The 121,169-nt window shown below is 50.5% G+C and overlaps 7 protein-coding genes, 1 long non-coding RNA gene and 1 other non-coding gene across 16 annotated transcripts; 4 read left to right on the forward strand and 5 right to left on the reverse strand.

The window, feature by feature from the left end:
- Positions 1-3,193: 3,193 nt before the first annotated feature.
- LOC122370794 (protein yellow-like) lies at positions 3,194-42,109 on the reverse strand. Of its 2 annotated transcripts, none has more exons than XM_043346697.1 (2): positions 41,979-42,109; positions 3,194-6,034 (listed from the first exon to the last, which is right to left on the reverse strand). In XM_043346697.1, exon 2 carries the CDS (start codon positions 5,846-5,848, stop codon positions 4,532-4,534), a length of 1,317 nt encoding a protein of 438 aa, XP_043202632.1. In that variant the 5' UTR covers positions 5,849-6,034; positions 41,979-42,109; the 3' UTR covers positions 3,194-4,531. The 2 variants fall into 2 exon arrangements, with proteins under 2 accessions (XP_043202632.1, XP_043202631.1); XM_043346696.1 differs by lacking the exon at positions 41,979-42,109 and adding an exon at positions 37,580-37,682.
- Positions 33,306-36,626, forward strand: LOC122370793. Its single transcript, XM_043346695.1, has 2 exons — positions 33,306-33,425; positions 33,905-36,626. The coding sequence occupies exon 2, from the start codon at positions 33,953-33,955 to the stop codon at positions 36,212-36,214; it is 2,262 nt and encodes a 753-aa protein (XP_043202630.1). The 5' UTR covers positions 33,306-33,425; positions 33,905-33,952; the 3' UTR covers positions 36,215-36,626.
- On the reverse strand, positions 37,659-50,441 carry LOC122370791. Its single transcript, XM_043346692.1, has 6 exons — positions 50,338-50,441; positions 44,992-49,767; positions 44,227-44,443; positions 43,662-43,815; positions 42,984-43,152; positions 37,659-37,740 (listed from the first exon to the last, which is right to left on the reverse strand). Exons 2-6 carry the CDS (start codon positions 49,749-49,751, stop codon positions 37,659-37,661), a joined length of 5,382 nt encoding a protein of 1,793 aa, XP_043202627.1. The 5' UTR covers positions 49,752-49,767; positions 50,338-50,441.
- An 8,420-nt stretch (positions 50,442-58,861) lies between these two features.
- Positions 58,862-69,645, reverse strand: LOC122370784 (replication factor C subunit 4-like). Of its 6 annotated transcripts, none has more exons than XM_043346684.1 (10): positions 69,488-69,645; positions 65,121-65,246; positions 64,783-64,861; positions 64,409-64,506; positions 63,964-64,087; positions 63,115-63,286; positions 61,785-61,978; positions 61,175-61,288; positions 60,593-60,676; positions 58,862-60,075 (listed from the first exon to the last, which is right to left on the reverse strand). In XM_043346684.1, the coding sequence occupies exons 2-10, from the start codon at positions 65,234-65,236 to the stop codon at positions 59,980-59,982; spliced, it is 1,077 nt and encodes a 358-aa protein (XP_043202619.1). In that variant the 5' UTR covers positions 65,237-65,246; positions 69,488-69,645; the 3' UTR covers positions 58,862-59,979. The 6 variants fall into 6 exon arrangements, with proteins under 6 accessions (XP_043202619.1, XP_043202621.1, XP_043202620.1 ...); XM_043346686.1 differs by having other exon boundaries at positions 69,441-69,494; XM_043346685.1 differs by lacking the exon at positions 69,488-69,645 and adding an exon at positions 69,432-69,457.
- A 181-nt stretch (positions 69,646-69,826) lies between these two features.
- On the forward strand, positions 69,827-82,212 carry LOC122370785 (eukaryotic translation initiation factor 5B-like). The gene is made up of 5 exons (XM_043346687.1): positions 69,827-69,959; positions 75,662-79,721; positions 80,289-80,390; positions 81,047-81,101; positions 81,742-82,212. The coding sequence occupies exon 2, from the start codon at positions 75,771-75,773 to the stop codon at positions 79,287-79,289; it is 3,519 nt and encodes a 1,172-aa protein (XP_043202622.1). The 5' UTR covers positions 69,827-69,959; positions 75,662-75,770; the 3' UTR covers positions 79,290-79,721; positions 80,289-80,390; positions 81,047-81,101; positions 81,742-82,212.
- A 585-nt stretch (positions 82,213-82,797) lies between these two features.
- On the forward strand, positions 82,798-85,456 carry LOC122370786. The gene is made up of 3 exons (XR_006254610.1): positions 82,798-82,845; positions 83,894-84,237; positions 85,311-85,456. It is a non-coding gene; the product is annotated as an uncharacterized LOC122370786 (long non-coding RNA).
- A 9,208-nt stretch (positions 85,457-94,664) lies between these two features.
- On the forward strand, positions 94,665-107,243 carry LOC122370790 (nucleolar protein dao-5-like). Of its 2 annotated transcripts, XM_043346690.1 has the most exons (8): positions 94,665-95,022; positions 98,054-98,181; positions 101,284-102,460; positions 102,989-103,141; positions 103,737-104,499; positions 104,936-105,142; positions 105,972-106,115; positions 106,619-107,243. In XM_043346690.1, exons 2-8 carry the CDS (start codon positions 98,070-98,072, stop codon positions 106,625-106,627), a joined length of 2,565 nt encoding a protein of 854 aa, XP_043202625.1. In that variant the 5' UTR covers positions 94,665-95,022; positions 98,054-98,069; the 3' UTR covers positions 106,628-107,243. The 2 variants fall into 2 exon arrangements, with proteins under 2 accessions (XP_043202625.1, XP_043202626.1); XM_043346691.1 differs by lacking the exons at positions 94,665-95,022; positions 98,054-98,181 and adding an exon at positions 98,796-98,925.
- On the reverse strand, positions 98,256-98,329 carry Trnai-aau. The gene has a single exon. It is a non-coding gene; the product is annotated as a tRNA-Ile (tRNA).
- Positions 107,244-108,422: 1,179 nt separating the features above from the next.
- Positions 108,423-111,504, reverse strand: LOC122370787. The gene is made up of 5 exons (XM_043346688.1): positions 111,260-111,504; positions 110,764-110,877; positions 110,222-110,262; positions 109,378-109,567; positions 108,423-108,701 (listed from the first exon to the last, which is right to left on the reverse strand). Exons 1-5 carry the CDS (start codon positions 111,336-111,338, stop codon positions 108,523-108,525), a joined length of 603 nt encoding a protein of 200 aa, XP_043202623.1. The 5' UTR covers positions 111,339-111,504; the 3' UTR covers positions 108,423-108,522.
- Positions 111,505-121,169: the final 9,665 nt, after the last annotated feature.

Below are 121,169 nucleotides of genomic sequence, written 5' to 3' on the forward strand. Positions count from 1 at the left end.
CCCCCCCCCTTCCCTGGCAGACCAATGGACCACCTGCTGCACCTTGCCGCTGTCATTAGCAGAATGTCCGGGTGGGCGTGGTCTGTCACCGCCCCGCCCCCTGCCAGGGACCGCCCACCGCGCTACCGCCCACATCTAGTCAGGAAGGATTTGGCGGTGGAAGTGATGACCCCATGGTCACTGGGCTGAGCGGGTAACGCAAATAGGGCGATGTTCTAAATAACAGATAATTGGGGTAACGATGCACAAGATTAATCAGTGACATGGAATGCTTGCGAAAGGATTTCATACGAAAACACTAGTACCTGCCTAAGTAAAACACATCATTTAATCAAAATTAAACGTTTAAAATTTCCTTAATTAGTCGAGCTTGTTATTTGGAACCTTGTAACCACAAAATTTAATGCATAAGCTACACACACTAAAATATCAAAAATTCCTACGAATCAAATCTTCCGTTCACAATTCCACTGGCATTTTCGCTGCCTCTGGTGGATTCCGCTTGCCCTATCATTGTCACCTGCAAACAATGGATCTGGCTGGGAGCTGTGGCAGCTAACGCCAGCCGGCCTGGAGCCAGCGCTGGAAGCGAGAGAGAGAGCGAGAGAGCTTCGGGATCAATACAGCCGCCGGCCGCGACCTTGAGGGAGAGGAGATGTGACATTGGGAGAGAGGACATGTTACCTTAGGGGGAGACGAGATATTGCACTGAGTGGGACTTGACCTAAAGGTGGGGAGAGAGAGAGAGAGAGAGAGAGAGAGAGAGAGAGAGAGAGATAGAGAGAGAGAGAGAGGCGAGAGGCGAGAGGCGAGAGGCGAGAGACGAGAGACGAGAGACGAGAGACGAGAGACGAGAGACGAGAGACGAGAGACGAGAGAGAGAGAGAGAGAGAGAGAGAGAGAGAGAGAGAGAGAGAGAGAGAGAGAGAGAGAGAGAGAGAGAGAGAGAGAGAGAGAGAGAGAGAGAGCAAATTGTGCCCCCAGGAGGAAGCAAGTGACGTTGGGGGAGAGGGACTTCAGATTGGAGACGGAAGGAGTTGATTTAAGCCGAGGTTGATGACCACAAACGTATATTTATCAAGCAAACAAATTTCTGCATCCAAAACAGGCATTCGTTGCCCTCTGCGTTTTAGAATACGAAAGCATGTCTGGCATGAAATTCATGAATGTCACTGAACACTTTGGAGGCCTTTGCAGTGACCTTTGTCCATGGTTGTAAGGGTCGCAAAGCTAGCCTTCATACAATATTCACCGTTCGAACCCGTTTACAAGCCTGGAGGAAAAGTACAAAGGTCAGCAATGCCATTAACTTAAAACCCTCGGGACTTGTTTTGGATGCCGATACCAAACAGTAACGCCAGCACGACATACCATAACAGGCATGAGTCATGCAAATACAGTCCCAGCAGTATCATAATAACGCTCATCAGATATGCAGCATGTCCGTGCTAATACAGTACATTAGTAGGGGCATAATGCAGCGTTACACGCTCGCCAAGACGACATCGTAAAAGAGTGACAGTATCTCCGTAGCTACAGACCAAGTAGAGTGAATAAGATTATATCCCTGTTGGCAGATGCTCAGTAGAATTGTACATAAGCTACGCTACAGCCACAGCTGAACGAAGCCCCATGGATACACAACATTCAAGGACAGGACGGACCGAAATAAAACGTGACATCCAATTCCGCGAAACGTTCGTTCCTCATTCATTATTCAGAGTTCTGAATCTAGTGACAAATGATAATAGAGGCCACAGCTGGAGAGAAGTTCGTTCCATGTGAACTCATCTTTCCACACATGACAAAAAAGGTCGTCTCCAGCGGGGGCTCGTGAAAAATCAGTCCAAGCTTTCATGAATAGATGGACCATTTCCACATGGGAAATGTCTGTGTCTAAGTAAGGAAGCTCATCAAATGGAGCGACATACATCTTATCCTTAACATGCGGTGGTAGAATATTATCAAAAGATAGTACCCAACCGCCAACATCGCACGAGCACATCATTCCTGCTTTTCCAGAATAATGGAAGGAACGAATAACAGAAAAAAATGATTCGGAGGATCGCTATTCATTTCAACAAATAAACGACATTGGCAACAGTCTCCCAACAGTTTATCAAAAACATAAAGCATTGTTAGTTGAAAAGTGACCACACCTAGCCACGGACCCAGTAACCTGGCGTGGGATTAGGAACCTCGCGCGATCCGTCACACAGTCATACCACCAGACCCGTCACGCATGACCTGTCATCTGTCACGGGTCATGGCGAGCTCGGAAGGACTGTGACGCTCCTGACAGCTGTCACATTCCCCGCCTGGGTGACGCGTCTGACAGGTGAGCTGTCAACTCTGGTGACAGTGGCTGCCACCGCTGTCATAGGTGACATTCAGCAGGAGACAGAAGAGTAGTGGTTCGGGTCGACCGCGATTAATTCTCAGAAAACTCGGTACGGGTTCGGAAATAGCCAGGCTAAACTTCCATGGAATTGACAAGTCGTATTCTTAAGCACAGAAATAGTTCGTCCGTGGTTTTACGAAAACCAGACAGCGATGTTCTAACTTAAAAGCTGAAGCGATTGTTACAAAATGTACAATCCTACATGGCTTAAAGTTCGGCATTAGCTGAATCTTTTTAATAGAAACCGATCCATGAATTCTGCAAGATACTGTCACATTTGCCAGTTGCCACTGAGGAGAACGCGATTGAAACTGAAAGCCGACAGCTCATTTTTCACAGCCGACAAGCTCACATGTCATAGCGAGCAAACTTTCCGAAGCAGGAATGTTTAAGATGAATTTAATACGCATTTTAGCCAGATTGACCATGTCCTGCTGGGCGATACATGTACCGAGATAAATGCTTCACATTTTCCTTAAGCTAACACAAAACTTCTTTAAGATCAAGAGGCATTCAAGTAACTCCTCACATTTAGTCCCGAAGAACTCCAACAACGAACTTTTCCGAAAGTTCGACACACGCTTCAACTAATTTCAACCGCGCCAACCCCTCACAACTGATTCCGACGCACAACTGCAACAGCCTTCAGTTACCATCCAGAACCGGAGCCCCAAGAGCCCTCATCAGCTAAGTGGCAACCCACCACCATACGCATACACTCCTCCCCCGCACAGGTTACCCTTTCACGGACCACAAAGCGGCCGTCCGGCGCGGCGACTTAGTGCAGTTCCGCACGTCACACCGGCACGCGCCAGTCGTCGGCTCCGACGAACTGGTCTCAGTCGATACCGACGGCGCCAGACTGTCGCGGCTCGCTCCGACGCGCCGGGCGCCGGGACGGAGGCGACAGGGACGGCCCCGGAGGTCGACCGGAGTCGACCGTCTGGCGTTCAACAGTCGAGGGACCCTGCCAGACTTTCCAAAGTTGGGCGATGAGCCAGAGCTGTTTACCTGATGCCAGTACGGCTTCAGTTTATTGAGAAATATACAGTTGGTTATTGGACAACCAACAGGAAGCCGAAACCAAGAGCGGTCATCGGAACTGGCAAGTCAGAAAGACTGCTAAAACTGCTGTCTATGCTTCCTAGTTAGAGCTGTCAGCAGTAGTAAAATAACAGCTGTAAGCACTAAGCAGCTGCTCATCGAATATCGACGCCGTGAACTGATCAATGGTCATATCAGCAGCCTCGCTCCCAGTCACAATAGGTTGTTCGTTTACTATCTGCTTACGTTTCTGGAAACGGACAAATAGCGACGGATACGCGATCGACTTTCAACAACCATCGATCTCACCCCACTTCATCAACCTATTTTTTTTCTCGACATTTCGTGTTACCCTACAGCTGTTGGGGAGAATTCCACCTAAAAAACGCAACAAACATGCAACAGATACCACAACACGCAAACTCGACAACAAGCACCTCCTGTTCCCTCGGCGGCCGCCAAAGTGGATCGAGCGGGCCCCTGGGTTGGCCGGTACATGTCGATGAGGTAGCAGCACACAACAATTCGTTTGCACGGTCGTACAGAGTTGAATGCGATGTTTTAGCACGTCTGGTGGCTCGTGAGCGAAGGCGTATGGATGGTCATGCTTGGAGGTCAGACAACAGGCTGGTGCATTTCGAGGCCTGACTCGAGAAGGTGAGTCAGAGTCAGTGACTGATTCGGGAAGATGAGTCAATGAGTCAGACCTCGTTCAGCGAGTCAGTAGAGTTTATACAGGGATAAGCCAGGTGTCGCGGGCACGATTCGTATACATTTAAATACAGACACGCGGTTACTTGCAAGCACTATCTTACAGCATGCACATTGCACGTGCAATACATTAGTGGGCGCTCGCGCAGTGCAACACGTTCCACGTGCAGGTTACGGCAGCACACGTGTAAGATATTAAGGGGCACGTGAGTGTTGAGTTATCGTAGCTACAGCGAGCGATGTTAGTTGTGGTTAGTTATCAGCCAAGCGGCAGAAGGTTAGACATCAAAGAAGCGAGCTCTCAAGACGAGATCGTCTCCTTTTTCATACCTGTACTGTCTTCACTGTGGCGCACTGTCGGCACATCTGACGCGGCTACACGGCGACTGCGGCGAGCACGGCGCAGAGCAGCGCCACAGCGGCGGTTGTGGCGCGGGGCGGCGCGGAGCCAGCCACGCCCACCCGCTGCCCCCTGCGGTAGGGTCCCATGTAGCTGTCCATGTCGACCCGGGCACGCAGCACGCGGTACATCAGCTCGTCGGACGAGCTGAACGCCAGCAAGCCGGCCTTGTGCCAGCGGTTGCTGGCCACGTAGAGGTAGCCGCCGTCCCAGCCGAAGGCGCTCGTCCATTGAAGGCGTGTGTCGTCGCGGTAGACCTGATCCTTCGCCGAAAAGGGCGCACTCGTGTTCCACTGGTCGATGGCATTGTTGTTGAGAACGCTGTAGAACATGATTCCCGAGTCTGACACGGTCATCCCTTCAGACTGAGAGCTGCGGGTGCCCACTTTGACCACATGTTCATTGATCTCAGCGGCTGAAGCCATCGCTACGTGAGTGCGATTCTGCAGGAACGATGTGGCGATCGAGAAGAAATGGAAGCTGGAGAGCGGGGCAAAGAACAGGCGTTGATCAGGAGCACTCCGAGGAGATATCGCCAGGCTGTCAATGGCCGTAGGGAAAGAGACGACCTCACTACCAATCTCCACCGCAATCGCTGAGGCGTCGTACTTCATGGAGGGATGCGTCACGTTCCAGGCGGAGTCTTCCCTCCACGAGTACACAAGCACTTGCTCACCCATCATGTCTGCCACATAAGCGAACCAGTCCTCAGAGTTCCCTGCAGCCGTGTCAAGCACCAAAGCACGCAGCATGGCTCCCTGCCGGTAAGGCACCAGCTCTTCGGGGAAGCTGAACCTCCTTACTTCCTTCCCAGCCACCATATCCCAGACGACCAGCTTGGCGGGACATTCGTGAGTCGAGCGACTGAACATACCGTGACTTCCCGAATCGATGATCCACATCCTACGCTGTGGATCGATCTCAATCGCCAGGGCGTTCTGGATCCCCTTGCAATCCGACCCGTGAGTGTTCAGCTCCCAGCTGGGGTAAGGACTCAGCACCGTGTCGTTACTTCTCGCCAGTACTCGATTCACCGTGGCGGGTACGCCGTGCCTCAGACGAGGAACCGTCACAAATACCTCTCCATCCACGGCCTTGACATCATACAGAGCGCAGTAGTCGGGCACGTAGCGACCAGTCTCGATGGCGGTCTCACGGGCCTCCGCAGACGCCCAGTCAAAGTCCAGCCGGGCCCACTCATGGAGTGTCTCCAGCTCTCCGTACTTTCCAGAATTCCCTGCCGCAGAGACTGTCACAACCAGCAGCAGCAGAAGCAGCGGCGGCGACTTCATCGTGGTTACCACGCCTCAGACACCACGGAAGATTCCACACCACTCTGACAGGCCGGGCGCACCCAGCCGACTGTCTTCAACAGCACCACCTTCGCCGACGGCGTCGGACGAGCGACTGAGCCGGCGACTGGTGGCGACGGTCCCCGCTACCGACGAGACCAGCTCGCGCCGGGCTCCCACCTTCCACTGAAACACACAGACGGGCGAGCGCGCGGTGGTCAGATAGCGTATCGATAAACGCACGTGCGTCAGTCCCCCCCCCCCCCGAGACAACAAGACTTGTAACGCACGTGGGTCATCCCTCCCTCCCACGAGACTTGTAACGCATGGTGGAGGTAGGAAGGGAGTGGTCACAGGGGCTGGGATAATCAGGCGGGAATAATTATGGGGTGAACATAACGGACAGCGTTATTATTTATTGGATATTAGGGGATTGGGGTGCGCTAAGTGGCACGTACCACATGGTGGCCGCGGTAATTGCTTTACAATTCACACAAAAAAGACTCGGACAGACAAAAATGGTTGCCAGAGCACTGAGGTGGATTAGTGAATGGCCAGAATATCGGATATTGATCAAACGCTCCGTGAAAATGTGCAAAGTGCGACGAGAAAATGTTCAGTAGTGCGTCGTGCGAGTTGGTGTCAAATAACGTAAGGTTGGCGTCCAATGCGAGACAGTGTAGATCTGCTTCACGCATCAAAATCCAAACGGAGACATCTAAATTCCGACCACTCGCAATGGGGTTGGGAACTCGATTTTTTAAGAATGCATGAAAATGATCAAACTATTTTCACAGAATTTATGGTGCATACCATTGCCTCATAAAATCAATAAGCTGAGAGAAATGGGGGAAGAAAGATAGGAAACTTGTTTTGAAAAGTTCTTGAAAAAAGATGCTCTTGATGCTGTTACGTCACATGTCACCTTCTGCGGTTGACAAATAATGGCGCATCTGGCGCACCACAGATTACATGTTATATCAATGGGTGAAAGATGTTGTTTGCTTCACTCTGCCATTCGCGCTGTTTTTAACTTTAAATTATGCTAAAACATTTACGGATGAAATGTTCAGTGTCAAAAATTGATGTGTCTGCCGTGTACTATATTCCCACTTAACATGAGCGCGTGATAAACATTTTATGTACCTCGAATTTTCAAATGATAAAGATGATGAATCGGAGGATGCTGAAAAGCAAAAGCTCATTCCAATATTTGGACTACTTTACGATTAAAATGTTTACATTCCTGTCATCTTATTGATCATTTATTTGTTCTTTTTTATGAAAATAACTTAAGGCGTTGAGAACCGAGGTAATTTCTATCTACCGTGCCTTAACTTACCAGCAACAGCAATCTATCTACGCCCTACGGTGGCAAGGAAGACTGTGAAAGAAGCGTAGGATGGATTCTAAACAATTCTTTTGTGATATACTGAAGGGCAAAGTGCAGAGAAGAGCGTACAAGTCCTGTTTTGTGCCAGGCTGTTTCAGTAGCACTTATGAAACTCCGAAAACGATCTTCGTTCATGTCCCGAACAACATTACCCTGAGGAGATGATCGTCTGCAATAGCAGGAAGAGCTGATGCAAGCCTACTTTGAAATCCACTATCAAGTCGGTGCTATTGTTGTAATGATCACTGTGAGGTGAGATATTTTGTGCAAGGGCTGAGTGTAATGCCCAGGAAATGACCTCCATTCGCCCCCTGACCGGTCAGGGTTATAAAATTTGAGTGGATGGCGGTCCGTTTGGGGTTCAGATGTCAATTGTATTTTGTTACTGTCAAACAATACATGTTATGCTGGCAGCGAATGTGTGTAACGTCGTTTTTCGAAACAGAAGTTAGAACTGTAACGGCAGAGTGCTTGCTGGTCTCATCGTAAGTATTGTAAGTGTTGTAAGCAAAAGCATTGTCAATATTGTAAGTATTGTGAGCATTGATGTATGGTAGATATCACCTCACATGATCTCGGCTCAGATAACCCTCTCCGGTGTCCCTGTCAGTAAATGGCACCTGGATCATTACAGATAAGATAATTTGTCATAATTCTTAAAGAATTGGGTGGTTTTGACTCGTTTACTCGAGGTGCAGGTCGCATTTCAATACTTTTCCATAGGCTTGCAATGTAAAGGTCACGACTCTGACCTAACCTCAGGTCACAGATTAAAAATTCTGAGATATACAAACGACACATACTGCAGGTACTGTTTTGAAGACTTGATGAGAGGAAATAACTTCGTGAAAAACTCAAGCTCTGACGTGTTTGCAAACTTTTCTGATGTGGGGTCAACAAACCCGCTCTGGTTACCTGACCTGACCTGACCCGGCATTTTTTTTTTTTTTTGCTGAGATGTGCGCAATGAGCATTTAGGAAAAGTCACCAAATATGAGTTGAATGTCTCGCGGCGTTTGGCAATTGTACAAGAAAATCCTGAAAGGTCTCCCCGTCCGAAATAGGGTTAATGTGTATATGGAGCGTTGCAGATGCCAAACATACCCAGATCTAAGACTGCAGTTCCCAGCGCCGCTGCAACGTTTTTAAAACAAACATACATAGGACATACAAACATGTTTATTTGCATCTGTTTTGGATAATAGCAACTCATGGCGCCATCACCCGCGATAACTGTTAGGATTTGAGATATATTTTTATTTAGGCCATTAGTTTGGCTGTAATGTTTATTAATATCAGTTGGGCGGAGTTTGGTAGTTTTTTATTTAACTTGTGGTATGTTGTGCTGATTGCGGGTTGTTCAAACCTTTCAAATGTAAGGACCTTATTGAACTCAACCCTACCCCTACACTACCCTACATACGACTGGACGCTTTCCAAGACCACAAGCATCACGACGCCGAGATGGAATGTAGCCGAGAAATCACCCTCGCCATCTGCTCTAGAGCTAATCGTGTGGGGCGGCGTGTGGGGCGCCGCTTAGCCTATGGGGGTGCACTTCTAGTGGATGGGGGACGGGAGTGCACCTGCACCCCTTTCATATGGAAAGTTACTTCCCTGATTACAGCTCCCCGTATTGCACCTAATCAGGGAACGGCCAGCAAACGAAGGAACTATTTCTGGATGACAGGCGAATAACCGCTCACGCAAGGAGCGGAGCTCCGCCCCGTCCAAAGTGGCCAACAAAGCAGAGACAGAGGCAGCGTCACATCTTCCATCAAAGAACTGGTTTCTGACTTGGAAGATGAGCTCCATCTTTGCATCCGAGTCGGTGCTGTCAGGAATCAGCTGGTCTAATGGAGTGAGAGTAGTGAGACGACTAGCTATTGTATCAGAGCTGCCTGGTCTTCGTAGCATTTGCACCGATTCTTCTCGATCGGACTCTGAACTCTGTCCCTCCTGCGTATTACTTGAGGCATTGCTATGTAGCTAAGTCTTTGGCAGAGTTTCATTATCCATGCTTTGCAAACAGTGCCATAACAACACAGTTAATTAATCACCAAGCTTCTTTGCAAGTTCCAATACAGTTGAATCGCACGCGATTTGAGTGCAAAAATCAAGAAAAGTGCCAACTTGTTCCCGTAAAATATTTTGAATATTGACCTAAAAAAATGAGTAATTTCCAGATAAAGTAACAGCGAAATCAGTTTTCGCTTGCCAATAAAACTCACAGATATTGAAGCTCCATTATTAAAGGAACATTTTAGTATATGCCATTCTTGATAAAACTTCTTAGCCACGCAATACCACCGCAAAATAAAGAGACACTGAAAACACGACCAATCACTCCGATTTACCATAGGAAAATACATAGAAAATGTATGTCTCAACTGCGCCAAATATACAGACAGTTATATACCTACATGTGACGTCATGATTAGCCCGACCAATCAGAAGCAAGTTGTTTTCAGCCACAAATAATTAATTTCTGAACTAACTAGGCATTTTTATAACAAAGTGATTTTAAATTAAATCATTAAAAATTCTGAGCTTTTTTATTTTACCAAAACATACAGAGCATGCAGATAGGTCCCAACCCTATTTGACCATTGGAAGCCAGCCATGCATGTGACAGACTGGCAGGCCAGGCCGAAAGAAAATTCACACAAAACTGTTCTGCGGGAAGAACGAAATAAATAGGAAGCACCCAGCTTCCCGGTTGATATAAAAATATGCAAATGAAGGAGTTTTATAAGATGTCTCACTAAAATTAGCCACTCCTTCAAACCAGCATTCCTAGCTACATCTAAATCCATCCTTCCTCGAGCCCCTGGACCGCCACCGATGCGTCTGAGGCCATCATACATCACCCTACCCATGCTGACGCCCGGCAGGAGAGGGACACATTGGCAGGGGGTCTAGACGGTTCCTCAGACGCACCCTGTCACCGCCCCCGCGGCCACTGCAGCACCCCTGAGCGACCCTGTCACGCCTTTGGGGCACTAATCCAGTCCCGATTGGCTTGGAGCCGCTCCAGAGTCGAGAGGACGCGGATAGCGAGGGAGACGGAGGAGACAATAGGGGAGACTGAAAGACAGGAGGGAGGGAGGGACAAAAGGAGAGCACTGAGGAGACGGGAGAGAAGAGACAGGAAAGAAGGGAGGGGTGGGGAGAATAGGAGGGAGGCGACAAAAAGAGACTGCGGAGAACTGGAGGGACGGGATGCAAGAGAAGATGCAAACAGGGAAGCAGGCTCAGTGGCTTGGGGAGTGACATAACTGCGGCAAAACCGTGGTTACATTCAGCGGCAGCTTTCAGTTTGGAGCATGTCTGACAGCCACTCAGGGATGAACTGAACAAACTGCTCATGTAGAAACCGCTGTCGGTAGCAGACAGACGGCGATGGATGGCTGTAATGGATGTGGTGAACAGCCATGAACTTGTTTCTGTTGAAATAGCTTCATTCTTTCTGAGGAATGAGATTTAAACGAATGTTGTAGCACGAGTGGTACAGCATGTTATTTAGAGAAAGGTGAATACAAAGGACTAATGAAGCACCCGATACTGAATCGTCCACCAAATTGAGAAAACAAAGTCAAATGAAGACACAGCCGAACCGTTGAAACCAGAAACAATAACCTGACGGGTTGGATCGGAGCCTCTAATTGGATAAACCTGAGCGTTTATAGCTTCACGCCCCAAACAATGGACAGACTGAGGCCATTGTCTGATGAAGCTGTCAGATATCTACCTACATAGCTGGGCGACCGGAGGTCAATTGGATGCTTGGATCGACCACCCGGAGATAGGGGACACGGCCGCGAGCTGCTCGGGATGTAGAAACGACGCCCGGAACGGACCACCGGCTCATCAAATGCGATTTCGTAATCGGACAGAAGCATGGGCATTTTTCGGTAGTCGACTGCTTCCGCGACTTGTCAGGAATGTTGTAGCCGATCTGATAGTGTTCCATCGGAAGCTAATTTACATAGTAACTTTGGCGAGCATCAAAGATGGGAATTTTAATTAAAATTTAAATATGAATGACGGTGACACTTAATAATTGGTGAATTGCGATCACATCTGGCTGACAGAAGGCCCGAGAAAATGGGTTTCATTGCATCTCTCAGAGAACTCAATAGCCAATAACAGACCAATGTGGACGAATTTTATAACGTGTTAACGTAGGCTGTTTTATATTTTCCGCCCAAAATATGTGCCATGAATGCCGCCGGTGGTGGCGGAAGTTCGGATGCCAGTCGGGCGCGGTTCCAAAGCAAGTGGCCAGGGTTGGTCGGTTGCCAGATCGGGCACCGGATTATATCACGGACGTCTTCATCCCTTAGCCAATCTGGCAACCGATACACTGAGATCACTGGAGCTACTTTGTTCACCAGATCAGTGCAGATTCGCTCACCAGATTCCAACGCATTAGTGTGATCCATATCGCCTTGGTGATCAGAATGCACAGAAATAAACACGTTTGTTCATAATCATGCGATCGAAACAAGCCCAATTCAGGATCGTCTGAGCTTTGCACGGTACATCAAAAGATGTTTGCGTCCCAGATTTGTCGGCCGGAATAAAGCATCAGAAATAATGGTGATGCAACTTCATGTGATCATAACATGGAAGCAGCAAAGCAATGTTGCAAACCGTGGGAACATGGAAGAACTGCGGTTGCAGCTGCGATTCCGAAGAAGGATTTCAGCGAATTCTGATGTTTCCTTTACTAATATGGCTGAATTCTACTCATCTCCTCACATCCTTTATCCAATAAATACCAGATTATCTGCACTCCGCAGGCATCTGTAAGCGCATCCATCATTGATGCCATACAAGTAACCGTGCTTTCGACATTCCCCTGCTAAATTCCTTGTCTGGTGCTGTGCCTATTTACCATTCATTTGGACCGTGGCTGCATAGCCATCTCACCGTCAGTCTACTAAGAGTCACAAGTCTGTTGATGTTCTGCTTATTTATATGTTTACGGAGACACCAGTGACCCGATACTTCAATTACCGGCCAGCTCATTAGCTAAAACCGTCTTGCCAAAACGACCTAGCCAAAGCGAGGAAATCGGAAGGGCGGAGAGCCAACACATCAAACGGTCCTCGAATCAGACCCGTAATTAACAAGATCAAACAATCAACACCGTCGACAACCCTTTGCTGAGCTCATCCTTTTGAAACCATCAGTTTCGTGTTAGTGTTGGAGGAATGGAAACATCCGATCGTACCATTTCGATTGCGCCCTTCGTGCATGTAGGCTGCGTTGCAGCACATTCAATCCACATTCATGATTCATTGCTCAGACTTCGGAGCAGGGTGGTCTAGACACTAGACAGCGATCTAGTGTTGGGACTAAATTCGACTTATTTTCGTACTTGTTGGCCAGACCAAATCAAAGTAGCAGATGGCACTGCGGGATTTAATTTCGGTGAACACAAAGCCGACCGTGGGTTCAATCAGGATCGGCGTGTGATACGTGGCAAAAGTGGAAATGCATGGGGTTGGATTATAGATTGGAGGCTGATAGAAGAAGGATGGAGAACCGAGGATAGGAGAGAGGAGAGTGATGAGAGGGAGAGGGATAGTAGGTAAGGATAGATGAGGGAAGGGAGGCGAAGACAATGGAGTAGAAAAGAAAGACAGAGACGAAGAAGATATGCCGTACCAATGAACAAACCCTAAATATGACATTTTCGAAACTATGCGTGAAAACTGTAGGGTCAGCGAACTGTATGAACAAACCCTAAATATGACATTTTCGAAACTATGCGTGAAAACTGTACGGTCAGCGAAGTATGCACCTTGCGCCGATTATGGGTAGGTATGCCTACCAATTCGCGACCTCAAGTTTGATTATTTATGCATACCAGGTTTGTGGCAGCAAAAATGCTTTGGTAAGCCAGCGTTTTGATGGCAGATCTTCACCCTTGTGGCGCCCTTCTCACTCTGTTAGCCCGCGCGGGGCTGGGGTCTCCAGCCGAACGCGCGGGGCTGGGGGGGGTAAATTTTACCCCCCTGTTATCTCCCGAACTAATGGTCCGATTTGGAAAATTCAAACGCCAATCGAAAGCTCTCATCATGAACTACTAAAAACATGTACTTAATTTAAAGTTTGAGGTCAAGGTCAAGGTCAGGTCAAGGGTACAAATTGCAAGTTTCTACAGTATCGGCCTTGCACCGTAGTTGCCGAAGAATGGAGTCATGGACTGAGACTGATAGCCCAAAACGTGTTCTTAGGCTACCAAGACAATATTCGTTGCATACAATATCATTCAGAGGTCAAGGTCAAGGTCAGGTCAGGTCAGGTCAGGTCACCAAAAAGCAAAATATAGAAAAGGGCATGTGCGACACATGTTTTATGGGTCATTTCACTCATAGAATTCAATAGGCACACTCAATAAGTGATATGGACCACCTCTGGATGAATTTCAGGTCGAGGTCAGGTCAAGGTCAGGTCAAGTGAGGTCAAATTTTGAAGTTGGTTGTTAAAAGGCCTAAAAAGGTGTCTATCTGATGCAGTTTTTCACGGCGAATCGAATGGTGCTATTTTTGTTTCCGTACGAGGTCTAGAACTTCCAAAAAAGTCATTTTTCAAAAAAATTGTGTGTCGTGACGTCATAAAATTTTGAATAACTCCCACATTTTTGAACCGATTCTTCTAAAATTTGGTATGTAGGTGCACATAGACCACTTCTCTGACATATATTCCGGTTTTTTCGATAGACTCAAAATTTTGGATTTTATAATGATTTTCCCAAAAAAGTCAGTTTTTTGAAAAAATTTAGGCCAAAATCCAAAATTTTCAAAAAACCGAGATAGCCATTTGATAGACAAAGTAAAATTACGTATAACCTTTTTTGTTACGTCTTGATTCCTTTAAAAATGAAGATGTTAGCGGCGTTTGAACTTTTGCCGTTTTTGAGGCGAAAATGGCGAACATGACGTCACTAAAACGTCAATTTCTCAAAAATTTTCCGACGGATTTCGCTCAAATTTTCAGGGAACGTGTCAAATTGATGTAAGAAAAGGTACTGAAAGTTTGGCGGCTTTGAGATATCGCAAAAATTCGCGAGGGGGGGTAAAATTTACCCCCCCCCCAGCCCCGCGCGGGTTAGGTCTCGCCGGCGTTCCTCCAGTTATCCCAACCCCCGACTGTCAGATGGGCGCCATGGCTACACTTGCTGCAAACATTCCTTTCTCAGACCATACACTGCATTGTTTACAGACATGCCACAGCTCCCCGAAAAGTTGAGCAAGCTGCAAGCTCTTCATGACCCTCAGTCGCCGCTTGAGGTGATCTTTTAACCAGCTACACCCACACAACAGCACGTGACCTGACCCCTTCGCAATTGCATGCTCCACAGACTCATCACGTGATCCTTCACAGAGGCGGCGCCTTAATCACGTGACTTAACAGGGTCACATGACGTCCAGCGCACCGATCGCGTGTTAAAAAGCCCGGGTCACATGGTCCACACAGGAAATACCGGCACGTGACCGGACTCCGAACGGCACCTCTGCAAATATGCAATGTTTGTCGGTGCTGAAGGTTAAAACGTGACCAAAGCTGCGGCAGCCCTTCGGCAAACGGATGTCCAAAACAGTAACCGCAATGGGTTCACTGAAAAGCCAGCCACCCGTTTGTTGTTTGTGTTCGGGTCAGGATTGCTATCCATGTGACGTAGAACAGACCACAACACGAAATGGCGTGAGCATCAACCCCCGGATGCCTTCATCAACAAGTGGTGTTGTTTCCGGTCCACCTGGCCAGTCTGAGCTAGTCTGTCGCCAGTCTGGGTCAGTCTGGGCGGTCTGGTGAGTCTGTCGATAGTCTGCGCGGACTGTAGTCTGTCAGAAGTCTGGTTAGGTGCATACTGTTCCAAATAGGTTGTATGAAGTTCAATACTTCTCCAATACATTCAGCTGTTCATTACTTTGAAAAAATAGTCGATATTTTTTATAAGTAACGTTTCTTTTTTATGAATGCGTTCACAAAAGACCGCCGGTTGCCGATATCAAATGTGGAAAGTCGAGCATTCCAAAGGCACGTCTAACTCATGAATACCACAGTCATCGCGTGTCACCGTTATATAAGCCACCGATGACCGAGCCCACGAAATCCCAGTCGTAGAGTGCCACCCTACTGGCTCGGGCTCATGGCTCCAATCGCCAAGGTCATGCAACAATGCACCATCACGACCCGGCGCTGCATCTCATGCATCCGGCGCCGCCGATGGGGCCGCCCGCCCGACTCAGGTGCCGCCCCCGCCCCGGGCTGATGTCAGCGGACAGACTCGTGCCACCGCCGCCGCAGCCGCCGCCGGCCAGGTCAGGACAGGGAGCTGTGATGAACGATATGGCCTGAGTGCCAGGCACGTAATTACAAACAGGCGCGATTCATTACAATTGAATGGATGGGTTTACTGCCTGGTGAGATCTAGCGTGGCACGTGCTGAATAATTGCATGCACTGGAAATCGATTTGCGAAGGAGTTTTAAGAGCTTATTCTCAACTGCCAGCGCATGGACCAGCCTGGGATTTTACAATCAGAGTCCACCAAATTCGACCTGAAATAGGTACACCCTTAGCTGTAGCGTTGCTAACGGTCATGCGATGGTGCATGGTGGCGGTGGCGGCAGCGGTAAAAAGGCACATTGGACGGCACCAGAGGGGTTGGGCTGCCCGGCGCCATGATATCATAGCTCGTTAAAACGGCGTGTCGGCAGCCACAACCCACAAAACTCCCACCCATCCCAACTTCCACCACAACCGACCACATCCGCCCTCCCCCCCCCTGCGTGACATCCCCACAACCCCCACTCCACCCCACGCCCCATCAGGGACCCAGATCGGTCCCTTCCAACCGACGCCAGCCCTTTGGCCTGAGAGCGCTCTCCTATGATGGCCTTGTCAGGTCATGATGCTTCCCTTTTGGCATGACTGAGTGACAGCCGGAAATCCGCGCAGAAGGGGAACAAAAGGCTGGTAAGAGAATGCACCTGACTGGCGCAAGTTTCATAGTTTGCAGGTTGTTCAAAAATATGAATTTGAAACAAAATGACGAGAGAAATCAGGGACTTGGAAGTTAAAACCAAGCAGACAAGTAAGAGCACTTCAGGTATGCGTTGAGAGCCGAGAGGACATCTACATGATCAAAAAAACATTTCACAATGATATGAAAATTCAAGGACACTGCTATTTTCAGCTTCAATATTCTTCAAGCGAAATCTACGCTCATTTAGAGTCCATCAGAAATACTCTCACGAATAATTCCATTAAAACCACTGAAAACACGGAAGCCACCTCCACGCCGTCCCAAACATCAATCACCCACCCATCCACTCCGTGACATCACCTGTGACGTCATCAGTCTGACGTCATCGGCGCGGGGGCGGCGGTGCACAAAACCTCGTCACTGTCCTGTCACCATACCCCTCACCCATCAATCACTCACAGAGGAGAGCTCAACGGCTCAGCAGAGGGTGCCCCGGGCCTCGTCCCCCGACTGTTGATGGCCATGGACGAAACTTTGCAGCTGGATTGACAGGACCTACAAAGAGGGACAGGATATAGTGGGTTGTGAGAATAGTGGAGCTAGTGGGTTATTTTTATGCAAACGTGCAAGGATTGAAGGACACCAGCGGCAATATAAGGCTGCAAGGACATACATAAGAACAAGGATGAGCCGTTGAATGGCCGCTGAGTTTGGGCATAAAACCCGACAGGTACTCCAACATCCACCCATTCAACTGCTCACAATCTGATGGATAACACTTCCAGTGTGCCCCTGTGGGACCAGTTTTGCACCGCACAGACCTTGGACCTACCCGCAGAGATTGTTTACCGCGCAGCCGCCTGTCCCTGGATGATGCCATGGCCGTCTCACCAGACAAAACCCACACGTCATGGGCAAGCCGAATATGGGTATGACCCAGCTACTGAGCCACTATGATCCTCCCTTTAGGTACACCACCGTTGACAGATTAGCTGTCAGTGGTGGTGACGGATTGACAGAGCTACCCGCTGAGATCACCAGTGCCTGACTGCAAACATTGCCAAACTCTGACTTCCCTGGAAAGCTGGTCTATACGTGACAGAGACTCGTCAAAAGTCACAAGTATATGCCATGACAAGACGAATCGCGGTGGCGATCAGAAATAAATAATGTAAAGGCTACAGAGCTTTTAGGCTGGCTAGAGTACCGCTATTTTATGGAGATACCAAGCAACATATTTGCATTTAGTTATTCACGCTAATTAGCCCCTTGTGACTCTGAAAATATCAGACGACTTTGGCTTCCGTCGGCACTTGAAGCCCGAAAATGGTTTACAAACTCACTCAGCAACTGTCACCTTGGCCTAGCGTCCATCACCGGTCTGTCACGACACGCCAGAGCTTAGTAACGGGCGCGTCACGATCAGAGTCGTCACAGCACACCGTCACGGTGTCACAGAAGGGCTGGGCAGCGAAACGACAGCCGAGTCGACCAGTGACGAGGTCCAAACATCACCTTGTCGAAGACCGGCTCAGACCAGATCAATGCCCAGCGTGATCGCTCTAGTGCAGCACTGGATACTGGCCAGTGACCCGAGGGGTGAAATGTCTGACCTTTCCGGACCGACAGCGGGTCTGGACAGCAGCCAGTGGTGTCATGTCTGGTGCCACGGCTCAGTTCCGCTGGGTAAATGTTGGGGGTTTCAGCACCCGGGATAGTCATGGGCAGCTTTGGTGCCTGACATTTAGTGATTTATGGCTTGACATTAAAGCTAGCCGGGTAATCGATATCAGATAATGAGCTGAAAGAAATGGCGGGCTTTAAGGTGCCTAAGCTTTTCGTTTCTTATCTACATGACTTTGAAAATAGCAAACTTGCATTTCTAAGAATATAACTCCTAAGTCCGACAAATCAAAATCGTACTCTCCTTAGTCTAAAAATAAAATAATAAAAACATAATCAACATAATCCCATCATCGCTCTAAAAAAGGCGCCATGTTTACGAAACTCCCCCGATAACTCCAGAATCACTCTCCCTAACTGAGTCAGCCCCGCCCGTATCTCTCCCATCACGGTCCTAATCCGGCCGGCCATGGCCATTACATGAGATCACCGTACCAATTCGAGCGAGCGGTGGTCCCAGTATCGGTCCCATTAGGACACCACCGCCGCAGGTCCACGCCTGTTATCGATCGGTGGTGGTCGGGAGCAGGGCAGGAGCAGCCTCCTGGGACGGCGGGATTGGCACTGTGGGTGCCGGAATGAGACAGGAGACAGGTATCAAGGCTCCTGCGGCCTTAGGGGCTTCGCAGAGACTTTGAGGAGATAAAAGAATCACGAATCTTTCAAGATGACCCGCACAGTTTGATATATGTACTGTAGACTGATGTGTTTTTTTGTGACAAAATGGCATATACCTATTTCAGAGAAATAAGTAACTGCATCATCTAAACATGCTACACCGTCTTCATTCCACATCAAGCACACCTTCGTAGCCAAGCCATGTAACCAGTGACTCAGAATTTATCTCGAAAGGAGCATAGTCGGCCAGCGCGGCGTGGGCGGCCGGGTATCCTGTTAGGCCGTGAGAATTTGGCCACCTGACGGAACAGCAAAGTAGCCCGAGCAAGGAACGCTGATATACCGCACTGTGATCCTGCAACGTCATACGGTGGTAACATGACGTCGCATCGTAGTACTTAGTCTTCACATCGAAGCGACGTTGGAGCACGGATAGGTACGTGTGATAATCACGTCACGCTAGTGACGCCTAGCGTGACGGTGCAGAAGCCCCAGACTCTCTGGTCAAACACTGCTTAGCCCCTCTTCCCGATTATCCTAGTCAGCAGATGAAACGGTTGTGTGCTGCAGAGCGTTTCCCTTCTTCAGTAGCTGAGCGTCACTGGGTGTGAACGGTTACCAAAAAAGGACTGCACGGAAGCGCAAAGCACAACTCATGTTCATTCAACAAACATGCTTGCGGATTTTCCATTCAACGTTTCAATTGGTTGAAGAGGTGAGTAGAGAGGCAGTCAAGTGTCACGACTTCACTAGACCAATACGTTCGCCACTCCCCAACCCATGGGGACTCGGGAAACTGCACAATCCCGCAGGAAGCTGCACCTATTTTCGCTTGTCTCAATGGTCACAAACTGGCCACAAGTGAAATCAGTGAGTGGTAGAGTAAACGGTGTTTGTGTGGGCATGACAAGCCGACCACAGGTCAGACGGCCTAGCCAGGAGGGAAGGCCAAAGGAGTAGGTACCGTGGAGGGGCGGCACAGAGGCAGGCGGTGAGGTTCGGTGAGGCAGGCGAGCGGTGCCGGTCAACTATTTGACTGGACAGCTGGGGGACTGGGGGGAGAGAGTTTGAGCCGGCGGTGGTCATGACCACAGTTTAGTATCCGACCTTCTTCATCCCCCTACGCCAAGCAAGATGGACTTTTACCATTTCTCTCTTTCTCGCCTTTTTCTGGCCTCAAAGCAGATCAGGAAAAGCGAGGTGGAAGCATTTATGGTATAACTGATCCGCCTCAGCCACCGTCAGGAGGGAGCTGGATGACAGATGACGGATGACGTTCATATGACAGCCGCTGCCGGCCAGCGACCAACAGACACCTCCCATCATATCCCAGGGGACTGCTGTGGGGCGTGGCTATTGGATGAGAGGTGTGGGCGTGGCACGTTTCGACCCCGCACAGACCGTCACACCGGTCGTCGATTACTAACGACGGGCGTCACGGCATGGTGCGAACATTACAAATGGTGGTGTCCATTTGCATCGGCAAACACTGTGAGCCAATTCTCTCATAATGTGCCCGGTGAAAATAGTTTTGATCCGCGGATCTGTTCAATATAAATGCAAAATTCATAAACATTTTGAAAACTACGGAAAATTCACAAATTACAGTTGCAAATTAAACTGAAAAATAGCGGTTGGAGCTCAGACCACCCACCGACTCACAGACCCCGCCACATTCGATGACATCACTGCCACCACTGGGCACGGCGCCATGGGCCACCTCTCGCCCCTACTCAGGGGAGAGGGGAGAGAGGGAGAGAGGGGGAAGATCAAGGCAGCTTCTGGTCATCGGTCACCCACCGCGCCAGACACGCCGCGCGCGCGCCGAAATAGTCGACAATTAGTCGCCAGCTATAAACACACCCTGGGGGCGACCCGTGAGCGCCCTGTCAGACGGAAGAAGGAGGATAGGAGCCGGCTGCCAGGGCGGTAAATAAATAGTTTGTGAAGGTGTTGATTGTTTGGCGAAAAGATCGAGTTACATACACTGAGTCAGGTGAGCGTTGTCTGGAATTCAGCAATTGCTGGAGGCGCTGCTCTGATTTAATACGATTCAGCTCAGTAATCCGACTTGTCAGACTTTCAGTGCTATCAGGCACAATACGAATGTTCTGCGTTTTTTTATTCTATGCAATATGTCTATGAAGGTGATTCAAACGGCTACAACTGTGAAGTCGTCAAAACAAAATCATACGAGGTCATCGCTACAAAGATACATTCGAGTGTCGGTTCCCAAAACATCAAGATAACGGCCACAATTGTCGCAGTTCCTTCAAGGGCGCATCCTCCACTGATCAACTCCAATAAGCTGCATCATTGTGCGATGACCGGGACTTCAGCCAGCACTACAATCCAGGCTCTGAGCAGCAGCAGCAGGCAGCAGCGTCAGCCTTGCCCTCCCTCCGGCCACGTAACTCGAGAGCAGGCGACAATTGACCATCAAGGTCACCGAGCTGTCTCGAGCAACGACCAACATCCTACCGTACTCCGTACTCCTGCGACAAACCTTCCCCGTGCCTTCCACTCAACATGGCTAAAGCCCAGAGAAACCCAGAGCCAAGAGTCTCTGAGGCCTCCTGAAAGGGTGACTATTCCGGCCAGTTGTTTGCTTAAATATGGCTGGGAAGCCAATACCTTTGGGACCGGACCGTTAAGTTCGGGCAAGACTGTTTTCTATCGAGGGCAAAGACGTTTCGCGTGACTCCATAACTGACCAGAGGTCAAGCAGAAGCGACATTTTTTTGTGCAACCACCCCTCCGCTGGGACAGAATTCGGAGATATCTCTCTCCTAATGACCCCAGAAATCAGAATGAAGCCAACCGGCACAGTGGCGAAATATTCTTGGAGAAGTCGGTTTACATTGCAGATACAGGTAAAGCGTCAGCTGCAACAGACGACCAAAAATATAGAAACTCCAAAACTTCGGCGAATTCCGGCGATTTGGTGGGTTTAGCTCATTGGAGGACTCTGAGGGTACAACAGCGGATGCTGGTATGGGCGGCTTGGCGGATAGGCAGCGTGTAGACGTCTGCTGGGGGATCATGTGGCGACAGATGGCAGACGGTTGCAGACGGTCGTCTTGCAATTTGCATTTGCCTTTCCCAGCCCTAGAGGCACTCCCCGAGACCCAAGCTACTCCCAAGGGGAACGGAAACGATCTACATTCCACTACCAGCAATCACGCCGCCCCACAACTCCCACCGCGTGGCCCATCAGGGCAGATTACACCGGTCAGGGGGTGGAACCGGGGTGTAATTTACTCAGCAGATCCACGCCAGCCATCTCTGACCGGTCCTGATTATCGCACCGCCCGCAGCAGACTATCAACCCTTGTGGTCCGGTCAGAGGCCCAGCCTGAGCTGCAGGATGATCGTTACAGACCGTTACGACCCAACAGTCGGAGTTTGAAGGGCGTAGAATCTACATAACAGAGCGAGAGTTCGGTGGGATAGCGGCAGTTTGGCCGTGAATAGCGCCAGATCGGCGGTACTCATGATATCAGTAGCGTTGGGAGCGAGTCGTTGCGGCGTCTGGCGCCTGGCGGCGAGCGTGAGGATACAACCGACTGAGGGGGTGTGGCTCTATTCGAGAGTAGATCCTGCGATGGATAAGGGCGGAGTAAGGACGTAGGTGACGGGAGTGAATGAGATAGGGTGGAATGAGGCGGGATATAGTTAGATGTGGTGGGGTGAAACGGAATCGGATGCGATCATATGAGATGCAATAAGATGAGATGAGATGGAATCAAACACAATAAAACAGATGAGAACCAGTTGGGGTGGAACGGGACGGGTATGGTTAGCAAAATGATGAGTGAAACAAAGCCGCGCGAGACTGGACACACAAGGAGGGCTCTCAAAAACATGGCCCAAGGAAGGCACTCATTTAACGAGCATTGAATCGCTGCGTGTCATGGCTGGACAGCAGAATGTAGATCGCCGACCACACACGACTTCCAACAGGTAGTAACTTCCCACGAAAATGGAAGGGGAGCCCCACTCAGTGAACTGTGTGGTCAGAGAGCGCTACGGGGAATTCAGCAATCGCAGACGCAATAACTAAAGCGCAGGTGTTGCATGAGCGACCACAAAACTTTCGGACAACTGCAGCCATAACCTTCCCGTCGAGATTAACACACACCATCCAGCCCAAATCACCAGAGCTGAGAGCAAATAACGCTCCACTTAATTCCACTTCAACCTGAGCCACCATCAACTTTAGCACTCTTCAGCAAAACGATTTCCTCCTATCTCCGCCACCTCAACACATTGTCTACCACTCAGATGTCATTCTATTTTAACGACACTTCTGTCGTTACGGTTTAACGACACGACACTTAGCGTCTGCCAGTACGACTCCCGGGCCCAGGTGTGGCCGGAACAACTAACGACGGGGCGATGGTCGTTGTCACTCTGTTCTCACTGCGTTCGCTGTGGTGCTCGGTAAGACGAGGCCCCAACGTTCGATCAGAGTGACGTGCAACAACAATGGCAGAGGCTAGGCAAACAGACGGAGGGAGGGGAGGAAGGACAGGGAAAGAAAGGGAAAGTGGCGGGGAGGGAGTGAGGAAGAGAGAGAGAGAGAGAGAGAGAGAGAGAGAGAGAGAGAGAGAGAGAGAGAGAGAGAGAGAGAGAGAGAGAGAGAGAGAGAGAGGAGAAAGAAAAATATTATCAGCCAGCATGCATTGACACCACAAGCGTTCCACATATGGCGTGACATATACAGCTTGTTGCAGTGCGAGGGCCACACACGTGCCTGTCTCAACTACAGCCCCACCCATCCCCCACAACTCTCCTATCTCTCCAGCCCGTCCCCTCCATCCCCGTCACCGTCTATCCATCACGGCACGGTCACGGCTCGTCTGAGCTGCTCCCGTCGTCTGCAGGCTGCAGACAGACCGCCCACTCTCACGACTCGACTGGTCTGGGGTGTAACCGGAGCATGGGGATCGTCGGGACGCTCCCAGACAGCGGGCGGGACAGTAACGATGGCCGCCGGCCGGCCACGCCCGATCGACAGTATGTTCCACAGCGGCAAGGCAAGTATATGGGTAAAGAAAGCATTGAGAAGTGAGGGTCTGCGGCAGAGTGGAAGGCGGATCGAACGGCGGGGTTGGCGGTAGCGGCGGAGCCTGAGTTCCAGCCCTGGCGCCGGCTATACGATCGGACACCGCCCCGAAGTCTGACCAGACGCCCCCGATCAGACCAGACGGCCCCGTCCCTATTGATCCCTTTGGACCAAGGCTACTCTGGACCAGACCAGACGGCGCTGCCATCTGACCGCAGCTGATACTGCCAGTCACTGGGGAGAAGAGTCGCGATCGGACATTTACAGCGAGGAATTCTTGAAGGCGATTAGCTCATTACCATTGGTCTTTCAAACAACATATTTTCATGAAAATCCAAGTAGAAAATCTCGAAAATATTCAGCGATATCAAAAGACATCTGACACGACACGACCTAAGAGCTGATGTCATGACAGTGAAAATCTATCGAGAGAAAAAAAACGATTGTGAGGTTGCGAACATCTCCAGCCACCGCGTCGACGAGATGAAAACAGACATTCGGCCGTCGCGGTGGCGGAACTCATCACTCAAATTACTCATCAACGTCTGACCTTGTGAGTCCCACGCCGAGTGAGATTCCTCCTACCAGAAACATTTACACACCCTCCTCCGCCCATAATGTCTTCGCCCACAAGTCACGAATCTGGAGCTCGATCATCTTTAGACGGAGTGCGGTGTGGCTACTGGCTACACAATACACATGTCTTGTCTCGGATGGTGGTGAATGGCGGTGGTGAACGGGGGACAGCGATGCGTAGAAGGTGGAAGAAATGCCAAAGATTTACCTTGGATGCAGTAGCGACGGAACACCTTCAATTAGGGGGAGGGGGCACTGCCGACTTTTGGTCCTATTCTTTCCATGCAACGCCCAGTAGGGCTGATGTTAAAATGGCAAAACCAAAGGGGGGCACGGTGCCCCGGTGCCCTCCCCGTTCCGCCGCCTATGCTTGGATGGTAGCCAGTGGATGACAATAAACGAGCAGTGTTTGGCAGCGAAAGTTAGGAGGTGGAACGACTAGGAAAAACGGCAAACGCTGGACGGACGGCAGAAGACATATTTTGAAGGACTAATGGAACTCATGGCAGGCGTAGAAGGGTGGAGAGCAGTCCAGTCACCGGTCAGCAGTCAGGGGGCAATGACTCTATACCGCCAGACAGCAGTGACGCTGCACTTGCTGCACTTCCATCTCCGCTCGCGCGCCCCGCCCACACGGTCTGAATACCTCTGAGTGCAGGTCCGCGGCCGCCCTTCACACTCACTGCCATTACCATCCAGCAGCCGTCACACTGACTACCATTGCAGCCCAGTGCAGTCGAGCGGCGCCGGTCTGCACTGCACGCGATGCACGCACCCAGTGCAGAGAGATCTGAGCAACGAGCGAGCAGGGCATTCATGGTTGTGGGACGTCCAACGGGCGTTGGAGTCCAGGGATGTCCATCGTCCGATGACAAGATGTTAGAGTGCCGAAACGTTCCCGAACTGGACGTTTGAATGCTGGGACGTTCGAGGGTCTCCGGCGAGGCTTTAAAAATCCAGCTCGGATGAGACAGAGACTCGGGAAGTCTGACAATCGAGCATTGTAGTCCGGAACGCTCCCAAAAGAGACGCTACAGACCCAGAACAACCGCTGTCGGGTCATTTAAAACCTGGGACTTAACCCTACGAAACATTGGACCGTCTGGACAGCAGCGGAGAGTCTAGCGCACGGGGGACATCCCAGCAGAGCAGTGCAGCGTGGGTGACAAGGAGCACCCCATTACAGAGCAGATGGGGGAGGGGGGGGGGCTGCACGACGGTCCGGAGCGGCGTCTCGGCACGGTGCACTGTCGTGCAGCGTGCATGGTATATATGAAGCGGCGTGCACATACTGGCGTCACGTTGGAACGGTTGGACGCCGCAGCTCGCCATCAGGTCAGCGGGAAGGGAGAAGAGGAGAGGGGAGGGGAGGAGAACTGAGAGAGAGAGGGGGTAAAGAAGGTGAAGGAAGGGGAATCAAGGGTCACTGAAGAGTTTCACATGCAGGAGATAAGCTGCAGGAAGAAATTATTTTCAACATGGTACCAAATAAATACGTCCTGGCGAATTTGACTCGTCCACTTCAATCTGTACCAGCATAAATCAGTCAACAGGTTATATTGATCTCAGTACTAATGGCACCGCCTGCAAGACATCAACTGACAGCGATATCCTCCTTACTGCTGGGGTCACCGGAGCTTCACATCCGGCTGAGTTTGATGAGGTCGGGTTCTTTGGACGTGACATGGCCCTGCCGGTTGATGGGCTGACGCTCTTACAATGCGTAGGTCCGTAAATGAGATAGGCCAGCTAAAATATGTCCAGTGTCTCTGGTATGCAATTCATAGCCCCATATTACAAACATCCCTTGCGTTACCATCCCGCTATCTACTAAACTATCATTACACTACCAAACTATGACGTGGTCGTCAGCTGATAAATCTCTCAGATGACGTCACAGAGCCGCTACTGTGCGTGGTCTACGATGCGAGACATCCACCCTCGTCCTTTATCCGTCACCAGCGCCGTCAGCTGTCGCCACCGCTGTCGGGCTCTCCGTTGTATAGTTACGGGTAAGGATTGGGGTAGCGTTCACAGAGATGGGGGAGGGGTTGGGGGTGCTGACAACGCCGACCTGACGGGGATCTCTGGGGGATCGGACAAGGCCGTAGCAGGGGGAAGCACTCGCCTTGGCCGTATATGGGCCAGAATGTCTAACGATTTCGGCCATGTTGTGTATACCAAAGTCTTGAAAAGTTGATCGCTGCAATCAAACTGCAAGCATGAAGCAGCAGCACTTTTGAGAAGTGTACCTCTCACTAAACTGCACCTCTGCTACCGTAATGCAATTTATATTTCTGGTATACACAACATGGCGGAAATCGATAGACAAAAACAAGCCACCAATGGTCCTTCCAGTATATATTAGAGTTCAGTGGGCCGTAGGAGAGGCGGTAGTGAAGCTCGGTTGGTCCACGCTGCATTGGGACAGTGGTGTAGGCCGCAGGGTAGAGAGATTAGGCCATTATGCGAAAGCTTTTCATACAATTTCAGAAGCTCAGCCAGACCACTAAACGATGAGGCAGCGAGCCAGGTAGTCTAGCCCACTGCATTGCTCTCTGTGACAGAGGGAACTGGCAGCCCAAACCACCTGCGGCGGAGCAGCAAAGCAGGCTGCTAAGCCTCCTGCGCTTCGAAGCAGAACAGTAGGAAGTTCGCTCCACCGTGCGCTGTCTGTCTCCCCTCCTCCCTCTGTTTCACACGCACACAGTGTGCGTCTGTGTGCCCGCGCTGACACCAACCGGTGTGTCAAATAAACAGAACCGGGACCGACTCAAACAGCAAAACTCAGCCGTGTGCGATGGTAGACTGTGAGTGAGCACAGCCGCGCATTAAATGTGGACCTCGCATCTCATTTCATCTTATTAGAGGTCTGACGCTGCCTCAAGTTCTCAACGTCACTGTCATCAGTTCACAAGGCTCACTGACAACATATTTTTTTCTATGGCGACACAGCAGAGCTGCGGTCATCCACCCTAGTTATTTCAGCTTGGATCCCACTTATGAACTGGTTCAGAGTTCTGAACCAGTTCATAAGTCGGTCCCGTGGTGGTTCAGTTAGCGATGGCCACTCCCATCCCAGCTTCGACAGAGGACACCAAAGATCGACATAAACCATCAGCGATATTCAGATCCAAGCTCGGACCTGCAGAGACCAGCAAGGACCAGCGCAAAGCAGGTAGAGACCATAATAAAATTACGAAGTGAGGCGCGGACTACCAGACAATCGAGAGCCGCCAGGGACCATCAGAGATCAGCGTGGTCTCGAGGAGACCATTATAAACCAGCACAACCCACTATCATGCATTTATTGGCCAGCGAATGCGAAGACGGGAAAATTTCCCATGAAGTCTATCGCGGTCCAGCAGGTGCAAGTGGCATAGGCCAGCAGACCTACGAACTGCGCGAATATGCGAAGTCCAGCGCGGACCAGCGCGGACCAGGGCGGTCGCCAACCGACAATAACCGCTGACCGATAACACTATCTCCTCCCCAAATCTGTGCGCGCTAATCTACGCCCTCTAGGTCCGCCCCCGTCACTCGTAAATAACTCATATAACGACGACACTGAGCTGGCGCGCAGTAATGGACGAATCGCCCACACCCGTGTGTCGCTTCAGCCAGGACCGGTCTCACATCAGTCGGGAAATCAAAACACGAGGGAGTGCTGAAGGTAGGCAGATTGGCTCTGAAGTCGGGAAGATCGTGAATCAGCGCCGACACGATCTGTGACTCACAGGAGACGGAGGCGGCATCTGGAACCAGTTGACTGGTGTCTGCTGGCAGTGGAGGAATCAAACGGACAAATAAACACACCTGATCGGGATCTAATAAGTGTCAAACTAGCTCAGAAGAACGAGGGCCGGCTGGGTGAAAATGATGAGGATTGGACGCCAGCAGCGGATTGGCGACGAAGCAATGTCGAACGACTAGACAGCCAGGGTTGAATGTTTCGCAGAATCACTACCACCAGTTCGATCCAATATCAACGTCGCGGATCTGACAGATGCTTTTCAAAGCAGGCAAACTGTCTATCGTTCACCGTCCTCTGGTTATCTGCTGGCGTGACTGGCCGTCAACGGAAGTCTGCCTCTCAACGAATCCGCCCGGCACGCCCGAGACCAGACAGCCATTAGCCAGTTTGAAATATGGGCGTCAGGCTGTCAGCGGAGGTAGATTAATGTTCAGCAGGAATCAAGAAGGTAGCCATTTGTATAATGTCGTCCCTGGTGGCTATTTGTCAGACTGGTAAACAGCTCGGCTGAACACTCAGTCTCTGCAGAATAATGATTTCTTCATGTTCTTTTATGCTCCTCTTATCGTCATGCAAAGGCATGATAAGTTATGAAAGCTCATGCCGATCTTTTGGTAATCTACAGCGAAGCCAAATACGTTTGCATTCATGACGGTTCATGACAGTCATGCTACGGGATTTTGAGACCAGTCTGAACCTTTTTTATATGCCATCATCAGGCCACGCAAATATGCGAGTAGATGAAAAGCTTCCGGAACAAGTAAAAATACCACACCGGTGAAAACTCCCCGAGCACCCTGAGAACGAACGACCGTCTCCGGGCTGCCAAATGTGTCACAGATGCTGCCAAATCATCCGCCGGCTGCCAACTCATGGCCGTCTGTCTGCTTCCGTCTTCTTGAGTCGGCCATGTCGGTATTTCGGGTCAGCTGGAAGCACCGTCTGGTCCTGGTCAGCCAGTGCCAACTGGGTCTAGTATCCTGATTTTCCTCTCTGGGTACGTCAAAACTCTCTGGAAGTAGATATGTCTAAGGTCACTATGATTGTAGGCATCGATGTCTGGCGTCACTGGGTAGCGTGGCGTCACTGGGTTTGTATGAAATCACTGGGAGAGTCTGGTCTGAGTGTGTCGGGCCAATGGACGCTTCCGGTAGCCTGAGTGGACCTGAAGATCAGATGAGACCGAAATTTCATCTTCAACCAGCTCGGTTCTCAACAAGCTGGCTCACATTGTTGATTTATCTTCCGAATGGGTGCAGGACGGCATTGCTATCGATGCAACTAACCAACACTACAACACGTTAACACCACATCAAATCCGGCCTATATCTTTAGTTAACACCACATCAAATCCGACCTATCTTTAAGCGAAAGTGACCAATCAGTCTCTAACCAGACACCTGCAGAGGCCTAGAGGACCATTCTAATGGCAAAGTTAAACTAATTCACTATGGCCAGTGCAGCCCAGTCAATGCAGTCCATGCCAATACACATTCAAAATATGCAGTCTGACCGACCATGGATAGTCTGTGCGGTATCCCCCCCCCCCCCTCCACTCTCCACTCTCCAAGTGATGCGGGCGCTGCAAAGTCCAAACAGACAACAGCAGCAGCTGTGCTGTCCTGAACGAACCACTGACATACCGGGCAGATGCATCGGACTTACATAATATCCCAGCTTTGCAGTCTCTCATGAACCAAAAATAAATAAACACCCACGGGAGAGCCATTGCGGTTTGTACGGCAGAGGTAGCCGTATAAAATCTAGAGGAAGTATCGATCTGTCCGGTCAGAAATAATCCGACATTCTTTGAGGGCTTAGGTGGTCAGACAGAAGTCAAAGATCACTTGTCAGCAGCTGAAAAAAGACTGACATGAGCTGAAACAATAGAAATACCAGAGGAAGAAACGTGACAGCTGCATTACTTGAGAATGAAGCTGGATTCCACTCGTACAGCTGTGCAATCTATCCGTAAAGCTAAGCCCTTGGCAGAGGACAAATAGGTTGCAAGAATTCATCGCGTATCCTTCTTAGTTCCTCTAACCATTTCTGCGATAGCTTAAATTCCGTAAAAGTTTGACCCATTACTTCTAGGAACAGTTATTGCTGGCATCGCATGAAGCAAAGGTAAGTCTTGGCCTGTAGCTGTCGGTAGATACCGGAGAGCCGAACGCTGTTCATGGAATCCCCGAAGCTACAACGCATACAAGAGCTATTCTTAGGAATCAACAGCCATGTAGGCATTGCCGTCTTAGAGCAAAGGTGTTGTCATAGATCATGTCACGGTGTTAGGGACACAGTCCGACGAAGCAGAACGCTGACTGATGAGCTGTCAAATACACACAGTACACAGTACACACGGACAGTAGAACGGCAGCGGACATTGTAACATCGCCAGCGAGCAGCGGCTCACAAATGTTTGCGTTTGGCTGTAGTTTTGTAACTCGGGGAACACCAGGGACGGTGCCCGACGACAGGTCATCCGTGACCAAAAACATCCATCTAACACAGATCCTGATCTGGCGCGGAGCATGATTACACTCATTGAGGTGGGAAGTGGCCTCGCACAATCCCCAGTTACATTTCACAGAAATATGTGAAAGGCTAACGATAAGGACAATATTTTTTAGGGACACGTTCATTAACTTGTTTGACATTTAATAAAAAATGAATAATTTTAAACTGCATATAAGTATACATTGCATTACTTTACCTTGAACAAGGGTCATCATTCATCTGTATGTAGACGTGCTCAGTCCAAAGAATTTGGCATATTCCCAAAACACTACCATGGCCAATGGCCAAGATAAACAAAGATAGACCAACAGGTGGTCGGACACCTTTGGCATAAACTGGCAGATGCAGACAGAGTTGGTATGTGGGCCGGTTGTTGCATGTCTGTGACTGTATCGAATTCCCAAGCTCATTGACGTAAGCGTTTCAAATTCTATCATAATGCATCGTGATCGAGAGCCGATGACAACTCTGTATTTTTGTTGGAGGCCTTGTTGTCTTTCATGTCTGCATATAGCTGCAGCATGCAAACCAACTATATCCTCCAAGGAAATTTGATCACGTTTGAAAGAGAAGAATGTATTGCCGTCAATAATCGAAGGTATCTGCACACCAGGAACGCAAACATTTCTTCAGATGTTGCAGACGTAAAACAGCAAAGAGACCGGCATTGTTGCATATTGTAGAACTTAATGACCGATGTTATGTCATGTTAGGCCAGCTCCCCAAAAGCGCAGCCCTATAAAAGCACTCGCACAATCAAATCAATGCGTCCCCTAAACGCAGCCCCATACGGGACTGCTCGAGCCCCCATACCATTCACGACCCAGATCCCCTCAAATAAAACCACCCATCGCGTCGGCCATCCAGACCTGAATCAGACCACCCGGAGTTAAATCGATCCTGCCTCGATCTGCGTCTTTTGTTCCCAATCTGATTAACCCGCGCCCGACTGGGGGTCCTGGATTTCCACGCCCTGCTGGGGGGGGGGGGGGTGTTTGAACACCCCCCCCCCCCTTCTAACTCGGCTCCTGGGCCACGTAGCGATACACGGAAGGCGGCGTTCGAAAGAGCGTCAAAAATAATGAGGAAATCACTTCGGTCAATTTTTTGGTCAGGTCAAAGGTCAGGTCACCAGAGGTCATTGAAGGCAAAATTTCGCCGATTTCCAGGTCGAATGTCGACAATTTCCAAGAAGCCAACGCATAACTCGGGAACCAATAGAGCTACAGCGCCGCGGAAAAGCGCATTCGATAGCCCTATTAACGCCCTTTCTGAGTGATTCTCTCAGATTTGACCTAACGTCAACGGTTTTGCCTTCAGGGGGCAAAAACTGCAAAAATAGCCGATTTTTTCGGAAACAGTTTTTCTGCAATAACGTTTGACCCAAGCCTTGTACGAGCTTACTTTTACCGGCATCATGTTCCTCTCGTCAAGACGCATCGAATGAACTATAAGTTGACCTTGAAAGGTCAACTTGAAAATTTGACCTCAGGTCAAGGTCATGACCTGACCGGAAAGGGTCATGTTGCATATCAGTCGATCCGTATCGTCGAGCTGAACACATCTAAGGCGTTTTCATCGCTCTAGCATGCCTCTATCAAAAGTTATTTGCGAAAAACTGTTAGATACCATTCATGACCTAAGATGACCTCAGGGCATAAACTGTAGTGAAATGTAGTGGTGCAGCGGAGCGAGCGCTGGCTGGCCGGACCTGGCCGCTGGACGCTGCCCTGGGTACGGGCGGCCGTCACGCGCCCGCCGACGGTGAACCTGACACCGCAGGGGAATGGGGTCGGTGAACTGACGCCGCAGGGGAGGGGGCGGAGGGCACGCCCGGCCATTGTTCGGGATTAAGAGGCTGAGTCAGTCGGGAGTCAGGGCTGAGACTGGAAGGTGTTGTTGAGCGTTCTGTGGTGTGGCCGAGGTGGTGCAGAAGACCGTGCTTTGTCTGACTTTGTAAGTTTGGAATACTCACTTTTTTCTTGAGACTTTTGGATTTGCCGGGCGGACGAACTGTGGTGGTCAGAGACAACTCCTACAAGCTATTTCGGCACCTAATATCATGGCCAGTTTTGATGTCAAATTAATTCCGGAATTCGACGGCTCCGGTGACGTGCTCGACTGGCTGGAGAAGGTCGAGCTAGTGTGCGGGCTGCAGGAGCCGCCAGTGAGGCAGACGCTGGTGATACCCCTGCGGCTGAAAGGAGGAGCATCTGCTGTGTATCGGCAGCTGGTGGAGGCTGACAGGAAGGACGTGGTGAAGCTCAAGGATGCGCTGAAGCGTGCGTTTGCGGTGGATAAATACGCTGCGTATGAGCAGTTCAGCACCCGCCGTCTCCGCCCCGGGGAAACAGTTGATGTTTTCTTGGCGGAGCTGCAGCAGCTTGCGACTCTGTTCGGAGGAATGTCGGACGAGGGCCTGGGGTGTGCCTTTGTGGCAGGTCTGCCGGACTCTACCAGGCAGATACTGCGAGCTGGAGCGCGCATGGAGTCGTTAAAGCTCTCGGAGGTGGTGGACAGGGCTCGCGCCATCTTGCGAGAGGAGAACGGCGCATCGGAGGTGGCAGCCGCGCTGGTCAAAGAGTCACCAGGCGGTCGGGATCGCGGCCGAACCGTTAGTAGCGGCAGGAGAGAGCGCGGACCTTGCTTTACGTGCGGCCGCCTGGGGCATCTCGCCCGTGAATGTTCGGCCCGCACTGGCCCCCGCGAAATCCGGTGTTTCCGGTGCGACAAGACTGGTCACATCGCAGCTCGGTGTCCGGAAAACGCGGAGAGAGAGGAGGATCGTGTGCCGGCCTCCTCTCGGGATTAAGATGGAGCGGCGCACTACCAACGAGACACCTGAATGTGAACGGGGTGTTGTGTGAGGTGTTGATCGACACGGGATGTACCAGAACGGTGGTTCATTCGTCGCTCTGCGCCGAGTGGAAGAGGCGTTCTGTGTCCATGGTGACAGTTAGTGGTCAGAGAGTGGACTGTGCGGGCACGGCTGAAACCGATGTTGGGGTACCTGGGGGTGATGCTGTGGTGCTTGATGCGTTGGTTGTAGCGGTGAAGCCGCTGGGTTTCGGTGCAATTTTAGGAATGGATGGTGTGAAAGCTCTTGGGGGCGTGACCGTGCGTTCTTCTACTGATGTGCGATTTGCAGGCGAGGGAGACGTGTGCGCCGGAGCAGGAGGCTCCGTGGACCTAGCGGTGGAAAAGGAGGACTTTCGAGTCGTGTTCGATGCGAGGGAAAGGCGCTGGACTGTCGAGTGGAAGTGGTCGGGAAAGAAACCGCCAGATCAACTGAAAAACGGAGTGAGCGAGTACCATGTGACGGATGAAGCGAGAGAGGACTATGAGAGAGAGCTGGAGACGTGGATCGAGAACGGGTGGCTGCTGGAGTACGACGAAGAAAAGCATGGCGCTCCCAAAGGGCTGATACCGTTAATGGCGGTGGTTCAAGAGAACAAGGCGAAAGTGCGGCCGGTCCTTGACTTCCGGGAAATGAACACTCACGTCGACACGTTCACGGCGGACGTTGACGTGTGCAGTGAGAAACTTCGTGAATGGCGCCGGACGGGTGAGAAAGTGGCACTCCTGGATCTGAAGAAGGCGTACCTTCAGATACATGTGGAGGAGTCACTGTGGCCCTATCAGACAATCGAGTTCAAAAACAAAAGGTACTGTCTGACGAGACTTGGGTATGGTCTTAATGTGGCACCCCGAGTCATGAAGACGGTTCTGGAGACAGTGGCGAAGCAGGACAAGAACGTGGAGAAGGCAGTATCGTCGTATGTCGATGACGTTCTGGTCAACGAGGAGGTAATGTCGGCCGAGAAGGTGGCCGAGCACCTTCAAGCCTTCGGTCTCGAGTGTAAGGACCCCGCTCGCGCACAGGAAGGCGCTCGGATTCTCGGCCTCCGAGTCTGGGGGGAGCAAGGCGCACTCATGTGGAAGAGAGACAACGATGTCCGAGAAGTTGCCGGACCGGTGACAAAGCGGAAAGTGTTCTCCCTCTGCGGGCAGCTGACGGGGCACCTTCCGGTGTGCGGCTGGCTGCGGCCGGCGACCTCGCTCCTCAAACGACGTGCGAACAGAGCAGCAAGTGGCTGGGACGACGAGATTGACGACCCGGACGTGGAGCGTCTAATGGACGAAATTGTGAAGCGGGTCAGGGCAGAGGATCCTGCCAGGGGACGGTGGGATGTGAAGGGCGACAGAATCACAGTGTGGACGGATGCCAGTGCTCTGGCCATGGGAGTAGTTGTTGAAGTGGGTGACGAAGTAGTGGAAGACGGGAGCTGGCTTCGCCCCGACAATGGAGTACAACACATCAACATGGCAGAGCTAGACGCGGCCCTGAAAGGCGTGAACATGGCCATCCTGTGGGGCGCGGAAAGAGTCCGGTTGATGACTGACTCACGGACGGTGTACCACTGGATGACCGACCTCCTCAGTGGCAGGGCCCGACTGAAGACGAAAGCTGCCTCTGAAATGTTGATAAGAAGAAGGCTAAGCACCCTCAGGATGCTCGTGGACGAGTACGAGCTGGACGTGAATGTTCAGTGTGTCTCGTCGGCTGAGAACAAAGCGGACGCACTGACGAGAGTGCCGGACGCCTGGCAACGGGTGCTTATGTGCAAAGAGGAGGCTGCAGCATGCGCTGTGGGAGACGGAGACGACCCCGACAGGCTGGTGAAAGAGGTGACCCAAATTCACCACGCTTCTGGTCATCCTGGTGTCCGGAGGACGCTATACTTCGCTAGGAGGGCGAACAAGCTCGCTACGAGACGACTTGCGCAGGCCGTGGTGTCGGCCTGTCAGACGTGCAGGTCTGTTGATCCCGCTCCTGAAAAGTGGCGCGAAGGCCGCCTGGAGGTCGACACCACGTGGGACAGAGTCGCCGTCGACGTGACTCACCATCATGGGTGTCTGTACCTAACGGTGGTGGATTGCGGCCCATCCAGGTTTGCGATCTGGCGTCTCCTGCGGTACGAGACCGCCGCATGCGTCATTGCGGAGCTGGCGGCGATATTCTGCGAGCGGGGACCGCCGGCAGAAATGTTGCTGGACAATGCCACCACCTTCCACAGCAGGGCGTTTAGAGCTTTCGCCAACGACTGGAACGTCGCAGTACGATACAGGGCGGCGCATGTGCCGTCAGGGAACGGAGTCGTCGAAAGGAACCATCGCTCCATAAAGGTGATTGCGACGAGAGCGAAATGTGGGGTGGCAGAGGCAGTATACAGGTACAATACAACGCCGAAGGACGATGTCACTGAAGCTACGACACCCGCTGGTATGGTGTATCGGTACGACGTCCGAGTGAAAGACGTCGACCCCGTTCCGACAGTGAGGGACGATGGACAGCAGGAGAGCCGCTACCACGTCGGAGATGCTGTCTGGGTGAAATCACCGAGAGCACGCTGTGACGAGCAGTATGGCAGGGGAGTGGTGACTGGTGTGGTGTCACCGCAAACTGTCGAAGTTGACGGTGTACCAAGGCATGTCCGTCATCTGCGTCCGCGTGCAGACGAGGCAGAGCAACCAGTTTCCGCAGAGGCAGAGCAACCAGTTTCTGGGGATGAGGAGCCCTGCTTTGTACGGTGTCCCATCGACCGGCATGACCGAGACGACCAGCAAGACCAACAGGAGGAAGCTGCGAGTGACACAGAGGCTGGGCCGAGGCGAAGTACGCGGGCTCGGCCTGTCACGCAGTTGTACGGAGACCCCGTGCCGAGCGATGTCTTAGATACCTACGTATGAGCGTTGTTAGCGTGTGATGTGAGCACTAGCGTCTGTTGGTTGCGATCAGGATCGGGGGGGAGTGTAGTGAAATGTAGTGGTGCAGCGGAGCGAGCGCTGGCTGGCCGGACCTGGCCGCTGGACGCTGCCCTGGGTACGGGCGGCCGTCACGCGCCCGCCGACGGTGAACCTGACACCGCAGGGGAATGGGGTCGGTGAACTGACGCCGCAGGGGAGGGGGCGGAGGGCACGCCCGGCCATTGTTCGGGATTAAGAGGCTGAGTCAGTCGGGAGTCAGGGCTGAGACTGGAAGGTGTTGTTGAGCGTTCTGTGGTGTGGCCGAGGTGGTGCAGAAGACCGTGCTTTGTCTGACTTTGTAAGTTTGGAATACTCACTTTTTTCTTGAGACTTTTGGATTTGCCGGGCGGACGAACTGTGGTGGTCAGAGACAACTCCTACATAAACAGGGGTCACGGACACCATTTTCATGTTCAGTGTGTCTAAACCACTTGTAATTCAGTGTTTGGGAGTGTTTATAATGTCTTTCGTCCAAAAGAGGCGCATTTCAATTTTCTCCCATTGACTTATAATGGGGAGGTCGCAAAATTGACCTGACCTTAGGTCATCGATATCAAAATTCTGAGATATACATTTTGTACATGCTATTGCTCTTAGCAATCGCTGAAAGTTTCAAAGCGATCGGTCACTCGGTGTAGCTATGACAGACATTGAAACTTTTTATGAGGTGAGGTCACTTCAAGTGACCTGGTGACCTGACCTTGAATGACCTTGGTCTGAAATTTTCACAAAATGTGTAGAATTGATGTATGATAAGGTGCACCAAAAACGGCGGCGCTCCGCGCCGCCGTTTTTGAGATATTCGCGAAAAACCACAAGGGGGGGTGTTCAAACACCCCCCCCCCCCAGCAGGGCGCGGGTTAATGGATCGAGTTTCAGAAATGATGGCGTGGAACACAGCTGGGAACTTCCGCACGATATTGGTGGGTTTATCATCCCTGGGCTGGGACCGAATCCACGCATACCGGTGAGCGCACATCTGACGGCGCAGTGTCTACGGGCGGACGAAGTGCTCGGCTGGAATGAATGAGAATAGGAAGACGATCCAGTTCACAATAAATGCATAATTAAGATGTCATTCGAAGGTATTGGAGAAAAGTGTACCACAAACCTCTACATACTTATTAATAGCTTTATGGAGCGTAGGCAACAATGGGCAAGGACATAGGCAGGAAATCACCCTGAACTTTCAAACTAAAGGAAGTTAAAATCGCGGATCACAGTGCATACATTCATCCAAGTAACCCAACAACGTCGTCCCGCAAAACCGTAAAAGAAGTGAATAGTAACCCTTCCATGAACACTCACAGAAATGTCCTTAGGTCGTACAGCGGGCCAGATGTAGTCACACACAGTAGCCAGACCGCCTTCTCGCGTCCACCCCCGCTCACGGCTGCCAAACAACTGACGCGTCGCGGGCGACCCGGCGCGACGCGAGCGAGCCGCCGGGAGGGGCGTGTCCGCGCGGGCTGCAGCGGACAGCCAGCGGCTAGTGCGGGTGGGCGGGGACACCACCCACGCCTCTTATGTCAGCCCTGGCCCCGCCGCCGCCGCCGCCCATGTCAGACCCGTCTAGACATTGGCAGCAGTAGTGACGACGTTATGGACTGGCGTTCGCTATTTCAGCGATTAACTGAACGTACTGCAAACATCTAATGTGAAGTCCGCAAACCCACCGTGCGGTTCCCTCCCGTTTTCACAGGGTTGTGTCGCACAGACATCCTGTCCAATGGTCTGTTTAGATATCGTAGCTGAAGTCTAATGACCTGTGGCAGTCGGCAGTGTTTAATTAGCGCCGAACCTCGGTAAATAGAGGTGAAACAGACGGAAAACGGACGGAGACGGAGGACGACTGTGGTGGAGGGCCATGGAGGGGCGGCCATGTTCCATGACACAGCCTACACTGCAGGCTGTGACAACTGACAAGCCTTTCTACACGCCTAGACTATGGTATAGAGCATAGTTAGTATTCAGGAGCGGCCACGATCGTCTATATCCGCATACGGGTATCCGGTATATCATCACTGAATGAATGGAGACATGTGGCACAACAACATAATTACGCCCCATAGTACTCGTATATAATACTGTGATTCATCAGCTTCGAAGAGACGGGGAAAGTCCTCTCACGGCAGCGACGCTCCCGTGTGTATTTCACACCACACAGCGTGAGGAGTCTCCGTGTACCCGACACCCATCGGGTCTCACCCAATCTCGGCAACTCGCCGCAGCCATTAACTCCAGTCGGGATCATTAGATGTCACCGGGGAATCATCAACGCAATGGTGACAAATGAGTCCTAAACGATACCGACCCGAGAGCGGAGACTGAGGAAGCGAAGAGAGTGTAGGGCGTAGGTGGGTGTGGATGAGAGAAAGGAAGAATGTGGTGATGACCGTGATGATGTCACAAACGCATTGCGGGAGGGGAAGAGGAAGATAATAACATTGAAGGAAAGGAATGACTGGTTTATTAGTGGGATGAGTAACGTTCTAAATAGTCTCGCGTTCGTTTCGCGTTTTCGGTTACCACACCACGGCAAACAAATAACGTAACTGGTGTGTTACGGCAGTGCAAATGACTTTGGTGGTTGTGAAGAAGTCATTGAACTGTCACCCCCCAATGTGTTCGTCCTGTATACCGGGCGAGTGGGGCGCTGGAAGACTGAGTTTGTCCAGTGAACATATCAAGCACGACAGTGGAAGCGACACGTGTCCACAAAACTGGCCATGGGGCACAGGATTGACCTTTGACTTGGTCAAACTTTCCCACCATGGTCAGACAGAACAGTGCCGATAAGTTCCATCACGAATCGGACGCGTGGCCATGCGATATGACGTTTGTAGAACATCCAATTCACAAACATTCTTGTGAATGTCATGGCTGTTTTTATATCTTCAGAGTATTTCAGGAGATAAGAACGTGTGAATATCTGGACAAGGTATCATTCCGTTTGCACACACACTTGATAACTCTGTTAAACAATCTCGGTGTATACTTTTTTAATCAAGAAATAAACTTCGACCCAAATACACGGCGCTCCATTGACCATCGGTCCACAATGATGTCGGAGCTCAAGTGACGTCATCACGCGATGGTAAGGCGAGCAAGACCTTTGGAGCTGGCCTGAATCGGCGCCTCCCTGGCCCACGCACACACACTTCCTAACAAGCAGCGAGGTCAAACTCATCGTGTGAAGTGTCGGCACTTTTGAAAGGTCAGGCGGCTCTGGAGGGTAGCGAAGACTGAGACACATGAACTGATGGTATGGAGGAAATGAAGCCAAGCAGTACGTACTGGAAGTGGACAACGAGCTTCTTGTGAAATATAAAGCTCGTGAAGCTATGAAGCCAAGAGTCTCGAAGCCCATCCAATGTGCTCAGGAAGATATACCGAGCGTACGGCCACAATCCAGTGCATATTCGAGCTGACGTCTCTATTGATCACAGTACTCCGACTCGGAGTCTCCGAGTCGGCTCTTTTGTCTCCATTTCGTAGCCCGCGACTGTAACTCAAAGAAGCAATCCACAAAGCTCTGTGCCAGTTAGCAGCGCTAACAACTAAGAACAGCCCGAGTTCTGTCCAATGACTCCGTTCGCAGCTGCTCCATGAGCACTGAACAGTCCATGCTGCTCTCTCGACCTCCTCCTCGCTAAGCCAGACCACGACAGGCGGCGTTGTCCGTATGCAACTCACGACACCATTCGCGTCTGACGTGCCCGTCCATTACACAATCAGCGCGGACAAACACGGTCCGAGACGCGCCATCAGTGTCTCAGGTGCGCCGGAAATGGACGCCATCACTCCTGCACCCACTCACACTCGACTGAGCCTGGTACTGAACATGAGCCTTCAGACCCCAGGAGGCTTTGAGACAAACAAATACTGGGACTGGTTGAGGTCTGGAAAGTGTTCATTCAGGGACTGGCGAGACGGATTATCGATAAAATCGTCTCACGAGTAAATATTAATAGATGTTTTCTGAAACATATCGCGTCAAAGGTGGCCAGGTTTGTCTCAAAGGTCACCGGTAGCAGATTCAATTATTTCAACACATAATTCTCTACACACAAAACTAGCCAGATTACTTCAAATGGGAGTACCTATATCTGAGGTCGGAACATAATTAAGTAACCAATCAGCACCGCGAACCTGCTGATCATCCAAACTTTGGTTTTGTCACCCACCAGCCGTCATCCGCCAAATTTTCCTCAATAGTCGCGTCGCAGCCTGGTCCACCCTCACCGCTCCAGCTTACCCTGCCTCCCCCCCCCCCCCCCCCGACGCAGCCTGGAATGTCCGCCCCGCGACCACCGCCTACGCCCCCGCCCGACAGCGACCTTGTGGTTGCATCTCTGTGCGGTCCAGAGAGCCACCGAATATGGTCATACGCTCGGTACCGGTGTCCACGTGTTATGGAGAGCCGGTCGGCCGCAGCCACCGCCTCCACAGCTGCCGATCGAGAGAGTCACGATGGGGCAGCGTGGCACAGGAATCACGCCTTATGGGGTCTGTGGGATGGTTCGATTGAAGGATCTAAGAAGCGACGGTTCAGCTCGCTTATGTAAAAGGTGGAATCAATAAGTTTGGCCTTGACTGATGCAGAGGCAATAGTGATGCAGTGCGTCGCGGATGTTCGGACAATCGTGATGGATGCGAGAAGTGATTTTCCGGTGATGATAATGGTGATGTGGCGCCAACTGTCACGGTATCTGCCGTCATGAGCATGTCACTGATGTTCGGAGAATGGTAACAAGAGCCTGGACAAGAGCAGTCATCCGAGGCGAGGGAGTGACAATTTCTTTTTTTATCTTAGAGCGTATTTGCTGATCCACGTCTTCGTTCCGTTCTGCAGAGCATTGCCGAATGAGCGTCGGATAAACTATCGTATCAGTCTCTTGCCTTCAGGTGATTTGAGGGCATTAGAATGACATCAAACACAGTGACTAGAGTTTCAGCCAACAAAAATAGAACCAACTTCCGCCAGCTGAACCGCCTTCTAAACTTTAAAGAAATGGACCCGTCAGGCTTAAGTCCAGATCCAGCTACGAAGAATTGGGACCCGACTTCCGAAACCATCAAAAGAAGAAAAGTTTCTCGAGTTCAGACAAAATCGGAACACCAACGTTTAACGCCATGAGTTGACTTGGAAACTCGCTCCCTGTAGTCTGTCCGAGTCACTGCACTGTGTTGGCTTGGCTGACCTTTTGACCTGCAATCCGACCATGTTCCACCCTTCCCCGCCCCTCGGGTACACTCAACCCGTTCCCATTAGCATACTCCCACTCCGGCGGGCAGGCAGTGTCCGATATCGCCCCCAGCAAAAACTGACCACGGGCCGATCAAACACCGCGGCACCGCCCCCACACATAGTAGAGCTGCGGGATTAGGTGAGGATACGAGACCGGCACCAAGGCAGAATGGCTGGATTGGTGAGGGACCGAAACCCGACACCGGTGTCCAAAGGTCGACACAGCGGAACAGGAAATTGCCGTCCGTGAAATAACTAGGACAACCGTGGGGCAAACTGTTACTAAATTTGTCACTAGTGGCAAACATGGTTGCGGAAAAAATGTCTTCACAGATAACAATGGAAAAGAAATACGGGACTAACGAGCACATTAAAAAACAAAAAATGCACCTACCGTCATCGAAAGCAGAATTACAGCCAGACTGGCTAAATCACATCGACTTCAACAGAACTCACCTTTCGATTCATCGGTGTTCCAGCTTCATCGTCTATCGGATGAGCAGAACAGGATGATCGGCGATGCAGAGACGACTGCAGATAGACGACCAAAGAGTGACGACTGACGATATCCCTCGTCTTCCATCCTCAGTGTGTCGTGACGAGGCAATCGGAGATCACCAATTCCAGCCGAGTCTCGAAGGGACGCTCCGTGACACAGCGGCTCCGTGACGCGTCACGCACGTGTGTACCCGCGCCATGGTTTAGTGTAGCGTGACATGGTTTCTACCAGCTGGGTCTAGTCATGGCCGACTTACGGCGGCCTATCCCTTAACCCCATGCAACATCCTTTTTCCACATCCACATTGATCCACCCCCACCCCCCACACACACACCAATACACACCTCCCATTAACAGTTAAACTAGGAGCTTATGAGTGTGACTCATCTCAGCTCATCTGATGGATGATCTCAGCTACCGGCCCCACCCACGCTACCCACACCGGTAGCGGGGGGTCGGGTTTCCGATCCACGTAGTCAATGAACGCTAACTGAGCTGTTTTCCAGCTGACCTCACCCCGTCGCGTGACAAATCAAATGCCCATGATGAATGACATTTGACTTTGTGACACATATGTCCTTACAATACACTGACCTCCCAGTAAGCTGCCACTGAATGAGCTGTTCTTCTGACCTAATCCCGATTTATGACCATTTCCCATAATTCTACCCTGACCTTTTGACATTCTTTGTAACTACGCACTGACCTGTTATCTCAGCATGACCTGTCACCCGTCTTTAGCCTCTCCATGGCCTTTCACTGACCTGGTATGACCCCTCCACGACCCTTATTGACCTCAGCTCATCACCTCTCTGCATCCCTCACTGAACTGTCATGACCTCTCAGGCCCCCTAACTGACTTTCCTGACTCTTCCGCGCCGCTCACTGACCTTTCATACCCCCCCCCCCCCCCCCACGGCCCCAACTGGCCTTTTAACGACCTCCCATCACCCCTCACTCACCTGGCGGCCACATAGTACCCCAGGGCGGCGGCTGAGGCCACGGTGGCCAGCGCTGCGAACGTAGCCGTCCCTCCAACAGTCGAGAAGGCAGCTCCGGCGAGTAGCACCCCACAGCAGCGACCAATGGCGTACAGCGCCTCCAGAACGCCGAGCGTGCTCTGGTGGTAGTCTGGGCGGGGAGGGGGAAGGGTCAGGGAATATAGTGGTGGAATAACAACTGGATAGTATAACGATGAACAGACATGAATGGATGGCAAATGCAGCCTGCGACAGATGGACAGTGTTTACTTTGAGTGTTCATGATGCTGAGATGAGAATGTATGGAACACGGCTGGACCAACACAGTGAGAATAGCGCAAAGGGAAATCATCTCAGGGGATATGTTTTTTTACCTCCTACCTTCAATGATTGATCGAGGCGCTTTATCGCTGAGCTGAAGAGGAAGCGATGTCAAGCTTCTGGTCTATTTATTCGGTTATACCGATTTTTAAACAGAGCACCAGTATTCTACTCGGGAGTGCAGCAAATCGAAGTGAACCTACAAAAATAAATTATACGAGCACTGCGATGCACATAATCTAACAAATAAGACCACTTTGCGGCCCCTAAGAAGCAGGCATTCCCTGACACTCTCCCCGTATTCTCCTCCCCAAACGCTTTATCATCATGCTCTCTCACCATCGTGCGTCGTTTTGTCGACAAACACATGCGCGGCCCGCCAGAACAGCGTCTCAGTGAGGCCCGACAGGAGCTGAGCGGTCACCAGCGCCCAGCCGGTCGGTATGCACACGTAACAGAGGCATCTGGTGGAGAGCGCCGTGAACGACAGCACCTGCCGCCACAGACAGAAACAGGGGTGGGGTTATAATTCAGGGGTTATAATATTCAGGGGTTATAATTCTAGGGGGAAATGCAGAAATATTGAGAACAGTGTGAAGCATCGCTACTCTGTTACAAAGTTATTTAGCTTAAGACGCTAATAAGAGCAAGATTGAACATCTATTACCAAGCAGAGTCTGGAAGAGGGGCCATGAGCCCACTTAACCTAGATTGTCTCGTACACCAGCAAAACAGGAGAATGGTACTCTTGCACAACAATGCAAAAAGTGCGAGAGTGGCGACCTGCCGAGTTCAAACCCCTCCTTAAACTACCAACGAAGCTCGGCCAGTCCATTGATGAAGTTAAAATCAACGTCGAGTGAAGATACCTGACCACCTATACTAAAGACGTCACGCCACTCACCACGGAGCCGACAAATCCACAGCGGACCATCAGCGGTCGGTACAGCGCTCGGACCGGCAGACGCGACGCCAGCGCCGCGGCGGCTGCCAGCAGAAGTAGAGCTCTCGGCGCCGGCCGCCAGGTGGCAGTCAGCGGGAAGAGGAAGTGGAACTCGGCCGATGTGAGGAGGCCGGTGGTGAATACAGCTATGGTGAATAGCAGAGAGCTGCGGCTCGACCTGAGAGAGATGGGTGTGAAAAGGAGTCAGCTGGGGTTCAAACAGTTATCTGGGGGTCAGTAAAATCAGCTAGGGGTCATAAAGGTCAAATATGGGTTACAGAGGCTTGGTTGAGGTCACAGAGGTCTAGTAGAGTCAACATAGGTCTAATAGGACTCACAAAGGTACAGCACGAGCCATAAAGGTCAAGCATGGACCACGCAAGTCGGACAGGGTTCACACATGTCGAATAAAAGTCACAACTCGCATGGGCTCGAATGAGAGTTGAGAGATCAAGCGAGAGCTCACGCTGGTCACCTATGAGCCGCAAGGGCAGATTAAGACGAAGACGAAGATTAAGACGAAGGTAAGAGCTTACAAGGACAGATCAGAAACAGTCAGCACTCGGTTAGGAAAAATAGATGTTCGAAGACACGGTAATGTTAAAAATTTGTCAGCTCTGTAAAGAGTATCTTTGAAGAAAGTTAGATCTAAAGCTATGAGCAGTGAATTCAAAGATCAGTCGCAAGCATGTTTGGCGAGCGATTTAGCCGGCCAGCGATACTCACACCAGAGTCCTGAGGACTGCTCCTGTCCGCTGCGGCGGCTCCTTTCCAGCCACCATCGGCAGCCAGGGCACCATCAGTCCACCCAGCAGTGTCAGCGCAGCTCCCAGCGCCATCAGCGCGGCCAGCGGCTGCCGGCCAGCGGGCAGACAGCTGGGCAGCAGCGGCCACAGGCCAGCGGCTGTGGCCAGCAGCGCGGCCGCCGCCGCCTCGGCAGCCGGCCGGGGGCGCTCGACACGCTCCAGGTGTTCGGCCTCGTCCAGAGCGTGCCGCCAGCAGTGGAGGACGAGACGGCGGTGGGGAGCACCGGCCGTCCCCCAGAGACTGAGGAGGGCGAGAGTGATGAGGAAGAGGAGGTATGGGTCGAGAGGAGGCGGGTGGGGTGAGGTAGGTGCAGAGGGGACGGAGACGGAGCGTAGATCTCGGTTTGAGCGGATCTGAAAAAGCTGTGGCTGCCTCTCTAGCGACTTTGAGAAGTTGTAGCTCCAGTCTTTAGCCTCGCCGCTCTGAGCATGAAGGTATCGTGAAGAAGGCCTAGCTCTCAGCTGGAACTGGCTTCTCGCAGGCATTCTAGCATCTTCTCTGTTATCCCCAGTCCTCTCTAGGTTCATTTGTTCTGGCACACATCTAACCACCTCCCAACGGTTGTTCAGTTCTTCCCGTCGTGTGTCTTTCTCGGTGTCATCTTCTCGTAAATCTCTCCAGCCTGTCAATCCACTAAGCAAACTCCTCTTGTAACGTCTCCTCCGGCGCCTGCGGTCTCCCTCCCGCCACCGTCTCCTGTTTGTCTCCCGTCTCCGCTGTCGTGTCTCCCGTCTCCTTTTGCCACCAGAGAGGAGACGATTCAGTGTCGGAGACAAGTCTTCCAACCGATGCAGAGCGCTTGTCAAGCTCCAGCCGGCTGTGGGTTCTGTGGTTGGGCTGTTATCTGTTGGTCGCGATTGCAATTTGTAGTGCCTCGGGTCGCCGTTTGGATGCCGTCGAGAAGGAAGACGACCATCATGGTGCTGCGTTTTTCTATCGATAGGCCGACGTTGGTAATGATGGAAAGCTCCACCTGGCGGAATATGCCTGTCTGAATCGTTGTCTTGGAGGTCTTTAACTCCAGTGCTCGGAATATTTCTGTCTTCGATGTCTGATTTCAGTCTCTTTTGACTGTCTGAAGATCCTCTATCTTCAGTCTCATGACGTGTCGTATGCATCTCAAGGCCCTGCTCGGACGAGTCTCCCTCCATTCTGCCAGGCAACTGCCGCCGAGACCAGCCACTCGGGTCAACCGTACGCGGAAAGTCACGTGAGCCAAGCTCAGCAGACGGCCTCACATCAAAGGTTTGATCACGTGGTCCAGCATCAACAGGCGGCCTCACGCCAGAACTCTGACCACGAGACCGGTCAACCTCATCTGCTTCAGTAGGGAGAACAGCTTCACGGCTTTCGGTCTTGCTAGCACTCTGTGGTTCGTAACGACCACCAGAGTTCAGGGACTCGTCAGCCGTCACCAATTTCTCTCCGATCACTGTCAAAGGACCACTCACAGACGGGTTCACTGGGCTAGAGATTTCAGCATTTGGGTCTCTGGACTCATAGTGCTGTTTATCGAATCGGTGAGGTCTGATAGCCAGCACACGCTGTCGGGCCAGATCAGCACCACGGTATCTATCTTCAGGTCCCACTCCGCTCTCACTCCCAGCTCCATCTTCAAACTCACGTCTACTGTCACTCGCAAATCCAGTCTTGGCACGGTTGTGATTCTGCTGTAACTTTTCTGCAGGAACTGATAGCAAAGGCAGCGTGTCTTGAGGTCTCAAAATCACACTACTCAGATCAACAGCATCTTTTGACAAATCAAGTGTGTTGTAATTCTTCCTTTCACCGCTAGAGTCTGAGTCGGTTCCCCTCAGGACCAGCACAATTGGCGGAGGCTGTGTCGGGGGTTCTGGACCCGATACCACCGAGTGAGGATGATCGGGCGTTTGGTCATCTCCAGACCACATGGGTACACGACGCCAGCCGGCCGCCCGGTGTCTACTGCGGCCTGGATCATGACCTGAGGGTGACCCGGGCTGACCTCTGGTGGAGGGGAGGTCAGAGAGGTTGTGGTTGGCTTTAGGAAGGTCAGGAAGGTCATGAATGGCAGGGAGGGGTTTAGATGGGTCGCGGTTGGTTGAGGCGAGGTTAGAGAGGTCACGATTGGTCGGAGAGAGGTCAGAGAGGTCACGATTGCCCGACGGAGGCGGCGGGGGAGCAGGAGGAGCACGATGACGCTGTACCGAGTGTGTCCTCTGATGACTTGACCCATGTTCCTGGCGACGATCTGCCTGCTGTCTTGTCTCCACTCCTGGCAGCATTCCTCTATCAATCCCTGGCGGCCGCCCTGAGCCCTCACCTCTTCTCTGACCTGTCTCAGGCTTAGACGGGTCACAAATAGTCAGTCCGCCCGGATGTTTGCGAGGGTCCCACGGAATCTCGATCTGCGAGAGTTCCACGCATGGCTGTGTTTTGCTGTTATCGTCTTCAGACAGCGGTGGAACGGGAGGACGCTGGACAGATGGGTGAGACTCCAGATCATCAGAGGAGCCAGAGTCGCTGCTGGATGAAGAGCCAGATGTAGGACGCTGATGAGAGGCCGTATGGCGGTGCTCGCTATCATCACGGTGAGGGGCGTTCATGTTCACCGTTGGAGACGTTACGCCATCAGCTGAGGACTGTAGTCCATCGTCTTTGCTTTTGTCGTTTGCTTCATCATCAGTAACGTGATTGCGGTGATGCTGGTTATGATGCTGTCTCTCTAGGTGATGATCATCACGCCCATCTCCTGAGTGCGGTGGTGCAACAGGCAACAACTGATCAGGTTTGTTGGGTCGTCCTTGTTCCTTGCTGAGGTTCTGAGAGGCATCAGTAATGGGTTCACTGCTCTCACGACCTGAGCCTGAACTGGGAGGTAAATGGCTATCAGACTGATGAAACTCGTCAGACTTATGATGTTTATTATCATCACTGCTCACAGACTCTGGTTCTTCGCCAAACACACCAGTCTCTGACTCTGCTTGACCTGACTCGGATTCTTCACGACTGCCGTCTTCCTCAGATTCCAGAGGGGGCGGCGAGCGAGTTGTCCGTCGAACTTCCGTCTCATCTTCTTCGAGAGATAAAGCATCAACTACAGATGAAGTCTGGTGACTGCTGAGATGAGCAGGTGGGCGGCTCTTCCCTGGAGTTTGAGAGCCAGTGGGCGGTGGTTTCTGTGCGGACAGTGTAACGGCTGGGGGAACGTTAGAAGTTTGATGATCTGTCCCTGGGACCGTCTCCATACCACTGGCATCCTCGATTTGTGGGCCATTGAGCTCGACATTACCTTGGGAAACATCGGCACCCTGAGCATGAAAAGATACGGTTTGGGAGCCACTAGGTTTCTTCTGAGCATTATCATGCTTCGGATGATGACGCTGCGGTTTCACTTTAGGTCTATTTACCACTGTCGGTGACTGAGGGTGGTTACTCTCACTCGATTTATCCCCGCCTCCCTTTCCTGTTTCTCCGTCTCCCGCCTCCTTCGGTGAACCCTCCACCCGATTGGGCTGCAGGCTATCGTCAGTTTCTCCCTCCACCGATGAAGAACTGACTCCGGACTGCGCCGAAGGAAGAGGGGGCCCCACCACAGCAGTAGAGGGAGATGGTGGCAGTTGGTCACTAATCTCGGAGGTTGTTCGATGAGGTTTGTGAGAGTCTGTCGCCTGCCTACCTTCGGTCGTTTGAACTAGCGTCGATGAATCACTTTGTTCGTTAGTTTCGCTTTGTTCTGGTCGACTATGTGAGCTCGTTTCGCTGAGCGATGGTCGATTGTCTACACTGGTTTGGACATCAACGGGTCGATGCTCCTCGGTAACACCTTTGTCCGTTGGTCGATTTACACTCGTAGTTTCGATAGTTTCGGGTTCACGGCCCCAGTTAGTGGCACTGGTTTCGGGTTGATAATGTCCGCTAGTTTCACTGATTTCGGGTCGATATTGTCCGCTCGTTTCGCTGGTTTCGGGTCGGTAATGTCCGCTCGTTTCGCTGGTTTCGGGTCGCAGATGCTCGCTGGTTTCGCTGGTTTCCAACCAATGATGGTCACTGGTTTCGCTGGTTTCTGGTCGTTGGAAGCCGCTGTTTTCGCTGGTTTCTGGCCGCTGGTGATCACTGCTTTGACTGCCGACAGACTGATGCTGAGGCATGCCACTGCTCTCTGACCAGGAGCCGTCACTTCCTTGGCTGACGGGCGGCGGATGAAATCCTCCTTCACCACTGCCACTTGGAGGTCGTGAGCCGTCTGGTGACGAGGGAAGACCACTCCAACTTGACCCACCACTCCCGGCTGCTTCGTCTGTTCCCTGACTGAGTCCTGCCGCTGGGACGATGTCCGCTGGTGGTCTCAGTCCCGGCAGGGAGGACGCGTGTTCTACCACTACACCTCCATCGTCTCCACATCCTACAGACGGTGGCAGCGCTGCCAGGGCACAGAGGACTGCTGCTGAGCAGAGCGCACCGACAGCGGCAGCCAGTCGGCGCCGACCCGTCCGTCGTCCTCCGCGCAGTGAGCGCCACCACAGCGCACCACCGAGACCTCTCAGAAGAAGCAGAGCAGCCACTGCCAGGCCGGTCTGCAGTGGCGGTACGCCCAGCTGGCTGAGATGGAGGCAGAGAAAGGGCAGCACGCAGCTCTCGGCAGCGCCACTGATGCAGAGGAACGCAGTCACCAGGTGCTCGGAACGGTGGAAACTCATGGTGTCACAGCTGGGCCTGTGAAAGGGGATGGTAATATTGTCAGAAGAGACATACATTGTCAGCTAATGGTGTGAAAAGATGGGGTTTACTACTGAGATGAGCTAAATTGCAGCATTCCAAAATCAAAATGAAAAATATTATGTTCACCTGTCATGTAACATAGTTCTTGCTTTGCCAAAAATATTTAAATAAATTATCAACGTTTTTACCCAAAACTCGAATCCTCTCAATCTGCAAAAGGCACTAGCATATGTTTAATTCTAAAGCCAGCATCACTCCTTATCACAAGATAAAATCACTCGACAAGCAGATGCAAGTGAATGTACCAGTCAAGCTCCTGCTGAATTGGCAGAATTTGAAGATGATATGTTTTTTGTCAGAGTAAGTACATATGAAACAAAGCATGGAATAAATCACGAAGTGGGCATGGAATTCGTTTCTGTTCGTCATGTATTCGTGGAGCCCAGCAATATCGGAGCGTGAGAAATTTATGCGCAATTTATACAACACTGTATACACATAAAGATTACCAATCACTGCAGCACTAGGTGCTGGCTAGGTCCATTAAAATACCAGTTTTCCTGCCTTTATGAGTATCCACCAATTCAACTTCCAAACATCCCGCGGGTTCCAGCAGAACGCGACGTGCGCTGGGCTCGCGCTTCCAGTCGGCGCATGGAAACGTGACCGATTCTTGCGCACTTGTGCGCCAGATGCTTTGTTTACATTCGGATTGTGGTAACCACGTGTGTCGCCGGCCGGCACGGGAGTTCCCGGCGCAGACCGATTCGCGCGCCGACTTGTGACGTCGCTACCCCGCCCCGGCGCTGGGGAGGCGGCCCAGGACGTGTCTGTTCGTGAACTTTGTCCCATCACGATGCGACCGCGTGTCTGCGGCCTGCGCTGCCGCAGTGCGTCGGCCAGTGACCAATCCGCGCTCCGATCGGCAGCCACGTGGTGTCCGAGTGCTTCTGCGCATGTCTGGACCCGGCCCGCTGCGTCGGGCCGCGCGCTACCCCGGGACTTCTGGCCGAGCTCTTGGCCCGAGCAGACGCGTCACGTCTGGCTCCATTAGGCCCGTTCTGTCCGGGATTTATAACTTAGATTAGGCAGGGCATATTTGGCAAACTTGGATTTCATTCTCGTCTCTTCGTCGCTCCATTGTCTGATTCGCTGTTTCGGTTTTTGCCTTCGTTTTGGAACTTAAAATATAACAACCCGCTCTTTTAATTAATTCTTTTACTTGGGGCCGTTTGGATCGAACTGATTGAATTTTTGGAACACGCACCAGGTTGATATTTTCCATTTCTGATTAACGTAAAATCCAGTCACTGATATGTGGTGAACCGCCCCACAGCACCACATATTGGTGACCGCCGACGTGATTCTTGTTCGATTTTTCCATACTTCCGGGTTGTCGCCTCCGCTCATTCCCGAATCAATTATTTTATTTTATTCCCCCACATGGATTGCTATTCCGTCGCTCCACAGTGGCTTCTGCGCCACTTTTCCATGATGGTTTCTGTGCCATCTCTCCGCCGTGTGATTAGTTAGGTATTTATCTTCTCGGTGATTTTATTTCGGCGTTCCATTGGCACTTTCGGATTTTGCACTCGGTGTTTTAAATTTTAATTGTTCAGTGCATTGCAAACACCGGCTATACTTTAACGATCATGACGAACGAGGGCACGATGGAACCCGCTCATGCTGAGCCGGTCCATCATGTGTCGATCAAGCCGCCGGTTTTTATGGAGACCGCGGTTGACGGCTGGTTTGCTATTATGGACGCCCAATTTAACATTGCCAAAATCACCAACTCGCAGACCAAATTCTACCACGTTCTCTCTGCCCTGCCTCCGGAAACTATCTCGCACATTCCGCGTGCTGTCTTGAGCAACAAAAATTTCTCTGAGCTACAGACAGCCGTCACTGACATGTACGAAAAGACAAAGCCAGAGATGTTTGAGAAACTGATCAGCAAAACGCGTCTGACGGGCCGCCCCTCACTCTTTCTACAGGGTGTATCAGAATTATCCGGACACTTTGTTTTCACCTCTGATTTGGAAAAAAGAGAAGATTGCATTTTCAGTTTATTTTCCGATGTAGCCGCCCTTCATAGCGATACAGTCACGCATACGCTGGGGCATCCCTGCCACCAGGGTCTCCAGCACATCGGGCTTGATCCGGCCCCACGCCTTTTTGAGCTGCTCTGCTAGCTCGCCGGCGCTGGTAGCCGGTGTCATCTTGTCGACCTCTTGCTGAACGATGGCCCAGAGGTTTTCGATCGGGTTGAGATCGGGGCTGTTACCGGGCCATACACCACGCTCCCAGAAGTCGGACAGGTGCTGGCGACACCACTGCTGTGTTTTCTGGGCCGTGTGCGGTGGAGCGCCGTCCTGCATGAAGATGGCCCGGCTTGTGTCCGTCATCAGAGAGGCTTCAGAACGCCGCCTGTCTCAGCCGTTCGGTGGATGGCGTCCAGACAATCCTTGGCGAGGATGTTCTCTCGGTAATGCTCTCCGTTGGTGACCACTTTTGGGGGCACCACGTGCAGCTGGGAGAGCGCACGGTGGGACATCATTCCCCAGACATGCACCTTCGCAGAGTGCTTGACGGTGGGGACGGTCCGCAAGTCTGAGCTGCTGGCCACCCACACGCGGTCGTTTTGTCGGTTTGGCGGGTGGTACAGCTCGTACGGCGACTCGTCCGACCACAGGACCCGCTGCCAGTCTTCTACTGACCAGTTTTTTCGCTCCCGTGCGAACTTCAGACGGTCAGCACGCTGTTTTCAGTCAGTTTTGGCGATTTTTTCAGCTTCAGCGGCCTCTTCCCTAGATTTTCGGGGAGATAGCGGTGAACTGTTGCAGGGGATACCTTGTAGGCTGCATTGGTGAGGCGTCTCGAGAGTTTTCGGGTCGATTGATGCCGTTTACCAGTTGCCATCTTGATCACTCTCTTCACCACCGGATGGAGCGTGCTCTTGCGACCACGACCGGGCTGACTGGCGAGCCCCTGGCCCAGTTTCTCTCTCTTTAATCAGAGGTAAAGCTGGCTTCGGCTGATGCTGAGTTGCCTGCAGCCCATCTTGGGCCTCATCCCTTCATGCACCATCCCCACAGCTTTGCCACGAAACGAGGTGCTGAAGTTTTTCGCCATACCCCTCTGACGCTCAGATACACCAACGAACTGTTCTGTGACCCGACCTCTACTGACCGGCCGGGTCAAGATCAGCGGCGAATGGCAGACGGGTGGGGCGCACGATGGTCTCAGGTTGGTATTTACCCAACCTTTAAATTCATACAGCTCCATGACGGACAGAGAGAGCAGAAATACGAGAAAACAAAGTGTCCGGATATTTCTGAGACACCCTGTAAGCGAACTCAGAGAGGTGGCCGACAAGGTTGGCGTCGGAGACGATCTCGTTCGGCACAAATTTATCCAGTCGCTACCCACAGGCATTGCTACGGCCCTGACTTCTCAGCGCGAGCTCTCACTGTCGCAGTTGGGCAAACTCGCGGACGAACTGATGCCTCTTGTGCAAAACTCAGCTGCTAACATGGTTCACTGTCAGGATCAGGACCCACAGTCTGACTCACAGGCGTTCCTTGTGGCTCAGCAGCACCCAAGGTACCACAGGGCCACTCAGCCGCAGAGCCGAGCCGCCACACACTCCCCTGCTCGTGATGCTCGTGATTCAAGGGCGTCTCTCGGTCTCACGCCGTTCCACCCTGACCAGAAGCCGAAAGTATGCCGTGCTCACCTGTTTTTCGGCAGCAGAGCACGCACTTGCAAGCCATGGTGTCACTGGCCCGACAAAGCTGCTGATCTGACCATGCAGCCGTCCTCACGAGCTGCATCTCCCTCCCGTGCAGCCTCAGAGTCGGGAAACGAGAGGAGCAGGCCGTAAACGCAGCCCTCGGCCTGCCGCTCCTTAGGGTAACAGCCAAGGTGAATGATCAGCCCCTGAAATTCATCGTGGATACTGGCGCTGGTGTATCCCTGGTTCCGCCCTCCTATGTGAACGGAACTATAATCCACCCGTCCGCTGTTTCGATCACGACTGCCAGCGGGCAGCCACTGCGCGTGCATGGCGAGGCCACTCTCGATATTGTCCTCCCCACACTCAGACGCAGTTACACATGGACATTTGTAGTGGCTGAAGTGACAGAGCCACTACTCGGTAACGATTTTCTCGCTCACAACTCGTTGGTTGTCGATTGTGGTTCCCAAGTTCTCCGCGACTCCACCACTCTGCTCTCTGCTCCCGGTGTACCGACGACCGGGGAGTCTGTTCATTTGGTGATAAACGATCTCGCTCAGGTGCCTGAGGCAGTGCGGCCCATCCTAGAGGATCACCCCGCTGTTCTCAGCCCTAACCAGCCGGAGTACACAGACTCGCCAATCAAAACCACTCACTTCATCGACACCGGCAGCGCTCCACCCACATTCGCCAGCCCACGCAAGCTGCCGCCCGACAAACTAACCGCAGCAAAGCAAGCACTCGATGTGCTGCTCAAAACAGGAGTGATTCGTCCGTCTAGGTCCCCGTGGGCCTCACCCATCCACATGGTTCCGAAGAGTACCCCTGGTGAGTGGCGTGTCACCGGTGATTACCGCGCGCTCAACGCCGTAACCAAACCGGACCGCTACCCACTGCCGCACATTCAGAGCCTCTCAACCAAGCTCCACAACGCTCAGTGGTTCAGTAAAATCGATCTGCTCCGTGCATATCACCAGGTGCCTATGAACCCCGCTGACTCAGAGAAGACGGCCGTCACCACGCCCTTCGGCTTGTACGAATACGCCTTCATTCCAATGGGGCTTCGCAACGCAGGTGCCACATTTCAGAGGGTCATGGACGGCATCTTCCGAGACGTGCCGTGCGTATTCGTCTATCTCGACGATATTCTGGTATTTTCCGAGAACCAGGAGCAGCATGAGAAAGATCTGCGCCTCGTGTTCAGCAAGCTGGCTGAGCACAAGCTTCGCATCTCACTGGAGAAATGCGAGTTCATGAAGAAGTCACTCATTTTCCTCGGTCATGACGTCACCAGCACAGGTGTCACACCTCCCAAGGCCAGAGTGAAGGAGATTCTGGACCTCCCTCTACCGCATGACTCAGAGTCACTGCGTCGCTATCTGGGACTCATCGGCTTCTACCGGCGTATGATTCCGCGATTCGCCGATGTCACGTTCCACCTGACCGAACTGATTCGACTCAATCCAAAAAGCAAAGAACTGACGTGGACAGAGGAACAGACTCAGGCGTTCAGTGACAGTAAAGCAGCGCTGGCTGGCGCCTGCACTCTGCCACATCCAGTGCCACACTGCGAGCAGTACGAGCTCGTTACTGACGCATCACAAGTCGCGGTGGGTGCCGCGCTCCATCAGATTGTGGACGGAGTACCCGTTCCCATTGGCTTCTTTTCACGGAAGCTCAGTCAGGCCCAACAGAAGTACGCCGCGTATGACAGAGAGCTACTCGCGGCTTACCTGGCCACACTCCACTTTCGTGACATGATCGAAGGCCGCCACGTTACCCTGCGAACGGACCACAAGCCACTCGTGCGCGCTTTTCACAGCCCGCACACGGCTAAGTCTGACCGCCAACAGCGCCACTGGTGTGTCGTCACGGAATACATCACGGAGGTCTCGTACATCCGTGGCAGTGACAGCGTGGTGGCGGACTGTCTCAGTCGCCCGGTAAATGCAGTGTCCCTCGATGCATGTGACCTCCATTTTATCGCGGCGGCTCAGAAGCAGGAAAAGGAGAGAGACACCGACAGTGCCGATTCAGAGCACCAGGATTCCGAGTCAGGTCCAGGATCGCGCTCAAATCCGCAGGACACCTCCCGATTGGAGCCAGTAACACTGTCTGGCGACATCACAGTCCTGTGTGAAAACTCTGGACCACATCCACGCCCGTACGTACCAGAGGCATGCAGGCGCGCCGTGTTTGATCGTTTCCACGGCCTGTCACACCCGGGTAGGAAAGGCACCACCCGTCTCATCAGCTCTCGCTATTTCTGGCATGATATGCGCCGTGACATTGCACGATGGGTGAAGGAGTGTGAAGCATGCCAGGAAGCCAAGGTGCACAGGCACACTCGTTCGCCGCCCGGTCGGTTTGACGTGCCCTCACAGCGGTTCGAAACTGTACATATAGACATAGTCGGGCCGCTGCCCCCGTCAGTACCCCACGGACACCCCTTCACCGCGCCATTTCGTTATTTGTTGACATGCATCGATCGCGCCACGCGTTGGGTCGAGGCCGTGCCGTTGGTCTCGATCACCGCGGAAAGTGTAGCCTCTGCTTTCCTCGACACTTGGGTGTTCCGATTCGGAGTTCCGCTGCATGTTGTCACGGACCGCGGTTCCAAATTCGAATCAGAACTGTTTTCGCACTTGTCTTCAATGATAGGTTTCCATCGCCTCCGAACCACTGCTTATCATCCGACATGTAATGGGATGGTGGAAAGAGTCCACCGAACGCTCAAAGCCGCCATCCGGGCGCGCAGGCAAGAGTGGCTGCGCGCGCTACCCGTCGTTTTGCTAGGTTTGAGAGCCATGCCAGCAGAGTCGGGTTTTTCGGCATTCACTGCCGTCACAGGCGCGCAGGTGCTGTTTCCCCGCTGCGCCGTCGAGAAGGTCCCCGTCGGGACAAAGTACGTCCAAGAACTGGCAAAGCGTATGTCAGAAATCGATTTTGTCACACTCTCACAGGGCTCGAACCATGCCCGCACACCACCGACACATGTGCCACCCGATCTCATGACATGCACACACGTGTGGGTACGCGTTGACCGCGTGCGGCACTCTCTGGAGTCCCCGTACCGCGGCCCCATGCGAGTCATCAGACGCAGCCCTAAAGTGTTCACGTTGGAGCTGCCGACTGGCGCCCACGACACTGTAAGCGTCGACAGACTCAAACCGGCACACATGCCGCCACCTGCGGACACGCTTGGTCCGAGCAGTACCGAGCCTACGGCTCCGGAGCAGCAGCCGTCACCGTCGACCTTGCTCGGGCCCCTCGCCACTGGGGCGCCCGACGAGCCGACACAGACGCCGACGACTACAAGACCGTCCAGCAAGAGGACTTCAAGATCTGGAGTGACGTCTTCCACATCGCCGGACGAGGACGACAAGCCGTCCGCGGCTGCGCCGGTGCACACCCGCAGCGGCCGCCGCGTGCACTTCCGGCCGCAACCGGACTTCCGATACTTTTGAGTGCGCCCGCGTACGTGCGTTCGAGGACGATCCTGATCGCGTGGCGCCGACAGTGAAGTGATAACTGCGTCGCGCGGTGTAGTGATTCTTGCGTCGCGCAGGACTGTGCAGTGACAATTGCGTTGCGCCGTACCGTGTAGTGATTATTGCGTCGCGCAGTGAAGTGTCGATCGCATCGCGCACCGCGTGATGTGAAAAGTGATTGTTCTGGCTTATCGTGTATGCGCTCCGCGCTGAGGCGGTGAGTACTGTGGTAACCACGTGTGTCGCCGGCCGGCACGGGAGTTCCCGGCGCAGACCGATTCGCGCGCCGACTTGTGACGTCGCTACCCCGCCCCGGCGCTGGGGAGGCGGCCCAGGACGTGTCTGTTCGTGAACTTTGTCCCATCACGATGCGACCGCGTGTCTGCGGCCTGCGCTGCCGCAGTGCGTCGGCCAGTGACCAATCCGCGCTCCGATCGGCAGCCACGTGGTGTCCGAGTGCTTCTGCGCATGTCTGGACCCGGCCCGCTGCGTCGGGCCGCGCGCTACCCCGGCACTTCTGGCCGAGCTCTTGGCCCGAGCAGACGCGTCACGTCTGGCTCCATTAGGCCCGTTCTGTCCGGGATTTATAACTTAGATTAGGCAGGGCATATTTGGCAAACTTGGATTTCATTCTCGTCTCTTCGTCGCTCCATTGTCTGATTCGCTGTTTCGGTTTTTGCCTTCGTTTTGGAACTTAAAATATAACAACCCGCTCTTTTAATTAATTCTTTTACTTGGGGCCGTTTGGATCGAACTGATTGAATTTTTGGAACACGCACCAGGTTGATATTTTCCATTTCTGATTAACGTAAAATCCAGTCACTGATATGTGGTGAACCGCCCCACAGCACCACAGGATCAGCTGATACCGCCAGTGGTTCTCAAATCAAATCGGTGACAAGGCGTAATTCTTTTTTCCACCCAAAGGAAGGCGCTATACGGAGAATATCCCATTGCGTCATTGAAAAGTGACTTACACCTCTCACCGGCCAGCTGGCTGCGTGTTGTAGTGGTGAGCACACTCGCCTCGTGATCTAATAACTAGGGTTCGATCCCCGCCGCCGGTTGAACTTTTTGGCGCGTTGTAGGTTAAGTTGTAGGTTTGTAGGTTGTAGGTTTGTAGGTTGTAGGTCTGTAGGTTAGGTTGTAGGTTGTAGGTTTGTAGGTTGTAGGTTAGGTCAGGTGAGGTTAGGTTATGTTTGTTTTTGTTTGGTTTGTTTACCAAGAAGCATCTTCGGGTATAGCGCCTTCCTTTGGTTGGAAAAAAGAAACACGCGGTGACAAGTGCAGCAATACCCTGGCAGCCAATAGCCATTACCTATCTATAGAGCATATGACGTATCTTCATTTTCACGACACAAGATAAAGGTTACGCAGTGCAGGCGCAGCAATTGCACAAATAACTATTATCGGAAGCTCCTATTGCGCCCTGAAATACAGGAGGCATTCAAAAATATAAAATAGGGGCATTTATCACCAGCCGCGCATGAGAGCAGAAAGGGAAAGGGATCCGCCACCAATCTGCAAGTCCGCGTAGTCTTGGACCGGACCGACAGAACGTCTTGACTACATATTTTCCCGTATCAGCCTCCGATGTCGATGTCTTGTAGATTTAAGTCAATTAGCGCTCTCGTTTTCCCCAAGTTGAGGACCACTGTTAACCCGTACCTCCATACATGCTAGCGAGCTGTCACGGTTCCCATCCGTTCTCAAACCACGATCGGGGCGCAATCGATAAACGGTACACGTCACACATGTCAGTATGTGTGTGTGCGGGGGGACACAAGTTGGTGGACTGACGACGATTTCGTTGCACTTGGGCCGCCCGCACGAAGGCCTCGCACATGAAAACGGCAGATAGCAAAACTGATGCCTTTATTTGGCTAGGCGGTACAAACCGGTAACCTAACTCAGCCAAAATGGTTTCTCAACACTTGACAGGCAACTGGTGGCCCTCATTCGACTAACGTTTCACGTGGAATGACGGAAGCACATTTTACCAACCACAAGTCACGCATGGTGATGATCGGGTATCCAAAATACAGATGAGGGGTGGATGAACATGACACAGCTTTATGCTTTCCCAGCTCAGGGACAAGCCTATTTCCACACAAGAGTCGCAAGCAATAATTCGCAAGAACAGTTGTCAGGATAACAGTCAGCAAAGACACCGGTTCATTTACCGACATTTCAACGGCATAGATTCGAACTCCGCTTAATGAGAGGCTGGTTACAGGATGGATTGGTACGGTAGAGCGTAAAGATGCAATGGCAACGTTATCCGTCAGGTACTCGGGATCACAATTTCAACAGCAACTAGGCTGAGTGGAATGAAGCTAACACAGAAGGTGCATTTCAGTCGAAGCAGCCGGCTCAACAAGGTGCGATTTTCATGGACTCGATGCTAAAACGGCCAGCCGCGTGATATTAGCAGTTAGCATTGCTGGAAAGAAATCTAGCAATAAGATCACTTTCCCACTTCCTCAGCAGAGAAGTTTGATGGTCTCACATTGGGTGACATTCTAACCTAGCGTAGTAGTGGAAGACATACGGTAGGCAACGTCAAACGACGGTACTCCCAGTATACAGGCTGTACAAACGAATGACGGTTCAGATCGGTCGCTACTCCGACCTCAAGCTTCGCGCGCTCACGACCTCCCCACCATTCTCAGGCAGCAAAGAACATTATGTAGACACGCTAAACGCACCAGACGATGAACATCAGCCGATACCCCAACGTCGGTCTTTTTACGACATCGCTAACCTCTCGACAGCATCTAAATGGCAGGCGTCAGACGCTACCCCAGCATCAGTCGCTACTCGACATCATCCCACCATTTTCAGAATGTAAAGAAATGACATTGGGCATTGCTTCAAAACCTTCGTTCTATTTACAATGACATGAGCCAGGGATGTGACAAAAGACGTACCCTGACATCACTCCACCTCAAGAAAGTTGACCTCGGGCGTCGTGCTCTACCCCGAGGCCTTCATCTGTGCCATGATGACGCAGCCGAGGTCCATGATCTGCAGGTACTCGTCGGCACCGTCCTGAAGTCGCGCGTCACACAGCTGGGTAGAGGAAGAGCAAGAAAAGAGAAAAAGGATAGATTAGAGACGAAGGGAGGGCCGGGCCACGATCAGACCAAAACGTTTCATAGTTTACTGTTCCTTTGACCTCTCACCGATGAATAAGTTTCCAACCATTGAGCATTGCCTGAAGTAAACCAGTAACAAGCGTACCCAGATACTAAGTAACGAGCATACTGTTCCTTCAAGACCGGAACACCCCAAATATCACTTAAAATCCTGCAGGGGTTCTAGATCCTGTGTCCTGCGATCCACAATGCGAAATACGAGCCACTCGTATTTCGCTTGCAACTATGAAGTACCCAACAGTGCATTGTGCAACACCTTTGACCTAAAAATGGCGTCTTCCTAAACCACTGGCTTCTCAGAGCAGCCACGGCATTATCTCGCAGGTACGTTACCCGGAGCTGGGCTGTGTTACAGACACCCACTAGACTAGTCATGCAGGTGGTCAGACTGACGGCGACAGCGGAGGGGGGGGGGGGGGAGGGCTACTCACCGCCAGCCGTTCCAGGATGTGCGCCTTGGGCAGATCATCCAGACCGTCCAGGGCAATCAGTTTCTCCAATAGCTGGGAGAGAACCTGGAAACAGCATACGGGATCAGAACTCAGCGAGGGACTGGATAATTGAATAAACCGACCAGACAATGTACAAGGTATGATGAAGTCCCTGTTGACTTGGCTTGCGGTCACGAGAGTTTTGATGGCTCAGCAAATCTACCGTGCAAATAGAAAAACAATTACGTTCAGGGTCAAGGGTCATTATGTCAGGCCAGCAGAGGTCACCCGAACGTAATCGTGTTTGCCTTCGCATGGCAGAAATGTGTGTCGGAGGCGCTCAGAGTAGCATAGCATCGATTTTCCCGGACATCTCCGAAATCGTGCGAAATGAGGAGCGCCATTCCATTTGGAAACGGCCAACGTTGCCAGAACCGAGTGGCTCGCTAGAAGATGTAATTGTACAGACCCAGACGCATCACAATAACTGATACACACAATAGGAAGATTTCTAGACAGAGTTCCAAATTTAAACAATGACTTATGCAAGGGTAAGAGGTCAACCCAGCCCCTGCGACTGACCTGCGCGGCGGCGTAGCCCTCCAGGATGAGTTCGTTCACGGCCGTCTCTAGTTTCTCATACCGTCCCGAGCGACACGCGTCCAGCAGGCGGTCCAGCATGGCGTCAGGAACCACCTGACGGAGAGCGGGTCAGTGGATCATCTGAGATAGACAGCCGGATCGACTTGAACTCGAGCTGCCACAATCGGGAATCAGTTCTGCCAAGTAAGCTACGGATGAAGATGAGAATGATGGCGACGATGAGATGACTTTTTTTAGAAAGCGTGGACTGAAGAGGTCATTTCCTCCCCATCAATGATAGGATTGAAATGCGTAAAGCTGCAACCTTAACCCCATGACTCCTAATCGACTTGCATCGGCGCAGAAACATGACTAAAGTTGATATCAACTCACCAACATGACCTTTATTGAACTCAAACTCATCCCGTCAAAACTTCTATACTTCTATATTTTCCCGTTACCCGGAATTGCGCAATCGGCCGGTAGGGCTCAGGGTCCACGCAGCAAGCTCTGCTTAGCATGGGCCCCGGCGGCTCTGTCAATCCGTCCATTCAAACATTCCGAGTTTTTTTTTAATCCCATGACACCCACCATTCTACCCCCAACTCACCAGCATGACCTCTTTGACGTCCTCCGCAGTGAGCCCGCCGGCCGGCCGGAGTCGAGCCGCCGACTGCAGCGTCGTGATGGCCTTACGGAGGTCACCGTCAGATGTCTCCACCAGCGCCGCCAGCGTCGGCTCGTCACAGTCCACGCCCTCGGCGGTGCAGATGTCACGCAGACGGCGGACCAGGATGTCGGTCGCTGGGGTATCAGGGGAGGGATGTCAGAAATTCTAAAAACAGATTGAGCTCACTTTACCATTGGAAAAAGGTAGGGTGGATTTCAGACACTGCATTGCAGGCAAATGCATATCACAGACACAAACGGATAAGACCTTACGCTGAACTGTTTCACCGGTGAAAGGTCAGGGGACTCAGCGCTGAAGAATAAATAACAACCCATCGGGTACGTTCACAACACCCGCCGTCCGTCGTTTCCATACTCAGGACAACCAAGTCCTTCTCCACGCCGCAACCCTCCGTCTGGGCTGGACAGGCAACTTTATCTCATGCGGGCTGCTCCCTTGGTTTATCTCATGCACCGCTGCTCCCTAGGGAGCGCACCCCGTAGCCGGGTGCAGTGAGTACTTGCGGGGCTGGTCAGCCTGTCCTTCGGGACGGGCTCAGCCCCGGCGACTCTCTAGGGTGCCTGCCCAGACCAATGTCGGCCCCTAATTCCTACCATCCTTCCGGCTCTGAAATGGTCTTGTCAGACCGAAAGGGTCTAACTCACCAAAAAAGTACGTTCATGTCCTGTCTCAGACTTAAAGGGACCCTCCCACCTTCAAAAAAGTTAATGAATTGGCATGAAAGTGATGTCGCTCGGTTCAGGAAGAGCAAAAACGAATATCTACCAAATTTCATCGAAAAATATTCACCGGTTTTCAAGATATTAGACTTTTACTTTTGTTTACTTTTTGGGATCTCCGCTGTTCCTAGCGACTTTATTTGAAAGTGCGGCATTTGTTGCGCGCAAAGCAGCATATACCACCGCGTGCTACAAAACGTTTTAGTCAAACATTTAACGGACGTTCGAAAGCCTGATGACGTCATCAGATTCCCGTAATGGTTAAGAGATAGGGACCACGCTGGTCCCACCCTGCAAGCAAAGGGAAGAAATTTCTTGAACACCATAAAGCTGCGGGGGTTGCGACCAGGATAAATGGTGGTTTCTGAGCCTGGCCGCAAACTTGGCTATCTCAACTCAAAACTAATGTTAAGGTGGGAGGGTCCCTTTAAATGTCCGTCACGTCAGCAAAAAAAAAAAAAAACTATCAAGCACGCATCCCATAAAACTACACTACCTTGCCCCTTCCACACCGCCCTCATCCCACTCACAGAGCGGCTTGAAGCGGAACTTTGCGCAGCGCGAGGTGAGAGGGTCGATGATGCGGGACACGTAGTTACAGATGAGGCAGAACCGCGTGGTGCGCGTCTCTCGCTCCATGGTACGTCGCAGCGCCGCCTGAGCGGCCGAGGTCATCGAGTCGGCCTCGTCCAGAATCACCACCTGCGGGGGAGGAGATGGTGATGGCATATGTAGAGAACGTGATGACAGATAAATAGATGGTGACGTTATACTATGCATGACAATGTAGTAGCCACATACCCACACAATACGCAATACGTTGACGTCAGACGGATTAGATGACATAAAAGAAGTTGAGAGATGTCGCGACATCACACATAGCCAGCTGGTCGAAGCACCTCATATGCGGAGCTGACGACACATCTATAGCAGTGGGGTTACGTTGATAGCCGGCGAGGTGACAAATAATTCCTACTGCACATTTTATCGTGACCAGAGGCCTCTTGCACCAAACTACAGCTAGGTAAAATCGAAAAACTGGTTTCAGAATAAGCTAATCTAAAGTGGTAAATTTGTTCCCAATAGCCCAATACATAATCCTACATGTGCTTGCTAAATTTTGCACGCAAATTGTTACATTTGAGACTTGGACTGGGTATACGATGCAAAATAATCCAAGCATTGGCGCAAGAGGATTTTGGTGCAAGAGGCCTCAGCTTCTGCAGCCAAGAGTGCATTTGTTATCGGCGTGAAATCAAACAAAGCTCTAGACGCCAACGGGAGCACGTTATTATCATTTAATGTGTGCTAGTAACGGTCTGTTCATATATTCATACACCCTCCACGGTCTGTATTCCTTCTATGACATCATGACTCACCTTATATGCCGGGCAGGCCTTGCCGTCTGAGCGGCAGGAGGGGACCGCCTGCTGCGAGAAGCCCTTCACCTTGTCCCTCACCACGGCGATACCACGCTCGTCAGAGGCGTTCAGCTCCAGTACCCTGTCGTGGAGATGGATAGAATGTCAAATAGTAGTATCAGATGGTAAATAGGGGTAAGCGCATTGCAAGCAAAGACGGTATGATAGGCCGATAAATCGCAACAGAAGTGCTCGGACCAAAGCCCAAACTGCGATTTTAGCTGACAATATAGAATCATTGAGAGAGAAGACGAATCTCCTCCTCTTTTACAAATGCAAAGAAGCTGCTTTGCAATGTCGTCATAACTCGCAAGTATCGCAAAAACGTTTTTCAAAATCATCCAGCACACCCAGAACAGAGAAGTGACACCTAGGCACTAGGCAGTCTACCGCGAGCACTGACCTCTGTTTCATGTCCGATCCGAAGAGTTCCCTGCAAGCGGCCAGGATGGTGGACGTTTTACCGGTGCCCGGAGGACCGTAAAACAGCAGATTCGGCAGCTGAAAACGATAAACGGATTTCTTTAGCAGGGCGATGGCGATACTCATGGAAGGGGAAGAAGACACGATGGCTACAAAAATAGATGTGCGAGTCTGTTACAGGACTCTAACTGTTCGGTAGCCACCTCCAGCTCCTAGCGCTCAACCACAGACCTCTCTATAGCGAAGTCAGAGGTCTACGATCTATCCAGAGTCTCAAGACTTAGCGACCCCGACGAATAATTAAGGCGATAACAGGAATTGATCGATAACAGACGGTGAGCGTCATCCACTTACATCTGAGCCCTTCATGCAGTTTTTCAGCATGGCTATCACCTCATCCTGGTACGCGACGTCATCGACCGTCTTGGGGCGACTGAAAAACGAAAACGGTCGGTCGGTTGACGACCAGGCACGTATAGGTATACAGCACAGACACAAATCAGAGGCTTGAGATTCATTCATTCATTCATTATATTCGCTAAATCTGTTCATTCATTCATTCATTCACCAGAGAGGAATATTCATTCACGCCTTTGAAAGGCATATACATTTTTTAGCAATAGTTATTTCGATTATTTTAAAATAATAAATGTTCAGCCTTCATGTTCTCTCCTGACGCTCGTATGACTCACTATTTTTCCACCCAGGGCTGGTGCACGTTGCGTTTCTTTTCCTTTGCGGTCAGTCCGGATCCTCCGGCTGAAGCATCACTGGCGCCCAGTTTCCCAGTCTTCAGAAACGCGTGCATCGTGACAGCTCTGCAACATAGGAAAATGCACTGTACAGATACGTTGTTCCCGCCACCTCGCTACATAAATGTCACAGCGAAGAGCGGTGATCTGGACCAGCACCATGAGACCTGTGCTGACATGACCCCCCCCCCCCCCTCCAGGACTGACCCTAGACCACTCGGCGACCTGGGGTGATCGCATGTGGCCTAAACCCATTCGTATGATCCAGAGACCTACCTTAGGTGACCTGCAGTGTTCTAAAATTGGATATTGGTTGGGTGTGCCGATGAAGAAAAAAAAATCCTAGGATGAGAAAAAAGAAAGTAAATAACTGCAGTATTTTTGCAAAATGGTGTAATGCCAATTTTTATGCTAACTGATAAACCAGGATTTCAAGTCAGGGTCTTGACAGGGTGTGGAACAAAAGGATGTGGGTGCATCAACTGTCAAGTGACGAGTGAACTTTCATGTTGGGAATACATGAAACTCTTTTCAGAGATGAAGTAAAGTCAGTCATTCATATTTTAGGGATGAAAATATTTTCCCCATTAGGTGTGATTTGCCACCAAAAAGGCTGAAAAATGAAACACTGGTGACCTGAGATGAACTACGTGACCTAGACTGACCTCATGTGACCCAGTCTGACCCTAATGACCTAGATTGATCTCATGTTACCGACTGCCTGATGTGGTGCAGATTAATCACGATGACCCATGCCGGCCTCGTTTGACATAAACTGATCTCATGTGAGCCAGGCTGACCCAATTTGACCCAGGCTGACAGCATGTGACACAGACCGACCTCATATTGTGACATGATGTGGCCGCTGTGATCCAGCTAGCCGCGAGTAATCCTGCATGGCTTGAACTGCCTTTATTAAGCCCGAGTTGGCATTGTGGATCCATGTGGCTGGAGGCGATCCCTGTGACCTGAGATGGGCTAATGTGACCTAAAATGACCTGTGACCCAGCCTGACCAGATTCTGCAACAGATACGGCCTTGAACCTGATCAAATCGTTGAATCACAATTGACACCAATAGCATTTCTCCGGATGAGCTGCTCGGGGACTAAACAGGGGTTGACAAACACACTAATGCCTATAATCAAGCAATCCATTTATTATAAACCAAGAGGCGAAAACCAACTGAGGTCTATCTCATTATTATAGCCACTTTAGCCAAACCATTTTTTAGCCTTTTAGCTTGACAAAGCTAGAAAAAATAGCTCCAGGATAACCATCAAAAGAAGAGAAGTCAAGAACAGACAATAAAACTTGGTAATGACAAGTTCGCATTGAAGTAGCTCTTATAACAAATCAAGGTCTACAGAAGTGCAATAGCTACGAATTTTCTTAAACCTACCTACACATTTATTAGGTATCCAAATCATGTCATCATTATAGTCGCATTATACTTGAAATCAAGTACAAATCACGCCGTCTAGCACTATGGTGGTAGTTACTAGTTACGCTACCCAGGTCGGACCCTGCCGAGTTCAGGGTTGTGGAGGTCGTTACGTTAGACGGGTCGACGGCCCAGAAGTCTTGTAGTGCGATCGCACCCCGCCGCACCCGGTGGCCGGCTCACGACCACGTCTCGGTCTGGTAGCGGCCATGGCGCTCCAACTGCTGCCGGTAGCGCTCTGCTTCCTCTGCCGACATGTCACCCTGCTCGGCAAACACCTGCTGCAGCGCCGCCGCCACGTCCTCCGGCATGCGCTTGGCGCTGCCGGCCACACAGATGGTCGCGCCCTCTGCGTGCACCAGACGCCACACTAGCGCTGCCTGCTCGCGGATACGATCCTGCACGTATATCTTGTGTTCCTGATCGCGAGAGAAGGCGCAGAAGAGTTGGAGCTTGTTGTCGTCTTCCAGACGCTGCCACTCGTCGCCGAAGAACAGGTCGGCGGCTCGGTTACGGCAGCCGAAGAACAAACACAACGGCCGCGGCCGGTCCGTCTCGGCCGTCTCCTCTGCGATGTAGCTGCGGAACGGCGCCACGCCCGTGCCGGGCCCGATCATCACCACCGGTCTGTCGGGCTCCGCGGGGAAGCGGAGCGTTCCCGGCCGGACGGAGACGGTGAGGGCGTGTCCGGCCGGCAGCAGGGACAGCCAGGTGGAGCACAGCCCGCGCCGGGGAGCCGCCAGACGACTGCGGTACCGCACCACGGCCACCAGTAGCTGCAGCTCATCACCGTGCACCTTCGGAGACGAGGCGATGCTGAAGTGTCTCTCCCTGATGACGGGCAGCATGTCGAGCAGCAGATCCAGCGGCAGCCGACGCGCCGTCGCCCAGAAGTCTTGAAGAACCTCCAGTGTGGTGCGTCGCGGTCTGTCGCAGTAGTCGAACCTCTCCTCTTGGCCCACCGCCGACGACAGCTCGGTCAGCTTCTCTCGCTCCAGCTCCGACTCGGTGAAATAAGCCAGCAGTTCGAACAGCGAGCGGCGGGGAACGGCGTGAATGTCCAGCACATGCGTAGCCAGGTAGCGCAGAGAGCAGGGTCGCGGCAGGAGGTCCGCGCGCGGTCCGTCCACCATCACCAGCTGATTGGGTTGCCAGCCGAGCAGGTCGAGCAGCTGCTCAGTTTCCTCAGCCAGGTTCTGAGGCAGCACGGTAGCTACGTCCCCCGGCCGGTACGTCACGTCCGTCCCACTAACGTCCAGACTGATCAGACGCACCTCTTGGAAGTGGTCCTCGGGGGTGAGACGCCGGTTGGAGCGCACTGTGGCCACAAAGTGACGGCTCGAAGGCAGCGGAGCCGTCTCGACAGCGCGCTCGTTACCATTCTCCTCCAAATAGCGTACCGCGTGGCGCGCCGGCGGGGGCCGGTCGGCCGGCAGCAGCTGCCAGCCGGCCGGCAGAGGCCACAGCGCGTCCAGCTTGTCCCACCAGTCGCCCAGCCATGGGTCAATGGCCGCGTCCGCGCCCAGGTCGTGCTGGTCGTCGCCCAGCGCCGGCGGCTGCAGCGGCGCCGCGCCCAACTGCAGCAGGCGCTTCTGCAGCCGTTTCCCGACGTAGTTGAACTTGGCGTAGGACGAGTCGCCGAGCGCTATGACGCCGAAGCGGAGCGCTCGCAGGGAGTCGGCGGGCAGGTCTCGGCGCAGCAGCTGCCGCCAGGTGACGGCCATGTTGTCGGGCACGTCTCCCTGGCCGGTGGTGGCCACCACGAACAGCGCCAGTCGCTCGTCGAGCAGCGCCGCCGGCCGCAGTTCGTCCAGCGCGCACACCTCGCACTCAAACAGGCGACGCCTCGCCTCGCGGCCGATCCGCTGAGCGAGGTCCTCGGCGGTGCCGGTCTGGCTGCCGTACAGCACCGTCAGCCGCGCGCGGCACTGTCCTGCCTCGGGCGGCCGGTCGTTTTGGTCTCCAGTCACCTCCATGACGGCCACGGGCCGGCTCTGACAAGAGCCAAATGTTGAATTTTAATGATTATATAACATGCAACAGAGTTTGTAAATGCCTATTTAAGGGATCTAGTGCATTGTTATACCAGGTTTGGTAGGTAATGAAGGGGAAAATATATGAAGCAAATCTTCTAAAGCACTATGGGGTGCCAACTATTAAGTTTAGATTAATGGACCATAATTCAAATTAGCCCAGGTCTATTCTTGTGTCCATTTTATATTGTTGTGGTTCTTAAACCTTCCTGTTGGCATGCACCACAATACTTCAGCTTCACAATAACTTAAACACATTTTAAACATACACGAGACTTCTGTGATCTGGGCCCTGTTTCATGACACGACGCTGCAGTGAGCTATGTTGTGCAACCATATTCAGTATTGGTGCAGTGTTTGAGAGGATTTGGCCCTGGCGCTCCAGTGTTACAAGACACAAGTGTCTGAGTGTGTGGATGTTTCCATGGAAACCCAATACACTGATAAACGTAGCATTCTGAAGGGTCATAGGTATACCTATGACCCTTCAGAATGCTACGTTTATGGCACCCCTTGGCTTTTTTTCATGGTATACCATGAAAAAAAGCCAAGGGGTGCAGATCTGATGACACTTTCAAATCAGCACTCAGCTAAGTTCCTCACATTTTTGGCATCTATATGGTCAAATTCGCATGTCATCACATGTGATGTGTGTCAGTGTGGTTTATGAGAGCTGAGCACGAGCACGCTGGTAAGAACCGAACAGCGCTAGGGATGACCTCGTATGACATGTACCCAATTGACCAAATGCATGTTAACCCTCTCGTGAACGTACCGAACGTACCTTTCCACTCACGGAAAATGCAAAAATGAGATAATGCGATCTCTCACCTTTCACGAACGCCAATGATGCCAATCAAGTTATATAGCCTTGCAATCAAGGCTATTATAGTTTTGTCTTTTCTGCGCAAGTTATGTAAACTTTTTCATTAACTCCCGCCATTACCATTTTTAATAGCATGAATTTTGTTTCTTTGTGTATAAGAAATATATTGCATGGTAATGGGCGAATAGGGCTGTCTTTTTTCGGGAGAATTTTTCTTGAGAGAATGTTCATTCATTCTGATTTTTTTTTTATTTCAGTACAATTAATAAAAAATCTTATCAATTGTTGAACCAATTTGCACTGAAATAGAAAAAGTCTAATTATCACATGTAGAGCGATTTACAGTGTGTTTCTCTATTACACGGCATAGAACCTTTTCCGGCCGACTCAGACTGCTGTGTTGTTGCCCAATTTCTTTCTATTTTTGCGGGACTTGGTGTCAGAAGAAACTTTACCGTTGTCTTCGTTCTTGCAGCGGTGAGTGTGTAAGGTCTGATGATTCCCCATATTGTTGTTTTAGCGCTGTATCGACCTGAAGTGGAACCTTTCACTTTGGCTTTGCGCCGGCTCAGGCTGCTGAAAATGAAATCGAGCTTAGCTAAATATTCTGTTATATTATTTTTACCAGGTTTCCTCAAATTTTTCCTTGTACATCAACATAAATAATTGCATGTATTGGAGCCATCCATTGTATTGTTAAGTTAGACGCAAAGGTTTGCCAAGAACATATGGGTATCGGTAACCCTGGCGTCACCGGTAGCGTTTTTGTTCAAGGTTAAGGTTACCTGTATTAGGCAGTATTAGGCCACCGTGCCACTAAGCCGAAGCATGCTGTGACGTCACTGGGTAAGAGAACGTAACACGCTATCAGTATCGACTGAGACTCAGATAGACTCAGAACGACTCAGGCAGACTCAAACTAACTCAGACCGACTCAACCGACTCAAATAGATTCCGATCGACTCAGACCGACTCAGAACGACTCAAACTGACTCAGACCGACTCAACCGACTCAAATCGATTCCGATCGCCTCAGACCGAGTCGGAACGACTCAACCGACTCAAATAGATTCCGGTCGACTCAGACCGACTCAGAACGACTCAAACTGACTCAGATCGACTCAACCGACTCAAATCGATTCCGATCGACTCAGACAGACTCAGAACGACTCAGGCAGACTCAAACCGACTCAGGCAGACTCAAACTGACTCGACCGACTCAGAACGACTCAAACTGACTCAGACCGACTCAACCGACTCAAATCGATTCCGATCGACTCGGAACGACTCAAACTGACTCAGACCGACTCAACCGACTCAAATCGATTCCGATCGACTCAGACCGACTCAGAACGACTCAAACTGACTCAGACCGACTCAACCGACTCAAATCGATTCCGATCAACGCAGACAGACTCAGAACGACTCAGGCAAACTCAAACCGACTCAAGCAGACTCAAACTAACTCTATTTGAGTCGGTTGAGTCGGTTTGAATCCGCCTGAGTCTGTCTGAGTCGTTCTGAGTCTTTCTGAGTCGCTCGGAATCGAGCTGAATCAGTCTGAGTCTGTCTGAGTCGGTTTGAGTCTGCCTGAGTCTATCTGAATCGGCCCGAGTCTGCCTGAGTCGGTTTGAGTCCGCCTGAGTCGTTCTGAGTCGGTCTGAGTCGATCGGAATCGATTTGAGTCGGTTGAGTCGGTCTGAGTCAGTTTGAGTCGGTCTGAGTCAGTTTGAGTCGGTCTGAGTCAGTTTGAGTCGTTCTGAGTCGGTCGAGTCAGTTTGAGTCTGCCTGAGTCGGTTTGAGTCTGCCTGAGTCGTTCTGAGTCTGCCTGAGTCATTCTGAGTCTGCCTGAGTCGCTCGGAATCGATTTGAGTCGGTTTGAGTCCGCCTGAGTCAGTTTGAGTCTGCCTGAGTCGTTCTGAGTCTATCTGAGTCTCAGTCGATACTGATAGCGTGGTACGTTCTCTTACCCAGTGACGTCAGAGCATGCTACGGCTTGGCACGGTGGCCTAATAATGCCTAATGCAGGAAACCTTAACCTTGAACGAAAACGCTACCGGTGACGCCAGGGTTACCGATACCGAACATATGTTGGTATCCGTAACCCTGGGCCCTGTTCGGTCGCTGTTTTTATATCAGCGTTCTGTCGGTTTTCCCCATACAAGGAAGTTATTGCTGGCGCGGCTTGGCCTCTCATTGGTCTAACAAATAGACCACTTGAATTCGACCAATGAGGAGCCAAGAAGCAGCAGCATGGTCGCAGCCTGCTGATAAATAAACAGGGTGCGAACAGAGCTCTGGCGTCACCGGTAATGTTTTCGTTTAAGGGTAAGGTTTCCTGTATTAGGCTGCCGTGCCAGGCCGAAGCATGCTGTGACGTCACTGGAAGAGAAGATAACGTACCACACTATCGACTGAGACTCAGATAGACTCAGGCCAACTGAACTCAGGCAGACTCACACTGACTTGACCAACTCAAACCGATTCAGATCGACTCAGACCGACTCAGAACGACTCAAACTAACTCAACCGACTCAAATCTATTCTGATCGACTCAATTCGATTCTGATCAACTCAGACAGACTCAGAATGACTCAAACCGACCCAAGCAGACTCAAACTGACTCTACCGACTCAAATTGATTCATATCAACTCAGACTGACACAGCTAGACTCAGACCGACTCAAACTGACTCAGACCAAATCAACCGACTCAAATTGATTCCGATCGACTCAAACAGACTCAGACAGACTTAAGCCAACTCAACCGACTCAAACCGATTTAGACTGACTCAGACAGACCCATCGGTTTGACCTGAATTATCAGACCTGAATCGGTTTGAGTCGGTCAAGTCAGTTTGAGTGTGCCCGAGTCGGTTTGAGTCTGTCTGAGGCTGTCTGAGTTGTTCTGAGTTTGTCTGAGTCGATTGGAATCGATTTGAGTCGGTTGAGACGGTCTGAGTCAGTTTGAGTCGTTCTGAGTCTATCTGAGTTGGTCTGAATCGGTCTGAGTACCGGAGTCGGTTTGAGTCTGCCTAAGTCGGTTTGAGTCTGCCTAAGTCGGTTTGAGTCTGCCCGAGTCTGTCTGAGTCGTTCTGAATCTGTCTCAGTCGATCGGAATCGATTTGAGTCGGTTGAGTTGGTCTGAGTCAGCTTGAGTCGTTCTGAATATCTGAGTCGGTCTGAGTCTGCCTGAGTCGGTTTGAGTCTCCCTGAGTCTGTCTGAGTCATTCTGAGTCTGTCTGAGTTGATCGAAACGATTTGAGTCGGTTGAGTCGTTCTGGGTCAGTTTGTGTCATTCTGAGTCGGTCTGAGTCGATCTGAATCGGTCTGAGTCTGCCTGAGTCTGTCTGAGTCGATCGGAATTGATTTGAGTCGATCGATTCGCGTCGGTTGAGTCGGTCTGAGTTAGTTTGAGTCAGTCTGAGTCGTTCTGAATCGGTTTGAGTCTGCCTGAGTCGGTTTGAGTCTACCTGAGTCGTTCTTTTACGCTATCTTCTCTTACCCAGTGACGTCACAGCATGCTTCGGCCTGGCACGGCGGCCTTATACAGGAAACCTTAACCTTGAACGAAAACGCTACCGGTGACGCCAGGGTTACCGATACCCGGTATCGGTAGGGTTACGATACCCATATGTTCATGTTATGCTAGTGGGATGGCAGCCATTGAAAGGTTGAGGAGGAACTGTGGTGATTTCGTGAAATCATTGTTGATGCAGGAGCTAGGGCTCTGTTCTTTAGATACCTATACCAATATCTGTTTCCTTGATGTCTCTGCTGCTGATGATTGGAGGGAAACTGAGGTACAAGTTTAAACTATAACTTACTTACTTACCTACGATGTACGAGAATTTTGAAGGCCATTAGGCCTGTGGGACTTTGACTTATCGAGCTCCGAGACGATGTCACTGCATCAGTCGTTGGAGTGGATGGTATAGAGGAGGTGGGCCCTATATCGTCTTACGGGCCTACGGCTATATATCGTCTATATATATTATAAGATGTCAAATGAGCTGTTCTTAAAGGTAGTGTGCCAGCTTTCTTGGACCGTATGGAGTTAATGGCCCAGATAAGGAGAACCGGATTTTTAGAACTTATCCATACCTTCAAAACTCATGGAAACGTCTTAAATTCTTCAAATTTTGAGTACCCCAGTGCGAAATTCGCCCCGACGGGTTGTCGGTCGTACCCCAACCACATTTCACACCACTATGAACAATAAATGCACACACTGAAATCGCTATTACCGATATGCTCATCCAATCAAGTTTCGATAAACCCGTTCATCATCATCTCCTGCGGTTTCGAACACGCCTGTTAGGTGGCTTCTGATGCTCGTCGAGGTCGGAATTTCCAAATACGCGTGGTGCGTCGGGCCGCGCGCTCTGACTTCGGCCAAGAAAAATGCGTCAGCTGATCATTGTCATTTCTGCCACTTGCGTGTGGTGAAATGGGGTCATAACTTATAAGACGGCTTTTTCATATCAATTATTTTACATAAAATCATATTTCAAACCATAAATAATGTTCGACAGCCAAATAAAAGAAACAATACAATACGGGCTTACAGTTTAAGGCTCGACATTGTGTTGTCTACGATTAGACAGCTGATAACTCATTCCCGTACGTCGTATGGTCGTAACACTATAATGACCTTTGCTTATTGTCACAAGTGCGCCGCATTCGCGATTGTTGCCCGACGCCTGTTTGCAGGTGAGCCCACTACAGTTGTTATACATATCTAAAAACCGAAAAACTTTTAGGCGAAAAAGGCACTATTCCAGGCCCATTTTTTATTTTTTTTGCGATATTAGGTAAAAACAGAAGCTTCTTATCCTAGGAAAAATAAAATGGGAAATCTTTCAAAGGTGGCACACTACCTTTAAATGAGAGAATGACTGGGTGGTGTCTGGTCAGTTGATTTTGATTGCTGGTTTCCTCTTGTGGAATTCCTTTCTCTGTATGGATAGAACTAAAGACCTGGCACAAGTGGCCCCCTTCTTCACCCCTATATATATCCTGCAAGTTTGTGGCTTGCTGGCAGTTTGCAAATGGCTGACTGGACCCCTTATTGTAAATCACAATGTTTGTTAGAATCTAAACAAATGGATCTGATTAGCTCACCTGAGTGTTCAGACACCTCCAGCAATGACATTCATATGAACATGGCCAATGAGGTTGCCATTCACATGGGAGCTGTACAGAGAAATTGACCTAATTTTCTAGGTTGCCCGCTAACTGGACTTCTGCTGTACCACTATTGTGTTCAACTAAAACACCAGCTGGTTCATGAGCTTTGACCAAATTGGTCAAAAAGTCATGCAGTGATAAACAAAAAACTAAAAGGTAAATAGTGTTAGGTGTGATTAGGTATCTCTTGTAAGTTGTAATCACTTGACTTTTGTCTGGGCAACAATACTTTCACTGTCATTTTTGACAGCAATTCAAGATGGCTTGCCACTAGTTGTGACACAAGAGGAGAAAGAGAGGAGGGCTGAAAATGCAGCCTGAATATTCATACATGGCCACAATGTGGGCTGTAGTTGTTCCTGTATCTCTTCATGTTAGTCCTTTCTTCTCATCCTGATTTCTTTTATTTGTTTTGATGTATGCTCTGGGAGACATCTATGCTGTAGGCTGGCACATAATCAGCAGATTTTTTGCTCCAATCAAATTTTTCTACCTGCATAACCCTCAATATCATATCGCCACACATTGGCGGTCAGCCGGTCACTATCCGTCATATCGATGTCGTCATCGGCGCGTCGCTGTCCCCTTGGGGAGGGGCGGGAGGCGGCAGTTGCGACATGTGATGCGGACCGTGACGGCAACTGAGAGAGACTCCAGCAATCGAACGCAGAACGGGCGATTGAGGATGTGAAAGTCGGATACCAATGCGTTATCAATTTTGGTGTTTTATAGCTCTTGCTTTGCTTTCATTTTTTTTTCCGGTCGTATTTTTATCGGCTATGTAACAGCTAGACGGATGTTTTTCTAAGTTCATTGACCTCAATCGGCCATGCCCTAAATCTGCATGTCAATTCGTGCGTGAGTTGCGGCAGCAGCAGCACAATGAAGAATCTATATTCGATCCACACTTTTAACTGATGCGAAGTGTTTCACCACACATTGCCTCAATGGAAATGAAGCCCGATCTGACCTGATTTCTCTCTCCCGCAGATCGCTGTGAGGGACTACCCACGGTCAACCACCACATCAGCAAGCTGTCTCTCACCCGCATCCTTCGTGGTCTCACGCTGCCTCCCGACTCTGCACTCCGCCACCAGCCATGGGGAAACACAAGAAGGGACGTAAGAAGGCCGGCGACTCCGACTCTGACGAGGCGCCGGCTATGACCATCGAGGACGACGCGGCCGAAGAGCTGGCCGACGAGCCCGCCACCAAAGCGCCGCCGAAAAAGGGCAAAAAGGCCAAGAAGGCCAAGAAGAAGGCGGCGATGGAATCTGACGACGATGAGGACCAGATCGGAGATGATGACGATGACCTTCCTGCGCCGCCCAAGGCGAAGATGTCCGGCTTTGCGGCCCTAATGATGGATGAGAGCGACGACGAGGCTCCCGCGCCGCCACCTAAGAAACCGGGATTCGCTTCCCTTATGGACGACAGTGGTGATGACAAGCCCGAGTCGGAAGACGAGGTTGTAGTGGTTAAGAAGAAGGATAAGAAGAAGGAAAAGAAGGGTAAAGAGAAGAAGAAAAAGAAGAAAGATGAAGGCTTGGATGATGATCTGGAGAAGATGCTTTCGGAACTGCAGTTGGAATACACTGGCGAGCAGACTTCTACGGGAATCGGGGAATCGGAGCCGCCCAAACCGGCCGAGAAGGAACCATCTGTGGAGAAAACGGCCGAGCCAGCGGCTGCGGGCGATGCGGAGGACAAGGACGAAGGAGATGAAGACGATGGAGAGGAAGAGGGAGGGACTGTGAAGACGAAAGCACAGAAGCGAAAGGAAAAGAAGGAGCGGGAACGGCTAAAGAAAATCGAACAGAACAAGAAGACGGGCAAGAAGCAGGAGAAAGAAGATGAGAAAGAGAAGGAGAAAGAAACGCCTGCAGAGAAGCCGGCCGAAACCAACGGCGAGAAGGCGTCCAAACCACCCCCAGCGAAGGAGGAGAAACCACCGGCTGAAGATGGCGAAGAGAAGGAATCAGCTGCCTCAAAGAAAAAGAAGAAAAAGAAAGCGGCTGAGAAGGCGCCGGAGCCGGAGCCAGAAGAGACCACCAAGAAAAAGAAGGGACCGGGCAAGAAGATCGTTGCGGCGATGCAGGAAGCATTGCGGCTTCAGCAGGAGGCTGAAGAGCGTGCTAAAAGAGAGGAGGAGGAGCGGATACGGCGAGAGGAAGAGGCTGAGCGGCTGAAGGCCGAGAGGGAGGCACAAGAGAGGGAGCAGAAGGAGCTGAAGAAGCGACAGGCCAAGGAGCGCAAAGAGCAGCTGAAGGCCGAGGGCAAACTGCTGACGCCGAAACAGAAGCAGAATATGGCTCGCGCACAGGCTCTGCTGGATGCCATGAAGCAGCAAGCAGCAGTGGTTGCAGAGAAGAAGAAGCCATCCATGAAGGACATGCGGAAGAAGGGCAAACAACAATCGCCCGACGCTGAGACGAAACCTGAACCTAAGCCCGAACCACCGAAATCCGAGGTAAAAGAGGAACCTAAAGAGGAAGCCAAGCCGGCGGACGAGCCCAAGGAAAGCTGGGAGGACGAGGATGATGTCAAGGACTCGTGGGATCAGGAAGACGATGAAGAAGAGAAAGCTGCGCCGAAATCTGCTCCCGAGGCTGCCCCAGAAACTCCTGCGAAGACTGATGCGAAAGCTGCTCCAGCTGAGGAGGAGGAGGAGGAATCTTCAGACGAAGAGGATGAGGACGAAAGTGGCAGCGAGGAGGAGAGCGAGAGTGAGGAAGACAGTGACGACGAGCGGACCGAGGCCGAAAAGCGTCGGGATCGCGCGCTGAAGCGGATTCAGCAGCGTCGCGATGAGGCTCGTGCAGCCATGTCGGCCGACAATTTGCGCGCCCCAGTCATCTGCGTACTCGGTCACGTCGACACAGGCAAGACCAAAATTCTGGACAAGCTGCGGCGAACCAACGTGCAGGAAGGTGAGGCAGGCGGAATCACGCAGCAGATCGGAGCGACCAACGTGCCACTGAAGGCTATTGAGGAGCAGCAGAAGTTCGTCAAGAAGCACAAGGTTGCCGAGCTGAAGATCCCCGGACTTCTTATCATCGACACACCCGGTCACGAGTCTTTCAGTAACCTGCGGTCTCGCGGATCGTCCCTCTGTGATCTGGCCATCCTGGTTGTCGACATTATGCACGGTCTTGAACCTCAGACGATCGAGTCGATCAACATGCTGAAGACTAAGAAGACGCCGTTCGTTGTGGCGCTGAACAAGATCGACCGGTTGTACGACTGGGAGACGGGACGCGGTAAGGACGTCGAGGACATCTGCAAAAGCCAGGCCCGCAACACGGTGCTGGAGTTCGAGCAGAGGACGAACGAGACCATTGTCCAGCTGGCGGAGCAGGGTCTCAACGCGAAGCTGTTCTATGAGAACGACAACCCTCGCGAGTATCTGTCTTTGGTACCGACGAGTGCGATTACCGGTGAGGGCATGGGCAACCTGATGGCACTGGTGGTGATGATGACGCAGAACATGCTGACCAAGCGGCTGATGTACTCTGACGAGCTGCAAGCCACTGTGTTGGAGGTGAAGCAGATCCCCGGTCTGGGTACCACGATCGACGTGATTCTGGTAAACGGCACGCTACGCGAGGGAAGCACGATCGTCGTGGCCGGTACTGATGGGCCGATAGTCACCCAGATCCGCTCGCTGCTCATGCCGCAGCCGCTGAAGGAGCTGCGCGTCAAGAACGCCTATCAGGAGTTCAAGGAGATCCGTGCGGCGCAGGGTGTGAAGATCGCTGCGAAGGAGCTGGAGAAGGCGATCGCTGGACTCAACTTGATGGTCGCCGAACACCCGGATGAAATCGAGATATGCAAGGCACTGGTAGCGAAGGAGCTGCGATCGGCTCTTAGCGCCATTAAGCTGAGCGATCACGGTGTCTATGTGCAAGCGTCGACGCTGGGCTCGCTGGAGGCTCTGCTAGAGTTCTTGCGCACCTCGAAGATCCCCTACTCGGGTGTGCGGATCGGGCCGGTGGTCAAACGTGATGTGATGAAGGCCTCTGTGATGCTGGACCGAGACCCTGAGTTCGCTGTGATCCTGGCGTTTGACGTGAAGGTGGAGCGAGACGCTCAGGAGATGGCCGATTCTGCGGGCGTCACCATCTTCCAGGCGGACATCATCTACCACCTCTTCGACAAGTTCATGAAGCACCGCGAGGACCTCAAGAACAAGAAGCGCGAGGAACACAAACACATTGCCGTGTTCCCGTGCAAGATACGTGTTCTGCCGCAGTTTATCTTCAACTCTCGAGATCCTATCGTGATGGGTGTCAGCGTTGAGGCGGGCATCGTGAAGACCGGCACGCCAATCTGCGTACCCAGCAAGGAGTTCCTCTTCCTTGGCTACATCTCCACGGTGGAGATCAACCACAAGCAGGTGGAAGTCGCGCGCAAGGGTCAGGAAGTGTGCATCAAGATCGAAGCAGTTCCTGGAGAGAGTCCCAAGATGTTCGGCCGACACTTTGACGAGACGGACATGCTTGTCAGCCGCATCAGTCGCGAGTCGATAGACGCATGTAAAAACTACTTCCGTGAAGACTTGACGAAGCCTGACTGGCAACTCATGATAGAACTCAAGAAAGTGTTCCAGATTATCTAGCTGTGCCGTTACGCGGTGTGTGTTTGTGTGTGAGTGAGAGAGTGTGGGGCATGGCAGAGCGGTTGGCGGTGGTGGCCGGGCTGCCGCGTCGACATCATGATCATATTTATATCGATTGTTACTTGTGCGTGCTTTACGTACTGTGATCTGACGGACTGACTTACCGGGGGACGGCCAACGGCGACAGCTTTGCAGTGTGTATCATCATCGTCATCATCATCGACCTTCGGAGGAGATAGCTTTGTTACTATGGTCGGTCGGCGGCTGGAGCGGCCAGCCGGCCGACAAACTGGCGTTGGTCTATGCAAACGGAAAAAGGCGCCGATGCTCGTTATAATTGGAGACCTGTCGGACTGTCAAGATGTGAGGCTGAAGGGGAACCGTCGCCGTATCATCAGCTGTGCCATTCTCCGTCCGCTGACTTGGCAAAAGGTGAGACTAGCGAGTTGTAGAGAAGGAAAATATCTGGCAAAAAAATCGTCATTTTTCTCCTTGGAGCCGCGGGGTTTTAAATACCTACGATAAAAAGTTTCATCTTTTTGCTCTAGTGGTTGGATTTCGAGTCGGTGACTTCAAGCTGCGATTGATTTATTCAAATTGGAAACCTTACAGCTACCCGGGCTTAGGTCAATGCTGGATGGTCTGACCGTTGTCTTTTTTCGCGACCCCCGTGCTGCGTGCGCACAGACGTTTTTCCCCTGTTCATATTTAGTCCTCTGATCGCCTTGTTTTTTTTTTATCAATTTTGGGTGCGTTGGTTTGCAAACGATATAACTGTATGCCGGACAACACCGTCGGCTGGTCCATCCGTAGCCAGCCGGCTCTTATCCCCGGCTAGAGAGACTGCCCGCCCCGTCCACTGACCGGCTTCGTGTTTGCTTGCGAGTTGGAACGGACTAGGACGGCTACAGGCCACTACCACCTCTCCTCTACCCCAGCTGATCGTGGTTTGGTCGGTATTGCCGCTATTTAACGACTTTTCTGTGTTGTTTCCTACAGGGTTCATGGCTGATCAGTCAGGAGAGACGTGAAGAGAGTCGGGACACACCAGCACTGGGACTGGACTGAGGTCTGGTCGATAATGTGTCGGGTTGAGCTGAGGCAAGTTTCCCTGGTCCTTTTTGCGAGGGAGCTGCGCAATGCGCATTCTGTTATACTCCTTGAGCTAGGATTAGTGTTGAAGCATAGGGCAGGTGTGTTAGGCTAACGCATATGGGAACTCTGTCGTGAATGTATGTGTATTTTGATTTTATTCTCATTTTTAACTGTACTCAGCCGCGGCCTGCCCTGGGTGCCGGGTACCACAGACCCGGCTGACCCTCCGGCCGGCGGCTACAGTAGCCGAGTCGGCAGTCCGACGGCCGGGCCAGACGTCGTCCGGACGCCTTCGTACGACCGATCTCAGACGCTGAAACAGCGCACTCGCAGTCACTGTAAACGGTGGCACTAAGCCCCTCGAGACTAACGTCCTCTTAATAGCTGGAACGATGTTCGTCAGATGGGCACAAAATGACCTTGTAGTTGGCGCGCCCTTAAGCCCCAATAAACAAACAAACAAACGATGTTCGCCAGTCTCTAGGATAGCACATCCTCTCGTTCATTGGCCTACAATAATCTGGGTCAACAGCTGTAGTTGATGCTGAGTATGCCCGGCAGCTGAACAAGTGTCAATGGCTCCTGAACTTCTCTTACGTTGCTAGTACAAGAGACGTGTGATAAATCGATCTACCCTAACATCAGTTGTTTTCCGCCGACAGATGGTAGCGGAATCTTTCAACGAAGTTTAGCAACCCAGGTCTACCTCCGGACAAGGTGAGACAGATTACGATGTGCTCTCTTTTATCTACCAAATGCAGCTAATGCGTGCATCCATTACTCTACTCACATAATGTCTTTCGATTGGACGTATGTGAAGTGTGAACCATGTGTTCTCTCCTCCATGAAAGTCTCTGGGTCGTGCGTTTGAACTTATGCCGGACAACACCGTCGGTTGGCCTATTCGTAGCCAGACGTACTCTTATCCCCGGCTAGAGCGACCGCCCGCCCCGTCCACTGACCGACTCCGTGTCTCATCTACGGGCCGGAACGGACGGGGTGGTCACAGAGGCAGACTCGAGCGCCTGTGTTGATTGTTTATCCAAAGGAAGCTTCAACCACAGGCTGTATTGTGCTTACCTGCGGTAAAAGGGTCCTACTCGATAACAAAGCGACACAGTTGAATCAAATACCCTAATCTGCAAAGATGCGGATATGGACCGATACCCACTCCACTGTGATGATAGTGTTACCTCTGAGACATCTTGTGGTGCGTAGTACGCTATAGAAGCTAATTGAATTTATAGTTAATTCGTCGCAACATTTTGAGGGAGAGAAAACCGTTTTGGTGTAGCTGTGTTGTATGAATCGTTCATTTTTTATCATGTTTTAACAAGATGTGTCCACCTTTTTGCAGGTCATAATATGACGGGAACTCAGGTGGCTTTTCTGACGACCGGGAAGACCGGGAACGGGCTCTGCCAAGCACTGCTGTCGACCTCTGGTGATTCAACGATGAAATTCCACCTCAGGCAGCTTGCGGACGATGCATTATGATTGAGGCCGGCTATGTCGAATTGGCTAGTAATCTGTGGTCCCATGAGGCTAGTTGTGAACGGGCGAGTAACCTATGGTGCCGTCCTGAGGTCATTCTTGTACTGTCCGGCGGCATGTGACGACTGTCTTATGACTCGAGGTCAGCTACGTACCACTCTGACCTTTGATGACCTGATGTCATCTAATGACCTGTGATGACCTCTAATGACCCGCGGTGGACCGGTGACTTGGCGCCGCTGTTCCGTTCCGCTGCTGTTTCCCACTGTTCCGCTGTGGTGTGACCGTGTTGGTGAAGGCAGTCCGACGGGTCCAATAAACGAGCATCGGCAAACCAGGGTGGTTTCTGGCAGTGCGGAGCTGACTGATATGGGGGGCAGGGGAACGAATAACTGGAATGGAATGGACTATTCATCGCTGATAAATTCGAGCCTGTTGTTTCTTTGCTAGAGGCGTAGGGGGTGCCGAGGCACGTCAGTCGTCGAGTTGTCATTCGTAATGTTTGCCTCTTTGGGAGACTATTATGGTCAGCACTGGGTCGGCATATCCACAGAAAAATGTCGTCTGTCGTCTGTGTTCACGGATAACGGTAAGACCAACTACCAAGATTCTTGTGGGATCGCCGTGACTTGGATTTTGGAAACCGGTCGTTATTGTGTCGTAAGCGTACGTGATCGTCAAATGATATTTAAACTCGACATATTGAAAGTATCCACGCTTTAAAAGATATTTGAGGACGACAGACATCTAGAAACGACAAGTAGGCAGTTACAAGAACGACGTGGTGGAGGTCGCGAAGCAAGCCGCAAAGCAAGATGCCGCAAAGGAGATCACGCTTTATGAAGTTTTTCCTTCACTATGAAAATATGGTATCAGTACTTGTTGCGGCGTAAGTGGCGTGGGTAGGCGAAATCCCGTCAATGGATTTGCAATCTGCATTGTTGATGGGGAGCATTCCGGTCTAGGGGTAAGATACTTGCCTCTAGATTCGGCCATCCGGGTTCGATTCCCGGGCAATGCACGTGACATTGCCGCTACCTGACCGCTTGGAACAGCGTGAGAGTTCCGGTTAGCACCTTGGTCCACTGGATGTGGTGCTTAACCCAAACCAACCAACCTGCATTGTTGATAGATAATGCACAACGATAAGTGATAGTTTGGTGGTGAATAAACTGAAATTGCTTCATTTGAAGGTGCGCTTTCAGTAATTATTAACCAATCGTGGCCATAAGGTGTCCAACTTCGTGAACTGTCACTCGCAAGTCCTTATAAAATAATGGGAAAACTTCATTATTTTTTTCCTTTCAATTTAGTCTGAAAATGGTGGATGTGATAAAATTGTATGCAATAACAGAAATTTTATTCTGCATGTTTATCACCGTCACTTCATAGTTCATTGGAAAAGTGAATCATGCTAGTCAACATGAAGTGTCAGCGTGAGAAGCAAATGGCAAAAAGGTGGCCGTGGAAATGTGCTGTTGGTTTGTTTACTTTCGGATGTTTCTCAAAGTGCTCCGTCTGGCATTTTGATTTTTATTTATCATTTAAGGACACACTGAAATCAAATTGTTCTGCTAATTCCACTTTGTTATATGAAATTGTCAATTTTTGTCAATTTCTTTTCTGCAGAGTAGAACACCTGTGGGCTTTCAAATTTGATGCTGGTGCACCAGCTCCCAGGCCCAAACATCAGGCTGTGGTTTCAAATAAATATTATTTGTAGTGACAATTGAATTTGGTGCCCTTACCAGTGTTCTTTTGATAGTGTCACTAAAGTTTTCTGAAGTTTTCAAATGAAATTTCTATCCGATTTAGTTCCTTGTTTACCGTAAACAGTTTTCATTTCACTTGCATAAATTATATGAAGTATAAGTTTTGATTTATACAAGAGAAGAAGTTCCTGGTTTGCTATGATAATCTTTTAGTGCAATTGTAAGCTGTGAACATGTTTTCCCAATAGCATATTTCAGTTCATCCCCCTTCCCAATATTGACGTCTTTCCCTTTGCCCACCAGGTCTTTCAAGGGCCAGCATCTCCGCAGCAGCGGTAGCAGCGGCGGCGTCATGTCTCACCTCCGCGGACTGGTGCGCTCGGTGTCCGCCGCCGCGCTGCTGACCCCCGCGCGGCCGGCGGCACCTCTGCGCACAGCCGTCACCCTCCCGACCGGCGGCGTGCGGCCCGAGCCCTACCGGAGTCGACTGGGTGTGGTGGGTGCGCTGTTCACCGTCATACCTGGCCTGCTGCTCGGAGCGAGCATCAGTAAAAACTTTGCCAGCTTCCTGGAGGAGAATGACCTGTTTGTGCCGTCTGATGACGACGATGACGGCTGATGACGGAAGACGGATGACGCCGCCGCGTGTGAGTAGACGGGGACGGGGGAGGTGTGGGCGACGAGATGGTGAGCAGTGCCGAAGGCGAGAGGCGGAATAGTGTTGCATGTGTGGATGACGGGTAGAAGTGACCGACTTGATCAACCGACATCCAAAATTGATATTCAGAGGGAACAGTTTCACGAGAGACTTTTTGGGTCAGATTACTCATCTTGCAGCTCGTCCTCTTTGTGATGTATTAGAGTACCTACTTTCTATTTTTCCACTTTACATTTTAGCATTTTTGCTTCATATTACCTTTTCTAGAGTGCTCATCTGCAACGATCAAGCACGCATATTTTTTTGCGCTGTCTGGTAGTGTCTGGTAGATCACACCCGCGATACATAATTGTAATGAATAAAACGTTGTTTTGACACCAGGTTTATTATTATTATTTTTTATACCTTAAAGAGACCCTCCCACCTTCAAAAAAGTTTATGAATTGGCATGGAAGTGATGTCGCTCGGTTCAGAAAGAGCGAAAACGAATATCTACCAAATTTCACCGAAAAATATTCACCGGTTTTCAAGATATTAGACTTTTACTTTTGTTTACTTTTTTTGGGATCTCCGCTGTTTCTAGCGACTTTATTTTAGAATTGCGGCGTTTGCGGCAGATGTTGCGCGCAAATAGCATATACCACCGCGTGCTACAAAACGTTTTAGTCAAACATTTAAAAATCGTTAGATATCTGCGCTGACGTCACACATTCAGAGGGGTATTCCTAAGCATTAGCCCCTCTGAATCAAAATGCTGCAATTTTGAAATTCAATATTTCCGATTTAAGGCATTTCTCGATGTGAGTGCCGAAACCGGTAGTTGTGAGCCAGGGACCCCATTTTGGCTATCTCAACTCAAATCTAATGTTAAGGTGGGAGGGTCCCTTTAACTTTGTCCCAGCTGAACAACAAAATTTACAACAACTATAATTGTAATGAAATATTTCGAGGTTTAGCGGCGACTTGGGTATCATTTCTCAAATGCTACCTATTTTTGCTACGATAGTCGTTCATAAACCTGGTAGGGTCGCTTGTTGACCAGTGATCCGCTGTCGTTCACAGAGCTCGTTGTTCATCTCTACCCCCGTGTTCTGAAGTCGGTGCCGTGCCTCTCGGGAGTGGGCGATACCTCTCCTCCAATGGCGACACAGCTCCGGCGTCAGCGGGTGGTGCCTAATGTTAGTCCCTCGTGATGTATTGAGAGTCAGGCGGCGTTCGATGTCTCCCGGACGGCAAAGATTCTTTGCCGTCCGGCCAATCCCGTCCAAGGTCAGCGGGGGCTCGGCTGCGGTTATGAAACGCGATTGGCCGGACGGCGTAGAATCTTCGCCGTCCGAGAGACATCGAACGCGGGGTCAGTCTCTGTCAGACTTCCAGACTGCTAGACTGGTCTGGCCAGGTCTGGGTAAGTCTGACACAGTATGTCGGTGAAGTCTCCTTTTGCTGATCATGTCGTCAGTGTAAAGGGTGTGCAAAAAGACTGGTAATATCCGATGTTTTTCTGATAACAGATATTGTTTTATGCGGTCACTCGTTATGAACTGGGTAGGGTAGTTGTACCAACATTTTCGGATGATCGATTTATCCTGATGTCCGTAGTTAGGTGCTAAGGGAGTAATGTGATCATGGACTGTTAGGCCGTCGCGATCAACGCAGTCAGATAGTGTTTGTGTGCTCTGCCGTCTGGTACGGTGTTGAACGTGTCAACAAGAAATGCTGCGGGATGTTCAGCTGTTGGTCTGGTGGAATGAAATATATAATTGTAAAACGTTTATCTGAGGTTCAGGGGACATCTATCTATCCACAGCTGAATGCGATTATAGAATGTGGTAGTTTTTATTCATAATCTATTGATAATACATCGCATTATATTTCTCTTTTAGCGAAACTGAAATAATAATCACTGGACGGCCTCAAGCTAAAACCGATCGAGAAACGTGGCTGTTTTGGACACCATCAAAGTCTGCATGATCATGCTTAATGATCATCAACAGTGGCGAAATTGAATTGGCAGCATGCCGATTTTTTTTTAATGTACATGACTGTATTTGGTGAGACCGTGCATTGATTGTTCAACGGAGGGCGAGGGCCAAGTATCCCCCAGTTTTTTTTCGCGATGACTGGGAAACCCCGGCAAAGGAGAGCTGAAAGCTGGCATACCTGACCTTTGATAATTTGATTCACGCCAGATCTTACAATACCAACCGCATTTTCAGGTCAGGTCAGGTCACTGACCTATGGCGCAATAAGTGAACATCTGCATGGTCCTAAAATGTCGCAACTTCGCAATATCCTCAGTGCCAAAGGAACTTTCACAGCCCACAAGGGGGGAGGGGTGAAACTTACAAGGAAATTATATCCTCCAGAGGTCTTGCAATAAGTTAATCTCGGATTTCTCCTAAGGGTTAACTGAGGTCAGGTCGGTCACTTGACCTCGCCATTCAGTAGCGGCGGAACACCTTCAATTAAGGCTGAAACAGACTCTTTCTGCGTTCAGGAAATCGCATGCGAGAGGCTATTCAAATACATTACAATTCTTCCCGCAGCAATCGCATCCGGGAGGTGCGGGTGCGATTGATGCGAGCGTGCTTCCATGTATTTGAATAAGCTCTCGCATGCGATTTCCTGACTGCGGAAAGAGTCTGTTTCAGGCATTAAGGGACATACATGACTTCATATACGATCAACCTTCACTACCTTGAGGTCTGTTTTGCTGTTGGGCAGCTGTAAGGTCATGTCATGACGTCATCAAAGGTCACCAAATATTTTTTTTATGCCAATAACTCCGTACAGGAACAAGATACAGCCGCGCGGATGGTCTCATTGTGTTCAGCTCGTCAAGGCGCATCGAATGATATACATGATGACCTCGAGGTCACGTGACCTGAGGTCAACCTTTGACCTTGACCTTTCGAGGTCAACATATATATCATTCGATGCGGATTGACGAGAGGATCACGATGGTGCCCTTAGTTTGTTCCTATCTTGACTAGTTCGAAAGTTTTTCGAAGAAAAAACTCCATATCTAGCGCCGCTATTTGGACTTTTTTGACCCCTGTGACGTCATCTTTGACCTGACCTGAAATGACCTTTGTAAAAATTGTAGACCTTGTCCGTGCGTATCCCATGCCGTTTACCGCTTGTCGCTATCTTGCTTCGTTCTCGAGATCTCAGGGGGGGGGGGGCGGTCATCCGCCCCCCCCCCCCCGTTGGTACGAAGTTGGCGCAGACCCCTGTCAGTGCGCGGGCCGCCATGCAGTGCTCAGTTAAGCGATTCACTATGGGAAAACGGCAATCAATTAAAAAGGATTGTCGATTCAGTATAAAAAGGTGCATCGTCCTTATGTGCATCGCTTTTCATCAGAGAGAGTCCAAATACACGTTTTGGATAAGAAACTCGTCATGTTTCAAATTCTTCACCTGAAACGTCCCACCAGAAACATCGACAACCGGAAAATAATTTAATTTGATAACTAAGACATGGCTGACCGTTTGACAATGTTTTTACCCCGTTTTCTCCTGCCAGTTTTTCTGTAGGGAGGTAGGTCGCAAATAGGAAAGGGTCGCTAATTAGGCACCTTACCCTAAACGGTAAAAAATTCGACTTTGACCTGACCTGTGACTTCATCGGCTGCACCCAGGTTAATGAAGTGCGGTCACAATGTAGTTTCCCGGTGGGGCTATCGAAAACCGTCTGAATCGTTCGGTAACTTTGCTAGATCTAAGGGGGAGGGCGGCGAAATGCCCCCCCCCCCTCCCCTCCGACGGGTGGCGTAGTCAGGGCTGCGGAGTCGATGGATTTTAGGATGACTCCGACTCCGCTTTCAAAAATCGACTCCGACTCCGACTCCGGACGGTTATATTAAAAACCATATCATGATATTGAAGTTCATAATGGAGATGTTTTTATCTTGCCTGAAACGATCCCTTGTGCGTTCCAAGGCTTTACGTTATAAATATGCATTTAAAGTAGGTAACATGCACAATTAACCCTCGCCCTGGCAGGGGGGTCGATGCGACCCCCCCCTAAGGTTTTTCGAAGATAGCGTAAAAACGGCGGCGCGCAGCGCCGCCAAATTTGGCACAGCCTATGGGGCAACCTTTTTCATTTCAGGTCCGGGTGACCTTGGGTCAGGTCACCAGGTCAGAAAAACCGGTACAAGGTCATGGTCAAATTTCAATTTTCTTTTTGCACCTGTCCAACTCACAGTTTTCGACTGATTTCCTTCAAACTTTCAGGATGTGCTAAGTTCACCGAGTTGTATAACATATAGTTCGGATTTTTGAGGTCACTGACCTGAGGTCAGTTAGAGATCATTACGCCGTAATGTTAAGCCTATGGGAAAATACTAAATTCGGAAAATACTGGAGATATCCGCCTCGTTCTATCACTTTTGTGCTTTGAAACCACAGTACTTAATAGCAGGTCACTTGGTGCTTCTTTGTTTGGTGTACTTATCCATGGGTCAGGTCAAATGAGGTCAACTGAGGTCAAATGACGTTTTTGCCAATAACTTGGCACATAATGACGCTAGAGCTTAAAAAGCGGTGTCATTGTGTTCCTTATGATCAGCCGAATCGAATGATATGCGATATGATGCAATTTGGTTAAGTTAAACTTAATTAATTAATTAAAGTTTACTTTAATTAAACTTTAAAAAAATTAAGTACACTTAAGCAAGCTAAAAAGTATATCATTCGACGCGCCTTGACGTGCTGAGTTCACTGGTGCTTTTCTTTTTGCTCTATCTTAATTAGATCAGAAGTTATAAGCGAAAAACTTTTGGCCTGTTTTAGCGAAATTTTTACATTTATACCCACCAAAACCCCCCTAAATATTGACCTAGAGCAACCAAATTTGCAAAGGGGCGAGAACTCCAGGGGGCCCACCTACCTACCAAATTTGGTGTTTCTACCTGTGCCATAGGAGCCAATCGCGAAGGGGGGGGGGTGGTCGCATCGACCCCCCGCCCTTGCCAGGCCGTGTTATGAAAAATGCCCTGCCAGGGCGAGGTTCTGGGGAATTCACCGTCTTCTGCTTCTTTCGCTGAAAATGTTCCTCCAAAATAGCAAAATGGTCTTTTTTCAACAACATTTAATTTCGAGCGCAGTATCGTCAATCAAACAGGTGCAGTGCATGACGTTGAGCAATGTAGAACTACGACGCCGGAGTCGTAGTCGGTAAGATTTTAGCGACTCCGACTCCGACTCCGGGCAGAATTGTCGACTCCGACCGACTCCAACTCCGACTCCGACTCCGACTCCGCAGCCCTGGGCATAGCATAGGTAGTTCACCAATAGCCAATTGCTTTATGAAATTAACATCTTGCTGCATAGTGCATACCTAGGAAAATAGACGGCCTTGAATCGCTCGCACGGAAGGCGATGCGAAATTGCGACATCTTTGAATGAAAAACAGTACGCTGATGATAGGAAATAGGAATGCCTGGGAACGACACCAACTTTTTGGCGATTGGCTCTGGTGTTCCTCTCGTGAAGACACGTCGAATGAATTTTAATTTAATCTTGAAGGTTCAATCTAACCCGCGCCCTGATGTGGGGGAGGGCATTTTGCATCCCCCCCTGTGGTTTTTCTTGAATGGTGAGAAAACGGCGCGCGGCGCCGCCAAATTTGCAGTACCTTTTGAGACATCAGTTTGACACCCCGTCATACAAAATGTCAAGTCATAGGCCATCTTTGGTCAGGAGTTATTGAGGTCAAACTGAGGTCATGTTCGAGCAAAAATGAGCAAAAACATGAAATCATGAAAAACTAACATAAGCTACGGTTAACGAGCAATTCCAAAGTTCTTTATATGGTCATGTAGAGAAAAGACGGCGCTACAAAACTGCATTCTCGGATTTTCAATATTTTGTGATTTTGACCCCTAAACAATCGAAAATTTGGTTTAAAAAATCCCAATTTTTCGAATTTCGAAAAAACGGAATATATAGATAGTCCCTACCCTCTTCTATCTATATACCAAATTTTAGTTCGTTATCTCTTTTTTGGCCAAATTATAGTGAAAAATTGTTAAAAATTGATGTCAAATTTTGAACTCAATTTTAGCAATTTTAGACCACGTAGCGCAAAACGAAGACCACCATTAGACTCCCCGTGACGAGCTGCATCGAATCGATACCCAATTTATGTAAAATATCAAGTTTTAAATTTGACCTTATTTGACCTGACCTTGACCTGACCTTCACTAGAACATAACTTAAACTGGCCCCAAAGGCTGCCTGAGCCACATAATCGCGTTTGTAATGTAAAATGGACCATAAACATGCATCACATTATATTTACATATTTTGACCCTCAGTGACCTGACTTCTGTGACCTGACTTGGTATCAGTGACCTCAAATAGCAAAATATGTGTTCTATGGACAATCCCCCATCGACAATTTTAAATGACATGCATTTTATTCGATTTTACAACGCATTTCTTGAAATACTTGTAAACGGTGAAAATTCGACATTTGACCTGACCTGTGACGTCATCGGTTAGACCGACGTCAATGAAATTAGATCACAAGGTAGTTCCCCGTTGGGGCTATCTAACGGCTTTTGCTGTTTGTCGTTATGTTGCGTGGTTCGCGAGATCTTTTTTTTGGGGGGGGGGGGGCAAAATGCCCCTCCACATCAGACCGCGCTGCTCGGTAGACCCTATCAGGGCGCGGGCTAAAAAGCTGACCTCAGGTCAAGGTCATGACTTGACCGGAAAGCTGAAAAGGTCATGTTGCATATCAGTCAATCCGTATCGTCGAGCCGAACACATCTGAAGTGTTTTCGCTCTGAGCATGCATCTATTAGAAGTTATTAGTGAAAAAGTGTTTGAAGCCATTCATGACCTGAGATGACCACAAGTGCATAACGAGGGGTCACGGGTGCTATTTTCCGGCTCAGTGTGTCATGTTGCTGTGTAATTCGGTGTTTAGTGAAAGTGTTTAGAATGACTTTGGCCCAAAACGGGCGCCTTTCGATTTTCTCCTATTGACTTACAATGACCCCGCCCCCAACAGGGTGCGGGTTAAGTAAGCTTAATTGTATGTCTCGTTGGTATCTTTTATCAAATCAATAAAAAGTTGTATATCTCGTTGCTACATTTTATCGAATCAATAAAAAAACGTTTTACGCTGAACAGACTTCGGACCTTGCCCCGGCCATTAAAGATACAAGCTAAGGCTTGTATAATGTATATGACATGTATAAGAATAATATAGGTAAAAGGTACTCGGATTGAGTTAATATTTATTTTTAGTCACATTTCATATTTGACTAAAACTCTTCATTGAATGCCTTTGTACGTTTTTACAAACGCCATCGAAAAACGATAGTAAAGAGGAGAGGACTGTTTTTTACTGGGGCATCGACGAAACTTTTTTTGAAGCTTTTTTTGTTAGTTATTTTAGGGTGTGAATATCTCATTCCATTCGCGTATCTTTCGTGAATGGTGTCCGTTAAAATGAGCTTGTTCTTTCTTCCAGCATAATTTTAACCCCATTAGCGCATTTGCTCCATTGGTCGAGCATAAAACAGGACCGGCAGGAACTTCAGCCGTCTGATTGTGGACTTGCATTGCATAAGAACCGTCTACCTAGCGACAGTATGGGGGCCTAATGCTACCAACCATTGACAGTGGCGGCGGAAGGTAATTTTGGATGGGGGTGCAAAGTTTTCTCAAGGGGCCCCTCTGGAAGTTTTGGGCCCCCCCCCCCATTCATTTTTTTGAGTGATTATTATTGATTTATGAAAAACCAAGATTTTGGAAAACTATCCCCATACACATAAGTTCTGTAAAAGGTTTGAAATTGCAGTGTGCCTACCTATTTCAAATAATTAAAGCATAAAGAAGCAAATGCAGCTAGTTTTTTTCTATTTTTTTTTTTATCGGCTAATCTTTTAGTCTAGCCACCACCCGCAGCGTCTCAAGCCACTTTCTGGATCCGCATTCCGCAGTGAACCATTGAGGGCCCTACGAGACCGTTCCAAGAAGACCGTGCTTAGAAGCCCCTTGGAAACCGACCACATAAAGACTCCTCCAGAGACCTACATGACTCCCCAGACTGAATGAGCCCTCCGATCAGGGTCGGTCCCTTGAAAGTTGCTGAAAGGTTTCAGAAGGCAGTATAGGCCCGAAAGTCTTTTGAGGGCTCTCAGAAACCGGCATCGGACCCCAAAAAAAAGCCTGTATGGAAGCCCTCCAAAGCCGGGATGGAGGCCACAGGAGCCGATGCTTAGCCTAAAGAGCCGGTATGGAGGACTGAATAGGGGAAAGGGGGTCTCAGTGTCAGTGGGGCCTTCAGGGGCAAGCGTTTGAGCCCCAAAAGTATGTGTGGGGTCTTAGAGGCAGGTAGACCCCTGGGGTATATGCACGGGGTCCCAGGAGCTCGCGTGTGAGCCCAAATATCCGGCTGGTTGCTACTAGAACCAGCATGGGATTCTTAGAAGCCGCGTAGACCCACATTTCATGGGTCATGAGTCCCAAGAGTCGATGTAGGGGCCATAAAAGCCGGTGTAGAGCCCATGGCCTCCATAAGTTCCGACATTGAGACTCTCAGAGGCCGGCGACGGGGCATCAAGAGCAGATAAAGTGCCTCAACAAGCCGACATGGGGCCTGAGAATCATTGTGGAATTCTGGGAGCCTGCGTGAGCTCTCGGAGACCTTCGTATTTCGTAAGGTCCACAAAGGTCGTTGAGCCCTCTGAATCTGAACTCTGCGGGGCCCTCAGATGCCAGCATGTCTCCTGGCACCTGCCTGCGTTAAGTTGAGGCCCTCCGAGGCCGTCGTAGGGTTCTTCAGAGGCCAGCGTTGGCCCTTGAAGCCTTCGTTAGGCCCTAGAAGCCGTCAAGAGGGCCCTCAGAGGTCAGCATGGCCCCTGGAGCCTGCCTGCGTCGAGGCCCTCAGAGGCCGTCGTGGGGCCCTCAGCCGCCAGCGTGGGCCTTTGGAGCTTCCGTTGGGTCTTAGAGACCATCGTGAGGGTTCAGAGAGGTCGTCGTCAGGGCCCTCAGCCCCTTAGGGACCATCCTGGGGTCCTCAGAAGTTGTTGTGAGGACCCTTAGGAGCCTTCGAGAGGATCATCAGAGGTCGTCATGAGGGTCCATGGCCATAGTGAGAGTCTTCATGGGCCCTCAGATACCTTTGCAGGGCTCTCAGAGGCCTTGGTAAGAACGCTAGAGGCCATCGTTAGGGCCCTCAATAGACCGTTGCAGGCCCCCAGATGCCAGCATAGCCCCTGCAGCCTGGCTGTGTTGGGGCTGTCGCTGGGCCGTCTGAAGCCAAATGGGCCCTCAGACTTGAGTTGGGTCTAGGGCCGTCACGAGGGCCCTCAGCGACCGTCGCGCGTCGTAGAGGCCCTCAGAGGCCAGCGGGGCACCTGGAGTCCTGTGGGACCCTCAGCGGTCGTCATTAGGGCCCTTGGTGGTCGTTATAGGGCCCCAGGGGACAGAGGTCGTCGTGAGAGCCCTCAGGGATCATCGTAAGGGCCCTCAGAGGCCGTCATAGGGGCCCTCAGAGGCCAGCGCGGCCCCTTGAGTCTCCTTGGGGCCCTGGAGTCTCTGTGGGACCCTCAGCGGTCGTCATGAGGGCCCTTAGTGGCCGTTGTAGGGCCCCAGGGGACAGAGGTCATCGTGGAAGCCCTTAGAGATCATCATAAAAGGGCCCTCTGAGGCCATCGTGGGGGCCCTCAGATGCCGCATGGAGCATCAAACGCGGCTCGGGACACTTCTAACCGGTGTGGGGGCCCCAAAGACTAGCATGGGGCTCTCCTGACCATAATTGGACATCCCGGATGATTCCACATCAGTGTTCGTTTCCCGATCACTGGCTTTCAGAAGAAAATGTATTGGATGGTGCGACGGGCCCCTTGTACGGATTTTGGGGGTGCAAAAAGATATGTTTGCACCCCCATGTTTTTCGATGGGGGTGCAGCTGCACCCCCTGCACCCCCTATTCCGCCGCCACTGACCATTGACCCGACCCGAGCCTTTGGCCGTGAAGGCCGCGTAAACGGTATTGATGCTAGGCCAGTAAGAAATTTGTTCTTATTTCAATGTAAAATCGTTTTCAGAATATGTATGAAATTACATCATACAAAAATCGTAGCTGACAAAAATAAAAATATTTTTACAGACTAATGTTAAATAAATACGGTAGTTAAATATATGCACTGTGTCCACGTGCGATGTTGCTGACGCATAGGTATAAATCGCATCACCTTTATTGTTGATCGGAATTGTTTTATTTCTATGACCATGTCCATCTCAATGAAGTTTTTCTAAATCATCTAAATTATAAGATAAGAAAATTTGAACTTTTCTTTCACCATTCGACCGTACGCTTCCCCTCCCCATCCCCCGTCGCATATTGCTGTGGCCAGCGCCCCTGCCGGTAGCTGCTGCCATCTACCGGCCGTCTCGGCAGTTAATCGCTACGGGGCGAAGGCCGTCCGGTGGCCGTCTATTTGTTACGCCGTGCTTGTGTGTCGCCCGTGCGGAATCCCGATATTATTCCGATTCGCTCGACACTTCTTCACTCCCTCATATTTACAATCCATCAGTGCAACGTGAAAGTCCGTTTTGTATTTCACATTTCCGAGTGAAAGATCGTGTCGCGTGTGATCTTTTCGACTCGTATCGGCAACAGACGTTCCCGGTTGGGGACGGTAGGCAATGCCTGTCGGCGGTAAGGGCTCCACGCTGGGGTCCCGGCCGGCGGCCGGGTACTGAATGAACTGAACCGCACGCTGGCGTGGTGAATATTGGCCGCGAGGTAAGTCATGTGGGTAATGGGAAAGGTTGTGTGGGTAATGGGTAATGTTGGTAATGTTATGAGTGCATGAAGGTGGCTGGTGTCAGTGTAGTGATCGCGAATGGGACGGATGGATTTCCGTTGGCATGGGCATCGGGTGTTGTTTTCACTTTTCTTTGGTGTTTTGTGTTGTTGGCGGTTGCAGTGTTTGTTTTGTGATATGATGTTTTACAAAGAGGTCAAGCATAATGTGATGAACATAAAATTAGTTTTATCGATTCGCTAAGTTCAACTGTCGCAAATGAATCGATCTAAGCATGTTTTGACGCAGATCTATCGCCTTGGCGTGGGTTTACGGGCACGTCAAGCGCAAGGTCATTGTCCACAATCGTTAATTTAACACGAGGAATGCTTGGTCATGCATTTGTAATACATTTTCATTAGGCTTATTTTTTATAGTGTCTCGTGAAAAAAACGTAAAAATAGAATAAAAACAAAGCAAAAGTAACGGTAACATCATAAAAATAAACTCTTCAGCCTATTTTGTCATAGGTCCTTTTGCATTATTAGTGATCACTAACAGGATTATTTCTGCATATTTCTTTATGTATTGGGAAGGCAGACCGAGATGGCTTATTTTGCTTTCGGATGTTACGATTTTTTTCACGGAAAATATTTTATGAAAAAGACACCGTTTCGGTCCGTTCACAGCAATACTTTATAAATTTGAGGAACTGTGTTCCACTATCTTTGTTCTTATAGCTAAGAAGGTAGAATACAATTAGCGAAATGCAAATTGTTAGGGTTGTTGCGAGACTTATCCTTAAATTATAAATATACGAGTAAGTGCCAGCTTAGGAGGATGTATCGATTTTTTTTGTTGTTGCAAAATGTCGACTGCAAATGAGCAACCTCGTAATTGAACCTTTCCGTTCCGATCCTCTTTCCAGTTAGCTATTTGTTTTTATTCCTGTTTTGTTATTTTACCGTCCCGTTCATCCCTTCCATGCTGCCACCCGACCTCGAGGGCAGACCCGCCGTCCAGCCATGTGGATCACACATGTGACCGTTCCATGTAGTTCGGGTGGGTCGTAAAAAAGGGGAAAATATCCGGCTTAGTGTCGCTAGGGAAGAACCGAGTTCTCTTTCTGGCCCTATCGAATAGAACGTCTCCCGACGAAGGTGCTGACTGCTGACCAACCGTACTGACTTGTTAAAATTGATAGGTATATCACGAATTCGATATTTACGCTTTTAGAGATAAGATACGAGCGATATGATAGAGAATAAATATCATTTATTGTAGACTTCTCTGTAGCTTGCTATCTTGTAAGAATTATAAAGTGACCATTAGGTACCTACACCAATTTTTCTTCTGCGAGACTTACCTATTGTTTTGAACAAACCTTAGGCATAGTTATTTTCGTTCTAATTTCTTATCTTTCGAGCCTTGTGCTTTCTACTCTTTCATGTATATTTTTTTTCTGTTTATCTACATTTAGAACTCGATATAATGTTCACACTTGAATTTTTACTATTACCCTACCGTGTGGCTTAAATGCAAAGTATTTTCAGAAGTCGTTGCAATTGACCGGGGCATACTTATATGGTCGTTGCTAACAGCTGTAGCTTATAAGCCCCTCCCACTATTCGTAGAGTCGTGACCTTGACAGTCACCGCCCGGGGCTATATCCGGTCGCTGGCTCGTTGCCAACTGCCAGAGACCAATCCCCGTCGGGCGGACACGTGCGTGAGGACGCTAACGGCGTCCAGCTTCCCTTTTATGGCAGATGTGCTTGATGCTTCCAAAATCTAATTTACACAGAACGAAAGGTGTATCAGCGTCCTGTGCCGCACCCTATCCCACCCCTACCTTTGCCAATCTCCATTGTTCTCCCGTGGGCAACAACGTGCGCACTGGCCACTGCGCCGGTACATTTAAGACTCATTTTCGCGTGTGAAAATATTTTAATGCCTAATATTTAACAGGCCACGTATTCATTCTCCCCGGCCATTTCGCCCCCTAGGTAGCAGGTACGGGAGAGGGGGAGGGGCAGCACGTGCCGCAGACGCGCACTCTACCTTGTGCGAGGTTCCAGTCAGCTGATCGATGCCGGCTAACAGCTGACTGCGTCCCGTCCGTCTGGCCGGCTGCCTGGGGGCGGCGCTCCTGCGTGGGGAGAGGATGGGAACTCTTGGGGGGGGGGGGGAGTAGCAATAGTGGCTGCGGGATGGAATTTGCTCGGGGGGGGGGGAGGGGCTCGACTCAGTACGCTGCTGGAGTCTGCGCCCCACGGTGTCTCAGATGGCCTGACTGCGGTGTGTTGGGAGGTTTTTTTATCGGGTCCGACAAGCATCTATTGGACGCAACTTTACGGGGTTGGGTTGTGAGCGGGTGTTACAAGTATTTTTTTAACTGCAAAAAAAAGAAGAAAAAAAGATCTTCATGAAATTTGTAAGTGTTTTGGACCCAACGACAGAACTTTGTTCCGTTTATCGGCAAATCTTGCTTGAAAAAAAAGGATTCTTATCAACATTACCTGCATATTTGCAGCATCCCACCGTCTAACGGTTTTTGAAATAACATTGGGAAGTGGGAACACGTTGACTGAAAACAACACACGACACGAACCAACCATTAACTGCCCGGCGGTTGACAGGGAGATACGTGGTGGTTCAGTTCAGTATTTGATTTGTCATTTCCATGGCACAAACGTCGGCGAGTGATTTTAACAATACATTAAAAAAATCTGGAAGAGGACAATTTCCCTGATAATTTGGTCCGTGGCTGCTGGGAAGCGGTGCGGGGGATCGGAACGGCGATGTATTTTTTTTCGCTTTGGTGCTGTTCTTCCACTCTTCAATACGATCGTGTTCATCGTATTCACTACGATTTGATTAAGTTCGCAATAACATCGTTCTTAGTTTAGGTAATGCCGCAAGTGATATGTTCTGATCCTTACGACCAGCGGCACTGTCGCATTATCACTGAGGCGTTTGCAAATTAGCAAAACAACATTGCTTAATTAGATTCTACCTTCTTCTTTTACAGTCGTTTATAATTCAAGATGGAGGGAGCTGTTGCGGAGTCAGAGCCTGCACCTATCAAACAACATTTGCCGGAACAGCCTACTCAGCAGCCACTACTGCACGAAAATGAAATCACGAAACCTACGGCAGGTCTGTATGCGGCACAGGGTTGTTGGTAGGCGAGCTCGTAGTGGGCGTCAACTGTCGGCCCGGTGAGAAAATCTTGGCCAGTGTGGGGGTCGAACCCACGACATTCGCGTTATTAGCACGACGCTCTAACCAACTGAGCTAACCGGCCGCTGGTGATGCTGCGGGATTTGGTGCAATAGTAGCTGATCTTAGCTTTCCTTGAAAATTTTTATTTTTGTTATATTTTCTAGAATGTATGTTATCGATAGCACTTGGCTCTCGAAGGTTTTGGGAATTTTCTGAATCTCGCAAGTTTCCTTGGAATGTTTTTTTCGCCTGATGTAAGATGTTTATGGGCACGTTTAACATTTTTACAAGCATGGTAAGGCCAAGTTATCGTGTTTTACTCAAATAACGTCAGTTTTATTAATCCTTGTAATAATTGCCGTTTTGCTTATCTACCTATTTTCTTACATTCCGTGATTTAGTGACGTCACTAAATACTGCGCCTCTTATACAACAGCTGACTAATATTACGCGGATGTTGAGAAATTTCCGTAGTTGCCTGTTGCCAGTTGTTGTCAGTGACTTGCCGGTTATGGGTGATATCAAGTAAAATCGTCCGGTATGTTTTGCTTAGTGATTAATTTAAATCACGTGATATCTGATAGGGAAGGCAAGAATGGGTTGTGATCATTTATTGAAACATTAAAGGTGATGCGGTGTGCTGCAGGTTGAAGGATCCATTGGACATTGCATATTTAGGTACAGAGCACCGTTTACTTTATATTTGTGTTATAGCGTTTAAAAAATGCAATAATAAATTAAGTATTGACGAAATGCAATGCTGCCAAGATTCGGTATAATATGAAAGCATACAATTTCGTAATTAACCGTATCAAATTTATAAATTTCCGTTATTGTCTCGGTGTCTTGATGGTGGATTACCGAATATAAGTATTTTGTGGTGGCTTTTCTTGACTAGCCATTCACCAAATATTGTAATTACGGTTCCCTTTTTGGGTGCCTACACACAGTAAGATAGTTAGTATACTTTTTTCATTGCATTCGGTTAATTCGCGAATGTGATTTTGCGAATGATGACATGCAACAACCCCGCCCTTCGTCCACTCCACGGATGCAAAATGTGCTCGGGACTTTTCAGTAATACGCGCGGGGCATGTTTTGCAACCGTTTGGTGCGGTGCCAACTGCCCCACCCATCGCTGCCACATTACATTACTCCTCCCGTGTGTTGTGGACACGACCACGGACGAGCGCTTACGTGCTCGATTACCGATTTATCCCGCAAATAGCCTCGTAGTCGCAGGGCTGGTAAACACCAACCCAACAAAGACATTAAAATCCTAGTGTTACCCGGCTGTTACCCGGCCTTGGCGCTACTTTGCCCTTGTGATAACTCGAAAGACGAAAGTCGTCACTGCATTTTCATTTTCGAGTCGATTTTCACTAATTGCCTGTATTTATTAGTTATTGTACAGCCCTCTGCAGACTGCGTGGTAGGTATTCTTTTTTCGACAAAACCGAGAATAACGCGAATACTATGCTATCGGGCACTCGGAAATCGTAACAGCAAGATGCGCGAGACTCTGCAGCTTAGATTGGCATTATCATCGTATGCATTTTCCATCCAGTTTTGCAACAAACCCAAAAGTTTAGATTTGCCACCAAAACGAACTTTTACATTTTGTTGCCACACAAGGCGTATGCTTTGTTTATTGATAGGCCCTATCGAAGGAGTGGAGCATGGCGCATCTACATTTGCATCTGTATTTGCCGTGAGTTTCGACCGACTGATAACATGACTTTTGAATTATAATCAGGTCTGTCGGAAAAAGAATACCTACCACGCAGTCTGCTGAGGGCTGTACTTATTGCCTGTATTTTGTAGGAAAAAAAACTCTGTATACTTCATTTCCATATTTGATATAAGTTAAATCGCTTATGACTGGTTTTATCGCTTATAATGGTTCTTGTGTTGTCCATTTTTAGGTGTACCTAATTATTTCCTTCTTTTCCTTCTCATTTCAATAGGTGTGCATGAGTTCACTTACCTGTATTGCATTCATTGCTTACAGGCAAATAAATTTATATTGCTATTCATGCTTAAATATAAAATAACTCTCAAAAGAATTGCACCGAAATGAATATACCACTTTATCTTTGCGTTGGTGCAGATTACAAAATAAGGACATATCACTTCACATTTATCGATTGCAACCTTGCGAACCGTGACACGAATGTTAGTTTTTCTCTAGACCTATCAATATTTATGAGTTACTCATCTGGACTCATATTGGACTTATTCACCTCATCATTCAATTACTTCGATGCATTGGTATTCGTTTAGCTAAACGTCAAATGCCCCAATAACCTTTTGTGCGTTATTTGACTAGTCCATAGGTCAAGTATTGATTCGTAAGCATACTGCTACACTTCTATATACTGTCTGTTTCGTTCACGCATCTTTCTCTGTCTTGTTATCGTGATAATTTTTGCAGCATACTGTGCCGCGAGCCCTCACGACTTTACAGCCTGTTCCGCATCGCTCGCTTCTATAACTACACTAACGCCACCTATGTATGTCCGCCGCGAACCACCGCGAACCCAACACCCGCCGTGACCAAGGCGACCTGAGACCCCCCCCCCCCCCCTGTCCGCCACTGTAACCGGAGTGGGTGGTGCAGACTCGGTACCTGACTCCGGTGACTCAGAGTGACTCAGACTCAGAGTCAGTGCCGTGTGCTGTCTCGTGCTACGGTCTCAGCTCGTAGCTTTATCTTGAAATATGACACGACTTCATAAGTCATAACACGATGTAATACGCAGCCTGACGGTACTCTGTACTGATAATCTGATTTGACCCCTCTGATGTGTTCCATCTCAACGTAAACCTATGACCTGATATAGCTCTGATGTCACCCTTCTGCCGTGATCACTCTTTTGTGATTCTCCGATATGACCTTCGTAACTGATGCTGATTGCTGCTCTGATGTTATCCCTCTGGCACAAATGTGAGCCGCCCTCTGTGTGATGTGATGTTTATGACCCTCTGTGATGTCAATGTGATGTGACCCCTCTGACCTCTGGTTTGTCCCCTCAGATCCCACCGGCGACCAGAATAACACTGCCATGGAGACCGGCGCGGCCGTCCCGTCGGCGGGCGGCGCTCCAATCACCGGCACAAACGATCCTACGGTCGGCACGGGCCCCTCTACACTCAGCGGTGGATCTACAGCGGTGGTGACACCCGCCCAGTCTGCCGCCCCCGCCCTCATCAACGGCGTCGCGCCTACCGCCCCCGCCGCCCCCGCCGCCCCCGCCCCGGCGGCGGCCGAGTCGCCGTCCAAGAGTCGAAGGAAGCAGGAGTTGGTGGTCCGCCAAGCTCCCGCCAATGCTGAGATTGTCGCAGATGCTGTGGCTGACGCTCGTGCCTCTGCCGCCGCCCTAGCTGCCATTCAAGCCGCCAAGATAGCCTTGGCTGCCGCTAGACCGTCGCCGGATGACGTCAAGGCACACAGGAGGAAGCAGCAGACGCCGAAGAGGAAGCTGACCGCCTCGCCGACGAGGTTGATCGCGCGACATAAGAAGGTGAAGCTAGGTGGTCCGGTGGCGCAGAAAGGTAGAAGGAAACTGAAGGTGGTCACCAAACCGCCCTCGGCCGGCGCTGCGGGACCGGCGGACCCCAAACTCGTGTCGGCGTCAGAGTGGGGTGATACAAACGCTATGGCTGTGAGAGAGGACATCGATGAACTCGAGTCGGTGGGTGGTGACGATGTGAATATGAGTGAAGGCGGTGCGGAGCGAGGGGTACAGGGAGTGGGGAAGGATGGTGTGAGCTCAGCCAGCGCAGTGGACGCTACAGTGAAAGGTGCGGACACGACAGCGCCGGCTGTGGACTCATCAGGGGCTGGACCGAGCGGTGCTGCGGGTGTGTCGTCTCCCGCTAAACGCGGCCGGCCGCGGAAAGTACCCATCACCGAGCCAGCCGAGGCGAGCGGCAGCGGCACCGCGACGGGGGCGCCTCCAGCGGCCGACGCGCGAACTAAGCCGCGGCCGGGCGCCAGGCGCCGCCGACGCCGCCGGCCGGCCTCTGGCTTTGTTACACGTCGGCCGCTAACCAAGCGCCGCCCCGTGGTGCCGAAACGAACTACTGGTGTGGTGAACGGCCACGGGGCGGCGCCACGGGTGCCGCGTAAGAGGAGGAAGAGGGGTGACCTGACGATCGACATGAAGGAGCCGTTTGGGACGCCGTCCGGAAAGACACGCTCCAGAACCAGGTGAGGAAGAGGGCGGAGAGAATGGTGTGGAACTCGCCCTGTCGATGGCCGCTAGGTGGGGCCACTTTGTGCTGACTATTGTCCTCTATCTACACTGCTTTTTGCCTCAGTCTCTCACTGAGTCTCGAGCTGTGTTACCGTCTTTGGTCTGCAGTCGTATCGTTATCGTTTGATGTTATTGGCGTTTCGCTGTTCGCTTCATTCAGACCAGTCGGATATTGTGCTGTGCTCAAATCCAGCCTTCAGCGCGCCTGCCTCTAAGAATGATTGCGGAGCCGGGAACTTCTCCTGGCCTTATTATTATTATTAGGTCATTTTTACCCCTCTAGCTAACCCCTGGTCACCACTACCGCCTGACTCCAGTCAATTCCTTACCCCACCATCCAATCTTTGGCTACCTCTGACTTCCAGCCGACCTAGTCAGCTCACCTCTTACCTCACCTGACCCCAGGTCACCCTCTCCCACCTGACCTCAGGTCACCTCGTACCTCACCTGACCCCCGGCCACCCCTCGCCGCCTGACCCCAGGTCGGTGACAGAGGAGGACCCGGCCGGCTCTGCCCCGGTGGGACGCACCTCTCGGGAGCGGCCTGTGAACGGTGCCGGCCCCTCGGCAGAGACGGAACACTCGCCAGTGGCGCTGGACGGAGCGGGAACGACGCCACCCGCCGCCCCGGAAGGGTAGGTGGACGGCCGGCACTTAATTCCCGAAATGTATTAACTAGGGCTCTAATGGTTACTTTTAGGATAACATAGTAATTCTCATCTTGCAACGCCATAAGATGGGAGATAGAGGATCGGACAGGGGAATGCTGGGAACAGGGAACATGGAGCTTGAACGGGGAATTGAAGGGAGTAAGGGAAGCAGTAGGGTTGCAGTAAGGGTAGCGCGGTCTGTTGTGCACAGCGGGTATCTGTTTAAACTCCTAGTCTTGCGTTGCTTGGTGGTCACATGTTGGGTGGAGCGATTGCGGTGTTGTGTTGGTCTTGAGGCTGCTTTGCTTTGACGTTTTGTCTGGGAGCTCTTCAAACATGTAACTTGAGATATCTTGCTGTAGCGCAGAAAGTTGCTGTAAACCGGCCCTCACGAAAAGCTGCTAGCAAAAGTTTGATATTCATGCTGGCATTTGATATTCAGTTATTCGATGTTCTTTTCGTTTGATGCTCATTCCGAGCCCTGTATTGTTTGCCTTTCTGAGAGAGACCATGTAGTACCGAAGTTTCTCAGTATAAGTCGGTTCGGTAATTAACCCTGTCCTGTGTCGTTTTTCCGCAGCGTCTCGGCCGCCGACTGGGAGGCCAAGTGGCGCTGCTGGAACGACGACGGCTCCAAGAAGAGCTGGCAGGCCACGGACGGCAGCTCGGGGCCGTCGGCGGCCCCCTCCGGCCCCGCCTCCACCGCCTCTGGACCCGCCTCTGCCGCTCCCAAAACCGCCACTGAAGCCGGGGACATCACCGCCACAGCGGCAGCGGACGCTACAGCTGGTGACGGCGAGTCGGCGACAGTGGCGTCCTCTATTCCGGCCAAGGCAGCGCCACCTGCCGCGCCGGTACGGAGACGTCGGCGAGCGGCCGGTCGCCGCCGGCGTCGAGCCGACTCGCCCGCCGCCGAGCCTCCCGGGCGAGCCGGCGGGAGAGGTCGACGTGGTCGCGGCCGGCCGGAGCCTCTGCGAGGACCCTACCTCGTCGTAGGAGGAAACAGCACCGGCGGAGGTAGCGGCGCGCTGGCAGTACGCGTGGTAAACTGCCAGGGAGACCGTGAGGGGGCGTCCACCGGCCGACGTCCTCCCATCACCTGTGACCTGGACTCAGCGGCCGGCCAGCCGCGCGTCGGCTTCTCCAGCGCCTACGCCAAAAACTACGACGCGTTTGCTGTGGACCCGACCTGGACGTGTGTGTTCTGTCGGAGGCGGTCTCACGCCAATGGACTGGGTGATCTGCTGGGGCCGTGCTTTGTGGCTCGGCGGTTGGAAGCTATAGAGACGGCGGGGAGGCCACTGGCGGGAAGACAGAGGAGGCGGAGTAAGAGGGATGTGCAGGTGAGTTCGGTGGGGAAGAGGAGGGAAGGAAAGGGGAGGCGGCGGTGGAAGATGTGGAGGGAAAGATCTTTGGAGAGGGAGATTTTGATATGTTTGGGGTAATGTGATGGGTAGTGCATGGTATGGATGGGAAGGCCTGGATAGATTAGGGTGGCATCAGGTGAATCGAGTTACTACCTCTGTATTGGTGTTAACATTATAACATAAGATTTTGTGTATTTTGAGCGAATAGTAACTTTAGGCTTCTGTTGCTCTGAGAATCAGACTAAAATCACATGAATGCTGGACGTTTGCTGATTGTTTGCAATCTTCTGACTGGATCTCTCTCTCTCTCTCTCTCTCTCTCTCTCTCTCTCTCTCTCTCTCTCTCTCTCTCTCTCTCTCTCTCTCTCTCTCTCTCTCTCTCTCTCTCTCCCTCTCTCCCTCCCTCTTTCAGGAAGATACAAACGACTCCACCCCCTCCACCGCGGCGCCAGCTCCGACCCCGACCTCCTCGACCCCGATAGAGTTCGAGGTGGCCCGGCTGGGTGACCGGCTGGAGACCTGGTTCCATGAGTCCTGTCTGGCCTGGAGTCCACAGCTGACGCTCTCGGCAGGGAAGATTCAGGGTATCGAGGATGCCATCACAGCCAGTCGAGCCGAGGTGAGGGTGGGTAGAGGAAAGGGCAGGGCAGGGCAGGGGAGAGGTCAGGGCAAGATGGAGGCCAGGGCAGGGTATAGGGTAGGGTAGAGGAGAGGTCAAGATGGGTCACATGTTGTATAGGAAAGGTCATGACAGGATAGGGCAAGATAGAGGTCATGATGGGTCAAAATAGGGGGTTAAAGCCAGGGAAGGTCATATTCAGTGGGGCAGAGGTCAGGACAGGTCACATTTTGTGGAGCAGAGTTCAGGACAGGTCAGAGATCATACAACTAAGGCAAAGCCTGGTCAGCTGTGGCCATTACTTGCGTGGAACGGATTTCAAGATAGTTCTCGCTCTAGGCCGAAGCTAAGGTTGACTTTTGAAGGCTGTTGCCTCTTGGATTGCCTTGGATATTTAACTGTGTTTTGTGTGCTTTTGATAAACGCACTGAATCCTTGTTGTTCGCTGTATCATGGTGCGTTCACTGTGTCGTTTGATGAGTTCTGGTATGCTGTGTGTATTCTCTAGACCCTTATTTTCTCTGCCTGTCTACTGTATCTGCTCGCCCTGTCTGACCCCCCCCCCCCCCGTCTGGCTCTCGGTCAGCTGTGCTCTGTGTGCGGAGTGGTGGGCGCCACGGTCGCCTGCCCGCCCTGTCTGACCCCCCCCCCCCGCCCCCTCGGTCAGCTGTGCTCTGTGTGCGGAGTGGTGGGCGCCACGGTCGGCTGCCCGCCCTGTCTGACCCCCCCCCCCCGCCCCCCTCGGTCAGCTGTGCTCTGTGTGCGGAGTGGTGGGCGCCACGGTTGGCTGCCCGCCCTGTCTGACCCCCCCCCCCCCGCCCTCGGTCAGCTGTGCTCTGTGTGCGGAGTGGTGGGCGCCACGGTCGGCTGCCTGGGCCGCGGCTGTCGGCGCGGCTTCCACGTGCCCTGTGCCGCCGAGGCCGGCTGTCGGCTGGACGAGGAGAGCTTCAGTTCGTACTGCAACAGGCACCAGGTGAGGTCCGGGAGGGAGTTTTAGCCCTTACAACACCAGGTATCAGGTGAGATTCATCGAGAGTTTTACAGACATTAGGTAAGGTAAGGTTCGGGAGGGGTTGAGCTTCTACATCGCCCGGCATTAGGTGAGATTTGTGTGAGAGACATGCAGCTCGTACTGCGCCATGTAAGCTGAGAGAGAAATGCATGTAGCAAAGGTTACTGAGCCTTTGGGTAGAGTTTAACGTTTCAGACATCAGGCAAACTCCGCTAAAGAGTTCGGTGATTGATTAACAAGCTCCCGTCCCTTGGTAATTGCAGGTTTGCGTGCCTGAAATTACGAAGAATTGTCTAATGGATTTGTCTCGTATTGAAATTTTGCATTCATCTGAATTTTGGAACATCATTTTATCTCGTATCTCGTAACATCATTTAAGTAATAACTAATAAGTTTAAAAGCGCTCACCCCCTTCCATAACTTTTAAACCTGACCCCATCGGTGTGTCTCACATTTGTCCTCAGAAACAGTAGAGCCGTGCGCCGGAGACTGTGGACCATGATCATCACTGGACGGTGGACAGTTGACAGCGAGCGATGGACAGCGAGCGATGAACGCTGGATGGTGGAACTTGTAAGTTGGAAAGTGCTGTCGTTCGTGGAGAGATCGCCTCGGTGTAGCGATTGGTTCCTGTCGGCCCCTGCGATATGGTACTCTTCGGCCCGATACTGGCGGCAGCTGATGCTGGATGTTGTCAGCTGATGACCCACGTCAGCTGATGTCAGCCAGCTGATGAATTGTCACGTCAGTTGATGGAGACTGACGTCAGGTGATGCTGACTTGTCAGCTTATGTCGAGCCACGTCAGTTGGTGGAAGCTGATGGAAAGCCACGTCAGTTGATGGAGAACCACATCAGCTGTTTCAAACTGACGTCATTTCTGTAGGCTGTTGTCAGCTGCTAGCTCGCGTCAGCTGATGCCAGTCAGGAGTTACGTCATCTGACGCCGCCTGACGTCAGTGTCCGGTGTTTGGTATGTCGGGTCCATACGGCTGATGTGGTCTATGTCGCCATCAGTGTGATGTAGGTCCGGTTCCAGTGTGATGTAACTGATGCTAGTTCCGGTTTCCAATAAAGCGATGATAAAATGGTGGCGCCTTTGTCCCGATCTCTCTTCTCTACCTAATGATAAACATTTGTACTATGTTGTCCATTTTGGAAACTTAAGTAAACAGCAAAAAATAATTATAACTAAAAAATATACGAGGCACATCTACACTAGCTTGTGGTGTTATTACACCAGTGGTGTAACGTGGCTCAGGTGATATGGAGCTTCACACGTAGGTACTAGATAGTTGTGGGCTGCCTATGTGTTAACCGATAAACGTTCTATGTTAAAATTCGTTTTTCATGCAATATTAAAGACGTTATTGATCTGCTTTATCTTAGTAAGATCAATAACTTATTTACTTTTCGCTCATTCGTTTACAATTCGCATTCTCGCTCGCTCGCATTCCATGCATCCATTTCTTCTCATATATCGTACTTTCTTATCATTTCTACTGGAATGGAGCTACGAAATCCAATATTTAATTAAACAATGTACGCATTTTGTCGTATATTTATACCAAAATACAACATTCTGATGCCGGACGGGCCAAAAACAATATCAAAGAACAATAGCTAGGTCAGACCATGTCCAGTCAGTTCCGGTCGTCGACAACAGCATCAAAACGGCCGAGCATGAGCAGGAGACAAGCTTCCGATCCCAACCAGACGCTCGCGAATCCCTACCGGAGTGCTAGCTTGGTGGCAGCCGTGTCCCCTAGGTGCCACTGTGGCGAGCTGTCAAAAACTGAGACCCTTGCCACGGCACCGGTTAACACGGGTTAAAAGCCCGCGGGTTAACTCGGGTTAACGAGCCGTGTTAAAGGGACCCTCCCACCTTCAAAAAAGTTAATGAATTGGCATGAAAGTGATGTCGCTCGGTTCAGAAAGAGCAAAAACGAATATCTACCAAATTTCATGGAAAAATATTCACCGGTTTTCAAGATATTAGCCTTTTACTTTTGTTTACTTTTTGGGATCTCCGCTGTTCCTAGCGACTTTATTTGAAAGTGCGGCATTTGTTGCGCGCAAAGCAGCATATACCACCGCGTGCTACAAAACGTTTTAGTCAAACATTTAACGAACGTTCGAAAGCCTGATGACGTCATCAGACTCCCGTAATGGTTAAGAGATAGGGACCACGCTGGTCCCACCCTGCAAGTAAAGGGAAGAAATTTCTTGAACACCATAAAGCTGCGGGGGTTGCGACCAGGATAAATGGTGGTTTCTGAGCCTGGCCGCAAACTTGGCTATCTCAACTCAAAACTAATGTTAAGGTGGGAGGGTCCCTTTAACCGGCGGCCAGGCGCGCTGGCTGAAGTTTATGGCGACGGGCAAGTTGGTAGTCGAGTAGCCGCGTAGTCTGTCGCCAAACATGACGCAAAGGCGACGTACTCGGTGCTGGCTGAGTTGGTGACGGACACCGTCCTGGTGCCGATGGTGCTGGTGTATGTTTCAGTGATCCGGGTGTGGATCAGCAGACGGGCGCTATCGCCGGCTCCTGAAACAGCGGCGCATCGGGTCAGATGTTGGTGATCTAGCAGTTTTCAAGAAGAAAAAATTGTGAAAAAATCAGTAAATGAAATAATTGTGTCGAAAGGCGTAGAAAGACCTGGGACCTGTTTGAGTTTTTGAATTTCTGATAAGGTGAATTACCATCTCCAGTGTAAGGTATTAATTTATTTATTTAGCGTTTTTTATATGTAAGTGACAAGTGTATTACATTGCATCACACATTCTTTAAATAACATTGGGTAAATACCAGTTCTATAGCCTTGGTTAATACATGTAAGGCTGAGTTTGTGGCTGAGTAACAGAAATCGACGAGCTGATTCAGACCTATCTCCTCAAGAAATCGAGTCTGAGCTTTCGAATCGTATTACGAAACTTCGTCAGCATGTCGTATTTGGGTTCGGGGGGGGGGGGGGTATCGATCCCAATATTTGCGACCGATATCTGTAATACAATTCGAAAGCTCCTGCGCGAACAATTTCTTGTGGAGTAGAGCCTGAATCAACTTGTTGCATTTCGAAACTCCCCGTTATGTCCTTAATGATAAAATCATATAGTGGATAACAATGCTATTCATTACTTAACAAGTTATAATGGCTTATTATATTATGGTAAAACACCGAATCTCTTAAGCAGGTGTTCCAGTTTCAGTCTCATGCTCTTACCGTCAGTCTGCTGCATCGAGCTGTCCAGCTGAATGCCAGAGTTGGACTCCATCTCAGTGTTGGACGGTATCTCCGTCCCAGCGTTCGGCGGCATTTCGGCGTTGGACTGCATTTCGGCGTTTGGCTCCATTTCAGCGTTTGGCTCCATTTCATTGCTGGGTGCTGATGCTGCCTTGGCCCTGGCAGACCTCTGCAGGACACAGACATGGATTAGTGTGTTACCTCTAACTGTCGTTTGTCCATCAGCATTCAGCTTGGTCCGTTGAACGGAGGTAGCGTCGCTGACGGACCTACGCAAATTGCATTTAGAAAACCTGACGGCAGATGTGGCTTACCACAAAAAAAATACACATTTGTTGTGCTGCAGGCGACTTGATCGATCTCAAGTCAACAGTCAACAGTGCCAATAGTGTTTCATTTTCCCCTTCAAATCATTCACTCCCCTGTAATTGTTTGTGCGCGATTACTTAGTCCCATAAACAGGCACCGATTCCAAATTCTTGTTCCAGAAATTGATCATTTTTACATGGGTCATAGATAACAGTAGAACAACAGTAGATAACAGTAGATAACAGTTCTAGTACTGTTATCTATGCATGGGTCTACCGTTAACGCTTTTTTATTAGTACCTAAGTACCTAATTTAAGGCGATGTACCTAACCAGTTGGTTGGTTGTTTGTCCCTACATCCCTCGTGAAAAAGTAATCACAATTACCTAAGGATCATTGTAGATCATTAGATATTCTTATTAAAAGTTCCTTAACTGCTATTGCCCTCCATATTCTACTTGTAGTGGGTAGGGCCCAATAAATTGCGGTCGAAAGTTACTTCGGAGATAACTTACCCTGCGCCTACCGGTTCCAGCTGTACACGCCGAGAGGTTCGCTGAAACCAGAAAACGGATAAGAAATGTCAGTAAGTAAGCTCGTTTGTGGGCTGTGGCGCGCTGTAATCGACAGCCAGGAGAATCTAGGGACGTGTTTCCAGGGTGGAGGGGGTAAACTCCAGGTCAGTAGTGACTCCTGATAAAAGTTTTTGAAAAGGGATCGCGGTGGCCTTTTCAGGCCACCAGACTACTGGTGCTGTTGTAACAGGTAAGGTATTATAAGCTTGACTCGACTGCTCAAACGCTCTACGGGGGATACAACCAAATCAGCAGTGTCGCTAACAATCGCTCTTTCGCTTTAATGACAATTTCAGTTTGAACTATTTCGCTGACTCTAAAAAAATACAATTCAATCGGGCAGCTGGATACCTGCTTTTGAAGTGATAGAGGCTTCTCCCGATATATTTACAGCTCGAAGGAATCGGAGAACCGATATTCCATCTTATCTGAAATCCATTCACTAAAAATGGACGCTCCTCCAGTGACGTCATTCTACTTACGTGTGACGTCACAGCGGTAGGGCACGGTGACGGTGGTAGTCAGCATTAAATGTGACGTCACTGTAGTCGTCTTACGCCGGTGAGCAACCAAAAGAAACTTGCCCGGCCCGGAATCTGCAATTGAAATCAGCAACAGCTGTCATCAGATGATGGCATCAGCAACAGATGTCATCAACACTATGCGGGTGCCCTGGCTAGAGCTTTGCATAAGTGAATACGATCCCCCTCCCCCCCCCCACCAAATGCAAGAAGGAAACGCTAAAAAAGTTAGGTGCGCTGAGGCAGCTGGGGAGGTGGGGGGGTTTACCACTTCTAGATCCTATTTTTTTTACGTAATGCTTATGGCATGGCAGTACATGAAAATAAGTGAACAAACGCCCATTTAGCTGCACCCCCCCCCCCCCCCCCCCCTGCCCCCTTGCCCTGGCTGGAGACGCCAGAACTGAAACGATTACTATGTGATTGGGACATTCAGAAATGTGCAAAGCTGGCTTACCCGAATCGTCAGATGGCTTCTCGACGATTGCTGCCGCGGCCACTGCCGCTAGCGCCAGAAGGAGCAGCGTCACCTTCATAGTGAGTCAAGGCGGAGAAGAGTCGAGCTGAGTCGAGCTGAGTCAAGCTGGTTTGAGAAGAGTCGAGCTGAGTGGACCACGGCTGGGACGCGAGTGACGGCGCGGCGGGTCGAGGCGTCCTTTTGATGGCCGACAACAGCCTGAGGGGTCGTGCCGATCGTACCGGGCTCGCTGGGACCAGGGAAGGGTGGAACAATAACACACCGACTGAGACAAACACTGACGGGAGACAGGTGACCGACGAGACAAACGCTGACGAGAGAAACACTGCTGGCTTGGTGAGACAAGCATCGACGATACACGCGCTGCTGAGACAATGAGTGAGACACTTGAGACAAACTCTAGCAAAGGAGACACTGTTGAGACAAATACTGACAGGAGATGACCACTGGCGTGCCAAACACTGCCGCCGGCGGTTCCGTGGCCCTGGTTTCGTCGGACTCAGCTGTCCAGCGAACCGTTCCGCTCGTCCCTGGACAGCGGAGACACGCGTGAGCGGTCAGGTTAGCTGTGTTCAGCCCTGTCATATAGGGTGAAGTCGTATAAGAGTACGCACTTAGTGGATTTCTTGCTCTCATTTGTTTAATATTTGAAGGAAAGAAATCGCAAATAGGGAATAGTAAAGTTCATTGAATTAGCCATGAACCCATGGGGCAACGATCCTTCAGCGTAAATGGAAGTGGTCTAAAACCGACATTTTCTGAACCGTTGCACTTGCGTACTCTTACCATATGGGGTGTGTAAGAGTACGCACGCCAGGCGGGTGGAGTACGCAAGCATATGAACACACACCTATGCAGCTTGCACTGTCCAAATGCTTAACTTCAAACTGAGAAGGCATTTAAGTTAATTCTAGTATCCAAATAGGAAAACATAAAATAAATCTTTCAAGTCTATAAATCAGGAAATAATCATGTCGTGTGTTTCTTAAAAAAAAAAATGCACAATCAAAAAGGAGAATAACTCGTATTTGGAAGAATTTCGGGTACGCATCTGCATCACAGTGCTCCATTGATGATATACCTACAAAACAATCGTCATTGAGCGATAGATTAACAATTCTATATTTCTGTATATTCGATTTAATGTATAATGCTGCGTACTCTTACCCTCCTGAACAGTGCGTCCTCTTACCGTACATGCAATTCGCGCACAAAACAACCCCGAAACGTTGTGCAAAACTTCGCAAACAGAATATTGCACTGTACAGTATTTCCCCAGATAACCTCACAAGTTTCCCACAACAATCACGGAAATGTTCCTTATCTCAACTGCCGAGTATCAAAATTATTGTACCATATCATAATAATATCATAACGCTCGAAAATAATATTCATCGCCTTAAACTCAACAGCGTCGCCGCTCAACGCCCACGTTCCGTTGGTGACATGCACGCACTGGCGGCTTCATGTCACTTCATGAACTCGACAAACCCGCGTTGCTAAGCAACCGAAACAGCTGATGCGTACTCTTATCGCCCGCGTACTCTTACCCGCCCTTACCCTAGGGAAATATTGCCAAAATGCCGGGAATGCCTTTCCCAGAACCGCTCCTGTCCAATAACGGTGTGAAATATTTGCGAACACCTATACCAGGAAGAAGAATCGGGGCGCCGCAACACTATCAAATCACTACACCCATAAACAACATTAGAGAAAGGACAAGAGACAGAGGAATTTGCCTTCAATTTTCACCAATTAGGCGCTCCAATTGTATGCATTTGCCGCCCCTTTTTAGATGGAAAACATGCCGCCTCCATGTAAATGTCATTGACCCCTGGGCCCTGGCCGAAGATAATCCTGGATCCGCTTTGAGTTATGTATAGTTCTCTGGTGCTTCCTCGGCAACACATCTGTCTGCATTACTTTACCCGTGCTAGGTTAGCGCAAGGGTATGATCGTACATAGGTCGTAACATATTGAGGCGGGCGTTGTTACGAGCTGTCGTTGTTACGAGCAATCGCTCGTAAGAACGTCACACACACTCGGCCTCTGGACATTTAGCGGAAGTGATGTTTGAAAAAAGGACTGGAAAGATAATGACGAAAGTATTATCATTTTTAGGTCAGGTCAAAGGTCAGGTCAACAGCGGTCATTTATTGTAACAGTGTCCCAATTCTGAGGTTGCGGGATGACTTTGGTACTCACGGGTGAAACTAATAAAGCATACAGCATCATAACAAGAAACGTTCAATCTTTTAGAGCTCCTTCCTTCGTAATATTTCTTACATTTCACACAATGTCAACGGTTTGGCCTCTATTTGGTAAAACTGGTCTGTGTAAGACGTAAGTTGACATCAATTCACATATGTTGTAGCCTGTAGGTACGTACTTACTACTTACATAAAATCTGGACACAGCCGTGTCCGTCTAGCCCTGGCCGTCCTCAAAGGAATGTTCAGTTTTAAGACCGAACGTTGTGATTGTGACCGACTGGAAACATTGCAAATAGTCCCTGTGGGTCAATATTCTAGCCAATAAAACAGTAATATATCATCTCCCTCGTGAGCTTCTTATCCCGAAGCACGTATATTGAGGGGCACCACTTTCATTTTACCTTTCTGTGTAGGACTTGTTTTTTTTTTTTTAGGTACAACCGGTACAGGTCTGTTTTTTTAAATGCTATGTTCGTGAAAATGAAAAGAAAACGAATGAGATGGAATATCGATGCTTGATAAAGTTCAGTGAATTCTCCAGAGCTGCGCCAAACGAGACCGTTTTTTTTCTTCGAAAGAAACTTCAAAAGGTGCGGCGCCCCGATTCGTCACCCCGCAGGAAAGCATTCTTTCGGCTGGGGCCCTCAAAGCCTTACCCCATGTCACCTAATAGTGCGCGGTGTGTGGTTCGTTTGATTTGGTTCGTTTTGATACACGAACAATGAACATTTATAAAACCGTACGGTATTGCATGGTCGAATGATGGAAGCCAGTCCCCCACTCCCCCCCCCCCCCCCACCCGAAAAAATCGAAGTCCCGGTGATAGTTCGGCCACACAAATTAAAATAAAGTGGCGTTATCGATTGAATGGGCCTGTGAACTGAACTGCCAATTTCAAGCAGATCTTCGAGCCGGGAATATTACCTACAGCTCTGGTAAGTTATCACATCGAACCCCAGTTCCGTAATCCCGTGTGGTGCCCCGGCCCGTGTCGGCTGTCGAGTGTCGCACCTTCCCTGGGCTACACCCCTTCCGCCTCCTCTAACACCGGTCAGTGACCTTAGCACTGACTCACGGAACCCCTTCGGTCACCGACCCCACTCTCTCTCCCTCTCTCTCCCTCTTAGCCCACGGTCGAGACCTGGGAGCACCATTGACCCCCGGCCACCAGGTAAACAGCTTGGAATGTCGACCCTCTGCGATCAATTGTATCGTGACCTCCGTCCGTCCATCCCTCTCAGAACAAGCGACGTCCTCTTCCTCCTCCATCAGTCCTCTTCCTCTTTCTTTCCTCCTCTTACTGCCGGATTCGACCTCTCTCTGCCTCTCTCTCTCTCTCTCTCTCTCTCTCTCTCTCTCTCTCTCTCTCTCTCTCTCTCTCTCTCTCTCTCTCTCTCTCTCTCTCTCTCTCTCTCTCTCTCTCTCTCTCTCTCTCTCTCTCTCGCTCTCTTTATTTTTCATTTTTGTGCGCTTATGGTGTATTTCCATCATTTATCACACCTATCCTCGATCTTGTTAACCCGCGCCCTGCTGGGGGTCCTGGATTTCCACGCCCTGCTGGGGGGGGGGGTGTTTGAACACCCCCCATTGTAACTCGGCTCCTGGGCCACGTAGCGATACGCGGAAGGCGGCGTTCGAAAGAGCGTCAAAAATAATGACGAAATCACTTCGGTCAATTTTTTGGTCAGGTCAAAGGTCAGGTCACCAGAGGTCATTGAAGGCAAAATTTCGCCGATTTCCAGGTCGAATGTCGAAAATTTCCAAGAAGCCAACGCATAACTCGGGAACCAATAGAGCTACAGCGCCGCGGAAAAGCGCATTCGATAGCCCTATTAACGCCTTTTCTGAGTAATTCTCTCAGATTTGACCTAACGTCAACGGTTTTGCCTGCAGGGGGCAAAAACTGCAAAAATAGCCGATATTTTTGAAAACAGTTTTTCTGCAATAACTTTTGACCCAAGCCTTGTACGAGCTTACTTTTACCGGCATCGTGTTCCTCTCGTCAAGACGCATCGAATGAACTATAACTTGACCTTGAAAGGTCAACTTGAAAATTTGACCTCAGGTCAAGGTCATGACCTGACCGGAAAGGGTCATGTTGCATATCAGTCGATCCGTATCGTCGAGCTGAACACATCTAAGGCGTTTTCATCGCTCTAGCATGCCTCTATAAAAAGTTATTTGCGAAAAACTGTTAGATACCATTCGTGACCTAAGATGACCTCAGGGCATAAACAAGGGTCACGGACACCATTTTCAAGTTCAGTGTGTCTAAACCACTTGTAATTCGGTGTTTGGGAGTGTGTATAATGTCTTTCATCCAAAAGAGGCGCATTTCAATTTTCTCCCATTGACTTATAATGGGGAGGTCGCAAAATTGACCTGACCTTAGGTCATCGATATCAAAATTCTGAGATATACATTTTGTACATGCTATTGCTCTTAGCAATCGCTGAAAGTTTCAAAGCGATCGGTCACTCGGTGTAGCTATGACAGACATTGAAAGTTTTTATGAGGTGAGGTCACTTCAAGTGACCTGGTGACCTGACCTTGAATGACCTTGGTCTGAAATTTTCACAACATGTGTAGAATTGATGTATGATAAGGTGTACCAAAAACGGCGGCGGATATTCGCGAAAAACCACAAGGGGGGGGGGGGGGTGTTCAAACACCCCCCCCCCCCAGCAGGGCGCGGGTTAAACCACCGGAAATCGAAATCCTACACATACATCGGTTCAGCTTATCTTGTAAGTTCCATGGAGCTTTGAAACTCGGTGTATTGCATGAAGGTATCAGTTTTAACCCGCGAGACGCGAGTTGCTGTGGGGGGGGGGGGCGTTAAACGCCCCCAATTTTTTCGCCGCGCTATAGCATGCCAAAATTTGGGTACCTGTAGGGAATTGATTGAAGTAGTAGTCTTTAAGTACCGGCATTGTGACAAAGTTCCCAAAAATCGGTCGAAATTTTTTGAGATATCGAGGTTTTAGTGACGTCATGGTTTCTGAGTTTTCGACCAAAAACGGCATATGTTCGAAAAATCATATAAAATCACAGAATAGACATACAGCCATGCCGTAAACGCCATTAGACGTTGCAAATACCATGGAAAATCAAATGGCTATCTTCGATTTTTCATTATCGTTCCGCATTTTCCAAAGTTTTGAACTGAATCTTGGCATTTTCTCGTGACTACTTCACGACCATGATACATGCATTTCTTAAATTGAACTTTTTGAACTAAACACGTACACATATGATAAAAGGAATGTTGCCATCGTGTTCTACTCCCAAAATTACCTATAAAACATGTGCCACAGGCTGCAAATATCAGTTTTGATTTTCGGGGATATGTGCCTACCTGGTTGACCTGACCTTGACCCTGACCTATGCTTGACTGACCCCTACATGGATCTGACACTCTTGTATGAAGGATTGTGCACCGTTTTGACAGCGTTTATGACGAGCAGGGGCGGCGGATTCGGGGGGCAGGGGGGCAGCTGCCCCCCTGGCAAACTCGTGGGGGGGCAAAAGTATCTTTTTGCCCCCCCCCCCCATAATTTGTGATAAAGCTTAGACAAGAAACCATATACCTGATTATTCTGTTCGATCATCTGAAGATGTAACCAGATGCCCATATACTTTATCATACGTTGCCTTTCTTAAAAGGCAAGCGTTCGCGTTCAATTGAAGTTTTCCTCTCTTCAACCTAGTTTTGGAGGCATTATAAGCGTCAACGTGACGCAGCGGCAACCCAGGCCTTCATTGACCGCTTACAGGGGCGACGGATACGGGGTGGCAGAGGAGGCACCGTCCCCTAAGAAACTTTTGGAGGAGGGGCAAACGTATATTCTTGCCCCTCCATAATTTGTGCCCTAAACATGAGGAAAATTTCCATAACCTGATATTGCAGCTATGCGCTCCTACAGTTTGGTCAACGGTGCCTTTTGAATATGTGTAAATGCTAACCATTTCCGCTTTATATAATTTTTTTGTCTTTTCAGATTCGATTTAAAGATATTTTAAGTGTGCAAGAGGCGCAACTCATCCCTTCAGTCATCAGTGGTCGTTTGCCGCTATTTTGTACCTACATAAATGCCGAATCGCAAGCGAGCGGAGACGGAAGGGCTAGCCATTCGCTTTGCGGGTAGTTAGTACTGATGAGCGCTCATAATAAGCCACTCCCCTGATTTTTTTCGAGCGCAACAGTTTCCAGCGCATAAAATGGTAAACGCCGAGGTCGTACACAATGATCACATTGACCAATGCACGGTATGGTATGACACCCAAAGGCCAGTCATCAGAGATCTGCTTTGGGCATTCGGAGGCTTGCGTGGGGCCAGTGTAAAAACTGGATGTTCACAGTTCAGTATCCGCTTTATTTCAGTTTCACTATGAAAAAGTAAAATTAATGTTGGAAACTTTTGAGGGTTAGGGCACTGATCATTAGTGCACTGATCACCCTCTGTCTAAAGGCTGGCTATAGAATTAAGAGCATCAAACACGAACAGTAGCGGCGGAACACCTTCAATCAAGGGGGAGGGGGGCACTGCCGACTTTTGTTCCCATTCTTTCCATACAACGCCCATAGGGCTAACGTTAAAATGCCAAAATCGAGCGCAGCGTCCAATAACATATCACCTTCCAGTGGGTCAAGCCAACGGGGCCCACGTCTATAATGGCACTTAACGATAGCACTAACCTTGTCTCACTTTTCGTTGAAGTCTGTTCCGACTGGTTTCGGCCACAGACTGGCTGCACTGAGGTCTTTTGGTATGTGCAACTGTAATTAAAGCCACCTGAGGCGCCCTGACACCAGGCTGAGGCTGGGTTGGAAATGCTTCGTCTTTGCAGATATCACTGGCGGCTGATTCTCGAGTGCCTGAACCGGTAGATGTCGTGGCAAAATTTGGTGTGATAATTTGGACCTTACCGCAGTCAGCGCACCCTAAAGCCTTAATAAATAAACGCCCTACCCAGAGCTTCTGGATTCTCGTTCCAGTCCACCGTTCCTTCACCCCAGCCCGCCGCCGCGTTCCGTCACCTCAGCCCTCCGTTCCCAGCTTGACGAGCGTTTGGGCCTTAGTTAAGCCTTGCTGTAGGCTTACTGTATTAACTCATCGAGACAGCCCGTCTCGGTCAGCTTAGTTGGCGAACCACTGCCTTGGGGAGGGTTTCTGGCGGATCGCTGTCCCAATAGGTTTAGATGCGACCGACTGTCTCTTGAATGTTTGAGCGGTCTCTTCCCGCTGTGATCTAGTTTCAGTTGATATCTGTCTCAGAAATACTTTTTAAAGGAAGGTTAAACGGAAATCGAACGTAAAATGAACAGAGGAAATGGTAACGAGTTACCTCATTGAAGAATAGCGTTCGCCTACTTCAAAAGGTTTGGCACCGTTCTTCAACATCTGATATGCGATCGGGTTATGGCACAATTTTTCCCATTGGAGTTTTTTTCTAATACAGCAATACGAAAAGCGTTACATCGTCCACTGGCGGATCCAGGGAGCGGGCATTTAAAGCAAATATTTACTCCCCCTCCCCCTGGCCCCTGTATCGCCCGAAATAGACAAAACGTACCTTATGTTTCCTAATCATAACACTTTTATCAGGATTTTTTCTTTCTTTGTACTGTAAGGAATCGAAATCCGAGGAGTTTTTGGATTTTAGACACTTTTTTTGGGGGGGGGGGGTATGTCCCCTACAGCGTCGAAAACGCCTTTCTGTATCCGCCTATGACATCGTCTCGACTGGGATCTTGCCCCCCCACGCCAAAATCGAATCCGCCGCCACTGATGACGAGAGGCGCCCATTGCGAGGTTCCGAAGTCCTTGCTACTGAAACTTCCCGATTTCAGGTGTTTGACCTGACTTTGACCCAACCTGTGACCTCAAAATTAAATTGTAAAGTACTCATCTGAAGCGTCTCGTCACGTTCTTTCGTTTGCCGCCTCGTGCGTTTAGCTGCGCTTATTGGTTCTCGAGTTATCGGCTGAGGGCGTTTAACGCCCCCCCCCCCCCCTCAGCAAACGGCGGGTGACGAAATACCCCAGCAACTGCCGGGTTAATAATTTTATTTTGACAGTCTTCGTCCTCTGTGGGTCAATCTGTTGACCTGGAGTCAGAGATGGCATGACAGCGAAAAGGCTTTCTAGTTGAAAGAGCCATCGAATGAGCTTTCCCGCAGTGCTTTAGATCTACTTTCGGAGTTTCACGCGGATAACTGATTCGTGAAAGAAGTCAAAATCGTGAAAGTTTGAACGGTAGCTAGTAGCTACACACCTTAGCTGACCTCCAGTTTCGAGCGACCTCGACGTTCGATTGGGCAAAAATAGCCGTTTTTTGCCCACGCGGCTCTATAAAATTAGCTTCTTTTAGTAAAGCTTGTATGGCATGCGACCCAATTGCTAATATCTGGTTATGCATCATTGCACTTAACTGAAAACCTTATGTGCCTTTATGAACAAATCAAATGCATTTTATACTGAGTGGATTATACCTAATCTACGTCAGTGTCGAAGGCCATCGCTTTATTCCTTGGGCTTCATCGACTGAGAGTTGTGACTTTTCGACTGCTTTGCCTTTGTTCTGGCGGAGTTCGGGTTAACGACCCCGAACAAGTTCTGTGATTTCAGAAAGGCGTAACAGCGACAACAGCCGGGGAAGCGGAGACTCACGAAGTAAACAACTAGCAAGCCCCGACTTCCTGGGAGCCTGGGGGTGCCCCAGCGCCGAGCGGCATGTGACCGCTCTGATTGGTCGGCCAGACCACACGCCCCGCCCCCGTCTCCGCCCACCCCTGGCAGGCAACTGCTGCAGGCTCACGCGAGAAAGCTTCGTGAATTTCGTGGATCAGCCGCCAGCTTTGCATTGACAATGACGTCATCAGTTATCGGTTATCATTGGCATTTACTGGATGATCCAAGGATGCATGCTTGGCTTTGTCCCTCTCCAAAGCCAAAGTGGTGGTGTGAACGTGGTCCTATATATGGCCATGGGACGGATCCACTTGTTCCAACCCCCCCCCCCACACACACACACAAGATGCCGATTTGACGAGACTAGTCGATCGTCTAGCTATCGACCCTGCCCGCTTGAAACTTTTTTGCTACTTATTGCTTTTGTGTTGCATTTCTAGCTTATAAGAACACATTCAGAAAGAGAAAACGTAAAAGAATGAGCTCACCTATGCGTATACTGCATTCGTGCATTTGATCTAAGAGCTGACACCAATGCAAAGGCATCGGGGCAGATAACACATTCCATAAGCACAGGTCTGTTCGGTCGCACTCTGTCGTTCGGTGTGTGGTCGCGACAGCTCGATGGCAGCGTTTTGTGGTGGTCCCGAGCCACCGGAACCAGCTGCGACCTCGCCGGGACCAGAGGCTTCACAGCCGGCCGGCCCGGTTAACTCGGTAAACCCGGTTAACCCTGTTGTCCCGGTTAACCCTGTTGTCCCGGTTAACTCTGCTGCTCCGGTCGCCTCCGTGATTGTATGCATGCACATCCTAGCTGCCCGGTTGCCCTGGTTGGCCCGGCTGACCCGGGCCTCCGCCCCGACCGCCAGATCCACCGTATCCACCGTATCCATCACCGTATCCACCACCGTATCCACCGCCGTATCCACCGCCGTATCCACCACCAGATCTACCGTATCCACGGTCCCCAGGCCCGCCGTAC

Source organism: Amphibalanus amphitrite, unplaced genomic scaffold (assembly GCF_019059575.1).
Source record: "Amphibalanus amphitrite isolate SeventyFive unplaced genomic scaffold, NRLGWU_Aamphi_draft 001168F_arrow, whole genome shotgun sequence".
NCBI classification, from domain to species: Eukaryota; Metazoa; Arthropoda; class Thecostraca; order Balanomorpha; family Balanidae; genus Amphibalanus; species Amphibalanus amphitrite.

Bases quoted from the DNA above. Each gene is read 5' to 3' on its own strand.
- LOC122370790 (XM_043346690.1), top strand. From the start codon at position 98,070: ATGGAGGGAGCTGTTGCGGAGTCAGAGCCTGCACCTATCAAACAACAT. The intron at 98,182-101,283 runs GTCTGTATGCGG...TTGTCCCCTCAG, and splicing joins AATCACGAAACCTACGGCAG to ATCCCACCGGCGACCAGAAT. The intron at 102,461-102,988 runs GTGAGGAAGAGG...GCCTGACCCCAG, and splicing joins AAGACACGCTCCAGAACCAG to GTCGGTGACAGAGGAGGACC.
- LOC122370784 (XM_043346682.1), bottom strand. From the start codon at position 68,599: ATGGAGGTGACTGGAGACCAAAACGACCGGCCGCCCGAGGCAGGACAG.
- LOC122370793 (XM_043346695.1), top strand. From the start codon at position 33,953: ATGAACACTCACGTCGACACGTTCACGGCGGACGTTGACGTGTGCAGT.
- LOC122370785 (XM_043346687.1), top strand. From the start codon at position 75,771: ATGGGGAAACACAAGAAGGGACGTAAGAAGGCCGGCGACTCCGACTCT.
- LOC122370791 (XM_043346692.1), bottom strand. From the start codon at position 49,751: ATGAGTTTCCACCGTTCCGAGCACCTGGTGACTGCGTTCCTCTGCATC. The intron at 43,816-44,226 runs GTGAGTGGCGTG...CTGTGGCGGCAG, and splicing joins GTGGATTTGTCGGCTCCGTG to GTGCTGTCGTTCACGGCGCT. The intron at 43,153-43,661 runs GTGAGAGAGCAT...CTCCCCGCCCAG, and splicing joins CGACAAAACGACGCACGATG to ACTACCACCAGAGCACGCTC.
- LOC122370787 (XM_043346688.1), bottom strand. From the start codon at position 111,338: ATGAAGGTGACGCTGCTCCTTCTGGCGCTAGCGGCAGTGGCCGCGGCA. The intron at 110,878-111,259 runs GTAAGCCAGCTT...TTTCAATTGCAG, and splicing joins GAAGCCATCTGACGATTCGG to ATTCCGGGCCGGGCAAGTTT. The intron at 110,263-110,763 runs GTAAGTAGAATG...TTCTGGTTTCAG, and splicing joins CTACCGCTGTGACGTCACAC to CGAACCTCTCGGCGTGTACA.
- LOC122370794 (XM_043346697.1), bottom strand. From the start codon at position 5,848: ATGAAGTCGCCGCCGCTGCTTCTGCTGCTGCTGGTTGTGACAGTCTCT.